This window comes from Cryptomeria japonica, chromosome 5, assembly GCF_030272615.1.
Source record: "Cryptomeria japonica chromosome 5, Sugi_1.0, whole genome shotgun sequence".
NCBI classification, from domain to species: Eukaryota; Viridiplantae; Streptophyta; class Pinopsida; order Cupressales; family Cupressaceae; genus Cryptomeria; species Cryptomeria japonica.
In genome coordinates, this window is record NC_081409.1 from 903,793,711 (window position 1) to 903,937,889 (window position 144,179).

The 144,179-nt window shown below is 36.2% G+C and overlaps 1 protein-coding gene across 3 annotated transcripts; it reads right to left on the reverse strand.

Moving 5' to 3' along the window:
- Positions 1 to 33,430: 33,430 nt before the first annotated feature.
- On the reverse strand, positions 33,431 to 120,614 carry LOC131034643 (cysteine-tryptophan domain-containing zinc finger protein 3). Of its 3 annotated transcripts, none has more exons than XM_057966197.2 (15): positions 120,430 to 120,612; positions 119,937 to 120,253; positions 85,539 to 85,611; positions 83,399 to 83,532; positions 82,907 to 83,260; positions 81,420 to 82,804; positions 80,762 to 81,216; positions 62,510 to 62,620; positions 61,064 to 62,400; positions 60,761 to 60,921; positions 39,209 to 39,369; positions 34,823 to 34,980; positions 34,351 to 34,601; positions 33,822 to 33,894; positions 33,431 to 33,736 (listed from the first exon to the last, which is right to left on the reverse strand). In XM_057966197.2, the coding sequence occupies exons 2-13, from the start codon at positions 120,117 to 120,119 to the stop codon at positions 34,413 to 34,415; spliced, it is 4,701 nt and encodes a 1,566-aa protein (XP_057822180.2). In that variant the 5' UTR covers positions 120,120 to 120,253; positions 120,430 to 120,612; the 3' UTR covers positions 33,431 to 33,736; positions 33,822 to 33,894; positions 34,351 to 34,412. The 3 variants fall into 3 exon arrangements, with proteins under 3 accessions (XP_057822180.2, XP_057822181.2, XP_057822182.2); XM_057966198.2 differs by having other exon boundaries at positions 120,373 to 120,612; XM_057966199.2 differs by lacking the exons at positions 33,431 to 33,736; positions 33,822 to 33,894; positions 34,351 to 34,601; positions 34,823 to 34,980; positions 60,761 to 60,921 and having other exon boundaries at positions 39,215 to 39,369; positions 120,430 to 120,614.
- Positions 120,615 to 144,179: the final 23,565 nt, after the last annotated feature.

Sequence of the window (144,179 nt, forward strand, 5' to 3'; positions counted from 1 at the left end):
CTTCTTTTTCTTTTCTTCCATCTTCTTTTTCTCCTCTTCCTTCCTCTTCCCCTCATCTTTTCTCTTCTCCTCTTTCCTCTTCTTTTCTCTTCTCCTCTTCCTTCCTCTTATCTTCCTCTTTCTTTTTATCTTCCTCTTTTCTCTTGTTTTCTTCCTACTTTGCTTTTTCTTCTTGCTCTTTCTTCATTAGTTCTTTGTCCTGTTTTTCTTTTTCAGCTTTTTCCTTGTCCTGTTTCTCTTTCTCTTTGTCCAGAGTGACATCCTCAATATCTAAAGCATCCACATCAATAGGATCATTTTGCTCTGTCACTCTTTCCCCTTCATTGTCAAATGCTTCATCTGATTTGCCTGATGATAGGTCAGGTTCTTGTTTAGCCTTCATATTGGCTTCAGATACTTGGTGTAACTTGACAACAACTTTAGCATGTAAATGTGTGTCCTTTTCCACTTCACAAGCTCTACCTTCTAGTAGTCTGAGTCTTCTCCTTCTCATTAAGAAGAGGCCTTTTTTCTTATCCATTGTCTCAAATAATTCTGAATTTGAAGCATCAGGAAAGTATTGTCCAAAAATTTTCTGCTTGATCTCCTGTTCTTTCTCAATGGCAATGCGCCATTGTTATCTAAAGAATTGTACAAAGAATTTGTTGTAACTGATCTGATCTCAGATGGTGACCGGTCATTAACACACAAATATTTGATGATTGCCTGCTCTACTTCTTCTTTCTCACTATCAGTAAAATCATCAAAATATTCCTTTAAATCATCAAGCACTTTCCTCTTAATATTCTTAATTGTCTGCTGGCAATGTGTCATTGGCTTATAAGAATAAATATCTATATTTACCGGTGTTGAAGTTGCAGGTGCATTACCGATAGATTTTTCTTTCTTGCTTGATTGTCTTGTCTTCTTTGGTTGAATTTCTGGTTCAGTGTCTTCTGACTCCAGTGAGCTGGTTTTGGTTTTCCGCTTCCTCTCAAAAACTTTACTTGGAATAACCTTAGGTTTCTTCTTAGCTAGTGACCGCTTGGTCACTTTCAGACTGGCAGAGGTAACCGATGTAGATATTGATGGCATTGTTTTGTCCTTTTTCTATTTTGGTTCTTCAATCGTTGTGACCCTCTACAAGTAGGTGTCGGTTCTCTTTTTCTTAGCATCCAGTGGTGAGGCAAGCAGGGTAGAGGCATACCCGATCAATAGGTCATTCACCACTTCATAACCCATAGGTTCAACTGCTTCCTTTCTGGGTTCCACCGCTTCCATTATGCACTCATCTACCTTTATTGTGAAACAAATGTCATCTTTATATTCCTTCACAATATCATCAGATATCCTCATTCTCTGGTTCATTTTCCGCTTGAATTCATTGAAATATTTGTTAAGAACCTCAGGATATCCAGTTCCCACTACTTGTAGACTTTCCTTGATTTGCTTGGAAACCGGTAGGTGAGCAGACTATTGCACATCACCTACTCCAGGAAAATAACCCTAAAAGTAGAAGAATAAACCGACCAAAAGTTGTCCAAACCTGAACCTTAGAGCATTGTCCTGTTTGATGGAATTTAGGTTCAGTAGCAATTGCTTCTGTAGATAGGTACATAGGTCAAATGTCGTGTCTTCCTTGATCATTCTGTAAGCGACATTCACCGTAGCAACTTAGGGACAAAATTCATTCTGCTGGCATAGAATATCTGGTAACCAATCACCATGCAAGCATATTTCACCAGATCATCTTTGATGGTGTTGGCGGTCATCGTCCGTTGGTCGCTCACAGAACCGGTGAGCTTAGTCATTTCAGTCTTGGTGACCTTCCTTAGAGCTGGTACCTCTCTAGTGTTTCAAAAACCGGTGACGACATGAATTGCTTCTGATGTGATGTCATGCATCCACTCGAGGTACATCTTATCACCGTGTACTCTGCTGAGAATGATACAGATATGTTCTTCTGTGAACTTTTCCAAAAAGTATACTGCATTGTGCAGTTTCATCTTCTCAAGGACACTATACTCAGGTTTGATATTCTTATCATCCCCACATAACAGACCTATCTTGGAATGAATCACTAGGGATCCTAGGTCTTCCAGTTTGCAGTCAATATACCCTGAAACATCGCCCTCAATAATAACTTCGGTGGGTATTTGGGATAAGGCGTTGTATTTTTCTTTCTTTAGAAGAAATTCAGTTGAATCTACAGGTGCACTAGAACTAGAGTGCAATGCAGAAGCCATGATAAGAAAGAAATTCGAGAAATACCTTCACAATCCAAAATTTAGGGTTTGCCAATGTCTCCCATAATACACCACTTCTATTTCTTGATTACTACTTAGTGTTCTTCACTGATAGATTGAAAAGATCGTTGGGTTTCTCTGCAAGATTTTGAATTCACTTTGAATCATTGGGAGAATCGCTCTTTGTCGCTCTGCTCTTGAAAACTAATAAGTGATAATGACGACAAAAATCCCTTTTAAACAACTCTCACCTACCATAATAAATACATCACCGCAAGGGCACAAACCCTAATTTTTCCTTTTACCACTTCAGGTCTTCTGCTGATTGACAGGTAACATATACTGGTTAAGGTCTTTACCGATATAAACCGAGGGTTCAAAATATTTCACCGATATGTTCCCCCTAATATTTTCAGAAGCTCAGTTTGTTGGTTCAGAGACTTCCACACTAGGTGCAGAAACTAGTACATCTTGTGACACTTCTTCTAGTTTCTTTTTCCAAGTTTTATTCATTCCCGCTTGAACGGTTTCAACATCAATCTTCCCTTCTGGAGTGATTGGTATCTCATCCGATATGTTCTTTCTCAGTCTGCAAGTTCTAGCAGTGTGTTCCGGTTTGTTGCAATGATATCATACCATTCCAGGTGTTCTCCATGGTCCATTATTCATACTACCATTCTTCCTTCTGCATGATGCAACGGTGTGACCGCTACCACAACAGATCAAACAAGTTTCTCTCCAACCATTTGCTGCTTGATAACCACCTGACCGATGGTCATATGTATTGTATTGGTTGGGATTCTGGTTCACAGAAGGTTCGGGGATATCTCCTTGAGTCCTTGGAGGATATCTCTCAGTGTTGTGAAAAACTTGCCTGCATTCAAATGCTCTATGCCCAAACTTGTTGCATGCATAACAGTTTCCATTGAATCTATTGGATCTAGGCTTATTGTTTAGAAAATAAGGAAAATTGTTGTAGGCCTTGCTTCTACACACATTAGTAGTATGTCCTTCTTTGAGACAATTAAAGCAAACAGGTTTAAATTTTTGCTTACCTTTGTCCTTGGATGTTGGTTGCTTCTTTGATGCTTCAGCTTTTGTTCCAGAGGTCTCACCTTCCTCATATCTAGAGAAACCAAGTCCAACGGTATTCTTTATCGGTTTTGCCAATTCTAGCTTTTGTTCTAGCTTAGCAGTACTCTAATTGAATTTGGCAAGTATCTCCTTTGACTCAGTAAGTTCCTTGGAAATAGCAGCATTGGATTCCCTTAAGGTTGCATTCTCAGAAATAGCTATATTTAGTTCACCTTGAATTCTTCTTTTTCCACTTTACTCTCTTGGAGATGAGCGATAAGAGCACTAATTTCTTGCTTCAGCTTGGAGATCTCATGATCTTTGTCTTTTACCAGATCTTCAGCTTTCCTTCTATTCTCAACCTCTTGACACATTCTGATGGTCAGTCCTTCCAACTCCCTTCTCAATTTGGCATTAGATTCAATTAGTTTTTCAACTTCTTCAACTAGGGCATCTATGTCTGCTTCATCAGAAGAGCTATTTTCAGTAAGTTCCATCAGTTTCTCAGCATGCTCTCTTCTTTTGGCCAAAGAGGCTTTATACTTGACTTTGAGTTCATCATAGGCTCTCTCAGTCTGAGTGAGACGATGAGTAAGTTCCCTCACACTGTATTCCCCCATGTCTCCTTCCAAGTGGTTAGACTTATAGAAAGGTTGGCTCTGATACCAATTGATGAATACTAAGAGGGGGGGTGAATTAGTATACGAAAAATCACCGAAATCAAACTCTTAAATAGTTTAGCAGATAACTGGTAAAATAGATTCACTAAAAAACCGGTTAAGATAAATGCAAACCAAATAGAAAACAAAGCATTCACCCACAAGAGCACAATCACCATAACACAAGATGTTTGACATGGACACCCAAATGGGAAAAACCACGGTGAGCAGAAACTCACAAGTAACTATCTACAGAATAGAAACTAGACCGGTTAAGGTCAGACAATGTTCTTCACCAGAACATATCTTGTTAGGAGATAAGTCCTGTTAAAGACTACTTTGTTAGAGGATTTTAAATCCATAGTTGTGAACCACCTTGTTAGAGGATTTACAAAGGCTTTGCTGGGCCTACCCAGTTAAGGGTTTTAGACTTGTCAAAGATGTGAGTAATTAACAAGTGAGTGATCTAGCTAATAGCACAGTCTGCTTAATTAGATCCTTGATAGCTCATTGTTAATGCATTTCAGCATTACTTCAGTCTTCAATAACACCACACTCTAACTCTTCACACAGACCTAATCTGCTCTACAATGATCACCCATAACCTTTTCAATCACACATCTCACATATATCTCTCTCCCACAAACCCTAGACATGATGTCCTTATAAAGGAATCTGATTTCATGTCGGTCCAATAGGATTAGACTACAAGTTCCTAGGTTTAGTGCATCTAGACACATTTGGTAACATGACACAAAATCATCGCCAAAGTTTCAGTGGATGATAACTCATCACACATTACAGAAATACCAGTTGGTAACTCATCACAGAGTAATACCGGTTAATACAATATACCGATTACCAGTTTGTCAAAATGAAGAATGGTAGATCATAGTGTTAACTACCGCTTGAGTCCTTCGTACCGCTTGTGATCCTCAAACCACTTGCGATCCTTGAACCGCTTGGGGTCTCCATACCGCTTGAGTTCTTCAGTCAATCTATGACCAATAAACATCTTCTGCAAAATACTGATAGTCTAAAGACTATACTTTACACAATACACAATATCGGTTGGAACAATTACCGGTTGAGCATAACTCATACATCAAGAAAGTGTGTGTCCATCAATGACAATCAAAACATCATCAAAATACCAACAGAAAATTCCCTATGCCTCCACTTCAAATAAACATTTTCCACCTAGGAACCCAACATGTCATTTCAAACCATATGTGGAGCAACTCCCATCAAAGGTGCATAGCAAAATGAAATAGAAGAGCATAGACCAAGTTACACCATCCTCTTCTACTCCTGAATTTGGCAAGAGAAAAGAGCAATCCAGTACTCCTTTGGCACCTACTACTTTCTCGATTCATCAAGTTACACCATCCTCTTCTACTCCTCAATTTGGCAAGAGAAAAGAGTAATCAAGTACTCCTTTGTAACAGCAAGAGGAAAAGGAGAGGACTGGTCTAAAGAAGAGGAAGCAGAGGACTTAAATATATATCTAATCAAAAGAAAGTGACCAAAGGTGGAGCCCTCACAACACCAATCAGAAGGCCCTTCCTCCTATACTCTCAATTTCTCACAAACCCCAATACTTCAGGGAGAAGCCCCATTACCCTCCTCTCAAGATTCACGTCATGATACAATCCAAATAGAAATTGACAAAGAGGTAGAGCTTGAGAAGGAAAAATATCCACAACAACCACCTCATGGGGAAGATGAGGGAGATAACACTGATATTGAGGAACCAACCCTTGATATATAACAAGAAAATATAGAGATCCCCTCATCACAACAACAGGAACCTCATGATGCTCCTCCTAATATTGAAGTTTTCAATGAGGCTATTGAGGACGCATTACTTTCATTGGTCAAGAAGGACTTGGGAGAAGTAGAAGAAGAGAATTGATAGACACTTCTTTCTTATTCTCAGTAGAAAATGGACCAAGCTCAGATAAAGGGTGATAATAGTGTTGCAAGTGATCTAACACGAGAGAAAATATTAGAAGAATCAACACAACAATAGGTCTACATTGAAGAGCTAGCCAGGGATGTCAAAGAAATACATGAGGAAGAGGAAGAGGAACAACAACATTAGTAGATGATGAATGATTTACAAGTTATAGATGCTAGTACCAACTTCACCCTTGCTTAGCTCACGTGCTCTATTGATCATAGGCAAAGAACCTAAAAGGAGATAATAGAAGTAGATTTCTCCACATTGGAGAAAACTTTTAAAACCCTTGAGAGAAATAAGTGAGATCGAAAGTTGGCACTTGTATCGGTGGATGAATTCAGGCATCAAGAGACCCTAACCACTATCCCACAGACGGACAAACCAAAAGTAGAAATGAGCGAATCAAATTATCACACTCAAAAAGTTGATCTGGGTCAACAAAATAAAGAGGGTGAAAGGCCTTATTTAAGGCAAGTAGTGGATAACATTTTTCAAAGAATGGATAAGGAAGAGAAGACAAAATAAGACTTAAAGGCCCAAAATGCCTAGCTGAAAAAACATATCAACCAACTCTTAGGCCCAATTGATTAAACTACTCCTTCCTCGAGTATTCAGGCCGCCCTCACCCAAGTTTTGTCTAGGGATAGTATAATAAAAAATTCTTTCATTCTCGCGACGTTGTGTTGAAGGGTATAGATTGAGAAGCTGGGAGATGATGCAATTCATCAAGTTTTGGTAAACTATGATCAGTTGCAAGCTTAAATAATTGCATTAAATGACCTCTTACAAGGGAGTGGTAAAGAGGAAATAAATATATAAGATTCCACTCTTTTGTGGAAAGATTATCTCTTGGAATTATTAAGAAAAATAAAGAAAGTTGATTTAAAATTGTTGCATGAAAAGGCAACTTTGGAGGAGGATGTTGATGCAGGAGCATCCCTAGTTCTTAGCAATCTTGCATCAACCAAAAATATTTCCTTTTTGTTTTGCTTTCTATTTGTTGTTTCAACATTTCTTTCTATGTGTCTCGAATTTGGCTCACCAAAACCTGTGGAGTTGGATTTTGTTTCAAGAATTGATCATCTTCCTTATTCCCAAACCATGGAACATTTGGATCGTTTTGCGGCAAGTTATTGGTATTGGTTTCCGTGCCAATTTTCTATTACCGGTTGCCTAGACCTATTTGCATTGGTAATCTACCAGATCCCTTCTGTATCTTGCAGAGCCCTGAGCGTTGATTCCAATGTTCCTTGGCATGTGGTCGACCTTTTCTCGTGATCTACACTTCATCCTTTGGATTTTCCAGAGGAATTTCTTTGGCGGAGGCCGACCTTGTTGGTTTTGCACGTTAGGTCTTGTTCTTCGGGTTTTGATCCAATTTTGGGCCGACCGGATCCCTTGGATCATTTAAATCATTGTAATAGAGAATTAGAATGCAATTAAGAAGTTAGACAGAGCATAGAAGACAAATCTTAAGATTTGAGGTCCCATTTGTGACTTGTTCTGTATTTTGAGCATGTTTTAGCAGGCATGTGAGCCGGTTTTTGTAACCCGGTTGTTATCAGTTGGTTGTAATCAATTTTCATGATATAATCTAGTCTGTTCTGCATTGTCTCCATCATGTCTCTTTCTTTTTCATTGTGTTTACTCTTGCTGACCGGTCTGGACTGATCTCTTTGAGGTCCCTCCTAGCCGGTGACTGCTTTAGATTTTGATAGAGATACGATGGTAGAATGGATAAGGCCTACCAAAATGGTAATAAAATAATATACCAAAGGCTGAGACAAAGTCATCCAACAAATAAATTCAATTCATTCTTTGTTATCTCATACCAAGGAATTCATTAAGGGTCTACATTGGACTATTCCAAATGAGAAGCTGGACAAGGAAGTTGTTGTGATTATAATTCAGTCCTTTAAGGAAAAAATGTATAAAAATTGTTCTCCATAGGTGATTGAAGAAATGATTTCTACAAAGAAATGTCTGGAAATAATGCAGGTAGAACTTCCTCAGTTGGCTAATGTAAATAAGAAATCTAGATCCTTTGTGAAGAATTTGATAATAAAGTTAAAATACACAAAGATTGTTGGATATGGTTGGTCATTGTTTTTTCTAGGATATGTTGTTGTCATTGATGTCAACATATTCCTGTGATTTATTCTAGTTTGATTGGGAAGATTTTCTGATCCGGTTTGTAGTTTGGTTTTGCTGATCACTATTTTGCAGAGGTTGATATTTCCTTCGGTATATTCCGGTGTGATAAGATCTTGTGCTGAGATTTTGTGATATTGTTTGGGATGGTCTTGTGTATCTTCATGTAAGATGGATCATGATTTGGTGCTTTGCAAGTTATCTTTCTTCATGACAGTTGCGATTGGTTGTGTTCTTGAGCTTCTAGACATTGACCGATGAAGATTTGAAAAATGGTGTTCGTGCAACCGTTCCAGATGATTCTAATGTGCTTTCTAGTATTTCCTAGTTGTGTCCTATTTTTTTTGGTGATCCGCATTGATCGTTGTGTGATTTTTTGATGGTTTTAATCAACCGATGATGATTTGCGTGTTATGCAGTATTTCTGGTGGTGTAGCGTATTGCAGTTGATCTTGGCGTGATTTCTGGTGGATGTGATCATTTGGGAATTTAAATTAGGACCTTGATATGCTATGTAAATCATTATATTGGTTTGGTGGTCAATCTTTGTATCGTGTGATGTAATTTTGTAATGGAGGGTTTAGCCGACCTTGTTATCAAGGTTGATGAATTGTATATATAGATGAATTATTCATGTAGTTTGGGTGTCGGTATTGTGTCTGTATTATCAGAGAGAGGTGTATGTGTGAACAATTGATTTATCTTTCGGTGTTGAGTTTGAGGTGAGAATGGTGTTGCAGGGCAGACAACTATGCTTAACCAGAACTGTAATCAGGCATTTGGAGATGTTATTCTTTCATTTCACTTCTTCCAGATTGTAGTATGAATCATATTGCAAGTTAGTGAGACTTCCCTGAGGGTTGTAGCATTCCAGACAAATAACTTTTGAGAAGTGATCTCTAGGTAGTGTGTCTGAATGCATGTGCATTCTCCATTGTAATATTTTCACATACTACTGCAAAGTATCATCTTATTGTGGGTAGGTTCCCACTGTGGTTTTTCCCTTAACTGGGTTTTCCATGTCAAAATCTTGGTGTTGTGTGTTTTGTTGTTAATTTGATTATCTATCTACTGATGTAATTTGGTAGATCTATTATTGTGCTTAAAGTTTTATATTCCAGGGAAAATATGAGACATTGAAGATGGGAGATGATGAGAACATACATTATTTTATGGCTAAGGTAAATGATCTTGTCCTAGGTATCAGATGTGTCAGTGGAAGCATTGAGGAAGATGAAATTGTTTCCAAGGTGTTCAGATCTTTGCCTCCTGCTTATAAACATAAGGTTGTTGCTATTGATGATATCTGAAGTGTGACTACTGTGACAAGAGCTATGCTAGTTGGAAATATTGTTGCATTTGAGCTGAGTGAGTTTGGTGAATTGCATGGAAAGTTTGAGACTACATTTAGAGCATCTGCATCTGTATCCGGTAAGCAGAAATATAATCCTGATGAGTGCAGAATATCGAGATATGAGAGAGAAAAAGATTGAAGAGCAATAAAGAGAGCTTGATGAGCTTGAAGCGCTGATTGCCCAGAGATTGCCTAAAGGTGCCAATAAGTATGGTGGAAAGTTGCCCTTGAAATATTTCTCTTGTAATAGGATAGGACATTTTGCTTCTAGATGCCCGGAGAGAATGACTAAGTATGATAGGCATGATAAGCATGGTAGGAATGATAGATATGAGAAGCATGCGAAGTATGATAAGCCTTATAAGTCTGATCAGAAGTTTAGGAACTAGAAGAACTATTATTATGCTGCAGATGAAGGTGTTACAAATGATGAATCAGAAGGAGATGAAGTTGTGTTTATTGCCATTAAAGAAGATAGACCTACGCCTATTGATTCCACTAGCTATGTTGTTGAGGAGAAATCTTTGGCTGCAAAGGTAAAAGAAAAGGATGAATGGGTGATTGACAAAGGTTGTTCACATCATATGACCAATGATAAAAGAAAAATTGTAAGCATGGAAAGGTATGATGGTGGAATAGTTAGATTTGGAGATGACAAAGTCTATGTAATCCATGGGAGAGGTTCTATTTCTGTTGATGGTAAGTATAACACTGATGATGTCTTGTATGTTGAAGGTTTGAAGCATAATCTTTTTGAGTGTTGGATAGATGGTTGATTAGGGTTATGATCTACAATTCAAGGATGGTAAATACAAGATATTGAATGCCTCCAATATAGAGATTTCATATGGGACTAAGACTAAAGGTAACATTTTTCATTTGAATGTTGGTGAGAAAATGTTAGCATTATGTGAACTGGTATGAGGACATAATGACATTGTATGTTGTCATTGATGTCAATATGCTGAAGAGGTGAGAACCAGCATATGTGAGAATCGGTATAATACTATGAACCGGCATTTGTGCCAAAATGAAGCGGTGTGTTTGTTCAAGGTGAATCGGCATATGGTTATGGGAATCGGCACATGGAAGCGTTGTATGACTATCGGTTGGTAGTCTCAACTTTAGGGTTTTCGGTTGAAGTGCTTCAAGCCTGTGTGGCTCAACCAGTGACTTTGTGTGATGAGTTAGTATTGTAATGAAGAACAGATCGTGTTGCCATGTTAGCCTTGTGCACATGAAGGATATTGCATGAAGGAGATTGTTCCTATCTACCTCAGGAATGTGCGTAGTTTGTAAACGGTGATAATGTGTGATGGGTTATCAACCGCCATGAAATCAGTGGAAAATGAACGATGGAGAATGTCTTGAGATTGGATCAAGACTGTTGTATTTAATGCAGCCTGCTCAACGGTCAGGATTGAACCGTTTGAATTCCTTAATCTACCAGGTTTAGGGTTTAGGGTTTATGCTACCGACCTATCTATTTTCCTATAAGGTCGATGTTGTGATTCTTTCTGAGGTTGTTGGCAAAAGTTGTGTGTGTGTATCCAAGAGAAGGGATACGTGATTCTTGCCAGACCAGAGGAGAGAGAAGTGATAACTGCAGAGTGTAAGTGCAGAAGGTGAAGAGGAGCTTAAGCAGATCTGCATTGGCATTGAGTGTTGTTACCAGATCATTGTAATACCTGTTGATCTCTAACAACTTCAATAGTTGAGAAATCCCTTAATAGGGTAGCTTTAACCAGCTTGCTGTAAATCCTTTAATAGGGTGACTCAAAACCATTGAGTTCTTGAAATCCTCTAACAAGGTAACCTTTAACAGGGTTTAACCGTTAACCGGGTATTCTAGCCATCCCTTAACCGAGTGATCCCTAATAGGATCGGTTCCTAACAGAACCTATTGTATTAGTCTTTAACCGGACAAGGCTCCTAACAGAGCGGACTTCTAAAGATTTCAAAAACAAGCTTGTGGGTATTCATCCCCACTGTGGTTTTTTCCAGTTGGGTTTCCACGTGAAAAATATGTGTGTCATGTGTGATGTCTTCTTCATGTGATGCTTTGTTGTTTTTTGTCAAGCGATGAATCATGTTGATCTAGTTGCTCATATGTATATCTTTGATGGTAGATTACTTGTTCATGTATTAGGGTGAAATGGAAATGAAGTGTTAGAGTATATGAGAAGATAGGTATCAATCGTTTTATGCTTGTCTCAGTTATTCTAGGTTTTGTTGATTGTACTCTGTTTAAGGACCAGTATTACTGTTTGTCTATCAGTGCACAATGTCTGCTGACAAACTGGTTTAAGAGTGTGTTTTTGTCTGTATTGATTCACCCCCCCCCCTCTCAATACCGGTTTGGTACTATCCGTTCATCATTGAGCTATCAGAAAAGTTGTTTGATTGCTAAGATAGATGAGAGTTGGTTGTGGCATAGGAGGATGGTCATGTAAAATTTAATTCAATGATTAAGATCCTTTCTACACATGTTGTTAGAGACCTGCTTAAGATTGTTAAGCCTGCTAATCCGGTATGTAAGGAATGTCAGTTGGGTAAGCAAACAAGAATTTCTTTCAAGAGAAAACAATATACATTTGATGGATTGCTAGATCTTGTGCATACTGACCTATATGGACCTACAAATGTTAAAGTGTGCAGGGTAATAGATATTTTATGCTGCTAATTGATGATTATTCCAAGATGATGTGGGTTGTCTTTTTGAAGGAATAATCAGAAGCATTGGACAAATTCAAAATATTCAAAGCTAAGGTGGAAACTGAATTTGGATTAAAGGTGAAATGTATAAGATCTGATAGAGATGGAGAAATTTGTTCCGGTGAATTCAATTCATTCTGTGAGATGCATGGAATTAGAAGACAATTGTCTGCTCCTAGAACCCCTCAACAAAATGGAGTTGTTGTGAGTAAGAACATAACTGTTTTAGATGTTGCAAGGACTATGTTGATTAAAGGAAATGTTTTGAACATCTATTGGAGATAACCCATTAGCACTGTTGTTTACACATTCAACAGAGTTCACATCAAAGGTGATACCGACAAGACTCCTTATGAGCATTGGTTTGGTCATGTTCCTACTGTGAGATATTTCAAAGTATTTGGTAGCAAATGTTATATGAAGAGATATGAGGATATAGGAAAGTTTGATGCTAGAAGTGATGAAGGTATCTTCTTGGGATATTCAACTAAGAGAAAAGCCTACTGATGCTACAATAAGAGGTTGAGAAAGATAGTTGAGAGTGCAAATCTGAAAATGGATGAGAACCTTGGGAAAGAGACCAGAGTATGTGGTTATGATGATGGTCAACATATTTTTTTAATGCCTCTTCAGCCTAAAGAGCCCAAGGAGAATGATCTGGTAGAGATTGTGAATCCAGATGTTTTTGGTGAAGGAGTGCATGAACCTAAGAATCAGACCAATCAGAAGATTCTGAGGTATGTAAGATTGAATCATTCTGAAAATTAGATTATTGGTGATAAGAGTAAAGGTGTGATGACTAGAAGAAGGTTAGATGCTAAAGAAGTATGTTTGATTTCCAAAGTTGAACCTAAAGATGTTTTTTAAGCTTGTAAAGATGAAAATTGGATGAGAGCCATGGAAGAAGAACTACATTAGATTGAAAAGAAGAACACTTGTGAACTTGTGCCTAGACCTAAGGATAAGAATGTTATTGGTACTAAATGGGTAATCAAAAACAAATTGAATGAAGCCGGTGAAGTTGTTAGAAATAAAGTTGGATTGGTCTGCAAAGGTTACTCACAACAAGAAGGAATTGATTTTGAGGAGACTTTTGCTTTGGTTGCTAGACTTGAAGCTGTTAAATTGCTACTTGCTTATGCTTCTTATAAAGATTTAAAGGTTTATCAAATGGATGTCAAATCAGCCTTTTTGAATGGTGATCTAGAAGAAAAGGTTTACATTGAACAACCTAATGGATTTTCACTGTCGGATGATGGAGACATGGTATGTAAGTTGAAGAAATCCCTTTATGGATTGAAACAAGCTCCTAGAGCCTGGTATGCTAGACTAGATAAATATTTGTTGCAATTGGGATTTACTAAAGGTGTTGCTGACAGTAATTTGTATTTCAAGATTGAAAATGATAACATCCTAATTGTTGAAGTATTTGTTGATGATATTATCTTTGGTGGTGATGATGACTTGAGCATGAAGTTTGTCGGTGATATGCAAAAAGAATTTGAGATGTCTATGATTGGTGAGATGAAATTCTTCTTAGGTTTTCAGATTGCACAGATAGAGAAAAGTATATTCATAACTCAAACTAAGTATGTGAAGGAATTGTTGAAGAAGTTTGGATAAGATGATTCCAAACCGGTTGGAACTCCTATGGTGACTGGTTGTAAATTGTCCAAGAATGATGAATCTCCTAAAGCTAATAAGAGTTTATACATATCTATGGTTGGTGGACTGCTATATCTTACTCAGAATAGGGCGGACATTATGCATGCTATGTGTATGGCTGCTAGATATCAAGTTGATCCGAAGGAGAGTCATGTCACTGCTGTTAAGAGGATATCTAAAGGGAACTATGGATTATGATTTATGGTACCCGAGAAATGATGATTTCATATTGTGTGTCTAAATTGATGTTGATTGGGTTGGTGATGTAGATGACCGGAAGAGCACTAGCGGTGTAGCATTCTTTTTAGGTAAGAATTTGGTGTCATGGGCTAGCAAGAAACAAGATTCGGTGTCTTTATCTACTGCTGAAGTTGAGTACATTGTTGTTTCTAGTAATTGCACTCAGGTGGTTTGGATCAAGAAAATGTGAAAGATATAAAAGTTATTCATGATGAGCCTACTGTTATATACTGTGATAATTCCAGTGCTATCAACATGTCAAAGAATCTGGTGCAACATTCGAAGACTAAGCATTATATCAATCAAATATCATTACTTGAGAGAGCAAGTCAGTAAGGAGAAGGTGAAGCTGGAGTATGTATCTACAAACGAACAAATAGCTAATATTTTCACTAAGCCTTTGCCTGCAGATACATTTGTCTATTTGAGAGACAAGTTACGGGTATCCACCCCTCCTGATGAGAACTAGATGCATTGAGTTGCATCGATCCAATGGATTTCAGAGCCTTATTCTTTTATCCGGATTGATGATTTGGTGCTGCTCCTCTGTTGGAGTAGTCTGTGTTTTGGAGAGAGATTTGTGTTTCATATTCAAAGGAGGAGAATAATTTTGGTTATCTGATTTGAGATCTTTGGCATTATTGTCAAAGGGGGAGAGAAGTCATGTGAAAAACTACTTTATCTATCCTTATCTTAGGGGGGGTTTGCTAGTGATATCTTATTTCTTTGCATTGACTATTTTTCACATTCATATGTTGCCATCAATGCCAAAGGGGGAGATTGTTGGATATGGTTGGTCATTGTTGCTTCTAGGATATGTTGTTGTCATTGATGTCAACATATTCTTGTGATTTATTTCGGTGTGATTGGGAAGATTTTCCGATCCAGTTTGTAGTTTGGTTTTGTTGATCACTATTTTGCAGAGGTTAATATTTCCTCCGGTATATTCCAGTGTGGTGCTGAGATTTTGGGATATTGTTTGGGATGGTCTCGTGTATCTTCATTTCAGATGGATCATGATTTGGTGCTCCACGAGCTATCTTTCTTCGTGACAATTGTTGATTGGTTGTGATCTTGAGCTTCTAGATGTTGATCAATGAAGATTTGAAAAATGGTGTTCATGCAATTGTTCTAGATGATTCTAACATGCTTGATGGTGTTTCCTAGTTGTGTCCTATTTGTTTTGGCGATCCGCATTGATCATTGTGCGAGTTTTTGGTGGTTTTCATCAACTGGTGATGATTTGCGTGTTATGCAGTATTTCTGGTGGTGTAGTGTATTGCAGTTGATCTTGGCGTGATTTCTGGTGGATGTGATCATTTTGGAATTTAAATCAGGACCTTGCTATGCTATGTAAATCATTATATTGGTCCGGTGGTCGATCTTTGTATCGTGTGATGTAATTTTGTAATTGAGGGTTTATCCGATCTTGTTATCAAGGTTGATGAATTGTATATATAGGTGAATTATTCATGTAGTTTGGGTGTTGGTAATGTGTCTGCATTATTAGAGAGAGGTGTATGTGCGAACAAGTTATTTATCTTTTGGTGTTGAGTTTGAGGTGACATTGGTGTCGCAGGGTAGACAATTGTGCTTAACCAAAACTGTAATCAGGCATTTGGAGATGTTATTCTTTCAGTTCACTTCTTCTGGATTGTAGTCTGAATCATATTGTAAGTCAGTGAGACTTCCCTGAGGGTTGTAGCCTTCCGAGCAAATATCTTTTGAGCAATGAGCTCTAGGCAGTGTGCCTGAATGCATGTGCATTCCCCATTGTAATATTTTCACATACTACTGCAGAGTATCATCTTACTGTGGGTAGGTTCCCACTATGGTTTTTCCCTTAACCAAGTTTTCCACATCAAAATCTTGGTATTGTGTGTTGTGATGTTAATTTGATTATCTATCTATTGCTGTAATTTGGTAGATCCGTTATTGTGCTTAAAGTTTTATATTCCGGTGAAGACTGATTCACCCCCCCCTCTCAGTCTTCCTTCTTGGTTGCTGCTAACAAAGACCCCAGATGTAGAAAAATTGCAGGCAGTGCTAGGAAGTCTTAAACAACATTTTCCCATTGAGGTTTGAGTTTGGATAACAACAAAATAAAACTTCTAAAAAGAGAAGCCAATATTTTTTAAAAGGGACAGACATTCCAAACTTCAGTTTTCCAGTAGAGAATTCCTAGTTTTTGTGGGGTCAAATTTTGATAATAAGGGAATTTTCATTCCTTGTTTTCTACATCTAGGACATCCAGTTAACTCCCATTTGATCACATGGAGGTGATAGAAGAACAAGGGAACCATTTTTGTGCATTCCCGCAGGCAAAATACGTATGGCCAAGATTAGTTTGAAATGATGGATTCAATAGTATTTTTGCACACATTTGGCCAACAAAATCAGTTGTTTAGATTTTGGTTAAAGTTTAGAAGAGTCAAGCTTAGGTTTAGACTTGTTTTTCTACAATTTTTTAGTCAGTTTTATTTAGTTTTGAGTTGTAATTTTGCCTAGAAACCCTAATTTTAGGTTTGATTATTTTAAGTTCTAGACTCTATATAAACTCGTCTTTTGTTTGTAAATGGGGGTTGGATATTCTACGTAGACATTCACTGAGATATTAATGTAGTTTTGGTGTGTGATATTTTTGCCAAGATTTTGTGGAATGTGAATGATGTTTGTTCAGGTTTTGATATTTCAGTTTGTGCTTAACAATCCAAACAACTTACATAGATGGAATTGTGATTCATTGAATGATTTATAGGCAACACATAGTTTAATTACAACAAATATTTGGGGAGTATATTAGGAAATCTTTCTTGCATGTGTACATTCAAGTTGGTTGTGCAATGTGATGGGTTTTGAAAATGATTATGGTATTAGTTGTTCCTTGAGTGATTGCATTGTATTCCCATAAATTGTGTTAATCTGATTTATTGGTATATGGTTTATTGCTATAGTTTTACCTTCTATGCTTTTGAATTGTTCACTGTTTAATGTTGTCTATTAGATTTCGTTTTCTAAAATCAGTCATCTCTTAACTCTATATCTTTTGCAATTTCTTTACAATCCCTATTAGTGTAAGATAGTTAGCATAGATCATAGTTTTCATATTTGCATTTCATTCATATATTTTCAAGAATACAAAAAAATTGCATTTGTCAAAAAGGTTGTTGTATTCCCAGTAGTAAAACCAGTAGGCCCTCTTGTTTACAACACATTTGTTTCCATTGATCTATCCTGCATGGCTAAGACCTAGCCTTCTAGAACCTTGGAGCATACTTTGTGGCTTTTCAAGAGAGGAGTTCATTTTGGATCTCCTACTATTGGTCGTGCTAACATCGTAGTCAACAAAACCCTTGATGATAAAAGATTGAGAATATATATGATTTTGGTGATCAAATGGTTGAGTTATGTGGCTATTTTATTTAGTTTATTATGTTAACAACTTTATATATCTTGACAAGTTATTAAATGCTATAGTTACATTGGTTGTATACATCTAATTCAAGAACATTATATTTGGTAAATGATCGCAACTCTAATAATTAATCTATTAATTTCACTGCAAATACTTAGTTAATTGTAGGAGAAAATTGGCGTTACGATAATGGCAAACAACATACCTCCAACGATGTCTACACCCAAGGATTATAGTGAAAAAGAAAAGGAGAAGGTGAGTATTGTTGTTACCACCAATCCTCCTGTGTACTCCACCAAATTATACTCCAATCAACATCATTAAAGTCCTTAGTCAAATTAAAATTTTAATGTCCTTATTAGAAATTATGAGAATTGAAGAGCATAAAGATAAGACTATCATGCTAGTAAGTGATATTACATGCTTTTTTCAAGTACTACAATTGACAACTGAGAGGCAGTGGGGGGTGGGGGGTGAATCAGTTTACCATCAGAAATCAGAACTTAATGCATATCAAAAGCATTAAACTGGAGCACAAAGTAACCAACACAATGAAGAAAGAACATTAAAGCTCAGTAAACACAACACCAATATTTTAACGTGGAAAACCCGGTAAAGGGAAAAACCACGGTGGGAAACCCTACCCACAATCAGATGAATACTTTGTAGTAGTATTGTGAACAATTACAATGGGGTATGCACTTGCAGAAAGGCCAACAGCCTAGAGCACACTGCTCACCACAAAAACAAGTCTCATTGACTTACAAAACATCAAACAACAATCCAAAAAGAATGAACTGTGAAAGTAGCATCTCCTAATGCTTGATACAGTTCCAGTTAAGAACAAATGTCTGCCTTACAATACGAAAACCTTCACCGAATGATATATCACTTGTTCGTGCATAAACCTTCCTCTGATAATGCATACATAACCATCCATATTCAAATTACATGAATAAATCACCTATAAATACAGATCATCAACCTTATTGACGAGGTCGGCTAAACCCTAAACCCATAATAATAAAAATCACATTACACGGTATCACCAGACCAATGTTATGATTTACATTACAAAGAATGGAACTAAATCAAGTAACCAAACAATTTCATCCACCAAAAATTCCACTAAGACCAAAATCCAACATGCTTCACCAACCGATAGAAATCCTTAGTGAAGTAACACAGAAAGTCTAACCGGATCCAAATAGGACCACCATAACAACACGCTAGCCAATGCAAAGTCACCAAACACTCAGAATATGATCAACAAGCACCTTTAGCATGATAGAAACTGATTACGTAAGGTGGACCAAGATCGTCTGACCAGAACACCAAATATTACTTACCGGTAAAGCTAACCGGGAAAGCTAGAAGCTAACCAGTACCAGTAAATACCAAAAGCGATCACAACCAAAGCACCAAATCATGTACCAACAAAATATAGCAAGCATATAACCATCCAGAGTAAGGATCCAAAACCAATTCCAGAGATCTGGTCATAACGGATCATAACCATAGCCAAAACCAAGATGATCACTAGGACTAACTGGGATAGGTCCAACTGGGATAGTCTCCAACCGGGATATAGTGTTGACATCAATGACAACACTTAACCAAATCCAGCATATTGCCAATAATCTCCCCCTTTGACATTGATGACAACACTAAATGTGAAAAACATCCAAGTGCCAAGGAATACCAATAATCTCCCTCAAAGATATGACTGATTTTCACATGAATACCACCTCTCCCCCTTTGACATCAATGACAAAGGATAAATACCAAATCAAAAATACTGAACCAAATAGTTGATCACTCCCCCTGAGTAGTAGCATCATCTCATCAACCCAGATCAAAGAAAATATCTGAGAAGCTTACCGGATTGATGGATTCCTGCATCTCTAAGTCTCTTTCGAAGGGTTGGTGACCCCCAACTGATCTCTGAGATATTCAAAGTATCTTTAGGCAATGGTTTAGTTAGAATATCTGCAATCTACTCCTTAGTAGGTACATAAACCAATCTAACTTCCTTTGCTTCAACCTTTTCCTTCAAGAAATTGTACCTTATAGAAATGTGTTTTGATTTGGAATGAAATACTAGATTCTTTGACATATCAATAACAACATTATCATCACAGTGATTAACAATAGGCCCATCATAACTTACCCTTATATCTTTTAACATTTGTTTCATCCATAAAATCTGAGTACAGTTGGTAGCAACAGCTACATATTCCACTTCAACAGTAGATAATGAAGTACATGATTATTTCTTGCTAAGCCATGAAACCAATATAATCCATAGGAGGCAGTTAAACCATGACACAAACCCAAGCACTGCAGTGCACAACACAAGGAAACCAAAGGCACACACCTTGCAACAATCCCCAATGATTTGATCTTTAGAATAATTTAGTTTCACATGGGAGTCTTTGAATTTTCTTGATTTACTGACTCTTTCTATTGTTCCTCTATCACAGTTGAGTTTTCTGATATTACCGGAGTGACAGGTTCACTGTTCTGAGCAACTTCATGCATTACCGATTTAGGTCTGATAAATTCATCTTCCGATCCACAATCATATGATCTGATCTAATTACTGCCATGTTCATCCACCTTGACATTTATGCTCTCCATTATCCTATTCAATCTTTCGTTATAACATCTATATGCTTTTCTCTTGGTAGAATAACCCAAAAATATTCCTTCATCACTTCTAGGATCAAATTTTCCCAATGCATCATCTCTTCTCAAAGTTCCCAGACTCGGACTCAACTCTGACTCGACAAGGCCGACTCGGCTCGTGACTCGGCAAAATAAGAAAACCCTTGAAATTTAGAGATTTTTAATGATTTAAAACTTGTTTCATACACCCATTATTGAATTAAGATTAAAGACACTATAGCATCATCAAATGGAAGCTAATTTGATCAAATACATAAACATACATCCATCACATGCGTAGAAATGTAAATTGTAGCTGGAGGAATTAGAAAACATAGATATATAGAGTTATAAATGTTGTCCAATGTATATAAAATCCATGACTTCAAATGTTCTCAAACATATATGTAACTGTAAAGTGTAAACAAAAACAAGTCTATGGCTCAGGCTCGTCTATCTGCCTCCTAGAAATGTGTCTAAGGTAGGTCTTGGATGACTGAGTAGCCATAGTCTCTTCCTGTGATGTGTCAGTCTGAGTAGCCATAGGTGTTGTGCCTGATCGTGCTCTATCCTCCTCCTCTGCCATAGCCGCAGCCTCAGCCTCTCTGTCTGCCTAGTCAACCCACTCAAGATGCTCATCAGTGAAGACTGGATTGGTGGACCTAGTGAGCCAATCGGACTCGAGGTCGACTTCCTCTAGAGTGATCAGAGAGGAGTCACCGTCCAAAATTTGTTTGGTCCTGAGACGGAGGTTGTAATGAACAAAGACTAGATCATTCAACCTCTCCACAGACAATCTATTTTGCCTCTTTGAGTGGATGTGTTCGAACATGCTCCAATTGTGCTCAGATCTAGAAGCGATGCATGGCAGGCTCAATATGCAGATGCCAATTTTTTGATGGTTTGGGGTTGAAGGCCCAAACATTTGTCACCATCTATCTGAGATAAGGAAAAGAAAAAAATATTAGTCTCATTTCCAACTTTAAAGGTAGATTATAAAATGAAAAATTAAAATGCATGTCATAAACTTTAGAATTTTCTACCTGGCTGCAATTTTGTCCGACCCTCTTTGCACAATTGGCTGGCAAAGATTGTCCCTACTGCATTATTAAATGCATCCATCTCGAGCAGTGTAGTTGTGGTATCAGTGCCCATCTGTTGTACTACTGAATATAGCCCGCTAAGAACCTCCTCATCCGCTTTGAAATCAACACAGAAATGAAATGATGGATTGAGGTAATAAGTTGCTACATGGATGGGCCTATGAAGCTGGTTATGCCATCTTCTATCAATTATGTCCCAAATGGGCCTATACTTATCCTCATCTCTAGCATATATAGATCTAATGGCCTCCTTTGTTCTATCCATGCCCTCATATATGTATCCCATAGCGGGCTTCTCCCCATCGACAACTCGTAGGAGAACTACTAAGGGCTCAGTGACCTGCAAATAATGTTAAACAAAAATAGTTAAGTCACAAGTGTGCATGAAAATAAGAAAAATTGCAAAGTTGCACAATGCAAACAAAACAAAAATATGCATATAAATTTATAAAATTACCTGCACGATCTCTGCACAAGGGGTCCAAAAACCTGGCTCATCAAAAATGCAATCTGCTACATCCATTCTTGTTGTGGTCGTAGCATCAGATGAGGAAGTTCACTCATCACCAACAAACATGCGCCTCAAGGATGGCTTTGATTTTATCAAGGATTTCAATGTGAGGAAATTCGAGGCAAATCTCGTTATACCAGGATGAGCCAGCTCCCTTTCCCACGTGTATTGCCTCATAATGCTAAGGACCAATGCATGATTGTAAATAATATTCTTGGCCCTTTCAACACATTCTTTCACCCATCCAATCTTACCTATATCCTCTAGCATGAGGTCAAGGCAATGGGCTGCACATGGAGACCAAAAGATTTTTGGGCGCCTCTCCATCAAAAGTTTTCCTGCAACAATTTGAAATTAGTTAAAGAATTAGATGTGATAAGTATCAATAAATTTTACCATTAATATTTAAAAGTTAAAAATTTAAAAGTTTAAAACTTAAAACTTAAAAGAAAACTTTTAAAGTTTACCTGCAGCAACATAACTTGTTGCATTATCCATCACCACTTGCACCACATTTTCTTCCCCCACCTCATGTATAACTTCCTCAATAGCCTCACATAAGTATGCCGCATTTTCGACATGTGAGGAAGCATCGATCGACTTCAAAAACATGGTGGATCCTGAAAATAAAACAAATTAATTATCAATAAATTAGAATGTAAATTATTCAATTACATTCACAATGCATTTAGAGAAGTAAAATGATCAATCACCTCCGCTGGAAACAAGAAAATTTAGGAGTGTTCTATTCCTCCTATCAGTCCAACCATCTATCATGATGGTGCAACCCTTGTGGCTCTAAGATTGGTGGTGCTCCTCTAGGTCAACTTTCATATCTTCCACCATTTCCAACAAGAGAGGGCCACTCAACTCAGCATCACTAGGGGCTTTAAACCCCACCCCACAAATGGTTACTGCATCAATCATGCCTTGCCAATAAGGAGACCTGTCACAAATTGAAATAGATTAAATAAGAAAAGTTCAATTTCAATTTCAATTTTCAACTTCAAACCATAAAATTTTAAATTTAAATTTAAAACAATCAAATAAAAAAGTACCTAGCTGCAATAAATGGAATGTTACAGAAGTACCAAAACTTGCAAATGTTTTTTTTCCTGCATCATGGACCTCCTTGTTCCAAGGCATGCTCTCAAGCGAGCGTTGTGCGCCAAGAGTAGTGTGTGGTACAAAAAAATTGTCTATCTTGGATTTTCGCACTCTAGGACCAAAAGTGTGACTAGTAGGAGCAAAAATAGAAGTATTAGCACTAGAAGAAGCACTAGGATGAAAGGGAGGCATAGAAGAATCCTCTCCAACACAACCTATGGATGCAATTGTGGATGTGGATGCGAATGCGGGTGGAGGGGAACCAATATGACATAACTCCTCTCTTTGTCTTTTTTTGGTTTGCTTATGTATTTAAATTTTTTCTAATTGGACGTAACAAAAACTGATTGCTTCGAGAGGTGCCTTAGTACAAGGCTCAGTATCATGACAACGTATGCCAACAATATGATATTTCAATCTATTTATCCCCCCATGGTTAATTTCCTTACAAAAAGTACACTTGGTTTGATTTCTTTGTCTACCAGAGAATTCTACAGTGTATTTCCATGCCTCATCTTTTTTACCATGTTTCCTAGGCTTAGGTTGTGGAGGATTATGATGAGCCATTAGGAAAAAAAATTGTTTTCAAAACGTGAGGGCTGCTCCAATAAGACAATTTTACAAATTACCATTTGAGCATTGTGTTTTACAAAGTTTTAAATTTAAACTAATTAAAAAAAATTAGCAAAGACTAATTTGTGCATTGTGTTTTTTCTTGAAAATTTGTAAATACATGTATACAATTTTTTCAAAAAAAAAAAACTAGGGTTTTCTATGCTATTGTTCTATTTATCTCATTGTGATTGAAGTATTCAATATAGATTTGGAAAGTTGAACTTCAAAGAAAATAACAACAAAATGAAAAATCCATAAATATAGAGAAAAAAAACCAACATAATCAATAAAAATTAACACTTACCTCTTTCAAATTTGTTGAGAAGTGTTTGAAATGAACTTTTATGGACTCCTTGATGCTCTCAATGCAATTGTAGTGTTGCCCCAATGTGATTTGTGCAAGCTTTTCACCTCTTCCTCTCAGCTGGTTGCAAAACTATGGCTTCCTATTTTTCTCTCTTCCTCTCTTTTTTCCTCTTTTCCACTCATAAAAGTGAATGTCAATCCCTTTTAGGGTTATAATAAAGGGAAATGGCAAAAAAAATCATTAAAAAATATTATGCTTTTTTTGTTTTTTTGACTGCACTTTTTTAAGTGACGTCGGCTGAGTCAGGACCCTCGGACTCGGCGAGTTAGGGAGTGACTCGCTGACTCGATGAGTCAGGCGAGTCACGCCCCCTGAATCGTTCGAGCTCGGGTTAGGGTCACTGTGACCCGGCAAGGGTCACCCGGCCCGTTGACTCGCATGACTCACTACGAGCCATGGAACTCTGTAGACTCTTCTAATGTAACATTTACTTCCAAATTTTTTGAAATATCTGACAGTAGGAGTATGACCAAACCATAATTCATAAGGAGTCTTACCTTTTATGTGTACTCTGCTGAAAGTCTATACAACTGTATTGACAATTTCCCTCCAATAAATATCAGACAATTTAGCTTTTGTCATCATAGTCCTTGCCGCATCCAATATGGTTTTGTTCTTCCTTTCCACCAATCCATTTTGTTGTGGAGTCCTAGGTGCAGAAAGTTGTCTTATGATTCCATTCTTCTCACAAAAGTTGTTGAACTCACCAGATGTAAACTCACCGCCTTGATCTAATCTCAAACACTTTATCTTTAGTCATGTCTCAGTCTCAACCATAGCTTTAAAGATTTTGAATTTCCCAAAAGCTTCAGATTTTTCTTTCAAAAATGCCACCCACATCAATCTAAAATAATCATCAATAAGTAACAAAAAGTATTTGTCACCTTGAAAACTTTTAGTCCTTGCCGGTCCACACAAATCAATATGAATAAGATCAACAATTTCATTAGATTTATCATATATGCTTCTAAAATAAGTTTTGACTTGCTTAACCATTTGACATTCTCTACATACTGGATTATGATGTTTGACAATTTTGGGCAAATCTTTGATGGCCTGTGTTGAAATGATCTTCACTATGCAATCAAAATTTACATGACACATCCTCTTATGTCATAACCAGCTTTCATCAATCTGAGCAATCAAGCAAGATTTCTCACCGAAGTTCAAATGAAAGATGTTTCCATTGGTCTGAGTTCCGGAAGCTATTTCCAATCCAGATCTATTAATGATCTTATATTTTCCATCCTTGAATTGTAAATGAAATCCTTTATCCACCATCTGACCTACACTTAAAAGATTATGCTTTAAGCCTTCAACATAATAAACATTATCACTGTTAGTCTTACCATCCAATGATAGTGTTCCCTTGCCTTTGATCCTACATGCCTTGTCTCCAAATCTGACTAATCTGCCATCAAATTCTTGTAGTGATAGAAATTTTCTCTTGTCACCAATCATGTGATGTGAGCATCCACTGTCTATAACCCATTCATCCCTTTCTTCAATTTTAGCAGCTAAAGCCTTTTCCTCAGTATGAGTTGCTTCAATGATAGGTTCTTGAGAATCATCCTTGATAGCAATAAAAACCCAATCCTTACCGGAGGCAGCTCCATTACCGGTTCCATTCACAGGTTCATCATCGTCGTCATCATCATCAGTAATACCAAAATCATCATCACCAGCATAACAACATGATTTATCCTTATTCCTTCTGAATCTAGGTCTGTTCTGATATTCCTGATTAGGCTTATAACTCTTCACAAATATTTCATGATTCCTAGTAGCTCTTTTAAGGCATCTAGAAGCAAAATGATCAATCTTATTGCATGAAAAACATTTAAAAGGGACTTTTCCTTCATACTTACTTCCAGATGGTCCTTTAGAAAATCTTCTAGCAATCAAGGCTTCAAGCTCTTCAAGTTCTCTTTCTTCTCTTTCAATGTCCTCCATATCTTTAACATACATCTTTTTCCAATCTATCTTTTGCTTCCTGGAGGCATATGCTTTAAATGCAGTCTCAAATTTAGTAGCACTCTGATCTCCAAGTTCCTCAAGCTCAAAAGTAGTCAATTTCCCAAGCAGTGTATCTCTGGTAACAAGAATACTTGACATTGTCCGGAGTTCATTGATTGTAGTAGCCTTCATCTTATAAGCCAGAGGTAGAACTCTCAGAACCTTTGACAATATCTCATCCTCACTAACCGATCCGCCACAACATTTGATTCCAACAACAATCTCATTTACTCTATCCATGAAAGAACTTATCTTCTCATCTTCTTCCAACTTCAAAGTTTCATACCTTACCCAGAAACCTTCAAGTTTTGCAATTTTCACAACCTGGTCACCTTCATAAAGAGTTTCAAGCTTTGTCCAAATCAATTTTTCATTCTCCAACTCTATAACATTCAATAGTTTTTCATCATATAGGGCACTTGACAATGCTTCTTTAGCTCTGACATCATTTTTAGTCTTATTTTGTTCATCAGCAGGTGTCGGTGTTTCAAAATTAGGATCATGAGGTATATACCCTTTCTCCACTATCTCCCAAACTTCAGTTCCAAGACATCTGAGATTAATCTTCATTCGCTCCTTCCATATTTTGTAATTTGTACCATCAAATATGGGACTCTCTTTCTGATAGGGATTGAATGTAGAACTAGATGCAGTTGTCATCGGATCTCCTCAAGTGGTTAAGCTTCTGCAGAGAGGACCTCGCTCTGATACCAATTGTTAGATAGATTTGATACCGGGAGTGAACTGAGAGGGGAGGGGTGAATCAATTTACCATCAGAAATTATAACTTAATGCATATCAAAACCATTAAACCGGAGCACAAAGGAACCAACACAATAAAGAATAGAACATGAAAGCTTAGTACACACTACACCAATATTTTGACGTGGAAATCCTGATAAAGGGAAAAACCACGGTGGGAAACCCTACCTACAATCAAATGAATACTCTGTAGTAGTATTGTGAACAATTACAATGGGGTCTGCACTTGCAGAAAGGCCAACAACCTAGAATGCACTGCTCATCACAAAAAGAAGTCTCACTGACTTACAAAACATCAGACTACAATCCGGAAAGAATGAACTATGAAAGTAGCATCTCCTAATGCTTGATACAGTTCTGGTTAAGCACATATGTCTGCCCTACAATACAAAAACCTTCACCGAATGATATATCACTTGTTCACGCATAAACCTTCCTCTGATAATGCAGACATAACCATCCATATTCAAATTACATGAATAAGTCACCTATAAATACAGATCATCAACCTTATTGACAAGGTCGGCTAAACCCATAATAATAGAAATTACATTACACGGTATCACTGAACCAATATTATGATTTGCATTACATAGCATGGATGTAAATCAAGTAACCAAACAATTTCATCCACCAGAAATTCTGCTAAGACCAAAATCCAACACGCTTCACCAACCGGTAGAAACCCTTAGTGAAGTAACACAAAAAGTCTAACCGGATCCAAATAGGACCACCATAACAACATGCCAGCCAATGCAAAGTCACCAAACACTCGGAATATGATCAAGAAGCACCTTCAACATGATAGAAACTGATTCCATAAGTCGGACCAAGATCGTCTGACCAAAACATCAAATATCACTTACCGGTAAAGCTAATCGGGAAAGCTAGAAGCTAGCCGATACCGGTAAATACCAAAAGTGATAACAACCAAAGCACCAAATCATGAAGCATATAACCATCCAGAGTAAGGATCCAAAACCAATTCCAGAGATCTGATCATACCGGATTAGAATCATAGCCAAAACCAAGATGATCACCAAGACTAACCAAGATAGGTCCAACCGGGATAGTCTCCAACCAGAATACAATGTTGACATCAATGACAACACTTAACCAAATCTAGCATATTGCCAACATGATCAACCCACGAAGAAGATAAAATATGTGAATAAATTTGAAAACAAAGAAACAAGTTATGAGATCCTCGAGGTTTATTTGGGAGCTACAATAAATAAGTGTCCATCATGAGTGGACCCATTCTATGTGACCTTGTTAATAAATGGCATTAGCAAAGAATTTCATGATTGACTTTGAGGCATCAAACAATGTCGTGCCTCTATCAATCATAAATTAGTTTAGCCTACAAGCCAATAAATCATATAAAAAATTCTCTCCTATGGACTCAAGGGAGGTATTTGTCATTGACATTAAAGGATTTGGAGTTCAAATTAGTTACCTTCCCAAAGAAAACATACAATGTGCATGTCATAATAGTTGGCATCCCTCCTCAATATGGGATGTGACTATCCAAAAGGTAGTTTACAACAATAAGGGAAAGTATCCAAATGGATTTATCTTATTCCCTTATCCCTATAAATGGTAGAGATGTGAAATTGGATAGGGAGAAGAGATCTCATACCATTAGTGAAGAGTGTGAGCCTCATGAAGAAGCTTGTTTCATTGATACTAACATAGATGACTTCAAGGTTGAGACTATTGCTTCGTTAAAAAAACATTTTTTTAGCTAAAAGTCCATGTAATTCCTAATGATAATGATATATAGTTGATGCACTTTGATGGTGCATGCTCAATAGAAGGATTAGGAGTTGATGTCATGCTTATTACATCTACTAGTAATTTATTTAAATACCCTCTCTTTTAGTTGCACAAATACTATGGTTGAGTATGGAGCTCTACTATTGGGTTTAGAAATGGCTATTAAACATACGATAAAGAAAATCAAAGTTTCAGGAGACCTAAAATTATTTGTCTCACAAGTTAGGGGCAAGTATGCATAAAAAACACAAAATACTTAAGCAATATAAGGTTGTTGTTTGGGATACTATTGAATTGACTTCATTGATGATATCACACAGAACTCCAATGGTGGATTCAAGTGGACCCTTGTTCTACTAACTATTTCACCAAGTGGATTGAAACTATCCCAAGTAGAAGAGAAACTAGCAAGGTGCTTATGGATTTTGTGCTAGAGCAGATTCTTACAAGGTTTGAAGTCCCAAGCAAGTTGATCACAAACAATGCAATGTGTTTCAAGTCTGGAGAGTTTTTTTCTTTTTGCTCTAGGTATGGGGTTAACCTATCATATTCATCTCCCTATCGTCCACAAGGGAGCAAAAAAGTAGAGTCCACCAATAAAAGTTTGAGGAAGATCATAAAAAGGATGATAGGAAATAATAAGAAACCCTAGAATTCAAAACTAAGCTTAGTCATATGAGTTGATAGGGTTAAATTGAAAAAATCCACATGAAAGTCACCCTATGAACTGGCATGTGACATGGATGCAATGATGATAATGAATAACCTAATGCAAATTTATAAAATTATTTAGGAACAAGATGAAGATTATGAAGACACAATGTCGTATTGGATTAATTAGCTAAATGGATTGGATAAATCAAGAAATTGAGCTCAAGCAATTGATCCGAGTAAGCAACAAGTCAAATACCTTTTTGAAAATCAGGCATCTCCTAAGAAATTTCAAGATGGTGATTTGGTATACATATGGAATGCAAGGTTTTAAGACAAGGTAAAAATGGCAAGTTACATCCATTGTGGCCAGGTTCATATTTTTTCATGAATACTACCCATGGGAAGAATTATTATTTTCTATCGAATGTGAATGGAAAGTTTTAAGAAACACCATTGCATGGAAAATTCCTAACGCACTATTTCTACTGAGCTCTACTTTTTTTCATCCATGCACACATTTGTACTATCTATTCCTTTTCTTGGTTTTGTGCATTAGTGATTTCTTGTGGCTCGTAGCAAAGTGTTTTTCCCTTTTCAATTCGGTGTTTGTGCTTGTTGGGTCTACATCCTAATGCTTTCTAAATTCTCACCATGTTTCATTAAAGAACGTGTCTTCGAAATCCTTTGACTAAAGCCTTGCCAATTTTCATGTCCCAATATTCATTCCCTAGTAAAAAACCCAAGTTGAAAAAAAAATTGACTTATACAAATATATAATTCACTTGTACAATCAATCCAATGAACCGTCCAAATCTACTTTACTCTTTATTGTGTCTAGTATTGCCTCATGGTAAGACTCATGAAACTTCCATAAGTTATTATTCAGTGGTCTATCTGCACATTTGATAGAATAAATGTTTGATGCCACAACAAGGTTATAATAATGAATAATCTTTTTATGTGTGCCAAAGTCCTTGAACAACAAACACATCAAATTTCTTCATTGGGTACCTTTTAAACCATGTTTTAGTAATAACCATTGATCTTGGAGGGTACTTGATGTTTTCTCTATGTATAATAGGACTTTGACTATTTCAAACTATATTTGTACATATAGAACAAAAGCATACTATTTGTTGTATATGAATAGTCCATAATCTCACATTAGAGCTTCTAAAAGAGTGGAACTCACTCAATCCTATCAGTGTACAACAATTTTCATATTTTGCAATGTTAATATCTACCAACCAAAAATATAAACAAATTATAGACTAACCTTCATTATCTATACCCATTGTAACATTAAACCATTTGACAATAGATTTCACATTTTTGCACTTTGCATTGTCTTTGTACTTAAAACTCTTATCATGCTAGGACTCTTTTAATACATGCCCCTACACCATTATGCTCCCCTTTTCCATGCCCAACCTCAAAGAAATTCAACATATGCATGGTGGGTATAGTGTATTTTAACATAAAAAGGCTTTTCCATTTCAAAATCCTTTGACTAAATTTAATTTGAGAACACATCTAGAAATTTGGCAAAAAAAATTGTGATTCATATGGCTCACAATTTTGACTACCAGTTCTCCTCCTTACATCTCATTGACTAGGAGATAGCCTTGTGTTATTATTCCAAAAAAAAATCATTTACGAATTCCCAAGCATAGACAATTGGTTTATATTTCCGAGGGAGTCTATCAAAGAATACCATGTAATTCATTTTTATTTGGGTCCACTCCTTGATGCCTTATGACGACTCTCATTAGATTTTTTTTTCTACTTATTATCAAGTCTTGACTTGCCTTTATAATGAGGTAAGCTTTCTTGGTTTGATTTCTTACTATTGTTGATGTAATGACCCATTGTGTGACGTTTCTATCTTTGGTGTGTGAGGTGGAACCTACTCACTCATATGCAATTATTAGATTCTTTGTGAAGAACATTACCATCCACCCTACAATGCAAATTGTTGGACCAATGGACCACCATCTTAATCTCTATAACAAGAGCTTAGGGAGAAGCTTCATATATAAGTGATAGCACATATATCATCCAATTTTACACATTCTTCAATAAGCATTGTTGACTCCAATTTATGCAGAAAATGTGTTGCAATACCCTTCCAGATCAATGCTTACAAAACTCTTCATGTTTGGAATCATTTTGATGAGATTGAGAGACTTAGTCCAACATAATGAAAAAATATTACACAAATCCCTATCAAGTGACATCCCTTTAAAAAAGGAATCACATTTCCTAACAAAGGATCCATGAAGAGTCATTGTACACAAATGCCAAAAAGAGAGAGAACCCACAATGGCCAATAAATCAACACCTAAGAGGACCTACAACAAAGAATTCTAGGTAAAAGTAAGACTCAAAATCTCGGGGATGAAATCTTTGATTATGCCTTAAGAAGCAAGCCTTCCCTACATACACACACAAGGGGATGTCGATAAAACATTCCCCATTGGTCTCCAAAGAATCAGGTACTCAAAATCTAAACTAATCACAAGTGCCATATATGGGTATGACCATAATTAAATACCACATCAAACAAAAATATATAAGAAAAACATAAAATGAGATTATAACCACCCAAATACAATAATTTTTGAAATTCACAACATTCACATCAAGAAGAGTTGAGGAGAGGGAAGGCACTTTGAAAGCTTAGAGTTCAAACCATCCCATGTATCCACCCGTTTGTTAATCCCTTAATTAATTACTTTGCTATCCCTAAAAAATAGGTGGGGAGAGGTAGATTAAATTGTGGGGGTCAGTATCTCAGAGGCAAATGTTGTTGTTGGGTGGGGCTCGATAGTTGGCCTAATTTGCCATGTTACGATAGATTATGTTGTTGATACTTGCTTTTGAGGCCAAGAGCTTTATAGCCTTTTAAGTCTATAATACTTGAGTACAAAAGATATCAAGGGCTTACAAAAGGGCTTACAAAAGACTAATGCCTCCTCCATCATACTTCTATATTTCCAATTAAGTCAAAACATTTTGTTCAAGTCCAAAATGACCACCTACTAATCCCCTTCTATAGTCAATTTTTGCAACCCACAAAGGTAACGAGAGATAAACCTTCTAAAATCACCTTCCATTCTGCTTCATTATTTATCTATAAATAAACAAAAAATGAGCCCATGCCTTGATAATTGTGAAGAACATAATTAGCTTGTTAAACCTTTTAATCACCTTCCATTCTGCATCATTATTTGTCTTTAAACAAAGAAAAAATGAGCCCCTATTAATAAAATGACCTTGATAATCAATTGGCCCTTGATACCAAGATTGCTCCTTGATGCACTATCTAGTTTGTAAAGTCCTAGGGGTTTCCTCCATGACAATTGTTTACAAACTTATTCCTAAAAATGGTTACACTCAACCAAACACCAACGTGCCCCCATGACAAAACATAGGGGTGAGACAACTGAACACTCTCAACATATAAGTGATAATGGATATGTTTGCACAAATTTTTGGTAGGGCCGCTTGGTTCTCATGTTGGAGACGAAGGTTCCAAAAGCTTTGTATATCCCTAAGTAACATCTTAGCCCTAGTAAGCATGCTGGAATGGTGGTTCCAATTCGATTGATAGATAGCATTAGTCTTGTAGATGATGTCAGTGAAGCATGCTAGAGTAATGCGTATAGAAGAGACGAGAATAAGTAGATGCACTATAGGAGGAGATTGAAAGTGTAAGTTTTCAATCTAGAACACACCAAAGGAACGCAGGAGGGAGATGGGGAGACTTGTAGTCAATGCCTTGCAAGAGGAGATAGCAAGTAGGATAAGCATTCAAGTTGGAGGATCACAGATTGGAGATTGTAAGAGTGTTAGGCCCATAGTGAAGTTGGAGGCGGCAAGAAGAATCTCTGTAGGATTAATTGCAATTGCAGCAGTAACCGTTGATGATAGAGCATTAATTAAAGCAGTATCCTTGCAAAGAAATTGTATGAGATGTGGACCCTATGAACAAACCCTCACAATTTCAAAGGTAGGGCCCCAACAGAAAACCCGGCTAATTAATTAAGAAACAATTTTTCCAAAATAAAAAATAAAAAATTAAGAAATAGTTTTGTTCTGCAATGTAACAATCTGTAAAGCTTAATCTATCACTCTATGCATGGAAACTGGTGGATAAATTGCTATTTTAATATGCGTATGCTAAGCTTCCAACCAGAGAAGTGCAGGTAACTGGGGAACAGATAGTCAAGACAGACAAAAGATAGCTAACGCCAATATATAATATGATGTATCCCGGCTCGTGTGAGAACTGCAAAGACCTGCCAAAACATAATTATTTTTCTTCGTATTATAGTTTTATTTTGTTGTATGATAGTTGCTGTGGAAAGCTTTTACAAAATAATCAGTTACCAAAACTGCATCAATAAAATATATGTTATTCAGCATTTTACCGTTGAGAAAATTACAACTGCATGATGCATAAACTTGAATTTTTGCACAACCCTGACACCTTGTTCATGTCCATCCAGATCTTACAGAGTTCCTTCTCTTACGGAAGTAGAGTTAAATATTTTTACAAAATATATTGATCTCAAACCGTCCTAATATTCACAATTATTTGTAAGTGAATCTGTTAACTGTATTGGCATTTGTAGATTGGCTTAAAATAAAATGGCTAGAAATCTTGAGGAATAGGCACATTAAAATAAGACCTGCAACCACAAACGATGCCAAATTTAACAACCAAACCATAAATAATATAAAAAAAAAAATTGCTTTATGGAGCCAAATGCATACCTAATCCAACCGCCAGTGATAAAGGAATATTAACCAGCTACGTATTAGTAGTTAACTTGGCATGTTTGCACACCTGTATCAAAGCAAAAAGGTTGTCACAATCTAGAGTTATGAGTTATGAGCCAAATTGAATCTGTCAACGTCTTTCAAACTATGCAAACTCCCCTTGGAGGAGACCATGAAAATTGGTAGTCACGTGTCTATTGATTGAAAATGTTTCATAACTGGAACTACATCCCATAAATGATGAGACTCCTAAAACACTTCTATGAAGTTGACGTGAAGATCCAGGAAGGAATTGAAGGGTAATGTTTTTATTTTATATCAAGAAGTTTCACATAAAATCTGATGTACAGCTTCAGGATACATGCATTTTTTTGTCACAGTTCAAATCCTACCTACTTGCACATTTCTGATTCTTCAAGCAAGATAATTTAGTAATTTACACAAGTAGTAACTTATACACAACGCATTCATGTAAGTAAATGGTAGAAATTATTGCATGCATATTGCTCTATAATCCTATTACCTGCTTATTTCTGCAAAATTTGTTGTTGAAGCCAATCAATTCAATAGATAATGTTATAGGTGTCAACATAAAGATGCAGATTCCATTACAGGGATTGCGAGATTGAGCAGTCCATCAAGATTATGAAAGTTCAGATTGACAGCCTTTTTCACCACAGATATTTCATGTTCTCTGTAACTCGAATCACTAGCAGCAGCCAAAGCACAATTTGCTTTTGCAAAAGCTGCAAGTGCTGCATTAGTATCGTCAACCTGCAAGTACAAAAAAATTATCTCTTACATGCTTTTACTAATAGAAACTGAGAAATCTGTTCAAAGTCTCACATTATACTTTTGAAACAAAACTACAATAAAACAATGCTCACAGGATAACACAATGCTAAATGATACATGGAATAATGTCATAGTGCAATTTCATATTCTAGAACTGCATGTTTCATCTATCAAATGCCCAAAGGCAATTTTCAACTTACAAATTGTAACAAGCGGTTATATTGTTGGCAGTGTTGTGTATCAATCACATAATTGCCTGATGCATGTAGAGATGCAAGTCCTTTTTCTTGATTCACGACTGCTAATGCATGGCTATTCAAGTTGTCAACATCAGAGGCTGATGAACGAGGAGATTCACCTGCACAGACAAAAGTCAGATAACTAGTAAATATGCTACATAGAAATCATACTAAGTTCACAAAACTCAGTATAGTTTATGACACTATACTACAATGACAATCACCAACTACCCCAGGTATCAGACTTGTCTCCTCCTACACATACACTATCAATTATACAAAAGACTGATCTTGTAATTGCCATACAACTCATTTAGAATTTCTCCTCCTACGTGATCAGAGTGCATACCACTTGCCCATATAATGGACAAATCAAGAATTTTGATTTCTAAAATCAACATAAATCACTAAAAATCTAGTTTCACAATATTTTCTTTAATTGGTTAGAATTAGAAATCCTTAATGTTGTGACTTTTTCACACATCGCCCCATTGCAAATGGGGACCCCCACTTTTTTTCTGCTTTCTAGGTTAGCTGTGGAGAGTCAAGTCTCTCTCTTCAGGATGAAGTGAGGCTAGTTAATTCTTAAGGCTTGCGAAATGAATGACTCATGTTGATCATCATCTTTTGCTTGCAAAACCAGAAATGAAGTGCTGAAATTTGGCTAAGGCAGGTTGGTTTTAGAAGTCAACATTCTAAGGAAAGGGGAGCTAGAGTTCAAATTATCATGAGAAGCTTGGAACAAAGGTATTAAGACACAGAAAGTTGCTATTTTGGAGGACTTCCTTTGACCCTCCAAATGTGCGACTTAAGCATTGGAAGCACTTCCTTTGACCCCGCAAATATGCGACTAAAGCATTTTTTATCATTTCCTTTGCCCCTCCAAATCAGCGACATAAGACTTCCTTTGATTTGCCCAAATCAGCGACCTAAGATTTTCTTTGATTGCCTAGATCAGTGACTTAAGCAATTTGATCATTTCCTTTGCCCTTCCAAGGCATTGACACCACTTCCTTTGCTCAACCAAGGCATTGAAATCACTTCCTTTGACCTCATATAAGCCCGATCAAGGTAGAAAACCTTTGAAATATTTGATTAAGGATGAGCATTTGATGTTTTTGCAGCGATTTGGAAGATATTGAACTTGAGCGAACAAGCTTGATGCAATTGATGGTATTTCCTTTGACCCCCCAAAAGTGCAACATAAGGATTGAGTTATTTCCTTTGACAACTCAAAAGTGTGACATAAGGATTGAGTGATTTCCTTTGAACCCCCAAAAGTGTGACTTAGGGATTTGAAGACTTCCTTTGGCAATAGAAATCAGCAACATAAGGATTTTAACACTTCCTTTGGCAATGGAAATTAGCGACTTAGGGTATTTTACTTCCGTTGCCACCTGAAACCTGTCAAATCAGACATCTAAAGTGGGAAATCAGACATAAATCAGACCTGAGACACAAAATCAGACTTAAAATCAGATGTTTCCATGATCAGAAAATTCATTTCATTATCAGAAAATTCATTTCCAGATTAAGAGAAGGTAGTAGGAAGCTTGATTCAAATTATGTTTGTTTCCAGATTTGATGCAAGGGAGATGAACATGCAAAGGAACGTGAAGAAGGTTAAGAATTTAAGGTGTGGAAGGAACATCACTCACCAGGATGAAGGCTTATCAGCTCACATACAACATCAAGATTTCACCACATAAGAAAGGACAAGAGCCCAAGGAAGACATTGCAATACTTCAAGTCTCAGGCTCATACATGGCAGTTGATGGGATCATCATCACGAACTTCAAGCAAGATCACAGAAGAAGGACTAAGACCAATGCATTCAAGGAAAGAAGTAAGCATTAGGCACAAACATCACAAGGTCTACATCAAATGCAGCACTAAGGCGGAATTCCCAAGCAAGAAGACGAAAAGTGAAATGTTCAAGAAGAGATATGCTTCAATCACCTATACTTGTGATGAGTTACAAAGATCAATCAAGCTGAGGTGGTGTCTAGTCATCACTTATCCAATCATATCATTTCAAGATAAGGCGTCCAAATTCAATGTACCTAGCTCATCCAACAAAGAGATAACTACCACATGTGGGCACAAAGTTCGATGCACCTACTGTCATCATCTATTGGTCAATTATCTAAGGAGGACATGTGTCCCATCAAATGTAATTTTTTCATTGGTCAAAAATTAAATTCTTTGTGATGGGTTTAACAAACCCTAATTAGGGTTTCTATCCTTCGATCTTGGCCATTGATTGCGAATCAATCTGAGCCACTCAATTGTAATCAGAGCACTATATAAGGCTCCACTTCTTCATTTGTAGAGGTTAAGATAGTGAATAGACATTAGAAAATAATAGATAATAGTAGTAGAAAGTAGCAAGCAGATAGCAGTTTGCCAGTTAGAGTAGAGTAGGAAGAGAAGGCAAAAATTGTTGCCAAGATATTGTTGTAAGAAGCATGTAAACTTCATTAAAGATATGGTGAAATTCATAAGTTGATTCAACAATTTGCATGATCTCTACTTCTCGTTTAATTTTCATGTTGTTTAGATGAATGGAAGAACTTTGTGTATGATCAATGGTAAAATTCATACATCCATACTACTAGCACCTTGCTGATTGTAAAGTGTCTTACATAGTCAACTGGATCCATCTTAGCCAAGCTTAACTTCAATTGCTATTTCAACATTGATATGCTTCATCTTGAGGGTATCTATGCTTGTAGTGGTGATTTGGAAATCATAAAGCTATCCTTAGAAAATCGCACTAGCGCTGTGGAGATGTTCGCTACATGTCAAAGCAAAGCTTAGTTGAATTTCATCAAAGATTGTCGATTGCTCTTAGTTCCATGTTTGCAATCATACGGGAAACTCTTACATTAATAGGATTAGATTAGCTCTCTCTACCCTTTATCCTTTTTTCCTTTTTTTTCAATCAGGTAATCTTCCACATTCCAGCATCATTTAGATGTCAAGATTCAACTTAAGGCCACCTTGTGATTCCAGCAAATATCACATAAAAAATCTGAGTCTATCCAAGAGCATGTCAAGACCTGACATTCGAGAACCTTGGAGTTGTCCCATTTGATCATGCAACTTAGCATTTGGGGAGTCTTTGTTCAAGAGAGGATAGAATACTTAGTATTTTATTCTGTGTTGCATAATGCGTAAAAACACCATCAACACTTAGTATTTTATTCTGTGTTGCATAATGCGTAAAAACACCATCAACACTTATCTCTAGTGATCCCAATGATTCAGAATACTTGCCTTTTGTTTGACAATTTAATGAAGAATTGTAAGTCTTATAAATGACAAACTGAACCTAGTATTTGCATCCATTGAATGCATTTTATCATACATAGTTATATGAACTTGAAGGCTCCCACCGTAACCCTGGGTACTCATCTCCTGCATCAGAAATGTCTCCCCATCTCGGTAATATATGAGTACATCTCCAGGTGTCAAGAGACTTAAGATGAAGTTTCTTCAAAGTTTCTCTTGAAAACCGGGAACTTCCTATAAAAGTTTCTTATTCTTATATTTAAAAATTACATTGGTTATTTTCCTTGAGTACTGATATTTGGTTCCCATCTGCTTCCTCCAGGTGGCTATTATTTAAATTTAACAGCTTGCCTAATGATGATGACAATCAAATGCCAATATAACGTTTTTGCTTTCAATGACATTTATTTCAGTACTTCTAGTTTTTTCTGTTTTCAAACATTTTACGTTTTTGAAGTTGTATAGCCACTCCATAATTCTTTGTTAATTTAAGCATTTCAATAGTTTTACTTATTGATGTTTGCTTTCTGCTCAAGTAAATAACTAGATGTAACTATCAAAAATGCGCCAACACTAAACCCTCTGAAATTTTCACTAACTATTAATCAATGCTTTTTAAACAAACCTAGGTTCAGGACAATTAACAAAAAAAGCTTTTTAGAGATACACAAGTGTAATAAACTTGAGCTCTTCAGATATATTTTGAATGAAACATAAAATCTATATAAAATCACAACCTAGACATCACAAAGTTCTTAGTAGTTACAAATAGATAAATGTATATCAGATAAAGTTATGATGACAATACTACTTTGCTTCACCTGCACCTTCCTGTTATACAATTAAGACTGTCAAAACCATTATCTTGCAGAACATTGAATATAGATAACATCTGACACTTTGACAGAGTATTTCTAGAACAAATAAGCATTCACTCTTCAAAGCATAAAAATCCCTAATGTAATCCTCTCAGCCATGGCAATTACAAATAGAAGATTCCAAAAGAACAAATGAATACAATGTTAAAAACCAGAAAGTGTAATTAAAACTAACCCGTTGGAACCAAAACAGCAGCTGATTTAAGTTCTTGTCTCTCCCTGCTTATAGACAGAGTCTTGGCCATTACGACATGCATATGTGCAACTCCTGTGCATTGGTAAGCTAGAGTAGCAGCTGCCCAATTTCCATTTCGTTCATACACCTTAGCACAATCCCTATAAAACAAATGGAGCATATTTTATAATCAATGTAGTCAAAAATTAAGTGAATAATTAACTATAAACTCTCAATGACCTTTACCATACTGTAGAAACAAAAACAATCTTAACTTCAATTTCAAAAACCTCATTGAAGCAATCTTCCACTACAAAGAAGCTTTCATGACCTTAAAAAGAAAGGTTTTCAAGTTTAGCTGGATTATTCACTCTGAAAAACAGATTTTGCTATCTATGTCTTTTCACTGATATATCATAGCTTGCTACAGCCAAAGGGGACTAACACTTTTTTTTTCATGGACCAACTAGGAATTGACTCTAGGACTTCCCATGTGCATGTTAGGGTGCTCTACAACCAAGCTACTGGTCCTCTTTGTGGCAAAGGCTTTTCTGGTAGGCTCTTTATTGCAATGCAAGTGTGACTCATTTCTCCAGCACCCCCCTCTTCAAGCACTTTTTGTGTTTGTGGCTCCTGGTCTAGCTTGATACCATGTTATTTTTCATGGACCAGCAAGACTTGAACCTAGGACATCCCATGTGCATGTCAGGGTTCTCTACCACTGAGCTACAGGTCCTCTTTGTTGAGGGGACCTTTTGGTAGGTTCATTTCTCCAGCAGAATGTGTATATTAAAAATTGCATATACTTCTATACAATAAATACACAAAAAGTGTATTTTATAACCAAAAGATATCAAATCAAACTATATCGTACAAATAACAGGTTGCTATTTTCTGTTACTTATGAAACTTTCATGAACGGACTGTGGTAACTACAATCCAAGACTTAAAAATCTAGCTTTAAGGACTGATTTTCATTTGGTACATTGTACTCCTGGTGCGGATTGCTAACTTTGAATTTACTTGGAAGCTTGGTCAACATGGTCTAAACTTAGATGTACAAATTTTTAAGAATTTATAAGTTAGATGGGCAAAATTTAAAATCCTGTTGTGGGCTTCAACAATGGAGCCTCATTTTCTAAATTTGGTATCTGCTGTGAGATATTCATACATCGCCCCATTGCAAATGGGGACCCCCACTTTTTCTGCTTTCTAGGATAGTGTTAGAGTTGTTTGTTATTAACCTTTGCATTGGGAGGTATAGTTAGTGAAGAAGCCAAGAGTCAGGTGGATAGCCCTGTGTGAGGTTTGAAATGAAGTGTTACGAGATGAGTAAGTGGTTGTCAGCTCAATTGCTCAAGGTCTGCAATAGCAAAATGGTAGAAAGGAGAAGTCAAATTGAGCATACTGAGAAAGAGGTTTGATGGAGGAATTCTTAAGAGTCTAAACCTAATGCAAGTGATCTTTTTGTCATCCGAGTGACTTATGTGCATCGCAGTGAGAGGTGACTTTCAGGAGCAAGAAATTTGACTAAGTATATATAATTTTCAATTGCTCCCTAGTAGGAGTGAATTTTGCTTCTATTGCTCCTCATTAGGAGCGAAATCCTTTCCAAGCCCTCTAAGTCACTCGAACTACCTCTAATCATCATAAGATGTCTCAGTTTGGGCAAGAAATGCAATGCAAGATCAATAAGCTTGAATCAGGTCAAGTATGTAGGCAACTTCGATTGCTCCCTAGTTGGAGCGAAACCTGCTTCCATTGCCCATAGGTGAGAGCGATATAAATTTCTTGAGCAATATTTGAGGAAAATGAGCGAGTTTATGAGCCTTTAACAACATCTTGATCATGGATGAAGTGAAGTCCATCATGATTTCAACCTAGGAATGAAGAGAGATTGCTAGTAAGGGTCACTTACATTGCTGCACTTTAGGAGCGAAAAACTTCAACTGCCCTTTTCTCAGAGCGAATTTTACTTCTATTGCCTCAAGTTGAAGGCGAAGTCACATTCAAGGTGAGTTTTGAGGTCTTTTGGTGTATAGGAGCATAAACTAAGGCATAAAACGATGAGATTTGACTCAAAGGTGCATTTTCAAGCTACTCCAAGTGCTCCTTATTGAGAGCGAAAATCACTTCAAGTGCTCCCTAGTTGGAGCGAAATTCACTTCAAGTGCTCCTTATTGAGAGTGAAATTGTTCCTAGAATGCACATTAAACCTAGTTTGAAAAACTCGAATGGATGGTATGAAAGAGAGTGAACAAGGAAGTGTTAAGTGTCCAATTTCAACCCACTTCAGGTGCTCCCCAGTAGGAGCGAATTCCACTTCATGTGCTCAAGTCTCAGAGCAAATTTCCCCCTAAGACCTCACATTAAGCATAGTTTGACGTATTTCAATTGAGAAAGTGAGTAAAAGTGAGCAAAGGTGAGTTAGGTGTCAACTTGAGGGTCACTTCAAGTGCTCCTCTTTTGGAGCGAATTTAACTTCAAGTGCTCCTTCTTTGGAGCGAAATTTACTTCATGTGCTCTTCCCTTGGAGTGAATTTGCCTTTGACGCCTTGAATGAATATGATTTGGTATGTTTGAGTTGTCATGAATAAAAGATAGTGAGCAAGACTTCGATTTGAGAAATCATTTCCATTGCTCCTTCTTTGAAGCGATTTCAACCTCAAGTGCTCCTCAGTTGGAGTGAAATTTACTTCCTTTTCCCAAGGTTAGGAGCGAAATTGCTTATAGAGCCCTCTCCCAAGTTAATTTGATGCCTCCACTTGCATGAATGACAAAGTATTCAAACCTGAAGTGATGAAGGGCAGAATTGGACTAGGTTTGAGAGAACTTCTATTGCCCCTTAATGGGAGTGAAATCCTCTTCTCTTGCCTCTATCTTGGAGCGAAGTCATCCTCAATGCATTCAATGAAGGTGATATAATCAATTTTGCACATGAAAACTAAATCTTATGAGATCAATTGGTAGAGAAGTGATGAAATGATGCTAAGCCTCCTTTGCTTCTCATCATGAGTGAATCTGCTCCAACTTCCATTGCCCACCCTTAGGAGCGACCTCCTCTTATCAAAACTGCAAACCACATAAAATCAGAAATTATATCAAATTAGGAAGTTATATAGAAGGTTATATATTATGTGTGTTTGATATCATGTTTGTTTTGTTTTGCAGATGGGAGAAGATGGTGATTGCAAAGCAAAAGAAGGAGAGCAAGATCTACACCATCATGCAAAGGGGAAAACTTCATTTACAAGCATGAGAATGCCCAAGAGGAATCTCAACACACACCACACCATGGAGACATGAAGAGATCAAAGGAGAACAAAGGATAAAGTCATACAATCACCCCAAGATAAGCAAGCGAGGATGGAGGAATGACTCAACTACATCAATGCTTCCCACCACCACTACTTTGAGCGAACTTGAAATGTTGAGTATCAAGAGATATCTCTCAACATCCCTTCATGATGATGAATCAAGTTTACAAGAGCAAGTAGAGGTGGCATACCAATCACCACTCACCAAATCAAGAAGTTCCACATCAGCACGTCTGGATTCAATGAACCTGACTTGTCCATGATGACACAAACTCCAATGCAACTACCCTCACTATTTATTGGTCGAGTATTACAAAGATGATGTGTCAAATTGTTGTAATTATTTCATTGGCCAGAATTGAGTTTGTTGTAACAAACCTAATTAGGGTTTCATTGCAAAATCTCGGCCATTGATCTCAAATTGATCTAAGCCATTGAATTGTATTGAGAGCATTATAAAAGGCTCAAGCTCTTCATTTGTAAAGGGGAATAATAGTAAGAGAATAGCAATAGAATAGTTAGTAGTTCAAGAGTAGTTCAATAGCAAATACTAGCTATAGTAGACTAGGAGGAGAAGGCAGAAATTGTTGCCAAAAGTTGTAAATAAACTTCCTTTTCATTGAAGTTATGGTGGAATGTGTTGTTTCTTTACAAAGTGCATGGTTTCTTGTTGGATCTTCATGTTAGATGATGATAATTAAACAAAATGGAAGAATTTGTTGAATGCATTTATGTGGAATCCGTTTAGTCCATACCACTAGCCTCTTGCTGATTGTAAGTGTGCCTTGCGTGGTCAACTGGAATGATATGAGCTTAACTTCGGATTGTTATACATCCATTGTTTATGCATTAACTTGAATTGTAATCAATGTTTGATGGTAATGATTCGAACATCTTAGAAGATTGCACTGAGCTTGTGTCAAATTGTTTCATTTGATGGTGAGACCTTGCCCAGTAGGATTCCATCAAATCATTCACCCATTTTCTTGCATTCTTAGGATTAGAATAGGCTTCCTAAACCCTTTCTTTTTGTCCTTTTTTCAACTCAAGCTAGTTTAGGATAAAAGCATTACAAGATTGCAACATCAGATGATATTCAACAATTCAACGTAAGTCCCCTTTGTGATTCCGGCATAATCCTATCAAACCATTGAGCTTATCCACACGTCGTGACCCGACATACAAGAACCTTGGAGTTGTCTCAAGTGATCCTTAAGCTAATCTTCAGCATTAACTTTGTTCAAGAGAGGATAAGATACTTTTGGGTATTTTATTCTGTGTTCGCATGTGCCTAAAAAACACATCAATAGTATCTAGCTTCCCATGACCTAGAAAATGACCTTTCCCTATAGCTCTACCTTTCATCACCTAAAGAAAAGGTCTTTAATCATTATGCAAAGCAAGTAAATCTGGCAACCAACCTATGTGCTACCAATTTCATAATAAGTAGAAAAAGATTGCATTTCCAAAAGTCTCATAGAATGGCCATTGTTTCTCTTGAGAGATACAAACATTCTATAATTCAGTAGTCATAAAACTACAAGAAAAAGCCTGTTTTAGAATGCAATCCAATCCCATTGTTATTGTTCCACAGAGTTTAGCTTGCATCTCTTAATGCTATAATCTGAATTGTTTCAGTTGTGCTCGTGTTGTAGGATTTTCATTATTTCTCTTGATAGATACAAACATTCTATAGTTCAGAAATCATACAACTTTGGGCAAAGGCCTGTTTTAGAGCTTAAACTGACCAAATTGTCATTGTTATGCAACGATTGACTAGCACCTCCTAATGCTATATTCTGCATTCTTCCAGTTGTGCTCATGCTGATAGGTATGTCGAGCAATGCATTTCATCGTGTTCATTCATCCCATGGATTCTACATTGCCCTGGTGATGCAAATTCAGACAGTCGACATGGGTAAAGTTAAGCATTCAATCTCCACCAAAGTTGAAGGATATCAACTTGTTGCTCATCTTGGCGATGTTGTCGCTCCATTGAGAAACCTTTCTTTTTTGGATTTTCTAGTTTTTTAAATTTGTTTTGACTTTTGAATAAGAGAGATCTTGCATATCTTGAATGTAGCTTGAAAGCTCATACTAGTTCCAGCCTCTTTTGATTTGAGCATTGAGCTGCCTCTTTCCTTTTGATTTGAGCATTGAGGATGACTCCACCAATCTTCCATTTAATTCACTTGATCAAGAGTTTGCATTCATGCATTCCTTCTAGCGTCAATTTTGTTAATGTGTTTTTTATGACTTCATGCAACACAGAATAAAATACTAAGTATTCTATCCTCTTTTGAACAAAATCCTCCTCTTGAAAGGTCTTATGAACATTTATCCACTTATCCTTGCTTGTATAAATTAAAGACCTCATGACATCTAGCTGCCAATCTTTTTACACTTATTATCTTTGGCACCTCATCCTCCAAAGCCTTCAATGCTATTTGTTGAGATCTTTGACTAGGTCAGTGTGTGTGCAGGGTTCTCGATGCACTATTAGTTTAAAAACTCATCTCTTGTTCATCCAAGTGTCCATGCTTTTGCCTGATTTTCTGCAAGTACTCTCTAACTTAAGAGACTATCATCTTGACATGTTTAACTTTCTCATTCCACCATTCACATAGTTGTAGAGTCCTCTCCACATCTTCAGCCCTATCCATTAGTTTCTTTGGTTCTTTGCTTGCCATTGCTTCCTCAAAGATTTTTCTCATTTGCTTGTCTTTATCATCTTTTGAATTTTGTGTTTTTGTTTACTCTTTTCCTTTCATTCTCTCTTTTGTGACCCATAACTGCCCTTTCCCATCTTTCAGTGCCATGATTTTTTGTTTGTTTCCCTCAAAGTGATTAGAGCTGTCGCACAATGCATCTTCTGATTCACTTACATTTGAAAGATTACTCCTCTCATCCATAATCATTGACTTATTAGTGGATACCATGCACTCCTCAAGAGGTGAAGAAGAATTATGATTGACATCTGATTTATGATCACTAGATTCAATCCCTTCTACGTCAGTCTCAATGCAAGATCCTTGAAATGAAGTAAGAGCAATCTCAGGTTCAAAAGGAATTTCACATGCATTTTTCTTTATAGGATCCTTTTGATAGTCAAACCAAAAGCGTCCCATATCATTGAAATGAAAGAAATCATCTACAACAGGTGTGACACAATAATCATTTTAAGCTTGCTCCTCAAGCATCAACTCCACATTAATGGCTGTCTCATAACCCTCATGAATCAAAGTGCCCATTCCATTTGTGATAGAAGAAATGTATGAAGATTCAATTATTTCCTTCTTGTTAGAAACCATTTCCTTTCTTTGAATCTCTTGGAATGATGGTAGAAGATTTTGAGAAGTTGCTGGCTTGTTATTAGCATTATCTTCAGTTGTGACGTTTGGATAGGTGATTGGAATATCTTTTCCAATATGTCCTTTCGAAACTTTTAGTTCTTCTCTAGTGCGTAAGTAATTCTTACTATCACGATATCTTGCACTAGAAGACCCTTCTTCATTTTCTTTTGCTCTTCTTTTTATCTCATCACTTAACTCACCCCATTTGGCAAAATTTATATCACTTCATTGGATAGTTCGTTTCAATTTCAGCACGAGTTCCTCGATTATCTTCATCTTCTACATTCCTACAATTAATCTGAAATCAATTTTGAAGTCTCCCCAAAAGGCTGGCAGGTTCATTAGCTCTGATACCACTTGTAATGTCCCTTGTAGAGTCACTTAAGTTGGCCTTCAATCTAACAGATCAAATATGGTAACGAACCAATAGCTCTTAAAGGATTGTATATAGATATCTACACTGTCACATTCAACTTATTTAAAGAACCAACTCTAACCTGAAATGATTAACAATAGTCTTGATTATTGAACACTTATATATTAATAGACGAGAGTAGAATGTAATTAATAGTGATGCCATGCCTCTTTTAGTGGACAAGACCACTTCTGATATGAATTCTGAAGTTTTGTTCAAAATGATGAAGTCTGATTTGATTATTGGTTTGAGAATGGAAGATTAACAAGAAGATGTAATCGCTGTTTCTGAATTACGACTTTAAGATCATGCATTTGTATGTGAAGAGGCTTTGCCTCTATCTAATCACTGTTTCTGATTTGATCCTTATACTCCTGCGGTACTTTGCCTTGTCTCAATACTGTCTATGTGATTATGCATCCTTTAGCCGTGTGATAGATGAGCTATATGCCACCCTTGACTGGTCGTAGGCTCGAAAGAGCACTTTCGATCTGAGTTCTAAGATATAAATTCACACTTCTTCAATGTCTTTGTGGATCCTCACGTCCTCGTTTTTATCCCCGTCAATATCATAAGAGAGGTGCCTCTTCATAAGAACGGTTTCCTCAAAGAATTACGTCCCTTCTTTCTACCCATTTAATAAGGAAGTGCTCCATTAAGGACTTAAATTCCTTTGTTTGCCAACCTTTATTTGTTCTCTCTTCTAATCGCAACGTTTTGAGATTGAAGTGTTTGACATCTAAAGAACCACTTAAACTAATAATTGATGTAGTATCGTTTAATTAATTCTTTGATCGAATACATATCACCTTTCCAATGTGGTGGATATTTTGTCATTGAAGTCAAAAGATGTTGATCGAGGTTGTTTAGCAATTATTTGTTTGAGCTAATTGGTTGCTTGGTTGAGCTACCTGGTTGTCTAGTTGAGCTACTTGGCTGTGTGTTTGAGCTACCTGGTTGTCAGCCTGAGTTGGCTGCTTGTCCAAGTCATCTACTTGTTGTAAGATTCTCTTGTCTAGACAGATTTTGTCGCCATGTCATCCTAGGAGGGAGGCATGATTTTCATTATGGGCTGCGACTCTTTTAAACATGGCAGTTATATTCATCAATATTAAACATGGTCGTTTTAAACGAAGTCAGATATTTATGATAGGCATTTTCTTTCGAATAGACTCTTCAATTCTTTCATCCTATCTCGGTACAACAGCATGAGTTTTTCAGCTGCTTTGAAACGTTTTTCCAGGTTCTAAGAGGAGTGACTTTACTACCATTTTGGTAACTCTTTTTTAATGACTTAGAGAACATGTCATATCGCATGAGTCATTTATTTTAGGTGTTGTGGTGTTAATAAGATTTGGCTGGAATATTGTTTTTCAGATAATTATTGGCATCTCTACTATTCTGAGTTCATGTGGTCTTTCTAAAAAATATATGAAAACACGTCGCTATCTTTGCTAGAAGTTTTTTGTTTTGTTTTGGTGAAATGCTTTTGTGGCGTGGTTATGGAATAGCATGACCATATCTTCTATATGAAAAAGCTCTAGTTTTTTTTTTTTTAAATGAAGACTTGGCAACTGCATGTATCGCATTTTTGAGGTTAAGCAAGCAAAATGTGTGTTGACTAGTATGTACGATTCTATGTTGAAGACATTATCATACAAGAGGAAATGGTGTGAGTTTTATTGAGCACGCTACTCTGTTTGTGGTGTGGAATGACTTGCAGGAGATGCAAAAGATGTATCGTTTTTTCTCTACATTGAGTTTATGGAGACAAGCATATAATAAGTAAAAAATTATTTCAGCAAGATGTGTATGGTGATTGAAGTGCTTAGTAAAGCGTTAATTAGTTTCTGAAATATCCCCTATGGATATTTGCTCTAGATTTTACCAAATGTTTCAAAGTAATTTAAACAAACAGTTTGCATGAAAACTGATTTCTATTCATTCAACAGATTATATTGAAAAATCATATAATATTAGACTGAAATAGAGATCTGAAAGTAAATATGAATATTATCATCAAAATAGATAAATCATTACAACCTTCAACAGAATAACAACATAATTATCTTCCCAATTGTAGCCATAGAACTTATGGAATGATTGGATGCACAAGAAACCTCCCAATCACAATTACAGGATGTACAGGAGGATTGAAAATCCACATACCAACAGCAGTCCAATATCTTCAGCAGACACCAACCAAAGTAGATCTTTCACCACCATAGCTAGTCTTCTTCAAGAGGGATTTCGTCCTCAAGAAGGTTGATATGGACCAAGTTCAAATCTCCAAAACCTCACAAGATTACAACCAAGGAATGGATAAACCCAACATATCTTCAAATGTACTCTCTCAGCTCTTTTATAACTTTTTGAATGTCCCTTGGCCTTCCATTTCATTTGTCTTTTCATTTTCTTTATATTCTCATTTTTGAAATTAAAGTGACTTTATTTGATTTCTCACTTTATGATAGTATCCTTATGATGCACTTTTTTAGAAGGAATAATATTAAATAATTACACTAATGGCTTATTAAATAATTAAATATGCTTTAATTATTTAATTGTATCTTAACCCAAAAGGGGGCATTACACCCAAAATTTGCTTGTCCTCAAGCAATTAGCACCAGGATCCCATACCAATCTTTGAGGCTGCCTTGATCTTATGCTAAACTCATTGCCTAGTATTGTCATCTCTTGATTCCTCCGGAAAATCATTTGAATGGTCGTCTGAGAAAATCCAGCAGAAACATTCACAACCACTAATGAATTCCCTATGATTTCAGAATTCCATGTCAATCTCAAGAAAGACCCACTATGCTAACACTGCACCACTCTGTTTATGACAAACTGACTTGTATCGTCAATCTGTATCCTCAACTCCCAGGACTCCAAGAAGTGCCCATCATCATAACCCAAACTGGAATATTTGAATTCAATACTAGGGAACAAGCATTGCGCCAAGATCTCAATAGAGTCTATGTCATCATTGAAATTGAAATCAACCAATGTAGGAATGATATTTGGTATAGTTCTCACCACCATCTGCATTAAAACTTGTGAAAACTCATCATTAATCTGCCCACAATCAAACCAACCAAAACTTGATTGTCGATCAAAGGGACATCCATTTATTTGCATATCATGGATTGCAATTCTACAAAGAACTGTGGGAATAACAACATTACTAGAATGAAACTCACAACTCTCATCTTGTCTCAACACTAACCTGTTGTGCCTAACTTCATCTTCATCACTAGAATTGGATGGAACTCCATCATCCAATTCAAAAAGTGGATTGTCATGAATCACATCATCATCAAATTCAAACAAAGGATTATCAATAATTTCTTTGTTCTTGCTGATCCAAATCTCTAATTACTGACTTTGAGCAATGCTGGTTTGAACAAAAAATTTCACGTATGTTGTCAAACTCTTCGATCGTCTCCTTTATCTCCTTGGCCAATCCCTTATTCTTTTGCTCTCAAAATTGTTTAGTAGCAATAAACTGATTTTTTGTTTCTTGTAGGGTCTTTTGAGCAATTTCCAACTTCTTCTGAATTTCCTTGTATAAATCTATGGCCTCTTCTGCAACCTTAGTAGCCATATCTCTCTTATGAATTGCATACAAGAAAGCCACCTTGCTTTCTTCCATATTGTTCCTTATTGATCGTAAATCATCAAGGGAGATGTTAACCTTATTTTGATCTCTTGGTATGTTATGAATTAAATTTTCCACATACCTATGTGTGCCATCCACTATAGATAAAATATGAACAACTTTTTCAATTGATACTGAGAGATGTCTTTCCCAATCTTGATCACCCAGGGACAATGAATTGTTGTCGTGCTGCATGAGGAAATTAGAATTCTTCTCAACCGTAGAGTTGTCCCCAATCGCATGTGCCTCTTCCTTTATCTTTGCAACAAGAAGCTGAGAATCTAAAACATTAGAGACACTAAGACATTGCTCTAAATCATATGCAAGCAAGGGAAAATCAGATTTGCACTCAATAGAATCAACACTTCCAATATTAGTCCTACTACATGAATCATGTGTTGAATTTGTTACAATACTAGGATCATAAGAAGGTGACCATGCACAGTAATCATAGGGTGTGCTCGATTAACCACGGACAATGATTCACATCATTGTTGCCCTCCCAACCATAGACGATATACTGTTATCGTCTCCCCCGAGCACATAAATTATATCTCTAATATATATATATATATATATATATGAACAGCAAGATGTTGTTACAATGATCAAGTACAAAGACCAATGTGAATTGCTTCACTCCTTGAAGCTTATAGATGGATCCAGTCACTTTACACTGAAGAAGATGCAAATTGAACTGTTGTAGGATGTACCACCAATGCTTTCTTCTGCAAATCAAATCTGTTGTGTTAAGGACAATCCACTGTAGACAAATCACGGATTGAGATGAATGTGCAAAGCTGAAGATGAATACACACGAGTTGCTTGCATACAACACGATAGTGCTGAAGAATTCACAACATTCTAAAGAATGACAATGCATATAGCACGATAGTGCTGTAGATGATATTAGATCGCTAGATTAATTCGATGTAGATATAGTTTGATCTGCAAGTATGTTATATGTATTTCGATCTACTACAATTTGATCCGCACTGCCCACACATTCCAGATTGCAGTGTATATAATTCGATCTGCCCACACATATCCAGATCGCAGTGTATATGATTCGATCTACCCACACATATGTTGCTTCATGCTTAGAGAGAAAAAGACGTTCTTATGTATCCATTTGTGGGTCATCTAAACAACATGACTCCTTGGCCAAGTCGGTTGCACCTCTCCAAACGTGCCTTTCCCAAAGGTGGCGGGTCAAGGGATAACCGATTATACAATGTTATTATTGTTAATCAATTACATTTAGTTAGGAACAAATTCGTATAACATAAATACGATTCCTTTTAATAGACAAGATAACTTATAAATCGTTATATATAAACATGTAAGGCTAAAGGCCATTCACACATTTGTAATTTGCTATGTCGGCCTAAAGGATTCGACCATAGCTATTATTTCAACATCATGAGGGGAGGTATAAACCAGAAGGATTCGACCATAGTGAAGGATTCGACCATAGCTATTGAAATGAAAGGATGATTCACCAACATCTTCATTTCTATCTCCCGGTAGTGCATTCACTAATTCTGAATTTGTATCAACTTCTTGGGCAGTCAAAGCTTTTGGTTTGACCACTTCATTGCTTTTATTTTCAGCTTGTATTGAAGTATGAACATCAAAAGGAACATCTTGGAGAATTGACATACTTCCATCATTAGGCAAAGTATCCTCTTTGTTCTCTGAATTGAATCTCCCATCTTTCATTTCCCACTCTTCTTTTTCAAAAATAGGCTTTAATTTTCCCTAACAAGAACTGAACACACCTTTGACTAATTCACCTGCAGTGGAAGAGACAACCCACTCATTTTTAAGAACAACCATTAGCATGGATAATAGGGGCTAAGATATAACATCACTCTCATTTATACACAAGGCCATAATGGTCTTCATAGCTGCAATAATTTATTTGTCATGTCTTCCATTGGCTGTGACCAAGAAATGATGAAACATATCATAGATCCAAATCACGTATTTCCAAATCTATTAAAAGATTGCTAATTCTGATTCCTGCAAATATTTTTAGTATAACAATTCTTCTTGAATGGTGAACATTTCTGAAATCATTAAGATCTCGAAAACTATCTATGATCAAGTGCAATGCATCCTTCATTGTCTTGTCATCATATGGAACTTGATGTGCCAGAATCCTCATGATTTCACTCAAACACATAGCAACCATAATTCTTATATCATCATCCGAATGGCTCAACCATCCTGACTTAGAAAAGTCACTATTGGAACAAAAGCTTTTTCAAACTAATTTGGATGTGACTATCCCACTAAGCCTAAATATCCTTCCAATTGATTCAGAGTAATGAAAACATCTTTTGAATTAGTTTGTGTACTGAGTTTGATACCAGCATCTCTTAAAGCCTTTGCTTACATCAAAGCCATACTTCAATCTGGAAATCAGAAACTTTAAATTTTCCCCGACAGGCTGGCAAAAACTTCACTCTGTGGAATCCCTACTAAATTTTGCCAATTTTCTATTACATAGAGGCCCTTTACCAATTGCTCAATTGTTTGTATTGATAGAGATTGATTGTTCTTGTTCAACTCAAAGGAACATAGATGAACAGCAATAGAACAATATACTTCAATAGCAAACAAGGTAGTTTTCAGATTTATAAAAATGACAGTTATTATCTGACCTCCTGACATGATTGACCACTGTATCACTGTCTTTGCACAACAATCAAGTAAGCCCACACAGATATGAACAACAAAATCTTTCAATGGCTATTGCTACTCAGTCTATGAAAATTGTGATAATCTGATCATAGAGTCACATAGTTAGAATTGCATGCTAATTAAAGATTTTAGATGCAAATAGGCAATTGTGTGTTGCTGTCCTGATATTTATTGTGTAGATATATTTTTGACTGTCATCTAGAAAATAGTACTAGTTCATGTGACCAAACTTAAGCTGTAACTTTCCTTGTTATGAATGTACAGAACTTATAGAGCAAGAAATAGGATTTTCTAACCTTTTATTGCCAATTTCAATACATAACGTTATGATAGCTTGATCATGAATTTGCAGCATTTAAGAACATAGTGTTGACGTGTATTTTGTACACCATCATACACAGAATAAAATACCTAAAGGCATCTTATCCTCTCTTGAATAAAGTCTCTAACTGCTGAAGATTCGCATGAAGGATCAGTTAGGATGACTCCAATGTTCTGGTTAGTAGGGTCTCTACATGTGGATAAACTCCAGTGGTATGATGTGATTTGCTGGAATCACAAGGGGACTTACATCTGATGATTGAACTTCCGATCTGCTTTGCTGGAACACAGGCTCTTACTGGCTTAGATTTGAAAAAATGGAAAAAGGATGAGGGTGAAGAGAAGATCTAATCCTAATACTAAGAATGTAGGAGCAATGATTTGATTTTTGATGAAACTCTAACTAGGTCTTGTTTTGACATCAATGGACCATCTCCACAAGGCTAGTGCGATCTTCTAAGGGAAGCTTTATGATGTTCAAATCATCACCGCAGGCATAGACACCATCAAGTTGATGCATATCAATGAAGAAGCGACAAATTGAAATTGAGCTTAAGCTGAATGATTCCAGTTGACTACACAAGGCAAGTCTGCAATCAACAAACTGCTAGTAGTATGGATATACGAATTCCACCATTAATCAATCGCATTTCCTCCATTCATCTAATCATCTACCATCTAGGATTGAAGACTCAACAAGAAACCATGCAAATTGCAAGAAATGACACACTTCACCATTACTTCAATGAAAATGGAGTTTGTTTACAATCAATGGCAACAATTTCTTGCCTTGTCCTCCTATTCTACTCTAATTACTATTCTATCAATTTCTAACTACTCTCTATCTACTAACTGCTTTCTATTATTTACAACTCTCTCTAATTAACTTTACAAAATGAAATGTCAGGGCTTATATAGTGCCCACAATTCAATTCGATGGCTTAGATCAATTCAAGATCAATGGCCAAGATTCAACAATGAAAACCCTAATTAGGGTTTGTTACAACCATTACATAACATTTAATGCTTGACCAATGATAAAATTGTATTTCTTGGACACATGTCCCCTCTAGAAAAATCGACCAATGGATAGCCGGGGTAGGTACATTGGAGTTTGTGCCACCTTCCATGAGTTAAGTACATTGAATCTAGACATGCTGAGGTGGACCTCACTGATTGGAGATGTGATGACTAGGATGCCACCTCGTCTGACACTTGGTTGATACTCAATTTGGTAGCGTTGAGAAGTTATCTTTGATTAACTCTTCTAAAATTATTTGCTTCTTCAACGAGCCCTTGTCCTAACTCCATGTGTCCTTGATGTGTAGGATGATGATGTACCTCGCCTTGGAACGCCAGATTGAAAGAGGTCGCCCCTGTCCTGGCTTGATCGTCCCGGCGAAGACCGTCCTTGATCCGGCTTGATTTTCCTTGATGAGATCTCCATTTGATGCCTACACAACATTTCAAAATTAGCAACATGATTTTGCAATGAATAACTAGATTAGAGATTAAATTTAGGAAACTTCATAATAAGTCCTTGAGTTATCATTTCCTAAACGATGATTGAGCTATTAGAATTCAAAATTTCAAAATTCAAAATTTAAGGCTATGACGATCAACAATCAAAATCAAAACAATAAATCCATATCGCCATACCTCACTTAAGAGCTAACTCTAGAATGCAAAACAAGGAATTTGCCTAGGCAAAATCGAAATTTGAAGCTTTCAATGTGATCCTCCCTCAAGCTAGCAACTTCGTTGTCAATTTCACCACCTTTGGGGGGTCTTCAACGTCTTGATGGCAAATTCGCTCCACTTCAAACCAAGTTCGCACTCCCCTTGAATGGAAATTTCGCACCTTTCCTCAATGAAATTCGCACTTCCTCCTTGTCTTCTCCAAATCGCATGCAAAGGAAGTTTGAATGATGATTTGAAAATGAAATAACTCACCCCTCCTTTATAGGCGCTCACCCTCTCATTTACCTCTAGGCCGACTTTGTAAAAATAAGGCAATTAAAACAAATTTCAAATAAAAATCAAGGCCGACTTTTATAAAATATAATCCAAGCGCACCAATTTTATTAAAATTAAAAAATTAATTAAAATGCCTTCGTGATTAATTTTTTTGAAAAAGGCAAAATTTAATTAATAAATGTTTCATGCGCTATTTTTAAATGCTAATTTTAATTGAATATTTCAAACTTTATCGATTTTTAGCATTTAATGTAATTTGAAAATGATGTTGGCGCCAAACATGGAAGATGTAAGGGGTACAAACCACATTGCTCTGGTCCCTGGGAGAGGGACAGGAGCGATTTTGTATTTTGCTCTTGATTTTCTCGCCTTTTATGTTCAAAACCTCCATCCTCACGTTGAGACTGGCATGTTTGCCAAAAAACTCGAGCTTGATCGTCTTGATTTGGTGGATGAATGCCCTCTAAGGTGGATATCGCCCTGGTCCCTTGGTGAGGGACAGGAGCGAACTTCATGCTCTGGCCAACATTTGCTATCTCTCAAGCTTTACTCCTTGTTCATCACCTTGCAAATGATATCCTTGATCTTGCGAACCTTGACTTTGACGTGATCTTGAAGGAAAACGAATGATTTAATGAAAATCGCCCTGGTCCCTTGATGAGGGACAGGAGCAACATAGCTTCCTTGTTCAAATTGATAGTCTTTTGACGTTTGAAACCTTTGCATATCATCATCTTCAGACGCCTTAGACCCTATGCAACCATGTACAATCTTGACTTGGCATGAATTTTGAATGAATTGGCAAATATGGTGGATATCGCCCTGGTCCCTGACTGAGGGACAGGAGCGAACTTCAATGTCTTGGGCTCATGCTTGCTTTCATCAACTTGCCATTGCTTTCATCGTGTAAAATGAAGTCCCTTGGTCCCCTTTGGACACTTGAAACGTGATCAACATTCAAAATCTAAGCTTTCATGAAGATTTCGCTCTGGTCCCTGCCTGAGGGACAGGAGCGAATTTGTACTTTCAAGCTCAACTACACTTTGCCAACTTCCAAATTTATCTTCAACGGTCTAGTTTCACCCTCCTTTCTTGCCTTCAAACTTAAAACTTGCTTGCTTTTGCCTGAATTTTACCTTATGAAGAATTTCGCTCTGGTCCCTGGGAGAGGGACGGGAGCTACAATGGATTTCGCCCTGGTCCCTGACTAAGGGACAGGAGCGATTTTGCATTTTGGTCTATTTTTCCTCATGTTTGTGCCTTCAAATTATATTCAACTGGTAAAAAGCACTTCCTTGGTTCTCCTCAAGTCGTCAAATCGTTCAAATCTTTCAAGGACAAGGAAATTTTGGATTTCAAGCTCCGGTCCTTCAGTGAGGGACAGGAGCGATTTTTGCCCTCCAGGCCCAAATGCTTCACTTTTCACCATGAAATGTCTTTGCTAGGGAAGCTATCATCCTGCCTCATGCTATGAATAAAAGTTAATGTCCAAAAAAAGGTCTAAAATTGTGCATATAAAGAAAATCGCTCTGGTCCTTCAGTGAGGGACAGGAGCGAATTTGACCTTCTAGGCAAAAACTTCATCATTTCATTGTTTTTGATCAAGTCTGGATGCTCTATCATGCTCATTTCGTCCTTCACCATGCCTTTGATGTCTCAATTCGTCCAAACACGGTCAGGAATGGCTCAAATAAGTATTATCGCCTTGGTCCCTTGGTGAGGGACAGGAGCGCTTCGCCTTGGACCCTTGGAGAGGGACAGGAGCACTTTTCGCTCTGGACCCTCAGTGAAGGACAGGAGCGAAATTTGACTTTTCGAACTCTCTATCAGGACAATTTTAATGGAATATAACATTTAAGTATAAGAACTTATACTTTAAGTTATATTCCATATATACTTTCAGGATGTTTGAGAGTGGTTTCAGACCTCCAGGAGTTATATAGCAAAATCTAGTTTTTGGAGGTTTTTCAGTTTCCAAACTTAGTCAAATTCAGGATCAGGACATTCCAGACTTAGCCAAATTTCAGGATCAGGACATTCAGACTTAGCCAAATTTCAGGATCAGGACCTCACTCAAGCCGGACTTGCTACCCTATTGATCTCCCCGACAGCACTCAAAATGCAAAGGCTAACTAACAAAACCCTAAAAGACCAAAAAAACAAACCCTAAAAAGCAAAAAAAAAAAGCAAGGGTCCCCATTTGCAATGGGGAGATGTGTGAAATGGTCACAACACATAGTAACCTTCATAGGAACTCAGATTACCAATTATACCTTGTAGATTTATGGTCTCATCCAAGGAGAAAAAGTCATGCCAACGAGAAAGAATACTAACGCCTCAAAGAGGGGACTTACACTTAAGAAATGATGTCGCCTAGCAACCAATGGTCCCAATCCAGACAGGCCAAGAAAGATCCAAGTGGCTAGCAATGTCGGATAGATAAGACGCAAATCTCTGATATGAACAGGAGCTCCCAATAACCTCATCCAACTAGTAAGAACTCACGCAAATTAAAAGTAATGAAGTGGACCAACTCCAAGATTCACACTGGTGACATTATAATTGTGTTTGGCTTTTATGTGAAGCAAAGGATCAATATTTAAAAGAATCGCACCATAAAGTGATTTAGCAACTGAAGCTCAAGTTATCTCAGAATAAATGAAAGGCGCCCAAACTGGAACCCGCATTGATGAGGAAGATCAACACATTGGTAAGAATCCCGTTTTTGAAGCTCGTGCAATGCAAAATAGGGGTTGCTCCAGGATAAGAAAATTTATGCGCCAATGTTGGTAATACCCCTCGCAATGACCATGAACTAGAGCAAATACTTGTTTTGGGAAATACCTATCCTCATAGAATGGCAAAAGGAAGAAATGCTACAAAGGAAATGAATAGATTTATTTTCTTTCAGTTGTGACTTAACAGTTTCACTTGTGAATTCTCACAGACTGGAAGGAAAACCAACTCTGATACCACTGAAATATCCCCTATGGATATTTGCTCTAGATTTTTCCAAATGTTCCAAAGTAATTTAAACAAATAGTTTGCATGAAAACTGAATTCTATTCATTCAACAGATTATATTGAAAATCATATAATATTAGACTGAAATAGAGATCTGAAATTAAATATGAATATTATCATCAAAATAGATAAATCATTACAACCTTCGATATAATAACAATAGAATTATCTTCCCAATTGTAGCCACAGAACTTACAAAATGATTGGATGCACAAGAAACCTCCCAATCATAGTTACAGGATGTAGAAGAGGATTGAAAATCCACATAACAAAGCAGTCAGATATCTTCAACAAACACCAACCAGAGTAGATCTTTCACCACTGTAGCTCGTCTTCTTCAAGAGAAAATTTCGTCCTTGAGAAGGTTGATATGGACCAAGTCCAAATCTCCAAAACCTCACAGGGTTACAACCAAGGAATGAATAAACCCAACATATCTTCAAATGTACTCTCTCGGCTCTTTTATAACTTTCTGAATGTCCCTTGGCCTTCCATTTCCTTTTGTCTTTTCATTCTTTCTATTCTCACTTTTGAAATTAAAGTGACTTTATTTGATTTCTCACTTTATAATATTATCCTTATGATTCACTTTTTTAAAAGGAATAATATTAAATAATTATACTAATAGCTTATTAAATAATTAAACATGCTTTAATTATTTAATTATATCTTAAGCCAAAAGGGGAGATTACAGTTTCAGTGCATTTGAGAGCTAATGTGTGCCGTGGTTTTTACCTGAAAGGGTTTTCCACATGAAATTCGGTGTTTGCATCTTGATGTTTGCTGTCTCTATGTTCGCTGTCATTTCTTGTTTTTAAAAAGGTTTAAAATACTGATTCCCTCCCCCCCCCCTTCTCAATATTTTTGTGTGCTTTTCAAAATGTGGTATTTGAATTTTGAATTGACTATTACTTCTGCTCATTGTAATAGCTTGAGAGGGGATATTTCAGTTTCTCTTTCCACACACTATACTTGATGAAATAATTATTATTTTATTTTATTTTCATGTTTTCATGAGTATTTTAGCTTTTCTTTTATTTGCCATGTTTTTTCAATTTTGAACCCATGTAATCAATTTAAACTTTCAGTTTTCCTGTAAATGTAATGCTACTATGGTTCTTTGTATATGTACCAAAAAAAATATTAAATAGTCAGCTGTTAGGATTTTAAATTAACACACCCCTACAAACTCTTTGCTGTCACTGTAGGTTCTGCCCCTCGGCATCAAGGAGTTTAAAGAAGAGACCCTTTAAAAGTCACTTATTTCCTAGAGAAATATGAAGGAATGTGTAAAAGGAATAATCCATTTCAAAATATGAGCCAAAATCTCCAAATACCCGTGTAAATTCTAATTATCTCAACTTTCATTAACTCCTGCTTTTTTCAACAACAAGTTTGCTAAAAGAACATTTGTTTTTTAAAATCACTTATCTTCTTATTTCTCATGTTATTTAAAATCTTTTTTCAGGATACCAGTCAATTAATTGTCATTGCAAGTCACAAATGCAGTAACACTAAAAAGAACTGACAGTAGATTGTTTCTCAACATGCCAGCACAATTAATGTATTGTAAATATTGAGACCTCATCGATTAATTGTTTCAGATGGCCATCCTCAACAGCCATTCTATTGTGCCTTCTTTTTATAATTTTATTCTCCTGCTGTTAGTGGATATTTCATCTGTTCTAAAAATAGTTCATTCATGTATCATAGTCATAATGATTCAATCATAAAATCATACTAGCTTACTGGACTTGTGAAGATGTGGTAGACATGAAACATTGTAAAACAAAGTCAACATTTTCATACCGGACGCACCTTGGCCTCATCCAAACATATGAGAACAGCATAATGTAAATATGCATACAGAAATTCTAAAGCAACCTATTAGTATTATAAGGAATTACATAATAGATCGAATTGTAGTGATGTGTAATAAAAAAGCAGAAAATCTGAATACTAAAATAGTCCCCAAGTGCCATGAACCAAAATAGGCCTTTAAGAGATTCAAATTCCAAATCACACAAATCATCAAGGATAGAAAAGGTCAAGGGTGTTACAAACCTATCAAGATAATAATTCATTGAGAATCATAAAGTCCACTGTCTCTGTTGATACTAGCCTATCTTAGCACAAAAAATATGACTATGTGCTTGAAATTTCCATGTGTCCTGTAGTGTACAGAAATTCTAAAGCAACCTATTAGTATTATAAGGAATTACATAATAGATCGAATTGTAGTGATGTGTAATAAAAAAGCAGAAAATCTGAATACTAACAACAGATACTAAAATAGTCCCCAAGTGCCATGAACCAAAATAGGCCTTTAAGAGATTCAAATTCCATATCACACAAATCATCAAGGATAGAAAAGGTCAAGGGTGTTACAAACCTATCAAGATAATAATTCATTGAGAATCATAAAGTCCACTGTCTCTGTTGATACTAGCCTATCTTAGCACAAAAAATATGACTGTGCTTGAAATTTCCATGTATCCTGTCTTTTGAAGGCGTTTACGAAAGATAATTATTATGGTTGTCTTCAGTCAAATTATGTTATCTATATAAAGGGATAGAACAAATCAATTCCTACTGCAGTTGGAGACAACTTACAAGATATCAAAGGTTCTCTGTTTAGAAGCTCTATCCATTTAACTAAATAATCAGCCCAAACCATTCTTTAGATTATTTTTTTAATTTTACACTTTTAAAATGCATACAAATGCTCCGTCAACTCCAACCATTGAAATTTAAATGCCACTTAAAGGAACTTACTCAGAAAGACTAGCAGAGTATGTGAACAAAGCCATAGATTTATTTTCCTGGTGCCTCACACTACCAGCACTCAACGGCTCTAAAATTGAGGCACTTTGCAGAAATTTTAAAGATGCACGGAAGTAGAAACCAATGACTTCAAGTTCATCGCCTCCATTGCTCTGGATCATTCGATAACAAAGAGTTAACTAACCAGAAAGACCTCAATTCAAACATCACATATCACACACAAAAACCCTAATGAATTTTGTTCAAACCCAACAAATGAAGTGTATGGGCAATTTACATGTAACAATTACAAACCTTAAGCCTGTCTGCCTTTTGTTCCAAATCCCTGCCTTCTTCTAAAGCTGCATTTGCCATGCGTGACTGATGTTCCCTGTTTGAACTTACAAGTGCTCTCTCAATATCCCTTTCTATAAACCCTTTCCACATCGGAGATTTTAGTTGGGAGCATAAAGTCCCCTTCTGAGATGTGTCTGATTGTTTACGAACTATAGAAGATTCACCACTAGAAGCACCAATCAACGATCCTTCCACTCGGTTGCCTTTATAAAGAAATATATCCACACTGGAGTCATCTCCTCTACCTTCTGATCTATTTGCCGAATGGGTTGAAGTGTCAGACTTATCTTTAATTGAATCTGTTTCAGCCATAGCTTTTCTTTCCTCTAAGGAACAAAGTGAATCCCTCTCTTTCTCAGGAAGGTAACATGACCTTGGCATTCTATCTTTAGAAGAAAATGTGCCTTGCTTATATTTTCTGACAAATGAATCTCTTGGCTTTGTGCTTGTAAACTGCTTACTGTCTTTTCCACCACTGTTGTTACTCGTAGACTTATAAACCCTGGACTTCTCATTTGTTCCTAATGGTTTACACGGGTCTTTGGTACACATAATAAATCCAGAATCATCACTTAGTGCATCACCAATTATGCCTCCTTTTGGACTAGAGAACCTCAAATTACAAGAATCTATCAAGTCACCTTTTCTTGCATTTCTGCATCTACCCAATGATGGTTTTTCAGCTTTTACATCCCTTACAGGCAGTGACGAAACAGAGCACTCTAATGGAGATCCTTGTCTTTCAGGTACAGTGCCAAGAGACTTAGTATAGCAGGAAAACTTAGATGAACTGGATGTAGAAGAAAGAAATGGAGGCCAACAAGATGACTCCTTTTTCAAAGGTTCGCTATGATCAGAAACCATCTTCATTAATCCATGCTCTTTTGAGTGTTGGTTGCTATGTTCTGCTATCTCATGAAGCATGCATTCCACATTTGATGAAACATTTTTCATTTTCTGTTCTTGTTCATCTTTATTTCCTTTGCTTGCATGAGGCTGAATAGACCCTGTCTTTAAAGCTTTTACTCTTTTTGGCTCAGGTTGTCCTTCTTCCTCCCCTACTTCACAATCCACCATGCAATTTGTTTCTAGCACCCCTTGATGGGTTGCCTTTCCTTCCTTCCGCTCCATGAATTTCCTTTTCTTGGTTACCTGCTGCTGATCCTTAAATTTAACTCCATTCATACTTTCCACACCATTTTCTTTGGTTAATTCATCATTTGTTGCAATTTTGAATCCATGATCTGTTCTCTTTGATTTCAGAGGCAGCGAATCAACCCCTTTGGCATCATGCACTGCCATGGAATGACCAAAATGGGTTCTGTAATCTTTTCTACTAGAAAATATTTTCCAATACATGACAAAATTATTGGATGATGCTTTCAGAGAAAATACAGTTGTTACCTAAATTGTTTTTTGCCTTCATCTTTTTTGCAGATTTGCACTTCTTTAATTCGCTATCCATCTTACGCTTTACATTTGAAGTGTGTGTGAGGCCTACTTCAGTTTCACAGGCTGTCATGAGGCAATAAAAAACTGAAACAGTTACATCCAAACACAAAGACAAGAAACTTGATCTATCTACAAAAGGAAAAACACTACATCAAAAAAATCATGTATATTCTAGAACTGTTTGAAGCCAATTAATTGTATTTCATGCCAACAATGCAGATTCATATCAAAATCATAATTATATATAAAAACAAATTATGGTAACACAAATTCATTTCTTGCAAAATCATAGATGTAACAAGTTATTTTCACCCTATATACATACCATCTATAAGAATAATTTATGCCATCTTAGGATTGGCTTTCAAAAAAATTATTACATTTCAATTTCAACAGCATTTGTCATGCAGAAGTGTACACCTTCCATCTGCCAATCTAATTTGAACAATCTATAATCTAGGTTGTGAGAGGATAAAAGTTATAATTTCTGCAATAAATCTACTAAAATGGCATATAGTTTTAATAAAAAATGAGAGAGAAAGAACAGAAAGAGGCAAAAAAACATATCAGAGGTGCCCGTGAAGCATTCTGAGTGTAAAGACCGAATACTTTAGCTGGATCAAACGACCACCAGGATTTTATAACAAACTAAAGATATATACATTTCACAGTTTTTGTTAATTGTAATTGTCAAATATGCTAAGTTCTTTCAGGTGCAATTTACTAACATCTACATCCCATTGGAAACCACTGCAAGATGGTAGATACATGCATGGTAATTGAAAGGCGATATTTTATATAGATAATCGATTTTTTATATATAAGAATTGTTACAGTATCTTAAGAAGTTGTGTTTTGCAATGGCAATTTACCTGCTCTGGCCGTTCTTTTTCTTTCCTGTTGCATATATCTACAAAGTAACAGATCGGATAAATCCTAATTTTAAACCAATTAAGCTATCATGTACTCATAACGAATGGATATACATAGTTACATACATACATACATACATATATATATATATATATATATATAACCAGATAAATCCTAATCTTAAACTAGTTTAGCTATATCATGTATTCATAACAAATGGATATACCACAAATCCTGATTTTAAGCCAATTTAGCTATATCATCTATTCATAACAAATAGTGTGCTGATGGTATGCTGAAAAGGATGGAGAAGAGATCTGAGTTAATTCAATGCATCAAATTCAAAGCGCTGTGCTCCCTTGGTGGTGGTGGCAATGCAGTACTGAAGCAACTGGTGGTTGCCGGTGATGTGCGCTGTGGGAGGTTGAAATTTAACCCTAGGGTGTGGGTACTGTGGGTAGCACCAGCAATCAGGATGTTTCTCATCTTCCCTGAGGATGCCTGCTTGCAGTGGAATTGGCTTCTGGGTCTGAATTTTGTTCTGACCATGTGTTAGGTTTGGCATTTTGTTCGTTTATCTGTCTGATCAGTCATCACCCTTGTGCAGGTCTTTGGCATCTCCCAATTTATATTTTGGATGTTTAATTCTGTCTCTTGCCCCCTCACCTGCATAAATCTGGCTTTGGTTTCTTTGGTCTTGTTCTCATTTATGTTTATATGGTTTCTTTGTTTGCTTGGGTGTAAAAACAAAACCAAAAATACTGAGAGAGGGGGGGGCGAAGGGCATGGTGAATCAGTATTTTAACAACTTCTAACAGATTTAGCCAAATCAAAAAGCAGAACAAAAAATCACAAAGCTGGCATAGAGTTAATCTCATGGAAAACCCTCTCAAATAAAAACCACGGCACAAAATAGCTATCATAATTAAAATAGGCACCAACCCAATTACAAAAGTGAGCTACAAATCACGCGAAGAGCTCCAACTCAGAAAGTAACACAAAGGCTCCAACCTCTGAACATTTTAAAGAAACTAAAATGGATTTACAACTTCTCTGAACATTTTGAAAGAGTTCACAGCACAATATCTATGATTAAATCAAATTCTGTAAAACTTTCTGCACAACCTGGGAGCAACACACTAGAAGCTCTTTACATTACTCAATCTCCATCCACAAAGAAAAATGATCTGTTCCCTTTTTGAATTTCCTGAAAAACTTAAAAACACAGCAATGAATAGAAGCACGACTCAGCTGCTAATACCTGTAAACTCAACACCCCCAAAACATTCCCACTATCAACAGAACTTTATGATAGTATAATCCTCTGCAAAGATCTCTTCAGAATCTCAGATGATAAGAAAAACAGATAACCTGAAAACGTGATTAACATCTCTCAGCAAGAAGGCTGCTCACACTCTTCTAAAAAATATATCTTTTATCATCAATCAAAACTCCCAATATTTCCAACACTGAAAGAATTTAAAAAAACTCAAAACCAGATTCATCACATGACCGCACAAAAAGATTATCTTACAATACGAATCTTTTCAGACTTAACACTTATACAAGCAGCTCCCAAAAAGCGAATAGTTTTTTACAAAAATAATTCACACCACACAAGACGACACCAACTACAGAAAAAGAAGGGAAAAAAAAACTACGCCCCGTTTTTTATATTCACCCTGGATCGAGACTTAACCAAATCAGAGAATGCCACGACTTTCTTCAGCCTGAAAATAATATCGGTAATACAATAAGTCCAAAAGACAGCATCAACTCTATTTTAGAAAACAGCATCGGCTATTCATTTTAGCACCATATGATTTGCTGTTAACAAAAAAACGTAACGGCCTTGGCTTCCTTTTTTTTACGACAGAGAATAATTAGTAGTTAAAAATCGGTTCTATTTCAGACAAAACAAAACACCCAGACTTCATCGCACAAACTGTACAAAACATTAGCCATCACTGTCAAGGTGATCAAAAAGGAACTCAAAACACATGGCCTAAAAACCAAGAACATCCAGCCAGAACACATAGGCATAAAAAACACCCAGCCAAAATACATTATCATCAAAATAATCATTCCTCTTCATCTGAGATAAAAAAAGGTCTGCCAGAGAATTATGTCTTCAGTAATAACATCTTCAACAAGATGAAATCAAACAGAATCAAACACCTGTCCCCAAACTGCCAAAAAGAAACAATCTGATTGAAAGTAGAAGCTCTCAAAAAAAAACATCTTCATAAGCACACAGCCAATAGCTGGAAAGACACGTCATAAACATTCAGCTGCGACAAAAACGTGTCAACCTGCAAACTATCAACACACCCATCAGAATAAAAGAGAATAAAAAGATGACAGTTGACCCTTAGATCATCCTTTTGGACTATACGAACATAACATGGCAAGCTGAGAAGCAGCTAATATAGTCACATACTACTAAAGCATACACAAAGACAACCAACTCAACAGATACTTTGATTCAAAATTATATCACTTGACATTAAGGACAAAATGTCTGACAAACTCCCCCTTTGTCATTGATGGCAGCCTAAAAGGAACCAAACAGATTCAAAATAACACCTTCTAACAATCTGAAACAAGATACTCTCCCTGTCTCACTACTCCCCCTTTGACATCAATGACTGAGCCAAGTCTGCGAACCTAAAACTCTTTATAATAGAAAATGGGACATGAGCTATGACAATAAACACTCCCCTTGAGTCCAATTTGCAAATCAATGAGGAATTGAAATTACTCCCAGTTTCTACCTCAAGAACTCAAATGTCTCCTTAGGTAGTGGCTTAGTGAACACATCTACAAGCTGTTCTTTTGAGGACATCTATAAAATATTGGCCAAAGTAGTAGCAAACAGGTTAATTAGAATACTGCCAAAGATTATTAGTCCTACCCAAACGGGATTTGTTAAAGGCAGGTTCATCCTTGAGAACTTGGTGACCTGCTGGGAGTCTCTTGAATGGGCTAAGGTCTCCGGTCAGAATGGGGCTATGCTACTAATAGACTTTGAGAAGGCATACGATAGGATAGAGTGGGGATTCATAATTCAAATGCTAGCTAGTCTGGGTTTCCCGGACTCCTTCTGCAAGATTGTCCAAACACTACTTAGTGATGCCAATGCAGTTGTGGAAGTAAACGGATTAAAATCTGACAACATCACTCTCTCTAGATCAATTAGACAAGGGTGTCCTCTTGCCCTGGCCCTGTTTGTCCTAGCTACGGATGCTATGCACTACATACTAAAGGACTTCAGCTTATCCCCTAGGGTTAAAGGAATTGCACTCCCTAACAAAGAAGAAGTCATTAATATACAGTTTGCAGATGACACAGCTATCCTCTTCTCCCTAGAGGAGGAGAATTTAACACATTTTCTTCACAATATTGGGATCTTCTGCAAAGCATCAGGTAGTAGAATTGCCCTTCACAAATCTACCCTGTTAGGTTGGATTGATGCCCCTCCTATCTGGCTGTCTAAGTTTGATCTAAAGTGGGGAGGCCCAGATACCATCATTAGATACCTGAGAATCCCTTTCTCTGTCTCCCCAAACTTGAAAGAAATGTGGGAATGGTTTAGAAATAAGGTTGATAAGAACCTCACTAAATGGAACCGGAACTTCCTGTCCTTAGCAAGTCGGTTTCAGGTTTGTCAGAAACTACTATCTTCATATAACATATACTGCTCCTCAGCCTGGTTATTCAGCAATTATCAGTTCAACTACATTCAAAAACAAATCAGGAACTTCCTCAGGTCAAATGGAAAAGGCAAAAAGAAGCAACATGTTGTTAAATGGGATTGGTGTATCAGATCTAAGATTCAAGGAGGTATGGGCCTCAAAGACCTCAAACTTCAAGGAACTACCCTAGCTGCCAAATTGATTTGTAAAGCCATTGATGGCAACGAACCCTGGAAAGTGCTTGTTAGAAACAATATTCAATGCTCCACCCCAAAATTAGCAAAAAAATGGAAGAACCTACCCATGGGAGATCTGATTGGTGGGAATTTTGAGGTCTCCCCTGCGGGGTCAGAAGTCTTCAAGTCTATATGGAAAGCCTGGAACCATGTTAGACAATATATTAGCAATAAAGACATAATAGATAAGAAAGGCTCTCTCAATCTGGAAAGGTCTATATGGTGGAATGCTCTGTATAATGGGAAACAGCTAGCCTGTCTTCAAGGATGCTCTGCCCTGAAATGGCACAACCAGGGATTGGTCACATTTGAACACATTCTGGAAGATGGCACTCTAACCTCCTAGGAAACTCTCAGCTCTAAATTCAACCTTCCCCTCTCCTAGGCCAGAACCTATACCATCCTTAAGTCTGCACTTGCTCCCATCCTTCCCTCTCCTAACCCCTCCTCCCCCTCCCCTTTAGCCTCCCTTTGTTGGATAGATGGGTCTCCCCTTTTGCTAACTGTTGTGACGATTTCACACATCGCCCCATTGCAAATGGGGACCCTTGCTTTTTTGCTTTTTAGGGTTTGTTCTTTAGGTTTTTTAGGGTTTTGTTAGTTGGCCTTTGCATTTTGAGTGCTGTCGGGGAGATCAATAGGGTAGCAAGTCCGGCTTGAGTGATGTCTTGATCCTGAAATTTGGCTAAGTCTGGAATGTCCTGAAAATTTGGCTAAGTTTGGAATGTCCTGATCCTGAAATTTGGCTAAGTCTAGAATGTCCTGATCCTGAAATTTGACTAAGTCTGGAAACTGAAAAACCTCCAAAAACTAGATTTTGCAATATAACTCCTGGAGGTCTGAAACCACTCTCAAACATCCTGAAAGTATATATGGAATATAACTTAAAGTATAAGAACTTATACTTAAATGTTATATTCCATAAAAATTATCCTGATAGAGAGTTCGAAAAGTCAAATTTCGCTCCTGTCCTTCACTGAGGATCCAGAGCGAATTTCGCTCCTATCCCTCTCAGGAGGACCAAGGCGAAGCGCTCCTGTTCCTCACCAAGGGACCAGGGCGATAATACTTATTTGAGCCATTCCTGACCGTGTTTGGACGAATTGAGACATCAAAGGCATGGTGAAGGACGAAATGAGCATGATAGAGCATCCAGACTTGATCAAAAACAATGAAATGATGAAGTTTTTGCCTAGAAGGTCAAATTCGCTCCTGTCCCTCACTGAAGGACCAGAGCGATTTTCTTTATATGCACAATTTTAGACCTTTTTTGGACATTAACTTTTATTCATAGCATGAAGTAAGATGATATCTTCCTTAGCCAAGACTTTTTTTGATGAAAATTGTAACGATTTGGCCTAGAGAGCAAAAATCGCTCCTGTCCCTCACTGAAGGACCGGAGCTTGAAATCCAAAATTTCCTTGTCCTTGAAAGATTTGAACGATTTGACGACTTGAGGAGAACCAAGGAAGTGCTTTTTACCAGTTGAATATAATTTGAAGGCACAAACATGAGGAAAAATAGACCAAAATGCAAAATCGCTCCTGTCCCTCAGTCAGGGACCAGGGCGAAATACATTGTAGATCCCGTCCCTCTCCCAGGGACCAGAGTGAAATTCCTTATAAGGCAAAATTCAGGCAAAAGCAAGCAAGTTTTAAGTTTGAAGGCAAGAAAGGAGGGTGAAACGAATTCGTTGAAGACAAAATTAAAGATTGCAAGACACCAAATGAGACCTATATTGGCCTGGGCGCCTCCTGTCCCTCAGTCAGGGACCAGAGCGATTTTTGTCTTAGATGAATTTCTTGCCAAGTTTGAATGATTTCCAAGCCAAAGATGAATAAGATGGGGCACAACAAGACCATTGAAGATAATTTTTGAAGATGGCAAAGTGTAGTTGAGCTTGAAAGTACAAATTCGCTCCTGTCCCTCAGCCAGGGACCAGGGCGATATCTTAGTTATGTTGCCTTTCCTCCAAGTTCAAACCACTCCAAGTCAAGGTGAAAGGTGGCAAGGACGTATTGAAGCATCTCAATGAAGAACGAGGTATCAAAGGTCGCCAATATTGAAAGAATTACACCAAATGTCCCAGTTCGCTCCTATCCCTCAGGCAGGGACCAGAGCGAAATTTTCATGAGGGCCTAAATTCTGAAGGTTTATCAAGTTTCAAGTGTCCAAAGGGGACCAAGGGACTTCATTTTACACGATGAAAGCAATGGCAAGTTGATGAAAGCAAGCATGAGCCCAGGACATTGAAGTTCGCTCCTGTCCCTCAGTCAGGGACAAGGGCGATATCCACCATATTTGCCAATTCATTCAAAATTCATGCCAAGTCAAGATTGTACATGGTTGCACAGGGTCTAAGGCGTTTTAAGATGATGATATGCAAAGGTTTCAAATGTCAAAAGACTATCAATTTGAACAAGGAAGCTATATCGCTCCTGTCCCTCATCAAGGGACCAGGGCGATTTTCATTAAATCATTCGTTTTCCTTCAAGATCACGTCAAAGCCAAGGTTCGCAAGATCAAGGATATCATTTGCAAGGTGATGAACAAGGAGTAAAGCTTGAGAGATAGCAAATGTTGGCCAGAGCATGAAGTTCGCTCCTGTCCCTCACCAAGGGACCAGGGCGATATCCACCTTAGAGGGCATTCATCCACCAAATCAAGACGATCAAGCTCGAGTTTTTTGGCAAACATGCCAGTCTCAACGTGAGGATGGAGGTTTTGAACATAAAAGGCAAGAGAATCAAGACTAAACATCAAATTCGCTCCTGTCCCTTAGTCAGGGACCAGAGCGATAGGTTTGTGTCCTTACCTCTTCCAAATTTGGCGCTAAAACATTATTAAATGCTAGGAAAAAAATCAATAAATTTGAAATCCAATTAAAGTTAGCATTTAACATTAGCGCATGGGTCTTTATTAATTAATTTTTGCCTTTTAAAAATCCAATTTATTTAAAATTATAGGCATTAAATTAATTAATTATAAATAAAATGGGGCGCTTGATTTAAAATTTGTTTCATTTTACAAAGGTCGGCCTTTAAGTTTATTTTAAATTTGCCTTATTCACCAAAGTCGGCCTAGGGTCAACGTGAAGGTGAGCGCCTATAAAGGGAGGTGTTTATTTCATTTTCAAATCATTATTCAATCATCTCTTACATGCGATTTGGAGAAAGCAAAGGTGGTGCGAAATATCTTCAAAGGGGAGTGCGAGCTTGAAGTTAGAGTTAAGGCGAACTTGCCAAAAATATTGAAGACCCTCCCCCAAAGGTGGCGAAGTTGCTAGCTTGAGAGGGATCACGTTGAAGCCATCAAATTTTGATTTGTGCCTAGGCGAATTCCTTTGTTTTGCATTTTAGAGTTAAGCTCTCAAGTAAGGTATGGCAAGATCCCTTGTTTTAATTTCGAATTTTGATCGTCATAGCCTTAAATTTTGAAATTTTGAATTCTAATAGCTCAATCGTCGTTTAGGAAATGATAACTCAAGGACTTATTATGAAGTTTCCTAAATTTAATCTCTAATCTAGTTATTCATTGCAAAATCATGTTGCTAATTTTGAAATGTTGTGTAGGCATCAAATGGAGATCTCATCAAGGAAAATCAAGCCGGATCAAGGACGGTCTTCGCCGGGACGATCAAGCAAGGATAAGGGCGGCCTCTTCCAATCCAGCATTCCAAGGCGAGGTACATCATCATCTTGCAAATCAAGGACAAAAGGAGTTAGAACGAGAGTTAATTAAAGATAGCCTCTCAACGACATCAAATTGAATATCTAGCAAGCTACAAGTGTCAGATGAGGTGGCATCCTAGTCATCACGTCTCCAATCAGTGAGGTCCACCTCAGCATGTCCAGATTCAATGTACTTAACTCATTGAAGGTGGCACAAACTCCGATGTACCTACCCCGGCTATCCATTGGTCGATTTTTCTAGAGAGGACATGTGTCCAAGCAATACAATTTTATCATTGGTCAAGCATTAAATGTTATGTAATGGTTGTAACAAACCCTAATTAGGGTTTTCATTGTAAAATCTTGGCCATTGATCTCAAATTGATCTAAGCCATCGAATTGTATTGTGGGCACTATATAAGCCCTGGCATTTCATTTGTAAAGGCTAATTAGCAATAAGGAGAGAGAGTTGTAAATAATAGAAAGCAGTTAGTAGATAGAGAGTAGTTAGAAATTGATAGAATAGTAATTAGAGTAGAATAGGAGGACAAGGCAAGAAATTGTTGCCATTGATTGTAAACAAACTCCATTTTCATTGAAGTAATGGTGAAGTGTGTCGTTTCTTGCAATTTGCATGGTTTCTTGTTGAGTCTTCAATCCTAGATGGTAGATGATTAGATGAATGGAGGAAATGCGATTGATTAATGGTGGAATTCGTATATCCATACTACTAGCAGTTTGTTGATTGCAGACTTGCCTTGTGTAGTCAACTGGAATCATTTAGCTTAAGCTCAATTTCAATTTGTCGCTTCTTCATTGATATGCATCAACTTGATGGTGTCTATGCCTGCGGTGATGATTTGAACATCATAAAGCTTCCCTTAGAAGATCGCACTAGCCTTGTGGAGATGGTCCATTGATGTCAAAACAAGACCTAGTTAGAGTTTCATCAAAAATCAAATCATAGCTCCTACATTCTTAGTATTAGGATTAGATCCTCTCTTCGCCCTCATCCTTTTTCCATTTTTTCAAATCTAAGCTAGTAAGATCCTGTGTTCCAGCAATGTTCAAAGCAAATCAGAAGTTCAGGCATCAAATGTAAGTCCCCTTGTGATTCCAGCAAATCACATCATACCACAGAGAGCTTATCCACACGTAGAGAACCTACATACAAGAACCTTGGAGTCATCCTGATTGATCCTTTTTCGCGATATCTTCAGCAATCAGAGGCTTTATTCAAGAGAGGATAAGGTACCCTTAGGTATTTTATTCTGTGTTTGATTGTGTACAAAATACACGTCAACACTAACCAAGGCCAAAATGATCTACTCTGCCCTTTCTGATTATGTGGATATCCTTGACCATCTTAACTGCACTTGGAACCTTTCCTAGGACCCCAAACAATGGCATTCTACCCTCTCGAGATTCTGGTCTAATCCAACTGAACCAAAGAAGAAATTTTTTGCCTGGAGACTCCTGCTTCATAAACTGCCACTTAAGGACAACAACGGAGACCCCCTTCTGTGTAAACTTTGCCGTATCCCTGAATCTGTATACCACATTTTTTGGGGGTGTCATTTTGCCAAAGAAGTCTGGAATCTGTTTGGTATCTCACTTAATAGCAATTGTTTTACTGTTGAAGAGATGGTATTTGGTTATATTAGAGGTGGCAAGAAACATGCTAATCTTTTCTGGTCTGCTCTCTCTTTGGAAATTATGTGGATCATTTGGAAATTTAGGAATGATGATGTGTTTAATGGAAAGAGTAGGAATCTCACTGAATCTCTTAGGAGACGCATCCGCTACCTTGTTGCTATGCAGGTCACAGTGGTACTAAGACTGGAGGAAGACAAATTTGACAGGTGGCTAAAGAATGGGTCTACTCTAGTTTTCATAAGAGAGCTCTCACATGGCTTCACTTGGGACCGCATGGGAAGCAATAAGACTCATTTTGAACAAGGGCTGATGAGGTTCATGCAAGAGATGGAGGCGCGGCAACAGAGAGAAGACTTTATCGAGCTGGAGCTGGAAGGACTACCCTCCCACCCCTACAGAGATCAGTTTGCTAAAGGAAATGTGTTGGTCTGGTGCGAGGGAGAGCTAGGCTGGACTGCATGGCTCCCCCCAGTGGGTGACAACAACGACCCCGTTTCCTCCTTTGTGTTCAGTTTGTTGTATACCCCGTGATGCTTTTTGACATGTCTATCATTTTGTGTAATTTTGTAATTCAGCTCCTATGTAAATGATCGTATATCATGACTCGAGTTCTTGCCTGATATTGCTCCTGCAACTTATGTTTTAACTCTTTAGTTGGCTGCAAGGTATCCAGTCCAAACTCTCGAATTTTGTAACTGTTGTTTATATGATGCTTAATACAAAAAAATATTTTAAAATATTAAAATTTTAACTTTAAATAAAAAATAAAATTAAAAAGCAAATCATTTAGCAAACAAAATATAAAGATATTGAATTTTTAAAATAAAAACAAAATCTAAACTACTCGTGGAGAGATCTTGGACACTGGAGGGTGGGTGGGTGGAAGAGTGGGCTCGCGGCAATAGAGAAATGGGTTGACTGGCAAGGATTGGAGTTGAACACGTCCGAATTGAACACAACCTGAATCGTCTAAATCTTACACGTCTGAATCAAGATACAAAATTTTTAGGTTTTCTTCCACCAAAGAATTGTTTGCTTCTGTAGGCTTGCAACAGTCAACCCGTTGGCCAAAGAATCCAACCCAACCCAGGTATATTAAACACAACTCTATCCATACAAATTTTATGGCTAACAATAACGAATTTATAGGTTTTCTTTTAAGTTCGCTGAATTTTGAACTTGATGGCTGAAATTCAGCGAACCCTGTGACTAAGGCTATAACATATAACAAACTACCTAACATAGACCTGTAATAAGTTTGATTTACATTAGGAGAGTCATCATCTTTACTAAGCTTGCATCTTGTTACCATAGGTGTACTTACAAGATTGCAATCTTCCATCCTAAATCTCTTTAACATCTCTCTAATGTACTTGGTTTGAGAGATAAAGATACCATAGGTGTACTTATAGGATTGCAATCTTCCATCCTAAATCTCTTTCACATCTCTTTAACATCAAAATCAATACCTTCCACCTGTGCATACCCTTTGTAAACAAGCCTTGCTTTGTTCCTAACCACTTTGTCTTTTTCATTCAATTTGTTTCTAAAGACCCATTTTGTGCCTATCACAATCTTATCCTCAAGTCTAGGCACAAGCTACCATGTTTTACTTTTTTGTATTTGATCAAGCTCTTCTTTCATAGTTGCTATCCAATGTTTATCTTCAGTTGCTTCTTCAAAATTCTTTGGTTCAAACATAGACAGCAAAGAGATATCCTCATCTTCAAAATAATTTACATTTTTTCTAGCTGCTCTAATTCTCTTCTCAGGTAAGATTTGATCAACTGGATGATTCTTTTGAACAAACTTAGGATTTTTATACAGGTCTTACCATAATCTATATCTGAATCATTTTCAGCAAGAGTACCTGCTGTCCTAGACTAAAAAATTGAAGAAGAGGTGTTTGTTGCCTCCGGTTGAACTTTTCTGAAGTGTTCTTTGCATCATTGCTTGTTGTTCCAGCTTGTACATGAGAGAATGAATGTTGAACAGCACCTTCAATGTCATCTTTTTTAGCACAATTATCACCATTTTCATACTTGTTACTAGTGTTAGTAATCTCATGGATATTTACATTAACACTCTCAACAATCTTGTGTAATCTTTTATTGAAGCATTTATAAGCTTTACTTTTAGAAGAATAACCAAAAAAGCTACCTTCATCTGCCCTAGGATCAAATTTACCTAGGTTATCTTCTTCTCTCTTAATAAAGTAGGGACTACCAAATACTCTAAAATATTTAACTGTAGTAGTTTTACCTTTCCACAGCTCATATGGTGTTTTATTGTGCTTTGTTCTTATCATCCCTCTATTCTGAATGTAGACAACAGTATGACTATGAACTGCCTCTCTCCAAAAAGTGTCACTTACCTTTGACTCATTCATCGTACTTTTGAGCCATTTCTTGGACTCATCTGTTTTTTCTTTCAACAACACCATTTTGTTGAGGTGTCCTAGCTACTGAAAATTGTCTTTTAATATCATTTTTCTTACAAAAACTATTAAACTTGTTAGAAGTAGATTCAACTCCATTATTTGAACGTACACATTTAATTTTCAATGCTAATTCATTTTCAACAAAAGCCTTGAAAACTTTAAACTTCTCAAGTGCTTTTGATTTTTCCTTTAAAAATGTCACCCAAGTCATGCGTGAAAAGTCATCAATCAAAAGCATGAAGTATTTCTCACCTTGTAAACTTGCAATCCTTGTAGGACCACACAAATCAATGTGTACAAGCTCTAGAGCTTTAGTACTAGATAATTCCTTTGATTTGAAACTAGCTCTAGTTTGTTTGCCCATCTAACAGTCTTTGCAAACAATATCTGAAGGCCTAGCAAGTCGTGGCATGTCTCTAACATGCTCCTTGTTGATTTGGATCAGATTATCAAAGTTTATGTGCCCACACCTTCTATGCCACAACCAAGCTTCGTAAAGTTGATTTAAACAACACTTTTCACCATTAGTATCGTCAAGAATATATAGATTATTAGCAGCCCTACTAGCATCAACAACATGCTTTCCATTTTTACTAATAAGACAACAATTTAAATTAAAGATCAAGTTATGTCCTTGATCACACAGCTGACTAACGCTCAACAAAAAATGTTTCAGCCCCTTAACATATAAAACATTTTCAGCTTTGGTTTCACCATTATTCAACACAAGTGCTCCTTTACCTGCAACTCTTGCAGAAGAATTACCTCCAAATCTAATTTTACCTCCATTCATCCTATGAAGAGTTAGAAATTTACTCTTATCCCCTGTCATATGCCTGGAGCAGCCACTGTCAACATACCAAATATCCTTTTCATTTTGTGCAAGAAAGGTTGTTTGCACAATTAAGGACTTTTCAGTATTTTGCTTCTCCTTTTTCCTCCACACTTTGGTACTCTCTTGTACCTTGCTCTTCATTTCAACCTTCTTGGTGAACCCTATCAAGCCATTCTTACAAACTCTTGCAATATGACCAAAGTTATTGCATTTATAACAAATAACATTATAGTTCCTTAGAGGTGCAAAAGAATTTTTGTTAACAAAACTAAAATCCCTCCTAGCAAACACTCTACAATTTATGGCTTTATGACCAAAATAATTACATGTAAAACAATAACCATAAAAGTAAGAGTTATTAAACCTGCCTATATGAGTGTGTCCAACAGTAAAAACAATAACCATAAAAGTAAGAGTTATTAAACCTGCCTATATGAGTGTGTCCAGCAGTAGGGAACCTTTTAAAGGCATTATTTCTATTTTTTAAGATTGAATCTCTTGTGTTATCAGCATCAAACTTCAATTGTTCTTCTTTAGAAAATTTGGAACATTGACCTTCTTCATGGCCAACTCCACTCTTATCAAGTGATTGCTTCTAAGAACCAAGAAGATCATCCAAAGACAGATCCTTTATGATTGATCTTTTCATGATTTAGTAACTATGAATTTTTATCCAACTTTCTTAAAAAAACTATTTCAACTTCAAGCTTTTCACAGTTTTATTCTTTGTCCTTGAGCCAATATCTGATTTCTTCTTCTACCTTCTTTGATTCCTCAATATGAAGCTTCAAATCAGCTACCAACTTTTCTGCTACCTCTAATGCAAGAGATTTTTCAGAATATTTGTTACTCTCTTCATGTAACAACTTTAAATTCTGATTTTTCTTTCTTAACTTTTTTGTTTCATTAAGAGCACCTATCAGCTCGTGCTCAAGATCCACTTCTTCTCCTCCTTCATCAAAGTAATCTTCTTCTTCTTGATTTTCAGTTATTGTTTCTTCAAGAGCCATAAATAAAATCTCATCATTTAAGGACTCTTCTTCACTTGCCTCTGATGAACAACTTTCTTATTTAGAATAAAAGCTTCTCTTAAAATTACGAGTCTAATTTTCTTTTCTTATGAATTTCTTTTTACCAAACTTAGGTTCCTTCTCATACCTATTGTCCTCATCTTTCTCATACGGACATTTGGCTGCAAAATGTCCTACTTTTCCACAGTTAAAGCATTTTAAAGGCAACTTGCCCTTGTACTTTCCAGAACCTCTTTTTAATTTTCTCAAAAAATGTGCTGCTTCACAATCTGAATCTCCATCAGAACTCTCGCTTGACACATGTCCCTTTTCCTTACTTTTCTTCAAAGCTTTGAAGGCAATTTCTTTCTTCAAAGAAGATTCAACATTTGTTCTCATTTCATAAGCTGTCAGAATACCATGCAGCTTGTCAACTGTCAACTTATCAAGTTAAGCCATTTCTTCAATAGCTGAAACTTTAGCATCAAACCTCAGTGGTAACAATCTTAAGATTTTTGGAACAATAGACTTGTCTTCAATCTTTTCTCCTGAACCCTTTAGAGAGTTCACAACTTCATCCACTCTTAAAAAATAAGCTGCTAAATTTTCTTCTTCCCGTATTCTAAGACTCTCAAACTGCATTCTTTGAGTTTGAAGTTTGACATTTTTAACCTTTTCATCTCCATGTGCATTTTGTAGTTTTTCCCACATAGTATGTGTTGTTTCACAATGCATGTCCATTACGAATTCAGATTCAGATAACCCACACAATATAGCATTCATAGCTTTAGCATTATTTTCAAAATCCTCTTTCCATCAGCATCTGTAGCACGTGCAGAAGGAACAGTATAACCATTTACCACACTCATTCAAACGTCAAAACCAAGAGACATCAAATAGGTCTTCATACGTACACTCCAAAACGCATAGTTAGAACATCGAACAAAGGAGCTCTGTTAGTTGTAATTCCTTCAAGAACATTCATTTTCTGAGCAAATAGGATCAATCCTTCAAGCTTTTAAGTATTAATAGAAGATATCCGGCTCTGATAACAATTGAAAACAAAACCAAAAATACTGAGAAGGGGGGGTGTGAAGCAGTATTTTAAACACTTCTAACAGATTTAGCCAAATGAAAAAGCAAAAGAAACAATCACAAAGCTGACACAGAGTTTATCTAGTGGAAAACCCTCGTATAAAAAACCATGGCACAAAATAGCTATCATCATCAAAATGGGCAACAACCCAATTACAAAAGTGAGCTTCAACTCACGCAAAGAGCACCAACTCTTGACAACTGATGCACCAACCTCAAGAAGAGCTCCAACTCAGAAAGTAACACAAAGGCTCCAACCTCTGAACATTTTGAAGAAACTAAAATGGATTTACAACTTATCAGATTCTGTAAAACTTTCTGCACAACCTGGGAGCAACACGCTAGAAGCTCTTTATATTACTCAATCTCCATCCACACAAAAAAACAATCTTTTCCCTTTTTAAATTTCCAGAAAAACTTAAAAACACAGCAACGAATAGAGGCACAACTCAGCTGCTAATACATGTAAACTCAACACCCCCAAAACATTCCCACTATCAACAAAACTTTATGATAGTATGATCCTCTGCAAAAATCTCTTCAGATGACAAGAAAAATTGTTAACCTGAAAACGTGATTAACATCTCTCAGCAAGAAGGCTGCACACACTCTTCTAAAAAATATATCTTCTATCATCAATCAAAACTCCCAATATTTCCAACACCAAGAGAATTTGAAAAACTCAAAACCAGCTTCATCACACGGCCGCACAAAAATATTATCTTACAAAACGAATCTTTTCAGACCTAACACTCATAAAGCAGCTCCCAAAATGCAAATTGTGCCACACAAGTGGACACCAACTCCAACAAAAGAAGAGAAAAAAAAATTACCCCTCGTTTTTTGTATTCACCCTGAATAGAGACTCAACCAAATCAGAGAATGCCACGACTGTCTTCAGCCTGCAAATAATATCGGTAATATAATACGTCCAAAAGACAAACATACCAAAATCGAAGATTATTCAAAAAATTTATCATTAAGACTTCTTCAGAAATATGGCATCAGCTCTATTTTAAAAAATGGCATCGGCTATCCTTTGAATAATAGCATCGGCTATTCTTTTTAGCACCATATGATTCGCAGCTAACAAAAAAAACGTCTCAGCCCAAAATAGTGAGAAGGTTCAGACGTAACGGCCTTGGCTTCCTTTTTTTTTATGGCACAAAATAATTCGTAGTTAAAAAACGGCTCTATTTCAGACAAAACAAAATGCCCAGACTTCATCACACAGGCTGTACAAAACGTTAGCCATCAATGTCAAGGCGATCAAAAAGAAACTCAAAACACATGGTCATTCCTCTTCATCTGAGATAAAAAAAGGTCTGCCAGAGAATTATGTCTTAAGTAATAACATCTTCTGCAAGATGAAATCAGACAGAATCGAAAACCTGTCCCCAAACTGCCAAAAAGAAACAATCTGATTGAAAGTAGAAGCTCTCAAAAAAGAAAACGTCTTCATAAGCACACAGCCAATAGCTGGAAAGACATGGCATAAACATTCAGCTGGGACAAAAAGCAACGTGTCAACCTGTAAACTATCAACACACCCATCAGAATAAAAGAGAATAAATAGATGACAGTTGACCCTTAGATCATCCTTTTGGACTATATGAACATAACATGGCAAGCTAAGAAGCAGCTGATATAGCCACATACTACTGAAGCATACACAAAGACAACCAGCTCAACAAATACTTTGATTCAAACCAATATCAGTTGACATCAATGACAAAATGTCCAACAGGAGGAGGCTCCCTATACAACCCCTCCAAATTTTATCTTAAAAAATTACACAATTCAAAAATTCCACTAAATTCATGCACTACAATGTAAAAGTCATTTTTCATTGAATGAAGTCTTCTTTTGTTGTCTCCTTCATTAAGTAAATAAATGTTTATCCACCTTAGAGAACAACACCATTACAGCCTACCCTTGGCCCTCAACTTCCAATGTACAATGCATCTCAGTGTGATAATCGCTTTTTATTGTAAGCTCTCTTTTGGTATTTCAAATTTGGGTTCTCCATGCATATTTCTTCTGTTTGATACAATCACTGGAAATCTCATCCTAGAGTACCATACTCTTCATAATGGTTATGCAATTCTTTTCTTCTTCTTGCTCAAACTTTGCTGTTAGCTTCAATTGAGGTGTATTTCTGTTTCAGATATTTTCCACTTTGATTTAATTGGAATCAACTGAATAAACAACATTAACATTTACAGCTAAAAAAAATAATTCCAGCATAGACATCCTCATTGCAGAACGATATGTATATTGATTTCACATTTGATACAATAAAAAATGTCAAAGGAAAATATGTAATGGAGGTACCAGGCTAACCTCAAAGGAAAATAAACTAAAACATTGTACGCTTTATTGAGTTGAGGTAACTTCCTGTTGAAGTTACCTGTCAAAGGTATTAAATGTCAATCTATAATGTTGATAATATCAGGAGTTCTGTTTTAAAGTTTAGAAAAAAAAATAATAATGACAAATGCATGATGTCTATAAGATGCATTATGAGAGTTTTCTGCATCCCGAACCGGTCAAAAAATATGAATTGGCTTATTGTGCCTAGTGCATTTAAAGCTTGATATTATTTCTGTTACCATTCATAAACAGAAGAATTTTTTTAAAAACCAGTAATGACAAAAATAATTCATTTGAACAAGAGCTAAAAAGAAAATTACCTTCACCTCCAGATGTCTCTTTTAGTTTCACCTTATCTTTATTTTTTTGCTTGATTACACCATTTGACTTCCCTCCAACTTCACAGTGTGAAAAACCTACAGCACCCTCTTCTCGCTCCATATGCCTGTCATATTGGTCACTTTTATTCTTTACAGGGAAGTGCTCATCCTTCCCTGCAAAAGAATCCGAGAACTTAACAGCACCGGAAACATTTGGCATGCTTCTCTGCACTACACCTTTCTTATTACTACCAATCTTTGTACTTGACTGTAAAGATCTTGGCCAAAACTGATTTGATGATTTAGGATCAAGTATAACTGTTGAGACAGAAGCTGGAAGTGTATCCATCCCCTGACTTGTTTCTGTAAGTATCTGTGTTTGTGAAATTGCATTCTGATCACGTACTGCCTTTGTTGTTTCCTCTTCAGGGACATCACAATGATTCATCCCAGGCCTGGCTAGACAAAAAACAAAATAAGGCAGTCAAAGAAGTAAAATAAATTACCATGACTGCTTATGCAAAGCTATATTGATTTTATTTCCTTAAGAGCAAGAAATTGCACAGTTTCCTAACAAAAAGCAATTTCTCCCTGAGAACAGAGATACATTTTCAACCTAGCATTTGGCCCAGTATCGAAGAAAACCAAATGGACTCACAGCCAAAACATCATATCGCAAAGCCAGTATTTAGGTAGAGGAGAAATCTTTAGTCCGATTGGGCGTAACCGCCATTTCCCACATGCATCACAAAACACCCAATCATCAAAGTCAGAAGTGTTGGTTGCTGGATCCTGAGTTGCAGACTGTTGTGGCAACAACTGCGTATCTACTTTCAAGACATGAGCTTTGATAGTAGACACGAGCTCTAATTTTTTCAAATCATGTTCATTGGCAACATCCCTTCTCTTTCCCCTTTCAATTCCATTTGAAATTTCTCTATCAAAGTGTTTGTACCTTGCTTGTTTTATACTCTCTTTGCAATGAGCCATGTTGATTTCTTTCTTGCAGACAAATTGTTCATCTGTACATTTTGCACTGTTACCATGTAAGTCCTTGCTATTGTTTTTAGATTGTTCCTTCTGCCCTTTGCTAGCACATGATTTTTCAGTTAATGATTCCTTCAATTTAGATTTTGTAACTACCTTGCTCTCTTCCTTCATTGATTTTTTATAAATATTAATGCCATTTGTTTTTTTATTTTCCATGTCCATGTCCTTTACATGTTCCATATTGACAACAACCTTTTCATGAGTGTCCACACGTCTGAGAACCATTTCTTTTGGAACTCCTTTATTTTCATCATCCAGCACATTCTTTTCCTTGTAAGTATTAGCTCCTGACAAACCTACTTTATTCACTTCCTTGAGTGACTTATTAATCTTCCTTACATTAGCAACATCTTTATGGCCATTCTCCTTTCTGGTTTCTATTGCTTGCCCCTCTCTTTGTATTTTATGTGACTCTTTTACCCCACCTGACAACGACCCCTTTCCTGTCTTAGACAGCATACTAGGATGTTTAGCAGCAGCAGTTTCCAAACTTCCAATTTTTGATGGACAAGCACTGAAATCCTTCCCATTACCTAAATTGTTGGGTTCTTTAGGTATTAAACTCCTTACCCTATGAATATCTGTCTCCACATCATGAGCAATTCCCATCTCTGGCTTTCTTTGATGCAATTCCTTCATTGAGAGTTTTGATGAATCCTTTGACACTAAAACATCAGATGCTTTAGATACTCTGAACTTTGTTCCAGTATCTGTCTTTACTTTCTTCACTTTATCACCTCTGAATTCAGAATATTGCTCTTTTTTCGATTCAAATATGCTAGCAGTGGTATCTTTTTTTGGTATTGGAGCTTGAATTCCTTTCCCACACTCAAAGCCAATACTATTTGCTAAGCAAGCTTCAGTTACCTGCGATTTCCCTGATGTTCTTTTAATAACTTTGGAAGACAGGTCTTCCTTTCCTTGTCCTTCCATTAATATCTTTGGAAGAGGTGAAAGGAGAGAACCACCAGGCACTTCAAATGATGTCATAATCTGCACCCAATAAACCAGAACCAATCAATAACACATTGCAATCTACAAAAAAATCCAACGTGTGATTGAAAAATAAATAAAGTGAGAAATATAGTTTCTTACTTGAATAATTGATAAGGGACTCATATCAGGAGGGCTATCCACTCCAGTGGCAACCATCTGACCTTTATTGAGAGTTTCTTCTGGTGATGTTGAAGATGAATTTTTAAGGCCCAAGCCAGTGGAAATTGCTGTATTTTTTTGGTGGGAAATGATATCAGAACCAAATTTGAAACGCAATTTGACACCATTTGAAGTCATTTTTTCCACAGAGAGGATTCCATCAAACTTAACATCATTTAGAGCCAAATTTTCCTCTGTAAACCCATGCAATGTGTTATCATTAAGAGATGGATTTCTGCAAGCAATTGAACCCCTTCTCCTGGGTCCATCTGTGATTACCAACCTAGCAGATTTCTGCAATATATACATCACAGAAAATCATTCCAGTCCAACTAAATAAAAAAACTACATTAACACAATGCTTTTCCATCAGTCTTTCAGTATTCACAACAGTTTCAGAAACACTCTTCAACAACAAAATATAACATGTACCTCCACAGCCCTCTCACTTGCAGTTGGTTGGGAACTGTAACTATGCACTTGCCCAGAACTATTTTGTTCTTTAGGTGTTTGAGGATTATGTTCTCTTATTGGTAAAAAGGAGCCATAATTTCCAAACTTTGGCCCTGTACAATTCGCACAACAGAAGATTAATACTAAAACAGAATCAATTTTAATTTCTCATTATTAACCTAAGGCCACTGCAGACCAATGTATTTGCTGATCTATTATGACTGTTAACACAATGTGTATTATGCATATCAGAGAACAATAATTATGATACTCCAACTCCCCTTCCACAAAGACAACCAATGGGATGTTTAAAATGGGCTCTGACCAAGGATCGACATAGATAAGAACTGATAACTCAGTAGAGATTGTGTTAAATCATTCATATACTGTATCTCCTTCACACACAATGTTATTTGTCATGTGGACAAAGATTTTGTGGGACTGCAGCAGTTCCAAAACAACTAAATTATCGGATAAGGTATTTATTATGCATTCATCATTCAACCTTTATATTTTCTGTGCCAATAATAGTTCGTAACAAATGAAAATCACTGCAAAAAAAAATCAGAACTTTGACTGCATCTTTAGTTACAAAATCAAAGAAAACACATAGGGCTGTAGTCAACGTACAATGTCTATTAGATGTTTCGATAAAATTGGTTGTCTGACTATGTATTAATTGTTAATATTAAGTGTTTGTCGGCTTCAGGTAGTTATAAGCGTAAGTTGGTTGACGGATGTGTTCCTCTTGGCAACCATCAGGTCCTTTAAATAGATTGTGTACCGTCAAGGAAAGTAGTATGATCTAGTCAGATAAACTCCAATCCCTGACTGACCATCTCTGGTCTTCTTCTATAATAATTTCATGTGCAAATAAAGATATATTTTACTCCTGTATCTGGTATGCATTATCATCTCTGTTATTAATTCATGTATTATTCTATCAGATAGAGCAGTAAAGAAGAGAAACAGCATGATATCCAGATCTTTTCATTATTCAAAACTAATTTGGTATTACAAATGAAAATAACTACTAAAAATCCACAACTTTGACTGCATATTTAGTTACAAATCAGAGCAAACAAATAGGTGACAAAATGATATCCAGATGTTTCTGCCATTAAGAACTAATAACCCACTCATGTTATATAACCATACATCATATCCTTAAGGAAATTTAAAACTGTGGAACAAAAAGGAAGCTTACCAAAGGGTTATGAACATATTTAAATGTGCTCAAACAACATTAAATTTTGCATTGCCTTTTCAATGTGCAAGGTATGACAAAAAATTCATACAAATTTCAGCACAAATATTATCAGTAAGTAGTTTACAAGGGAATTTTTATGACTGATGTATTAGTCCTGATCCCCAAAGGGTATCTGTAACACTGTATACAATTTAAGCATATATATTTTAAATAATTAATGCCAAAATGAGAAAGGGATATGCAATGGGGAAAACATAATTCATTGTTTGTTGTCAGGGTAATAAAAGCATTAAAGGCTGAATGTATTGGTCAGAAGATTGGGAAATCATTATCATGGCTGAATTAGTTCTCACAAAGTAAGATTAGGCCAAAAGCAAAAATCAACTTTGTTGCAAAGTCGTAATCCATGAAAATAAGAACAAAGGGCCCACACATAAATGCCTTCACCCATAACTGAAGGACTTGAATTACAGGCATCCATTCATGATTGCAAGTATCATTGGAATGATTAAGAACCTATATACAGTATGATAACAAGGCAGACATCCTCAACATTTGCCATGTAAGACAAAATCTAAATATATTAAAAGAGATGCCAACCTATTCAAATTATACAATACATTCGTACTATATGCAAAATCTGGGATAGTATCCTAACAGAAGAATACAAGATTCATGGCAAAATTGGCAACTCTGATCAGAAAGATACGAATTATATTGCTGTCTATAAATAACCAACGGGACTAATCAAGTACAACAAGTTAAAATAGCATGGTAAAGTCCAAAACCAAAAATAATTAAAAAGAGCTCCAAAATCAGACACCACATGAAGAATCACTAGCATAAAAACATATACCTACCAGTTGTAAAATTCAAATGCTTAAATGAAACACAAGGAGAAAAGCATACCTTGGTTTTCACAATAGTACTGCCCTTTAAAGAGATTTCGCAAAGGCCCAAAACAGTCACTCAGTCTGCGTTCCTGTTATCATAAGGATAAAACCATGGTTAGTTTTCTGCAAGTTTGCAACTTCAGCTTCCATGGACAATATATGACATGAACTCCCAAAAAATAAGAAATGACAGAGGAATGCATTTTCAACCCACCAGATTGTGATATCATTCTTCAAAAAACCCAATACCAAATATTTATGCACATGAGAAAAAGAAACATAGGAAAACATAAGGACAACCAAGATCTGTTCTATTTACCGGTACCCTGCCAACCGATAAGAGCCATAATTTTATTATTTGTGTTAGTATCCTGTGTGTATTAAGAAAAGAACAATAAAGCGAAGGTTACCAAAAGAAAATTGATGCAAAAGCATGATAGGGATCGAGCAATCTTGCATAATCCAAAAAGTGTTCCATTTTGTTATGTTATGTTTTGAAGTCTGTGTCGTGAGTTTTGGTGTGTTTGAGAACCTCGGTAATCTATGATGTTACTGCAAAGGATCGTGGTTGTGATATTGGTGAAGTGGACTCTTGCGTAGCTGTTGACATAAAAGTGAAGCATACAGTTGGCTGGACAGAGAATGAAGCATATAGTTGGCTGGACAGAGACTATAGCATACAAACAGCTAGAGAGAGTAAAGTGTAAGATCATTGGAAGACCAAGAGTTACCAACAACTAGTTTTAACTTTTAATAGCCAAAGAAAAGAGGGAACGTACATATGGTAAGAGTTGGAGCTGACAATGAGAACATAGTGATTCTTAGGCATAACTATGCTTGTAAACAGGGTTAAATGTACTGCAGACAGTCTCTACAAATAGGTTGATTATTGTCAGTGGGATGGGTAGTGTTGTCATTTTATGACACCCTTGGTCCATCAATGAGAACCGATCAGAGATATGTTCCATGGACCAGCGCTGCCCCAATTGATCAAGGAGAGAAGAATCATGAAGTGTGAAGTGTTGCCTTATCCGGAGGAAGTTCCTCCCTTGGCCTTTCCTTCTTCCCCGAAACTCCAGAACCCCGATGTTCCAAGGTTCTTTCTCTTTTTCTTTCTCTTTCCCTTCTCTCGCTTTTCCTTCTCTGGAACTCCGGAACCCCGAGGTTCTGAAGTTCCTTCCCTTTGCTGCCTCTCCTTTCCTTTCCTGGAACTTTGGAACCCCGAGGTTCCGAAGTTCCTCTCCTTCTCTCCCTTTCTTTTCTTCTCTCCCGGAACTCCAGAACCCCGAGATTCCGAAGTTCCTTTCTTTTCCCTTCCCCGGAACTCCAAAACCCCGAGGTTCCAAAGTCCCTTTGCACAGTTCCCCGGAACTCCGGAACCCCAAGGTTCCGAAGTTCCCTCCTAGCCCTTCTCCCTTCTTTTCTTCGGAACTCTGGAACCCCAAGGTTCCGAAGTTCTCTTCCTCGCTTCCCCTTCTTCTCTCCGGAACTCCGAAATCCCGAGGTTCCGAAGTTCCTTCCCCCTTTGCCTTCTCTCTCTTTCTCCGGAACCCCGAGGTTCCGAAGTTCCTTGCTGCTCTCCTTCATCTATCACGGAACTCCAGAACCTCGAGGTTCCGAAATCCTTCCCTTGTCTTCCTCACTTCGGGAGTCTGAGCTTCCGAAATCCCCGGACTTCCTTCCGACTGGCGACACTTCCGAATGGCGTGATCAACACTCAAGGCTTTAAATGCTCCAACAGTTTTGGTGACTTGTGCACTTTCTTTTGTGGAGCCACAAGGGTGCATTAAATGTTTTTGGCAGGATTTCCATCGAGGGAGATACGAGGCCATGCTTGGCGACTTATGTCATGTCTGACTTTGGAAGGTTAGTCAATCCACCTTCTCAGGATTGCCCTTTGTGGGTATGGATAGGTTGCTTGCATGTACAAGTCAAGTGCATGCACTTCCCTGCACTTCCAGACTAACATGCAGGGGTCATGATCACCCTTGTAACCATTTTTTCTATATAAAGGCTGTTAAGCCTCATTGTAAAGGGGTTCTCTCCCTATTGGCTTGAGCTATTACATGTTCTCCCACTTCTCTTGTATTTATCTTGCATTTATACAACTGTAAGTTTGGCCATTGGCCTTATAATTAATTGAAAAATCACCATTCTTGCCTTCTTTCAACCTATGTATGTTGTGTATGTTTTCTTACCTTCATTATAGGTGTATGTCTTGTGGCTTTTCTCTCCATATATGTTGTGTTAACTTGTTTTTTGAGTGTGACTTGTGGGAATCCTTCTCCCCTCTTGACACTTAGCGAATTCTAACCTCCATACATGCATTGGAGTCACTCATGCAACTGAAGTTTGTGCATCACCTGGGTGTTTTAGTTAATTCTTTGTGTCATCTTGGTGGGGAGAGGAACAATCTCTTCTTGGTGCATCACCTCCTTCTATTTCAAGCATTCTCTCTTCCCTTTACCTCTGCAAGTTGTTAGGATAGGTTTAGGAGTAAGTTTTGAAGTGTTGAGTTGGTTCAACACCTGCACCTAGACTAAGAAGGAAGTCGGCCTTCTCCGAAGATTCAACCCCCTTGCGCAAGGTCCCACACTTCGGGGTTGTTTCCATGTTTCACAAGGTTGCTGAATTGATAGCTCAGCAAGGGTGCGAGCTTTTGTGATAACAGGTAGCATAGGTCAATTAGGTTTCATCAATTTTGGAGTGGTCCACAGGATGTACAACATGCCTACAGATATTATTTTGTGCTTTGGTTGTGTAACTTTGGGCAACTAATAATAAATTGTTCATTTGAATCACTTTCAATTTGTGTTAAATGATATCATAGTGTTGTGACCTTTTTCACACATCACCCCATTGCAAATGGGGACCCCCAATTTCTACTTTTTAGGGTTCTTAGTCGCCAAACTTTTAGAGTCTTGGGCCAAAGGTTTGAAGTGGTTATCAAGGTCTATTCAGAGACTCAATCATCGGGACAGTGTTTGGACACCATCAAAGTGCTTAGAAAGCCTGAGGGACGAAAAACGCAATTGCTTAGGGTCAATTATGACAACCTCCTATTTTTGGGGGATTTTGATTTTTTGCTTTTACATTTTTGGCATTTTGGGACCAATCCGGGAAGCAGCTTTTTCACCTGCTTTTTGCTTTTCTCCTTTTTCAGCTTTTTTGAAAGTTGACCTAGGACTAGGTCACTCAAGTCATGGCAACAAGGTTCTTGTATTCGAAATGAAATTTTTTTATCTCCAAGTGTGAAAAGCAATGGAAAATCATATGAGCCAGGTGTTGATCAAGAAGTTCCAGATAAACACGAAGTGTTGAGCAAGAAAATTCATCAAGTGTTTATGGCAAAGAAAGTTTCTAAATGGAGAAGGCAATGTCTTGTGCCATAGCAAATTCTGCCCAAGGAAAAGTTGAGAATGGCTTGCCAATGCACAAACTCTGCCAAAGAGAAAGTTTCTAAATGGAGAAAGCAATGTCTTGTGCCATAGCAAATTCTTCCAAGGCAAAAATGAAATATGTCTCAACTACACATGAGTTTCCCCCAAGGCAAAGATGAAAATGTCTCAACTACACGAGTTCTCCCAAGGTAATCTCAACAGCACATGAGTTCCCCCCAAGGCAAAAATGAAAATGTCTCAACCGCACATGAGTTCCCCCCAAGGTTGGAAGAAAAAACGATGTGACAACAAGCAAACTCCTACCAACACATAGCAAAAATGACTTGGTAGCAAGTGAAGTCCGCCCAACACTTAGGAAAATTCCTTGTCCAAGTAGCAAATCCGCCCAAGGAGAGGATAAGAAAATTGGTTAAGTGTTGATACCTTGGAGAAAATAAATTTTGAAAATTTGGCTAAGTGTTGATACCTTGGAGAAAATAAATTTTGAAAATTTGGCTAATTGTTGATACCTTGGAGAAAATAAATTTTGAAAATTTGGCTTAAGTGTTGATACCTTGGAGAAAATAAAATTTGAAAAACTGGCTGTGTTGATAACTTGGACAAAATAAACTTTGAAAATTTGGCTGTGTGAAATCCAAGGTGAAGATCACCCAAGAGAGAAAGGTTGGAAAATTTCTTGGCCACACATGAAGGCATAAAATTCCTCAACCACATGCAAAGTCCGCACAAGGAATGGGTAAAGAAGAGGTAAAGTTTGGCATGAGAAGGCATGAAGTCTGCCCCCCAAGAGAGAAATGTCTTGACCAAGTGCCAAGTCCGCCAAGGAAAAGCAAGAAATAGCATGGCAAAGGCTAAACTCCACCCATGATGGAAAAACATATGGCGTAAGACATGTCCAAGTCCGCCCAAGTGAAATGGCATGACAAGGTAGTAAATCCGGTTGGAACAAATATGTCATGACACATGGTCAAATCCGCCAAGGTTTAAGTGAAAATGTCTCAAGCCATAGCCAACTCTGCCAAAGGCATGATTGGAAATATCCTAGCACATGATGAAGTCCGCTTGGGAAAAGCACAAAATATCCTAGCAAATGATGAAGTCCGCTTGGGAAAAGCAAAACGTCCTAACAATGCATGAAGTCCGCCCAGCACTTAGCATGAAAATGGCATAGCACATCATTAATTCCGCCAACGGCGAAGTAAAGAATCGCATGACATAAGCCAAAGTCCGCCTTAACACTTAGAAAATTGGCATGGCAATGGGTAAAGTCCGCCCAAGAAAGGATAAACATGGCATGAAGACACTTAAAGTCCCCCCAAGGTACCAAGAGAATGGCATAACATATGCCAAAGTTCACCAAAGCAAAGAGAAAGAATGGCCTAAGGCCACATGAAGTCTGTCATCTTGAAGTTAAAAATGGCACAACATATGCCAAACTCTGCCAAGCTCATGAAAGAAATGTCCTGGAGCATGGTAAAGTCTGCCATGGATGAAGAGTTGACCAAGTTTGAAAAGTCAAAGAAAGTTGCCCAACACTTAAAGTTATTTCTCAAAAAATATGCCCAACACTTAGAGAAATTTCTTAAAACACATGAAGAATCTAGAAGATTCCTTGCCAACACATGGACAAGATAAAGATAAGGTGTGCAGTGGCGCCAAGAGTAAAAATAGAAAGTTTCTTTTGAAGGGATTAAGTTGCCATTTTGAGGAAGGTAAGAAGAGGACTTGGTTCAATGAATCCATGAAAGAATATAAAGATGCTAAAAAGATTGAATTTTTCAACCTTATATCAATTTCAACTTATCATTTTCATTCTCATTCTTTCTCAAGTTCGAAAGTGAAAGGTCCCTCTCTCCCAAGTTCAAAGAAAGAAGATTTTTGAAGGCAACAAGTGGATTTTTTTTAGCAAAGAAGAAATTGATCAAGAATTTTCAGAAGTGAAGGGTTTTTTTTTCCAAAGAAATCAGTCAAAAGTATAAATTCAAAGTTTAAAATTTGGGTTATTGACTGATTTCCTTTGTTCTTTTCTGTCTTAAACACTAATTTTCATAAATTTTATCAAGTGCTGAGCAGATTTCTTCCATGTTGCAGTCTGATTTTTTTACAGATTTTTATCTTATGACAGGCTGAAGGTCCAAATTTAAGACAAAAGAGTTCAAAAACCAGGATTAAAATCTTGAAGTTTATTGAAAGTAATATTCATTTTTTTCCATGTATCTTTCAGGTAGTAGATGACCACTCAGGGAGGGCTTTCGAGAAAGGTCCTAATGAAATTTGCAAACAAAGGAGTACAGCTTGAGTCCAAAATCACTTCAAAGTGGAAAATGGTTGGAGACACCAACCTTGGTCATGTGGATTTCAAGGAATTCAGAAGAAGAATGTACGGGTAAGATGGATATTTACCCACACCAATTGCTCGACGAATGATGAGGAATGGCATAAACCAAGCAGCCAGATTTCCACCAGCCGTGGAATGCAGTGAGCTGATTTTTGAATGTGCAATACACTATAACGTCCAAGAAAGGCAGATCATTACACCTGATGGGAGAGTATTGGCTTACCTTGGAGAATTGGCTATCCAAGGAGCATTCAAGATTCCAAACTACAACCAAACCTCATTCAAAACCAAGCAAGAAACCAAAAAAATTTATGAAGACCAGCTTGAAGCTTGTGCGACAATTATCAATAAGCTATGGCTGGAGAAGCCAAGGGCCACCTATAAAAAGATGCCAAAGAAGCTTCTTCGCACTGATTTCAAGGAGGATTATGGGGACATTATTTTGCAATTGAATAGAGTAATGGGCAGCCCTCAGGGTGCACCATTTGAGACTTGGATGTATTATTTTGTTGATGAGATTACTTTAGGGGTCAAAATGTTCAATTGAGCTAGGATAATCAGCAATAACCTAGACAAGCAACTGAGAAATTTGGAGAGGACAAAGTCCTTCTACATGAGTTCCTACACTATTTACCTACTGGCTAGAAATTATAGATACACAGGATTGATTTGCAAGCATGTAGTGTGATGGTGAGAATGAATTCAAGGCAAATGACTATCATCCACAGTTGCAACTTCATGAAAAATCCCATTTCAAACGAGTGAATGATACATTTTTAATGTACATCACTAGAATAATGCAAGGAGGAACTCATTAGAGGCTCACTCAAGAAGCCAAGGACTTCGTAAGCAAATTTGGATCCCGATTCATTCAGTATCCAAGATTCACGTATTTGAAAGTTCGGGGATTTACCTGATGTCCTTACAGACTCCCAATTTATCCCACCAATAAAATGATATTGCTTGAAATTCTTAGGCAATTGGAAACATATGAGGGCTTCCAAAGAGCAAAGCACAAGACTGCAATTTCCTTTCCATTTTTTATTGGAAATTTGTTGGAATCATGTTCAACTACACAAGCAACTAAAGGTGCAAGGCAAGAGATGCAATGGTATCCATTCATCTTCTACCGATCTAGAGCTAACTTTGATCCCCACAATCACATTGAATTGGTCAATGGAGAGATATACAGGCATAGTGTGGATCTTGAAGACTTTGGGGTGAATGCTATAGATGAATTTGATATTGGGAAAAGGCTATGGTCAACATTGCCTATAAATTTGATCAGAACAATTGAGCTTTTCCGTGTGCCTGACCAACTGTAAGATGGTGGAGAATACACTCAGCCATGCTATGATGAGAATAGGCCTCTTTCTTCGGTGAGATGCTCGGAACCAGAACTTGCAGATTTGGCCACCCTGATGTGGCCAATTGTCAAATAGACACAATGGTGGGTTGATCAACAAGTGCAAGAGCTTAAACGAAGAAGTATGACTCTCACTTACAATTTGATGGGCGTAATGGAGTCGTTTTCTTCTAATGAAGGAGCATCTCAAAGTGTTGGGCCACTTGAACGTATCGATTCAAGAAAAAGAAAAGAAAAGCTGAAGGTTTTGCGAGATCCAAAGGAAAGAAAGTTGTAAATGAGGGGGCTGCTAAAAAGAAATAGAGATCGGAGCCATCCCATTCCGCCACATCAAGAAATTTGAACGGTGCATTAATTCTTGAAGATGAACCAATGGCTGAGAAGAAGATTCCTTCTCCAATTCATGAAGGAAATATAGAATCAATCCAGCAAGAGAATCAAGAACCCCCAGCTCCTTCAAATACAGAGATAATCAAGTCAAAAAATGAGATAGATATACTAGACGAAGGATTCCAAGAGGGAATGATTTCCGCTCTTCGAGGGGTTGAGGATAATCCATGTGATGAAAGTAATTAGGAAGAGGAAGGTATTGAACAACCCACAATTCCTAATTGGTTAAAAGAAAGGATGAAAGTAAAAGTACCTATGGAAGTTCAAGAAGAAGATGACATAGCTGATTTCTTGGCTAGGTTGGGATAGGTTGCAGTAATGAAGACAGCCAAAAGGTTTTCCACGATTCAAAGGGACGAAACAAGTTGTCGTTCAATTCAAATTGTTGTGCCAAAAGTTGATAAGGCAAAGGAAGACATTACACCTCAAGAGTATGAAATTACAACTATCAAGTTAGGCCCAACCACCAAAGGACAAGAAGTTGAGGACTTGGATAATACAGTCATTTCCATCAAGGCAAGATTAGAAAAAGAAATAGAAAAGAAAAGGGTGTACAAAAAGGAAGTTGAGCAGTTCAAGAAATATATCCAACATTTGACCAACCCTATTAATCAAGGGGATGCACCTGCTCCTCCACTCTTAACTCTTCCACAAGAAACTATTGAAGATTTTGAAGAAAGGAAAGTGACAGCTAGAGAAGCTAAGGAATGGATAGCAGATAACAATGATGAGGCTATCACATTCGTGGAAAAGTTGATGTTGGCATACGGACAAACTTCTTATTTGCTCTCCAGAATTGCAAGCATGGCAGAAACGTGGGAAGATCTTCAAGATAGAATAATCCCATGCCTAAGGGTGTTGAAAGGGGTCTCCAAACAAGAATTGATAGATGGACATGTGATTGCAGCTAGAGCTGTATATGATTTCAACACATGGTATTGGGCATTAATTGCACGAAATGAAGTTCTGGAAAAGGTAAAGGTTGATAGCATCAGAGTTGAAGAGTAGATTAAAGAAATTCAAAACAAGATTCTCCTTGTGGCTACTAATATACTTGCGAAAGACACAATTCGGGAAAATGAAATGCAAATGGAAAATCTAAAGCTCAAAACTCAGGAGAATTTCTTCACTATCACAGGACCAATCCTGAAATAGAATTTCACTAGGGCATCAAGTTTCTTTTCCATCAAAAATGCTTTCCAGAAACAGGAATTGGAATGGGAAAACGCTTTTGCTACATATGCAAATAACATGGACAGAATGGAGTTCAAGATGAATATGCTGCCACATGTCATGATGGAAGAGGTCAACCCTATTGTGTCCAGATTCATTGAACAAGCTGTTGTGGAAAGAGGATAAGGATGTACCTTCCTAGAAGATAGCTCCTCGTGCCACTTGTCTTTCATGCATTACTTCTTATTGCTATTATGGGTAACCCTAATTAGGGTATCTATGTTTTGATCTCTGTCATGTCCCCGATTTTTGCCCTTCCTTAGTGACAGAATTTCTAGCAGGGTTGGTCTATTATCTGGTTCCCATAGGCCAGCAGAGCGTGGAGGGAACCAACTCAGGGGCTTAGAGAGTCATGCATGAGCCTTTCAGGCAGTTCGGAGCAGTTGACAACAGTTTTCTAAAATTTGGGAGGGATTCCTATTTTTTAGGGATTGACTGGGAGTGGTCTAGGAGGCATCTGGAGGCATCTGGAGCGTTTTGCAGATTTTGAGTGCATCTCCTATTTTTTAGGAGGAACTCCTAGTCCACTGACAAACCTTCCAGAGGTGCACACAGCAGAGGACCATTGGGATTCAATTTCAGGTTGACAAGATCAGTCTCCTACTTTTTAGGAGCATTCCTAGATTTTAGGGGAGAACTACCAGTTGGCCTATGAATTTCAGGCATCTTTCACAATCAAGTGACTACAATCAGTTTTCAGTTTTGAGCTCATTTGAGCATTTTATGAATAAATTAGGAAATATTAAAATATTTTCCAAGTTGGATTAAATAAATAATAATAAAGTGAAATAATATAATCACTTTATATTATAATAAAGTGGCCCCTTGGCACATTTTCCTAGAAGTTATAAAAAGGTTATAACTTAATAATATGGCCACCTTTAATGAGGAATTAGACCCTCAATGGGTCAAACCACTTAGGGTAAGTTATTTTTTAATAAAAAAAACATTTTAACATGTTTTATGATGCCAAAAGTACAACACTAACCCCAAATTCGAATTAGGGTTTGAGGCATGTTAAAAAGTGATGGAGGCAGCCATTTTTGCATAGGAAGAGATTATTATTTACATCAGCTTGCAGGTTGGAGCTCAAGAAGGGTTTCTACAGCAGATTTGGCCTTCCAAGAACAAAAACTCTTGGGAGAAGTGAGAGTTGGACGTAGCCCCAGCCTTCAAGAAGGCAAGAGCCTCATATTTTCAGTTTGCTATCAGCTGGATATTGACTCATTGAAATGGAAATTGCAGATCAGTCAATTGTACAGGCAGAAATTGGTTTCAGAATTGTAGAGTGCAGATCTGAGGAAGGAATATCACCATTTGTTGATTCTTTCACTCCCAGCTGGCCCATACAATTCCAGAAGCTGATGTCATAATTGAGGAGAGCTTCATTTCCTAGTTTTGGGTTTGAGAAAATTTCCTGATCTGTTTCAGAGCAGTCGCAGAGAGGTTTGGAATTAGGAGCTGCTCACAATTCTTCAGCTAGCTGTATCTATCAGCCAAACCCCTACATACCCTAGCTGGCCGTACAGTTTGGCCCAACAGTAAAATCATCATTAACAGTCCAATATTGTAGCAGATCTGATGTGTTAATATTTCGGACTTATCAGGAACTAACAGCAGTTATATTGTGGTGTTGAAAATCTCCTTCAACAATTATCTTGGGATTGTGCAAGTTTGCTCTGGCCGTACAAACCTGGTACAGCCTCCTTGTTGTCCATTTGGTAGCAAATAGTAATCAGTTTTGTCTCAGTTTTATGTGCAAATTGATTCTTAGTTGTTTCATTTCAGTTCCTAGCAATTTCTTGTTCATTCAATTCATATTATCTCAAAACCAAATATTACAAACCTTAAAACTTTGAAAGATCAGAAATAATAAGAAAATCAGAATTTTCAGTGGTTAAAATCAAAATTTTCAGTGAATAGCCAGTAGGGGATATTTCAATCTAGGCCGTTGATCACTGTTCAATTTGGGCCTTTCGTTTGTTTTCAGAAACTCTATATAAACCCCTCTTCTATCATTTTATTGTGTGGAGAGATTTATGAGATTGTTGCTAAGAGCTATTTTGATAATAAAAGTTCATTTGCATTTGCTTTGAATCCTTATTGCTATCACATGGTTGCATGGTTTCATGTTTTCTTAACTTAGAATAGATTTACTTTACAAAGTTGTTAGATGAATGGAAGATTTGATAGCATAGAGTGGTGAAATTGTTGCTCATACTTTTTATGAATAAATGATTTTTGTTCAATGTGTAAAGTTAGCCTGGGCTTACTTTGTGGATGCTTTAACTTCTACTTTGGATAAATATTGTTCACTTGATGGTACTGTTCACAATATGAAAATCTTTAGCACAACCCTTGAAGATTGCACCTATTTTGTGTAGTAGTCCTTAGTGTGGTGAAGCAAAGTGTGGTTATTGGTTTCACCTAATCTTTACCGTCTCTTAAATTCTTAGGAGTAAAAAAGAATTTCTAAACCCTTTTCTTTTTCCCCTTTTTTAAAGTCTAAATTGAGAAAATCCCAAAAAAACAAAGCAAAAAGTTTTCATTGTGATTGAAATTCACAAGTCCCCCTTGGATTATCAGCATACATCACCCAAGAAGCTATATTCAACATTAAAGTCGCTAGTTTGTAGTGTAAACCTTGGAATCGCCATAGGATCTTCATTGCAACCTTAGCATACGCGGTGATTTTATTCAAGAGAGGATAAAGTGTCTTTTGAGCATCTTTATGCTGTGTTCGATGTGTCATAAAACACGCACCAACACATAGGAGCCAAGTTTTGTGAGTGAGTTGTTTAGCTCCATAACAAAGTAAATTTGTGCATTTTACTTTGCAATTGGTCAAGAAATAGCAATGAATGAATGAATGAAAGATTTTAATAACGTCCACGAGGCCCAAGCAGCCTATGGGACCCACGAACAGCACAAAGACAAAGACCCCTCACTAGGGTATATTGTTGTTAAGCAATTGTAGTTTCTTTTCCAGATCAGTTCTTCGATGGTGAATGTTAATCAACAAATTTGCAGTTTTTTCCAACCTATCATCTTCAAATAATGTGCTTAATTTGTTAATTTTCAAGGTGTCTTCATAGTTCATGTGGATGTCGCTATACACTAAGCATTCCATGATAAAATGCCATTGTCTCAACTACTTCTGCATCGCAAAGAAGATATAACATTTTTCCCCACTCCTCTTTAGGTATCATCCATCTGCCTATTTCACATCTCAAGTGGTGAGAACTTGTCCTTAACTGCGCATCAACATTTTTGCTTTCCATTTAATATTGGCTCCTATGTAGCTTTTTTCCTCGTGATCTCCCGTTGGGTTGAATTCTTTGATATAATGATCTTTTTTTTGCCCGTTTTCTTTATTCCATATACCATGTCTAAATTTTTCTCAAATATTTTTTTATTTCCTTATTAGTGATTGGGCAATCTATCATGCTAATGTCCCATTTCTTCATCCAATTGTCATTTTGTTTCATCCATGTCTTCTTCCTTCTGGTTAGCTTTTCTTCTACTACCATCTTGGGTCAGCGGTACATTTCCATATTTTGAATTTTCCTTAAATAACTTACTAATCGAATCACTGTTGATGCTTCCAAAGGGAAGAAGCCAGTTTCTGCTAATAAGATTTCATATGGAACTGCAGTTTTAATTGAGGTTGCTTAAGATAAGATGTTTTTGAATTCTTTCTACTTGCCTCCATTTCTGATATGACATGCTACTGCCCCATATTTCACACCCATATAAGATCACCGGGGTGACCAACAAACCAAAAAGCATTTTCTTGGTTCTCCAATCCCATAGTTCAGCATTCCTACATCTATTTTGTAGTGAATACAATGCTTTCCATCCCCCTTGGATTCTTTTAGATCTACATGTTTCCCAATGGCCCGCAAAGGAAGAAGAGTAGGAAACAATTGAAAGGGAAGAGTTTTCTATGTTGAAAATGAAAACCTTGCTGACATATTGAGAACCCTTCACCTAAGGCTAAAATTCATGGCATTGTCCCTCAACAATTAGACCTTGACTTTGATGAGTAAATAAAAATAGAAGATAGGTTTTTAACATCCATCATGAAGGCTGAAAACAAACCAAGGTTTGATGTCCAAATCTACTCAGATAGCCTAAATATAGAAGAATTGATGGATTGGACAACAATAGAGTTAGAGAAATATTATGAGTTTGAATCAATTGAGAACCCCCAATGAAAGGACATGTTGCATTGTGATGGGATTTTGTGACAAGAAGAAGATTGCGTGCAGACTAAGACAACATGATCAAGAAGCTTGAGGGGATGTTCACAATAGTCTTGTTCAAGAAGCCCCAAGGACCAAAATCTCTGCCAAGACACATCTATACAAGAATATACAAAGGAATTTTAAAGACTCAACATCCGGGCTAGTCACAAAGATGATGATTAGGAGAAAATCTCCCAATCTGTGAATGGGTTGTGCATTTCAATTCATGTTCAAAATAGGTTTGCTAAATATACATTCCATAGAAAAGACCTAACAAGTAGCACCTGGAGCAAAGAAATCCCATAAACAACAAGACACAAAAGGAGTAAACAAAGCATAAGAAGACAAACCTACATGTAGAAGGAAGTGGCAAAGCTGATTTCTACATAGAGATCAAATGAAGAGAAAAATTCAAGTCATAAAGAAGAGGTGGCTTCTTAGAAACTTGCTATAAATGTGGATAGGCGAGTTATCAGGCATATGAGTGTCTGAACACCAAGCAAAAGCAAGGTCGTTCAAAGAAGTGAGTGCAACTTGCATAGGCCAAAGAGGAAAGTAAAGCCAAAAAGCAGAACTCCAAAGCATGAATAAAAATTGATCATTTGCACAGTGTTGACCATCCAAAGAAGACAATGAACTATGGTGGAGGAAGAGCATCTTTTGCACCAAGTGCAAGTCAAGCAGTAAATGTCACAAATTGATAATCAATAGAGGTAGCACAAATAACTTTGTGTCCACAAATATTGTTCAAGAAATTGGATTAAAAGTTGTTAGACACCCCACAATATACAAACTCTCTTGGTTGCAAAAGGGTCAATGAAACAATGCAAGGATCCATTCCACATTGAAAGTTACATTGATGAGGTAATGATGCGATGCAATCCTAAAGGACATATGACATGTACTTTTGAGAAGTCCTGGTAATATGACAAAAACACAATCCATAATGGGCAAAAGAACACCTTCACCATCAAAAAGGATGGTAAAAATTTTGAGTTGTGCTTGACATCAGAAGAAGACACCATTATAAGTCAAGTGATGTTGCTAAGCAACAAGGAGTTTCTAAAGGAGAAAATGAACATAAAGGAATATTATGTGTTAGTGCTCAAGCAAACACATGCAGAGATGTCAAGGCACATCTCAGAGGAGTCAAAGATTGAAACATACTCAAGGAGCAAGTAGTGATATCAATTGTGAGATGCCAAAGGGATCGCCACCAATACAAAGCATCTCACATTGCATTGATTTAATCAAAGGATCCAATTTGCCAAATGAGGCATCACACAAAATGAGTCTAACTATAAGTGTCGATCACAAGTAGCAGAGTTGTTGGAAAAAAGTTTATTAAAAGTGTGAGATTTTGCCAAGATCAAGGGCAAAATGAAAAGCATAAAAAGAGACAATAGAATGACAAGAACAAACTGTAATCTCATCAATATACAAATGATCAACTGAATTAACCAATACAATGAATATGAGCCTGCTTATATAGGCAAGGCTATATGGATATACGAGCACACGATCATGACATGTGGCTCAATGAGAAACAAGGGTAGGTAAGAAATACTAGGGGTAGGTAAGAGAAATAATATAATATTCCACAAGAGGTGGATGACCTACCGAATGTGGAGTGTAACAGCAAAATAAGACCATAAAAGGTGGAATTTCTCCTACAAGTTATATCCCTATGTGCACACTCCCCTAAGTGTCTCATATCCAAACTACAAAGAGATGAATTATCCTAAGTTATCTTAAGTAAAGTGTAATAATATCCATGATGAATATTTATTTACACCAACAAAAAGAATATATGTGCCCGGGTCTAGTGCCTACTAAAAACACAAACAAAGATACTGAGAGGGGGGGTGAATCAGTATCTTAATAACTTTTGAGTTAAAAATTCAAAAACTAGGAAAGTTGTAAACAAGAAAATCTTAAAATTTGGGTATTTCGACTACGATAGTGAAATTGCTAGTTTCAATAGGTAGCCAAAGCATCATGTAAGTGACAAGTTGGTATTGTTAGAACTCACTAGGCAGCTTTACAAAGTATAGAAATTATAAAAAAAACACAAGCAAGGAGTGTAGTTCCCTATAGCCATTGATGCTTATTCTTGTACTTCCCCACTCCATGCAAAGAATTCTAAGATTGAAATGTCAAAAGTGAATTGTAATTTGTGATAAGAGAATAGAGTCTGACCCAAAGGGATTAATGGAAACATATGTGGGATTATTGTTCAAACATCAACCAAGCCTAGAAGATTTTTGGGCCAATGTAACAATGAACGTGAGATTTAAAAGAGAGACTATTCCAAACTCACTGTAAATTCCTAAAATGTTTCAGAAGATGGTAATGTGTTGGATCAACGCATTTAGAATTAGTAAAGTTCCTAATGTGAATTGGTCTGCTGAGTATATAACAGCTCCATAGAAACCAGAAGCAAAGAAGTCATTGAATGAAGTTTGGCATGGCTGAAGAGTAATATTGTGGACCCAAATTTTGGATTAAAAGAGGTGTCCAAATTGTGAAATCTAATCCTGAGCAAAAGGATGCATCAAGTCAACCACCAACATAGGAAACTCCTTTTACAACTATAAACATATTGAATCCTGAGCAACAACAAGAAGAAGAGGAAGGAGAACTCCACAAGGAAATAAATCAAAATTCATTTTTTAAAGTTGGGGAACAACCAAAGGATGATGCAAAGAAGATATCTTCTAAAGTTCATGTTCCCTCACAGTCCATCCCTCCTCCCTCTAGGGACCCATGTAATGTCCCCAAATTGGAATTAAATTGTTTGTGCCCAAATTTAACAATTCAAACAATATAATTTATTCTTAATAATAGCATACTAAAGTAAATTCATTTAATCATTAATAATTCAAGAGATAATGAACAAATACATAGATTAGTGAACAAGTCTATTATGATAAGCATTATAAATAGCTAACTATCCTATAACCAATCATAGCTTAGCTCAGTAGGAAAACTCAAATGGGCACCAATAAACTGCCCAACCCAACTAAGCCCAAGGGCACACAACATTCAATCATGGCAACTCACCTCTTGTACCACAAGCAGCAGGAACATCCAGCTATGACCAGTTCCATCCCTTGGGGTAATCTACTCACCTCTCAGCCCACAAGCGGCAAGAATGTCCAACTATGACCAGTTCCATCCCTTGGGGCGGTCTACTTAGTTCGGGGGAGCCAGTAAACCGCATCTCCCTAGCTTATTTCCTCCAACTTTACATCTGGTTGATTATGGGATAAATGATCTATTCATTTGAAGGAATATAATCTAAGTTTTAATCCTATTAAAAACAATGTCTACGATTTATACATTTCAGGGAATATAAAGCTAATCTTATTAGGATTAATGTTAAAAGACATCCATAAAATAATCAATGCATAATGTACTACAACTCATACCAAATTACTTCTGTTTATACTACATCAGCTGTATGGCCTGATGTCTGTATCTCAGATCTGATTCCCTTGATCGATGCTTGCTTGATTATCTTTGTTCTTATGCAGATTATTAATAGTAAATCGGTTCTATTTCATTCCCTTATTAAGTTCAGATCAGAATTGCTTTTCGCGGATTGAAATACTTATTTCCTTCTTGTTCGCTGCTCTTCTTTCAATCAACATCCCTCCTTAAATATCCTTCTCTTGTTGCTGAAGAGTCGTGCCTCCTTAGGCAGTAACCCTTTCCTCAAGAGTGGTGTCCCATTCATTCCTTAACTAATGTTAAACATAATTGATCACTGAATTAAGGGATCACTTCAGCCAATAACAACCCGCTGATTGCTTGCATATGCACCTCAATTCATGGTATAAGAATAGTTTGATGGAGTAGAATCGGTTTTCCCTTTGTCTTGACTGAACGAAAATTGTTAGTCTTAAATGAGACAATTTTCTTGTTTTATTGACTTACTTCTGACATGGTAGTGAATATTACTGTTATGACATGATCACGAGCATGACAACACAACTCAAGGAAACTCTCGTAATACTCCGCATGAATCTCCCCTTTGCAAATAATTATTTTCCCACAAAGGTCACCCAAAAAGGAGTGAAGTCCCAAGAGACTTGTCTCTAAACATCAAACTTCATCCCTTCTTCCTAAGAGAACCCCTTCTCCCTCTCTTGCCTTCATGTCCTCCTCCCCCTTTGCATCTCAATACACAAAATGTTCAAGATATGTATGAGAAAGTGCAGACATCAAAACAAGTAGATCCATCTCTTCTTGAAGATCCCAAATGGCTTGATATCACTATAAAGAAAAGGAAGAGAGTTTCTAAGCCCCTTACTGATTATTTATATGATATCTCCTCAATGTTTAAGAAGCCCACTCAACATAAGAAAGCCAAAATCATCTCTTCAATTTTCACATATGCTCAAGGGTCTAGGATTGCAAAGATTACCACTCCTTTCGTGGGAAAGGATGAAAGAGATCTTCAAGCTTCCAATTATCAAGTTTCAAGGTTGATTAGGTAAACAAATAATGCAAACTAAGACTGAGAATGTGGGATTAGCTGTGACTGCCATTCTTTCCAAAATCGAAAATAATTAAAAGACCAAGCAACGGCTGAAAGAGCAAGTTGACCAGCTAACCTCTTACATAAAAGCACTTAGTTGGGCCACTCCGGTCTTCATCTATGCAAATTGTCCCACTTGCCGCAATATCTAATGAAGATTCTTCCACCATTGAGGAGATGAAACATGTTACTAAAGCAACAAAATAATGGATTGATGACCTACTAACACAGGGGTCGAAGATTGTTGTTGTTGCAATGGCCATACACAATAAGGTCAATGAAGATTTTATTTATTGAAATGATTAATAGAAAAATTGGAAGAAGAGTTACCAATTCGTCAACGCAACTTATCTCAAATCAAAGAGAAGTTAAAAACAGATTTTGAAGTACTTGTCAACGTAAGTATCTATGATAGAGTGGATCATCCTTTGCAAATTGAATGGCTAGAAACCAAATTCTAGAAGAAGGAACAAAGAAGCTTAAGGAAGCATGTTTGTGATCTTATTAAAAAATATCGAATTATTTTATGGTGAAGATCAATCAATTAATCCTGCCAACACCATTAAATATCAGCTTGCCGAAATTGTTAAGCAAGGGTTAACTCAGCGTCCCAGTTTTGATTTTTCTTCTTTAGACAAGCTCATGAGAATGAAGTTTTTTATTCATAGAGTTTGAAATATATTTTAGTAGAAAATTTAAAGACGCTCATGAATTTTCAAATGCATAATCTCTCACGATTTTTGTTTCAGCTACATTGAAGACCCAGCCATAGCACAATCAAAGAAGCATTGAGCATATTCAATAAATATCAACAAAATTCTGTGAAAGGGCAAAGGAAAATACGGTCACCATTGAAGAAGAAAACTCAAGGAAAGAATACGCTTCATGAGAATACAGGGATAATAATATGAATTTCAAATTTGGGCTGAAAAGTAATATTTCAATATACTACATATGCATATCATATCATGATTCATAAATCCTTGGCAGTTATTAAAGCTGAACTAAATTTATAGGAATGATATCATTGTAAATGCTATTGAACTTTTGGCAAAATTTTATGAGATTGAATGGAGAATGTAAAAGACCTTTGAGCTTTTTCATTTTTAAAATAACATATCAGAACTTGTGTCTTTTTTGTGCTTGCTACTGTATCTTTCTTATGTACAATAATTGCTTTGAAAATCTCTTTGTAATCTGCAAATTTAATCATTACTTCCATTTATACATTTTAATATATCTTATCATTATGGGTTGATCAAAATCAATTTTCTGCTTGATTGAACCTGCATTTCTAGTTTCATTTTCCCATTTTGAAAGTATCCAAATTAACAAGTTTTGCAAAACTGTCAAAAAACCCCAAATGCGACTTTTGTCAGGTGTACAACAATAGATATAGAGTTTTGGTTTTTGATAAGGCAGCCCAATCATCTTGTGTTACCTCAAAAACAATTGATGAATCAGCAAATACCAATTCATTTGCATCGTAAATCTATGCACAGTCACTTGGGGACATTTTAAGCAATTGAACCTCGTCGAGTTTGTCAAGATCCAATTGACCCTTGATTTATTTTTTAAGTTGTCAAGATCCAATTGAACCATTGCATCCAAGACAATTTCTATCATTATGTTGGTCAGTTGCATGGAAATGTAGTAGGTACATGTAGAACTTATGCTACTTTCCTTGTTGGAGAAGCAAGCAAATGAGATCTATCACCGGTATAACTGTTGAAAGAATAATTTATTTTTGGAGGAGATACTATTGAAACAATTGAACATTCAAAGTAACTAGTGGCTGATTAAATTTTTTTGTATCTTTCCTAAAGTGATCATATGATCCTCCAACTCATGGCATGCACTTGAGTGTCCTTCACCTTGGTAGTATGACTTGTCTCAAGAAAAATAGCAATTTGGAAGATAAATCATTTATGAAACAACTCAGAAGAATCTCAGCAAAAAAATATATAGTTTCACTTATTCTTACAACCAGACATGTAAATCATGCAACAAAATCTTTCATAGGTTAATTATCATCCTTTTTCACTTTTGAAAGTTTTGCAAACAAGATATGACTATCTTTAGCTAGCTTGAAGCCAACAAGGAATTTTTCACTCGTTGATTCCCAACTTGTAATAGAACCAACTTCAAGATGGTGAAACCAATCAACCATCATGCCTAGTAATTCCACAACCAAGAAAACTACAACATCTTCATGGGCTACATTCAAACTTTCACATGCGATGGTGAATGTTGAAATATGTTCATCTGCATATTGCTTGCCCTCACCATAGAATTTTGAATTCTCTGACCCTCAAAGAAGCTCCTGACTTTCTATGAACACCAACGAACCAATCTGATTTCCCCATGGCAATAACAAAGGTGCAAATGTTGTTGATGATTACTTTCTTGATAAACTACTGCGGCTTGTAGCAGTTCTTCAAAAGCTAAAAAATTTCTACGAACTCTTAACACTTCTTTGTCAAAATTGAATGTCTTGATGTATAAGATGATACTCTTATATCACTCCCCAACAAAGTTACCAAAAACTACCAGCATTTTAATTCACACTTTCAATGTAACACAAAATGGAACAACATGTACTATAAACTATTCTTTGAATAAGAAAATGAAGCTCCATCAAAATAAAAACTATCCTAATTTGTACATATATACTTGTTATTTATAATCTTTACAATATTTTATGTGGTGTGTCATACTCATACTAAATAAGAGTAAATGTGTATCTTTTTGGATCCCTTTAGGGCAAAAAACTAACACACACTTCAACACTAGGCAAAAGGCTTTATGATTTTTGTGATACATTCGGGGGGGGGGGGGGGGGGAAATTATAGAAGCATACAAAATTTTATACACACAATAATACTTAGATTTTGTTCCATTTATTGTACAACAAGATATTACATGTTTATAGGAGTTTCATCTCCTATATCATTGGAGATTTGTTCTACCTCCTATAACCACTCCACATATATGAGTTGTTTTAACTTTTAACTCATAATACAAACAAATATTCATACAACTAATATTACAATATTCTATTAACCTATACATGGTATTCCTAACACCATAACAAATGTGCGAACACCTAATGATGTAATATTCCTAACACCCCCTATATTACATCATTCTCCAAATAGTGGTAAGTGGACTAACAATACTTGATGAACACATTCAATAGTTCATCAACAACACAAAAATATGAGTAGGAACATACACATCTACTAAAGATAGATAATAGTAGAACTCACCTCAGTATGCTTCTTTAGTAGAATTGACCTTACTAGACTTTATCCAATGATAGGGACAAACACAACTACCCATGGAACCAAGGATAGGGAATAACACTTCTATCCAAGATAATACAACACATTTGGATAAGACAAACACATCTATCCTATATCAAAGTCATAAGCAAGGGGACACACATCTACTCACAAAAGTTATGATTGGGGACAAATGCATTCAATCATAATCACTCAACAAATGTGATTAGGGACAAAGACAACCAATCACAACAACCATCAATTGTGACTAGGGGCAAACACATTCAATCATTATCACTCAACAAATGTGATTAGGGACATACACATCCAATCACAAAAAAATAATTGAGAACTAAGTTCTTGTTGTCGTGTATGTAGTCATCATTATAAATCACTACCACTTTGATCACAAATGATACGAGACAAACTTGCTGTTGCTTGGAAACCAATCTCAGGTTTACTCATTTTTGCACAAATAGATTTGTCACTAATACAATTATGCAACCTTGTCGTTAGCGATTGACAAGAGGTTGCTAAATGTCCTCCAAACTCCTATGCCTTTATCCTCCAATAATTTGGCTACTTTGCAAATTTGGCTCTAAGGCTCAGTTTAATAATATCCCTTTGGCAAGGTGTGCACCTACACCCCAAATGCACAACTCAATTAGATTTGAAGTTCTCTTGGTGAAGTGCACAATTGCACCCCAGATGTGCACGTATAAAGGCTTTTTTGACATTTGATTTTTTGTTTAACAAGGTGCACCCTTACCACCCCAATAAGAACGTGTAATGAATTCAAACTTTGCATTGAATTCATCTCTAAAGAGATACAACCCTACTCCTCAAGTGCACATCTTTGTATTGAATTCAAACCTTCAAGAAGTGCTATTTTTCTAGCTTTGATAGGTGTGCCCCACAAACATTTTTCAAGCAAGGTCTGTTTTGAACATTGAAAACAAAAATTTCCATATTTAACCATGTTCCACTGAGTTTTGAAAAAGTGGATGGGAGGACATGAGGGCAAGGAGACCAAGAGCCTAGGTTTGGGCATGACAACAAGATGGTGGAAGTGTGGTGGCAGGTGGAGATCTAAGGGAAAAGCCTCCAAGAGGGTCAACGGCTAATACACCTTGTAAGGTCCTTGGGCATGGCAATAATAAGGAATAATTTTAGACCATCAACTGACAAAAGGAAGCCAGCCTAGATTGATTTCTTTAAGGAACCAACCTAGGGTTTTATAAAACAAGTGCAACAATATAGAAGTTTATATAAGGGTGATCACTATATAATTAAGGCCGACCTTGGTAAGGAGAGCAGCAATTAAGCAGACAAAATTAAAGTGAAAAAGAACCCTGGCCGACTCCTTAATAAAACGATGTGTATATATAAATAAAGGAAACGGTCATTTAACAACAGCAATGATTAGCATCTTTTAATAAATTCAGCAATTAAGATATGTCAGCATATATCAGCTCTTGGGCCTAGGGTAAAGGATTGCTTTGAGCACCCTATTGAAGCTTCCCCTCCAACCTCTACATGCGATGATTGTTGGGATGGATTCAAGGAGTCTCAATCATAGAAGGGCGAATAAGGCAGCATGGATAGGGAGGGCAGGTACAGGTTTACCCACTAAGCACACCACCTCATATGGGTGGCAGATTGCCACATGGTGCCAAGGGGGATGATATATCCGCTCTTGGGCTTAGCGTAGGGACAGCTTTGGGTGCCCTATCATGTTTCTCATCCAAGCCCTATTATGGTTGAACTCCAATTATGCATCATAGATATTGTGTAGTTTACCTAGATTTGAAATTATGCTGAAATAATCGCTCTATGAATTATACTTTCAATACTTATCTAACAAGATTGCAGGTTTTAACTTGATGACGTCAACTCATTGGTAAAAATATGATTCTAACTATGTTAAGTTATATTATTTATTAAAACTTGTGATTCTAGGGCAAAGTTTAGGGTAATCCTAAAAGGGGACATTACAGCCTTACGGTTTTGGCTGGATCAATGAAGATTCACAAATGCTTGTTGATAAGCAATGTGAATTTAAGTTTTTTGTTGTTATGTTGATGAAATTGCAGATGTTTCTCTTGTGGACATTTGTGGAGTTGCATATAACAGCCCCTATTTGTATGACCGAAAGGTGGTCTTCTATAGGAGAGGAAACAAATACTAGGATAAAAATGACAAATATTTCATGTTGTATGCTTTTTATAGCAAGAAGTAGTCTTCTAAGATCCTAAATCTTCATGGGAAGACGAGCAGCAACATACAAATTGTACCTACCAAGAAAACTAATATTGAAATAGTTACTCCACGTTCAAGCAAATTTTCATTGTAATATCTAGATACTTGGGGGCAGAAATGTACCATTTTTTGGTTTTCTTTTGTATTATGGTGTAACTTGAGGTAGCATACATGTCATCAATTGAGCAGTTCATCCACCCTCATTCATTAATTCTTTGAGATTTAAAGACCAAAAGCCTTCATATTAGGGAGGTATGATCCATCAAGGATCTAGTTCGTGTACTTCATGGCATGTTTTGGACAGTGTACAACTTCTTCAATGCTAGAGAATGTTGAAGGTGATATGGGATATCCATGTGTTGTCTTTAGAGTACAAGAAAACATTAATAACTGAGTATGTTGCCTACTATGGAGAATTGCTGATTCCAATAGGTGGCAAAACCATTGTCTATCATGGTGATTTTACCAAGGCCACAACAAAAAAGCTAATGACTCTCTATCAAAGGCAACAAATTCATCATGACAATTCGTGCATGTCTAATGGCATTTTAGTTCTCAAAATTTTCTCTTCTTGACATGGCTTTCCAATCTATTTGGCTTCTATATATATATAGCCTTTGGGACATGTTAAAGCAATTCTTAGTGGCTTATATGCATTGTTGAGGGTTGTAGTTGGAGATTTTAGTTAACTTCAACAAGTATTTTGGGACTCCCATAGCAGCAGAGGTGGGGTGAGAGATTTGAGAGTTCTTGGAGGTTGTTTAGAGCTTAGACAAAGGTGCATGAGTTTTATTCAACTAGCCATGGGCTAAGACCTCTTGTTAACGCCATATTTGGAATACTCAGTGAGATTGTGCTTACATTTTAGCTGGAGTTTCACCTGAAATGGGTTTCTCCAACCTAAACTTGTCTCCTTGTTTGTTGTTTACACTATTTTGTTTTCATTTCCTTGTTCAATCAATGCTATTTAAATTCAGTCATGCTTGCTCTCTCAAACTAAGAATTTAATCCATTGTTGATGAACAATCACGAGGAATATCCTCTCTATTTACAAATCAGCCAAAGACGGGAAGTGCATGGTAAATGTGCACAAACTCCAATGTAATAAACAAGACTCCCATCAAGTACCAAATTCCATTACTATGGATAGACGATTTTATGGATTGCGTGAGTGGAGCCAGATAATTTTTGAAGCTTGAACTAAAGAGCAGTTATCATCAAAGGAGACAATGGGAAGATTCCATTCAACACAAAGGATGACTTGTAGAAGTGGATGGTGATGCGCTTAGGCTAGCAAGCGACCCAAGCAAAAGATCAACATGGAGACGGGAGAGAAAGTCAACACAAAAAACAAAGAAGAGAAATACAACAATTAAAACAATAAAACAAAGCCAAAGAAATATTGAATTAAAGAATAACACACAGGAGACAAGAAGTAAAATAAAGTAAGAAGGAAAGAGCAAAATAAAAGAATAAATAGTAAAAAGTAAAAACAATAAATTTATGAAAACAGAGGGATAATTGAAAACATAAACTAATGGTAACAAATTAAAGAGTGAGATGAAAATAACGGATAAATTAAACTAATAGAATAAAAATTAATCAAAAGAAAAAGATGGAAAAGAAAAGAAGAAAAAAGGAAAAGAGGAGAAAATTTCAAAAATAGGAAAAAATGAACCTAAGGGAACCCAAGAACAACATAATTTAAAAGCACATATATTAATGTCATTAACGTAACAATAAAATATATATTACAAAGGAAAAGAAAAGAAAAGAAAACAAGGAGAGGATGAGAGAAAGAGAGTCAAAACGTGAGAGAAAATTGGAACAAAATACGCAAAGAAAGAAGAAAGTAAGAAAGGAAGATAACAATGAAGGGAATGTCAATGGCGAGACATGGAATTAGAAAGAAGAAAGGAAAGGAGGGAGGAGATAGAAATGAAGACAATTTTTAGGTCTTCTAGGAGTTTCCTTTTGAAGAAATTTGATTACTTAGCTGAGATTTGATAATCTTCTAAGAAAAATATGGTGTTTAGAGTTGAAGGAGCGCTTGGCAAGAGTTGACATGATCATGTTTAATATCAGCATTATGTTACTTGAGTCTAGTTATGAAAGACCAACCAATCTCACCAATGTATGAGAGACCACAAGGGCACATGATCTTATAGACATCACAAGGAAGGGATCCATAGGGTCTTTGAGTGACAAAACATAGTCGCAAAGGGAGGCAACCTCTAATGCCTTTTCTAACTAAGATCTTAGAGATTTTATGTGAAAGGCCTTTGATATACCGAAGATTGGCAATAGGTAGGGATGAGAGGTTAGAAAGTTTAGACAAGGGTTTAGAATGAAACTTAGATTGACAAAAAGCTCTAGAAATGTGTTTGCCCTTGATATACCGAAGATTGGCAATAGGTAGGGATGAGAGGTTAGAAAGTTTAGACAAGGGTTTAGAATGAAACTTAGATTGACAAAAAGCTCTAGAAATGTGTTTGCCCTTGATATACCAAAGATTGGCAATAGGTAGGGGTGAGAGGTTAGAAAGTTTAGACAAGGGTTTAGAATGAAACTTAGCTTGACAAAAAGCCCTAGAAATGTGTTTTAACTTAGCTTCACAAAAAGCCCTAGAAATGTGTTTTCTCTTATAACCATTAAGTTTGAATGGCCTTGGTTAGGTGGGAAAATTGTGGGAAAATTCTAAGTCTATGAAACCATCATCACAAATTCAATGAGCCCCAGTTGATAAAGGTTTTAGAATGCCAATTTCTTGTGATGGATGATGATGGAGAAATGGAAGTAAATCAATACAGGTAGCATTTCTAAAGACAGCGACCCAAGGAACCACCTAGTTTTTTAATTAGGACATCAAGGAAAGGGTGTTGGTTATTTGATTCCAACTCTTTGGTAAAAGTGATACATTTAGCGATGCAATTTTCTTTATAAGTTTGAGAAAGAAAATTTAGATAATATTTTGGTGTTAAGCAAGATAGGGGAATATCTAGCACTCCTATAGCAAGTTTCACACAATTGATGAAAAAGGAATTGCATATAAATCTAAAGAAATGTAATTTGATATAGAGAGATTTGTAATATGTCAAGACAATTGAGGATGGACCTAGAGAAAGTTCAAGCAATGGTGGAATCATCAATACTAAAGAGTGTCGCAAAAATCAGAAATCCATGGATTGGCAAGCTTCTATGGCAAAATCATAAGAAATTTCAATGGCATTTGCATACCACTAACTCATTTTATGCCAAAAGGTAGACCTAAGTAAACTATTCTCACAACCAAGAGTTACGAGCTCTTGAAGAAGAGAGTGACTAAGAATCATATGTGGCACGCGCATTTTTTCGCAAGGTTTCTCAAGTTGATTGTGATGCCAACAAAATCGCAATCAATGCAATTCTTAGGAAGAAAGATTGATTGCATTCTTCATTCACAAGCTAAATGATGCAAGGAAGTAGTTTGATTATGACCAAGAATTATGTACCATTGTTCAAACTTTGAAAACTGAAGATTTATTTGTTGCCCAAGGCATTCATACTATACATGGATCATAAGCTATTGCAATACATCACTTCCAAGGTTATTCCTTTGTGTTGAAACATTGATCTAGCAAGTCAAATCAAGTTGTGGGTTCCTTAGGCAGGAGGCATGCTATGTTGTCCATTATGACTATAGAATAATGGCACAAAGAGAATAAAGGATTTGTATGTGGCAGATTCAAATTTTGCAAATGTGCATGGAGCCATGGGCTAGAGACAAAGGCCTGTTTGCAGATTGCTTCACACAAGAGGGGTACTTGTTCTAGAGACGATAGCTATGTATCCAACAAAGATCAATGAGGGTGAACCTTGTCAAATATTTACACAATGGCATTTGGAAGGTCACTTGCTGATAAGATTATGGGCCAAATTGAAGGAGAGGTATCAATAGTCTGATTTGCAGAAAGATGTGCATAAGTTTGTGTAGAGTTGTCAAACATCCTGTAAAGTGGAAAATTCAGGGCTTAGCAAATTCACCCGGGGAAAGGAGAATTCACTAAGCTCAATTTTCACTTGGGAAAAACATTACATTCAAAAGAGGGGGATGAATCTACTAGATCCAATCCTAAATGATGCAAGGACTGAATAATAAGTAGATTGGTTGAAATTGGAATGCAATTGACCCTCTTTTGTAAGTTGAATAGATAAAGTGCTGGAATTGAAGACAAAATAGGCGAAAACAGTGAGCTACAAATTCTAGATTCAGTCGTGCACCTAGATCTGAGAAGCTTGAGATGATTCTGAGCTGCTCTGCGAAATCGGGCACAAGTTGCTGGACCATGTCCAGACAGGGGCGCCCTCCACTTGATCCTCCGAACTTTTTGCACATTGAAAAGGGTTTATTTGTCTCTGCGAATAAAGCTTAATTCCAGAAGTACAGTTGTGCACTTGTTTCATGCACACAGAAAGAAGAAGAAAGGGGTTTGCCTAAGTCAAACCCCGGTTTGGAATCAACCTTGAACGAAATACTGCAAATACTTGAAATAAATGATGGAAAAGGTATACCTTCAGATCTACAATAGATGATGATGATGCTTTGCTTCTTAGATGTAATCACATATGTTGTATGAAATGGCATGAACATGACAAAACCCTAACACACACACATATGCTTGCAAATGAATGATGTAATGATGCTCCAATGGATAGATGAAGAATATGCAGCCTTGAGGAATGCTAGATGATGAATGCTTGAATGCTTGATGCTTGAATGTAGTCTCCTTGCCTCCTCCACTTTGTCATGCTCTCACCTTATGATCGTGTGTTATGCCAAATGAGAGGGGAAACTTCTTTATATACTTGCCTGTCGTCAATTGTTTAATTTTTTGACATAGGCCGACATGGGGAAGTAATTTCCCGCTCAAATTTGAGATAGGGCCTAGGGGCCAAAATAGGTCCTGATTAGGGAGGACCAGGGCGTGGCGCCCTGGTCCTGCTCTAATTTAGGCCGTGATCAAGAGCTATGCAAGGTGCAAGATGAAAACAATGAGGTTTAGTTGCATAGGGGAGGCATAAACAGGTCCCGATCAAGCATGGGGATGAGACCAGTGAGGTGAGGGCCCAAAATGCGGTCAAAATTGCAAGGGGTGCAATTTTAGGACGCTACACATGCTAGATTACTAATGGAGTGGCACAAGACACTAAGAGGTACAAAACACTTCCCACACAAGATAGATATCGTGAGTACTTATCCATGGACTTCGTCTTTCAATCATCCCAAACACAACAAGGTAAAATTTTATGTGATTTGTGATAAGTTTTCAAAAATATTGCATTTTGTTCCTTGCAAGCAAATAAGTGATGCGTTGGACATGGTGAATTAGTTCTTCAACAAGGTGTTGTGCTTACATAGGTTACCATAGAGTATAACCTACAATAAAGATTCAAAGTTCCACAACCATTTTTGGAAAAAGTAGTGGAAGAAATCGAGCACGCAGTAGAACTTTAAATCAATGACTTATCCTCAAAGGGATGACTGCAAAGTACTACCTAAGATAGAGATACGAAGTTCCTTGGCCATTTCTATCAAAAGTTAGGTACACAATAGAACTACAATTCAGCACATCATCCACAAACAGATAAGCAAACACAGGTTGTCACTAGAAGTCTTGGCAACTCACTAAGATCATAAGTGAGAGATAAACCCACATAGTGGGACTACATGTTGGCCCAAGCAAAGTTTGTATGCAACAACTCAATGAACAAGTCATAAGACAACATTTTAGATTGTGTATGGAAAATCATCAAGGAGTGACACTAACCTTTTGAAGGTGGAAGGCAACATAGCACAAATGCTAATGACTTTACACAACATATGTAGGAAGTACATGTACATATCAAGAAACAACTGGAGGCAAGCATGTCAAATACAAGGCATAGACAGAAGCACATCAAAGAGATATATTAAAGGAGAGTTGATCATGTCACACCTTAAGAAAGAACAATTCTCTATGGGAACATATAATAAGATGAAATCTCTATAACCCGGAGATGTATCTCCAGCCCCTTGAGACACGTCTCGAAGACTTTTTGTGCTTCCTAGGACCTCATTTTTGGTTAGAGACTTCACTTCCATGTCTCCGACCACCTCCTCATCTCTTGCTAGGTTTTTGGTCGTCTCCCACGTGTCTCCTCTAACCAAAGGCACGTGAAAAGGTCAAAACAAAACAAAAACATTGTTTTCCATCATTCAGTAGTGATGGTGGATGAAGTAGTTGAACCAGATGGCCTTAATGAAATTAATGAATTACTAGTACCCTCAAAGGAACCTGAGTTTGAGAGTGATGATTATGTGGAGAGCATCATAGATGAGGAGCTTGATATGGATGGTCAAAACGTTGAAGAGTAGATAATAGATTTCTGATTTTTGTTTTATGTTTGTGTATCAGCATCAACTATCAATATTTTGTAATTTCAATATGTAATGATACTCTAATACGAAGAAAAAAATTGGCATCTCCAAGTACCCTTGTCTCCTATTTTGAAAATTAGTTGTACCAGTCTCTGGAGTCTCCAAGTACCCCCGTCTCCTAGTGACCTTGGATGAAATCCAAGAAGATTGAACCATGCAAAGTTTTGCACAAATTTTCTGAAAATACATATTAAATCGAGTTGTCAAAAGATTTTATACCTTCTTGATATTCAATATGTCTAATCTTTATTCTTTTCCTAGCCAATATCGATGCAAGAGCATCTGAGTGCACAAGCAATCAACATTGACCCAAAAAAAAGACTTGCAATTTAGTTTTTTGTTTTGGTGTGTTTTGGGTTGGTTCCTTGTTAGTTTTTTTTCACAAGCCTGCTTTTGGAGAGAATTTCAAGAAAATTCAGCCAAGTGATTGTTACCCATTATTAATATTTGGTGAAAATTGGCTAAGTATCGACTAAGCTATGGAGTTTCTGCAGTTTCACAGGTTTGGAAACCACTTGGTTCATCGATGGCCTAGTTCGCCAATGGCCTAGTTCGCCAATGGCTCAATTCACCAAAAAAACCATAGGCAAAAAGGCCTAAAAGAGAAGATCAATAGTGGATTTTAAAACTCACAAAACTGCCGACAATGGTTCAAGAAGTCCTCAGTTCGCCCAAAGAAGAAATGACCAAAAAAAAGAAGTTGGAGAAGACATAGAAGAATGGTTTGTGGAGGTCTGAGTTCGCCGAAGAAGTGAAAGAAAGAAGCAATTTGTAGAGATGATTTTAAGCCGAAAAGGCTTAGGTGTCGTGAAGTTCCAAAGTTGTCATAGAGAATATGAAATGTACAGCCAAGTAATTGAATGAAACATGGTGGAGGGAGAAGAGATGAAAGGCAACCATTCAGTTTCATAACTATAGCACAAACGGTTCAACTTCATGGCTGATGTAATATAAAAGGGCAAAGAATATGCAACAAAAAAGGGTCTTTGGCCATGGGTGTGAGAAAGGGAGAGAGAGGATTCCAGCAAAGGTGAAGCAGAGTTGAAGGCAAAGAATATGAGAGGAAATAAAGGCTGTGAGTGCAAGGCCAATTGTAATATGTACATAAAAGTAAATTATGAAGCATCAATGAAATGAATATTTATTCTTCTTGTTATTGTGGATATTTAAATGAATTGTTTGTGAGTTTGCTGTTGTGTGTCTGCATGGTTGGGCTGTATGATAATACCCGATCTGAATCAAATATGATACAACTAAAGAAGAAATATAGCTGCAAGGCAGCACTACTTCAAAAGGTAGATACAAAAAATGCAACGAGGTGAAATAGCATAGATCCTTGATGAACACATTGGAAAGAAATTCCAGCAAAGAAGAATGATTAAGGCTCCAGTGACAAGAGGACAAAGAAGATTGATCAAGACATCCATCGAGCCAAACATTAAAGGAATTCTTGGAACTGCATCCATGTTTTGAGGATTACACAAATTCCTTTAGTGGCTTGTTCCTTTAGTAGATGAAAAACTATGAAATATTCCTATCTAACTGCAATTTTATTGAAGCCATGGAGACTAATGGAGATGAGATGAAGCAAATGAAGGAACCAAATAAAATTAAAGGAACTCTAGAGAGCGATTTGGAAAATTTGAACAATACAAATGTGAAGGAAGTTATTAATATGATCAACTATGTCAATCCAACATAACTACGAGAATTAGGTCCAAGCAACAAAAATATAGGCAAGTATGGTGAAGTTATTAAAAAATGTTGATCTAGAGCCCATTAATACATGTCCTTACAAACATTACGAAGGACCTTACCCATATTGCGCAAATCAACGAGTTCAGCAAATTAAAAAAGATTAAGATGTACGCCAACAGTAGTGGGTCCCAACTGTATGGTATGAAAGTGATTTTTCTGCCCTAAGTCTACAATATGGTATTCAATAGAATTGGAAAGGACTATAGTTTATGTCCTATGCCACTCCTACTGTAAGCAAATAGGTGGAAAAGTCTATATCGTATGCCATAAAAGGAAAAACACTATCATCACATCTAATAGTTGCTTTGTTGTAAAGCCAAGTGATCCTCAACATTTGGCCATGCAATCCTCTGTGAACACAGCCACCATATGGTTGAAAAATTTTAGCTCTTCAACTGCCATCTATGCCACACTCAACCGAAGCCCACTTCTCAAATTGCATGGTGTAGTCCTCCTTCCACTATAGTTCGCTATATTGCTATCCTCCTGTGCAAAATTCAGTTTATTGAATTGTCTGAGGCATTTTTTACCACTCTGCGCTCCTTTAGTCCTACATATGAGCCATAAATAGCATTTAAAGCACCATTGTACTGTTTGGATCATCATATGACCTGCAAGAAACCCTTCGGCACGCAATTATTTTGGTACAAGGACAAAGTTTTGGTGTACAACCTGTTGTAGTTCGACCAAAGATTGCTGCAACAGTACAATCTACTTCAGAATCATGCCAACAAGAGGCATTTCAATCAATTGTTTTGGAAGTCATGCAATGGAATACTCTAGTTTCACCCACATTTATAATCCACAACAATTCATTAAGTTGCATGGCCGCTGGCAAATACATTCCCTATACCATACACAACATTCTTGATGTGATGATCGTCAATGTGTAATTCATAAGCTCTCCCTTTTACTTCCAACAGAATACCACATTGCAGGTTTAAACTAGCTACATTGGTAGTATTTTGTTGAGGAACAGTTAGGCTTTGATTATGTTGTTATGGCTGTAAGAAAAACAACTTGGGAAGTAAGACCTTCCTCTTCTTAAATGCCACCCAAAAATATGGACAATTTTCCCTAATATTACATGATTTGTATAATTTTACTCTTTGTTTATCAACTAGGAATCCACCTTTTCTTTTTAAAGGGGATGATATAGCTCATATAGCTTGATTTGGTATGTCATGTTAGTCTTCTTGTGTCTTACTATTTATTAATCACTTGTGAGCTTGTTCATAGTTGTTGGAAATTAGTTGTTAGCGATTGTCAACAATTGTGTTTTGTTTGGAAATTGTCAAATACTTTAAATATGCTTATAGTAGTTAAGTAAGGTAGTCTGATTGTACACAATCCTCCCTTATCTAATTTGGATTTTATGAGTACTACCTTGAATCATTGTGTGCAAACTTGACAGCATCATTAGTTTCCTGCCCCAAGTTTTCGCAGAGTAAACTCATGATTTTCAGTCAGCAAGTTTTTGGTGAGGCACAAGGTTTGTGGCAAGTACTTGCAAGGTACTCAGTAAGTCTGTCACTGCAACTCGTGCTACAAATCATTAAACTTGTTTTTTGGCTTTACAAACATTTTTTTGCCCTTTAAAATTTTATGAAAATGGTGTGCACCATAAAGTTTTTTGTGGTTTTGAAGGTCTTCATTTGGGCTTGGTGGCAGGGGCTATGCCCCTCAATCCCACTCTATATCACAACAGGCAACGAGCTATCGGCACTACCCCAAAGCTCCCTAGGGCTGCCCATATGGAGTAGTTCCCCCAAACCTCCATGAGGAATGCTGCCCCTCAACACCACTAGGGCTGCTACCCCAGACCCCCCACTAAACTCAGTTCGTATATTGTGTAGCTCTATATTGCCTAAAATGTATATTTGTTTCCAAAATAAAAATAAAAAATTGAAGTTTTAAGTTGTCGAGTTTTTTCTGTGTCAGAAATTTTTAGTCTTCCGAGCCCAAGGAATTGAGTCCAAGTTTAAGAAATATGCCTTGAATAAGGCAATCAATAATCTTCATTTGCAATTACTTGGTATGTTCTCTATTTTTTTAAGGACAAAATTGGATTATAAGTGTTACCACTTACCAATATCAAAGGTATGCACACAATTAACTTCAATCCCACTAAAAAAGTAGGCACATGTGAATAAAACCACTTATTCAGACAACAATGACCCTAATTCTAATGCTATTGAACTGGGTGTATGTCTAAATGCAGACACTATTTCTAGTGGTATTTACCGGGGTATATGTATAAATACATACCCCTATGCTACCAGTAGCCTTGAAAAGGTATATGAATATATGGATATATAGAAAAAATATCCTTACAGTTTATTTTGAATTGCAGTATGGTGCACATACAAATTGTTTGTTTGTAATGGTTGTAGGAAATCCAGGATCAATGATTGCTTACAATGTAGATTATATGCACATGTGTACAAGAAAAGCTTTAAAATTTGAGATCCGCTCAGTCTGTCCTACAACATACCATCATCCAACGAAAATAGTTTTTTCATTTGTATGAATTCAGATCCTAATACTGGTGGCCTTAAAAACTGGGTACATGCAATGTCAACCAACACCTTTCAAAAACCTACGGAGAAAAAGCAAAAATACTAATTTTTATATTGAGTAAGGAACCAAGAGATTGCTCATCACAAGCATATGCCTAATTGTTTGAATAAGTAATCAAATACAAGAGGCCTAGAAGTGAATGTATGTAGCCTCGCAAACTATACCTAAACCACCTAGAGGATACTATCAAAGAATGTCCATCGTTACATTAGACGTGGAGCTACGGCATCATCCCCAATAACAAAATATTACCAATTATCAGCAACAAGTAAAGACTCTAATATCATAGCCTAGAAGTGAGTATTTGCAAAAGTTACAACCACTAGCCTCCAAAAAAAAGTGCTGCATCACCAAGAAGGCAACAAAAAATGCTCCATTTTAAACTGAATAGGCATAAATAGATCACACATCACAGCGATATGCCCAACTATGAGTCATTACTTATCAAGGGTTTCTATTAACAGAGCCAAATTAATAGAAAAATCGTTACCCTTAATCAGGCCATGTTAATAAAAAAATGATGAATCTTTAACGCGGAATGAGCTGTAAGAAAATTACAAGAGTATTTAGATCAAAGGCCCGTCCTAATTCGATATCATTGACGTCTTCGGCCAAATCCTCTTGTTCTTGTTGTCGCTGAGAATTAATGTCAATCTGATCAGCATTGTTCCTTCCATTACTGTATTTCCGCCGCTGCTGCTGATAATTGTGTTGCTGAGACAATGTAACACCTTCCATCATTGTATCATAAGCAGACCATCTGAGGCAGTATCACACATTGCCTAATATGACATAATTACTCGACTTGCCGTAGCACTAAAGGGCCAAAAACAGCAACTGAATCGACATCACTTGAATGGGCATCCCAATTTCACCTACACAATATAAAATTCCAATTACCCACCACGAAAGAAGTCGAAGGGACAGTAATCTACCGAAAAAAATTCTAAAACCGAATCAAAACACAAAAGAGATAATATAGGCAGTACTAAACTGAACCCCCGCAAAACCCCAATTATACAAGTGACAATGGGATTCAATTCAGACCGACCTAAATTGAGGGTCAATGGAAGGGGTGAAAATGTGAATTGGAAAGCCCATCAGGGAGCCCAGTTCAGACAATTAGTCATAGCGTTTTCCATTCTCCCCTTGTGTTCAAAAAGCAGCGGTTTGCCGATACATTGCAGAATAAAGTAGACACAAAAAGCACGGAGAAAAAGAATATAGAAATGATTTGAAATACAAATATGAAGTTCGGGAATGCATACAATGACGACGTTACATCAACTCGAAGAAAGGATATTTTCTTTTATCTTTTTTTTTTTCTTTTTTCTTTTTTCTTGTTTTGGTTTTTTTTTTCTTCTTTTTTCTTTTTTTATAAAAGTGGAATATTTCATTAAATTTTTATTAATATTTTTTATTTTTTACACAGGATTCAAAGAGCATACCGGAGGAAAGAACTCTGGGAAGAAAACCTCCAATCACAACTCATAAAATAAACCTATAGTATCTAACATATCAGTTTATACATCCCACCACATACAAAATGCGGTCACAACACACATAAGATCAGTTTTACATAGAGCCCATATGGCAATTAGCAAACCCATCGGATAATTCTCAAAAAGTAAACTCCATTGCTGCTATCAATGGAAGAAGACAAAAGGTTTCAAAGCCTTATGCCAAATCCTGTGAGCCAAAACCTTTCCTATATCTTTTGCTCTATAATTCCTTTACTATCCTGCAAAGCCAAGTATGTTAAGAAAGGATATTTTCTTAACATACTTTGGGGCTTATAATTAATATATTAATTTTTAGTAGCAATAGTAGAAGAAGAAGAAGAAGAAAATTTAATTGAGTCCGGAAAATTGTCACTCTATTGGGAAATTGTCGTCCCAGCGATTGGAAAGAGGAGTCGTTAGCGTCGGGAAAAGGTTATGAAAGGTCTTGTAAATGGTGAATTGCAATGTTTTTGGCGAGTTTCGTGGGAAATGTGGAGGAGGACACGTTTGCGGTTCGGAATTTGAAAAAGCTTAGTATATTTTTTTTTTTAATTTTTGAGCGGGTGTTGTGTGTTTTGGCGGAGGGAATGTTGGGAGTGAGGTGGGTAGAGTTGGTATTCGTACGTCTATCGGGGAACTTAATTGCATGTTTCTTTTGAGTGGTCTGTGTTTTGGTGGAGAGGATGGTGAAATCGAAAAGGGCGGAGTTGGCAATGGTATGTTTTAGAGGGAAGTTAATATGCTAGATGTGAGCATCGATGGTGGGTTAGAGAGTCATTTTGACGATGGCGTCGATTAGGTTTAGCAGAAGTGGATTTGGGATTAGGTTTTCGGATGCATGGACAGAGTAGAAATTGTTGTGTAGAGAAATATTTGTATGAGCATTTGGTTATCCCTCTGTAGGAAAAGAAGAGTGTAAGGTGATTAATGTTAATGGGTATTGGGATTTGTTTATTGTGTGTAAATTTTATTGTTTTTTTCGCTAATCACCAATGTGTATACCTGTGTTTTATGCTAAGGTTAGATAAAGGATATTTCATGTTTATAAAGGGGTATTTGGAGAACAAAAGGGTATTTAGAAATTCAATTGTTTTTATATTTTGGGTTTTGCAGTTGTTACCCATGGTTTTTAAAATTTTAAATCACCGTGCCCTGCTTGCTTATTTCCCCCTCATTTGCTCTTGTCACGGTCTTTCTGCATTTCTAAACCTTGTCGTGGAGTTCTTAACTTCGAGGAGCACCCAATCGGTCGATATGCTTGGGAGGATTGTAGAATGGGATGTCGCCATGGAGTCGGGTTGGTGGTCTCTTTTGAAAGAGTTAGTTAGTTGCAAGTTTGCCCAATCTCCTGATTTCCCGATAATCTTGTGGCGTTTTAAAATCGATCGTACTTTAAGTTTGTTTAAAAGACATTCTCATTCCCAAGGCAAAAGTATTCTTAATAATGGAAAAGTGGTGATCAAAGATGGGCCATACCCCAAACGCCACCAATAATAAGTAAGCTTGCTAAGCCATTAAGAAAGATTGCTCTCTGCCTTCGCCAACTTCAACCTCATCGGTTGACACGTCATAAGGAGTAAATCATAAGAAGATTTATAAAGTATCATCATTAATAGCAATTAAGGACATGCAAAGGTGGTGGCATGTGTTATAGCATCTGATATTATCATTTATGTAGAAAATATTAAATATGATATTTTCAAGAACGCCATAGTTTGCCTGTGATAGGATGCTTCTGCCTTATGACGGTGATTTGCCATTACATAACCTAGATTTAAATTGGCCGGAGAAAGAACATGAACATATAGTTCAACAGTTGCGGTCTTTTGCAGGGAAAACACATACTGATTTTGGCGAATATAGGAAAGTTGTTACTATTTTAGGGAAGATTGCAGAACAAGCTGAAAACCATGAACAACGTTTACAAGATGAGCTAACAGCGGGAAGAAACACGAACAATTAACTTCGGCAAAATGGTGCTCCAAGCTAGGAAAGGCCCTGTGATGCAACCAGATGTTGAGCCAGTGTAGGGACACATTCTTTTGAACTTGTCTGACTTTTTCCGAGCTACTATTTTTTATTGGGAAGAATTTGAAGATATCCTATTGACATTGTCGAATAAGAAGAGAAGGCAGATGAGATTGATAGACAGATTGCAGAGTAGAACCCGATGCCTGATGTTGGAACCTAAGTTCAGTGACTTCATAGCTTTTCCATTGTGAATAGGTCCTTCTTTAAATGTTGATTTATGATAGTTCTATTTTGAAACGGTTGCTTTCAAGATCATTAAGTTTTAGTAACCATCTCTTGGAACGAGAAAGACAACAATATGAAAGGGTTATAAATAGGTATTTTTAGAAAATTTTATGGGGGCTTTTTAAGGGGGAAAACTTTGATTTTACTCTTAAAAAGCAAGACTTCTCTATCCATAGTTTCCGTTTTTCACTGTTTTAATATAGAAGAACTATTGATGGCCTTCATATATTCATTATCTTTGAATTATGGTGTGTGAATGTGTTTCTAATCGTTGAAATGGATGTTAGTTGGTGAATTCATAATGAGGTGGTGGATGATTTGAACTTCATTTACTACAAATATTGTTTGTGAATGATATTTTGTGGTAATGTAGCCTTTGAAATCTAAAAACTTAAAAAGCAATTAATATTGTAAATGCCTTTGCAAATCTTTATGGTTAAGAGCTCTTTCCTTATTTGCTTTCTGGTTAAAAGCATATGGGTTATTTATTTAATCCTTGAAAATCATTAGAAGGTAGTTGTCACCTTATAAATTAAGCAGAGAATCAGTCAATTAATAGTTTGTAGATTGGTTCAGCTGTGGTTACATTTGTCATCTTTGTGGGCGTGAAAATATAGAGTTAGGTGACAAATTCGTTAACCAACAGCAGTCAAGTTTCTATCTTTTCGAGGTAAGGTCTTCAACCTTACATTATTTAATTTTGTCTATAATTTTTGTTGTGTATATGATTCAAAATACCTGGGTAAGAATTTCAGCTTCATGGACACTACAATTTAAACTTGTTTGTAATGCCCTAATAGTTATAGATTTCATTATATATATATACACACACACAAAGAGATATATACACACAGAGATATATATTTCAGCTTCATGCATTTAAATTTTTGTGTGTGTGTATATATGTGTGTGTGTGTGTGTGTATCCAATTTACACAGTGGATTTCATTACCATTTTTGCCACTTTTGCCCTAATTGCTATCTTTGTGTTTGTGTTTGTGTGTGTGTGTCTGCAATTTACACAGTGAATTTCATTACCTCTTTTGGCATAATTGTGTGCTCGTTTTGTTGTCGCACATTCTACAGTTTATCAGAGGATATTGCATCTTTACAATAGGCTTTTATACATACACATAAATTACAGACACATTTCCCTGCAATTTACAAGTTGAATTTCATTCTGCATATATATATATATATATATATATATATATATATATATATATATATATATATATATATATATATATATATATATATATATATATATATATATATATATATATATATATATATATCACTTTTCCGGTTGCGGTTATATATTCTGAATGAGATGGCTGGAGTTGGCAAATGAGTGTTTGTTAGGGAAATTAATTCACTTGCTTTAATCACATGTCTTTGAGAGGTTTTGTAGGCTATTAGGTTTTCGCCTATTACTAGTTATTTAAAACCCAAAAAGGGCATTCACAGGATTCTTTTACATGTGACAATATGTATGTGTAGATTTTATGGTTGTGGGTATTTAAGTTTTTGTATGCTTAACATTAACTAGACTCGCTTATTGTCTGTTCTCTTCTAATTAGAAATTTGTTTCCTGGTCAGCCCTTCTAGGACTTTATGCACGACATTGCATCTTTATTTTTTATTTTTTTTTGTGTATATGTGCTTGTGGTTTTGCATTATGGGTTTCAGCTTGTCAAGGCAAAGTGTGTTGTGGTCCGCATTTCCCACAAAATCCCTTGAGATCATGCTATTAAACCATTTTTAAAAAAGACAGTTCTTTTCTTCTCCCCACCATCAAGAGAGGTTGGGTTCCATGTTGTGCACAAAGCCTCTTGAATGCATGTTATTAAAGCGAGACCAAAAAACATTGAAGGGAATTACCAATACTAATAAATGTATAACTAACAGATATATACATAGACAAATTACAAACAGAATCAAATGCCCATTGTAAATTAGTGTCAACTGTGTTGCCACAACTTTAGCATATTGAATGTATTTAAATTTATAAATCGCATTGTGTTTGTTGATGATTTGTGTTTTGGTAGACATGGAGTTGCAAATGAGATGCATGTAGTTGGTATTTGTACATTTGTAACGAAACTTGATTTTCTTATTTGAAGCATTGATGTTGGGTGAAGGGAATTACCAATACTGATAAATGTATAACTAACATATATATACATAGACAAATTACAGACAAAATCAAATGCCCAGTGTAAAATAGTGCCAATTATGTTGCCACAACTTTCAGCATATTGAATGTATTTAAATTTGTAAATCACATTATGTTTGTTGATGGGTTGCGTTTTGGTAGACATAGAGTTGCAAACGAGATGCATGGAGTTGGTATTTGTACATTTGTAACAGAACTTGATTTGCTTATTTGAAGCATTGATGCTAGGTCAAAGATTGATTTATATGGTGTGTGTTTGTTAGGTCTAGAAGAACTAGAGCATATTTTGTTTGGCAAACTGCAGACCACTCAAAAGAAACATGCAATTAAGTTCCCTAACAGGCACACCACGCGCTCGAAAATAGAAAACAATAAACTAAGCTTTTTCAAACTCCGTAGTGCAAACAACTCCTATATATTTCATACAAAACCCGCCAAAAAAATTGCATTTTACCATTAGAAAAAGCAAACTTTTCTTAACCTTTTCCCGGTGCTAACAGCTCCTATTTCCAACTACAAACCACTCCAAAAATAAATTAATAACTTCCATCTCATAGCTATACCATCCAAAGTAAGTGAATTAGCTTCCTTGCCACATTTATGACTACCAACTCTGTGCATCTCATTGCTATCTTTCGTTCATGAATACTTTGTTTATTGTTGGCATTTATGTATATACATACATACATACATACATACATATGTATATGTATATGTATATGTATATGTATACATACATATGTATATATGTGTGTGTGTGTGTGTATGTGTGTGTGTGTGTACATACATACATATACATATACATACACACACACACACGTGTGTGTGTGTGTGTATGTGTGTGTGTGTGTGTACATACATACATATACATATACATACACACACACACACACGTGTGTGTGTATGTGTATATATGTATATATACATGTATACACATATACACACACACATATGTGTGTGTGTGTATACACACACACATATATATATATGTGTGTGTGTGTGTATGTATATATATGCACGTATATATATGTATGTGTGTGTATGTGTATATATATGTATATGTGTGTGTGTATGTGTGTGTGTATATGTATATATGTATATATATACATGCATATATATGTATATCTACACACACACACACACACACACAAATATATATATATATAGGGGTTCTACCGATTGGAGAAAAATGGAAAAAAACTTGAATTGACAGCTTAACTTCATTGGCACTTGTACCACTACCAATTGTGTCCATCTCTTTGCTATCTTTCGATCATCAATACTTTGATTATCGGTCTCATTTATCTATGTATGTAAGTATACACATACATACATATATATTTATATATGTGTGTGTGTGTATGTGTACATATTCATATGTGATGTATTCATCTTTTACCACACATATACATAATACAATCGCATTGTGCATAAACGCAAAATATGGTCTCTTCATAAGCTCAAACCTCAAATAGAACACCCCAAGCACTAATAGAAGCAAAAAACACAAGCATACACACACACACACACACAAACCCATAAGACCTTACCTCGATAAGTTGAAACCTCTAATGGAAAATCCCAAATACAGAATAAGCTAGACCTCTTAATACCCTCTTCTTCTCCAAAGAGTCGTCTATGAAGATGCAAAATCCTCTAACAAGACCTGCGAAAAATGCACAACCCAAGTTCACAATTTCATTTAAAAAAAAACATAAACAACACATTGTTAGTTAACAATGTCCATGATAATTAAACACCTCATCTCCATTACCTTTAAACTCAAATACATAATGCAATAAACCCTGACAACCTTGCAAACACGAACCCAAACAATCTCTACCTTTCCTTGAAAATCACGCTTCTGCACATTCGAACAATACTTTGAATTCCCTCATGTTCTCCTATACCTAATCACATAACAAATTTTCTATGTGCCCAAACCCATGTTTATTAAATGCATAGCGTCAAAAATGATCTTACAACAACCACCAATGCTCAAGGCAAGTGAATTAACTTCCCTGTCAGACATGCCGATGCCAAGTTCAGCCACCTCATTCTCGACATTCCCTTTGCCAAAAAACACACAGCTCTTGCTCGAAAATAAAAAATAATAAACTAAGCTTTTTCAAACTTTGCACCGCAAATGTGTCCTCCTCCTGCAAACTACAGAGTCTGCAAACTAAATAAAGATCTTTCACTCATCAATACTTTGATTATTGGTGTCATTTATCTATGTATATATATATATGAGTGTACGTCTCTGTGTGTGTACATATATGTACATATATATAATGTATTGTTCATCGAAATGCACATGTGGCAGATCTGTGCATCTTGGCAAGCAAATATTGCATATAGAATTTGCCTTTTCACCAATTAGCGGAGGACGGACGAAAACCATTGGATGGGAATACAAGTTATACCGATTAGAGTCAAATATATATATATATATATATATATATATATATATATATATATATATATATATATATATATAGATATATATATATATATATATATATATATATATATATATATATATATGTATGTATGTATGTATGTATGTATGTATGTATGTATGTATGTATGTATGTATACACACATATACATATACATATACATACATGTGTGTGTATATATGTACATATATATATATTGATATATACATGTACATATGTATATATATATATACACACACGTATATGTATATGTATATGTATATGTATATGTATATGTATATGTATATGTATATGTATATGTATATGTATATGTATATGTATATGTATATGTATGTATATACGTATATGTATATATTAAATATGTATATATATGTATACTATATGTGTGTGTGTGTATATATATGTATGTATATATATACATATACATACATACATACATATATATATATACATATATATATATATGTATGTATGTATGTGTATGTATATATGTATATATCTGTATGTATGTATGTATGTGTATGTATATGTATGTATGTATGTATATATGTATATGTATATGTATGTATGTATGTATATATTTTTATGTATATATATATATATGATGTACTATTCATTGAAATGTACATGTAGCTGATGTGTGTATCTTGAAAAGCAAAACTTGCATATAGAATTTTTTCTTTCCCCAATCTATGGAGGAGGGAGGAGAACCATTGGATGCGAATATATATATATATATAGGTCTCCAATTTACACAGTGAATTTCATTACCTGTTTTTCCCTATTTAGGTATTCATTTTGTAGTCGCACCTTCTACAATTTAATATTCGTTTCATTGTTGCACCTTCTACAGTTTTTCCATTACCTGTTATGCTCCAATTTTGCCAATGAATTTCATTATCTCTTTTGACCTAATTAGGGACTCATTTCCCTGTCGCACCTTCTACAGTTTTACAAAGGATATTGATTCTTTATACTAGGCTTTTATACATACACAAAAATTACAGACACATTTTCCTGCAATTTACAAACTAAATTTCATTCTGCAATTTACAAAGTGGATTTCATTACCTATTTTATTGTAGTTAGGTACTTGTTTTTGTTGTGGCACGTTCTACATTTTAACACAACGTATTGCATCTTTATAGTATGCTTTTATACATACTCACAAATTACAGACATAATCTGTGACCATAAAACACATACAAAATTCAACCGATTGGAGTACTTGCAATTGTTTTGCTTTATATTCAATTCAATTTCAATATTATATAAACACCTCCATCTGCAACAAATTTTTCCATAGTGCCTAGATATTTATTTAATTGCATTTGAGTTGTTTGCTTATGACCTCATGGCTAACTACATTTCATATTATGCATTTATTCACTAGCTCATCAACTAATAACTTAGATGCAACTAACATAATATGTAGGTATTTCTCATCATTTTTTAAATAGGTTTCAAATTTCATCCATTCTTCGTCCAAATGTACAATTGGCCGATATGTGCATTTCAACATACAAAGTCTCCACATGGTCTTTGATTTCCCCAATCAACGGAGGAGGGAGGAGAACCATTGGATGGAAATAGGAGTTCTATCGTTTGGAAAAGAAAACAAAGACCTTAATTTGATGATTCCAATGGTGTTGGATTGTGGACAATACCATGAAGCTGAATCACCCTTCTGTACATAGCAATAATGCTTTGAATATTCTTCTCTTCTTATATATCCTTTTTTTGTCAGGTCAGATGCACATGTGCCAACTTTTTCATTAAACAAATCTTCTTCACTTTTGAGTTCCATTCATTCTAACTAACGCTTGTAAATAGTCTTATTCCTTCTTTTGTTAAAAAAATGCAATACAGGTTTTGATTTTTATATTCAATGTTGTGTGAATACTATTGTCAGATATGTTGTATAGAAGTCAAATTCAATTGTAATTACTCATTAGCATTACTACATTGTTGTAATTGTTATCGACACTTAGCAAATTTTTTTTTAAATACAAAAAAAAACTTAATTAATATTGTATTCCTTCATCCACGCAAGAAGAGCAACATCAAATGGCTACTTCCCTGTGCAATACGTTCTTACATAATTGTGCTACCAAACATGGGATCATACCATCCTTCTTCAAACTTATGATAGACATGAATAATAAAACATTGTTATAGTCTTATGTTTTTAGAATAAGAATCTTTGTTTTGCTAATCTTTAACTTTTATGAATTTATTCATTTTTTGAATCTTTGACATTTACGCAAGCAGAGAATCCCACCATTATTTGCGCCTATCCTATCTGAATTATTCAACACATATATCACTATGGAAGGACCAACAAACAATGAATGGGAAGGCCTTCTTTTAGCTTAGCAGGATAGGGTCTTCTTTGACAAAGGGTGGGAATCATTTGTTTTTGGTCATAAACTTGAATATGGTGATATACTTGTTTTTGCATATATTAAATGTTCTACCTTCAAAGTCATCATTTTCAATAGAAGTGGCTATGAGAAGAAATTGTTTGCTATTATTGAATATGCCCATACACCACGACACTGTGTGTCATCTTCTCAACTTGCTACCCATTCAATTATTGTTGATGACTATAATAAAAGGCAAATTTCAAAATGTGGCATCGGAAAACAGATTTTAGAATCTTCATCTTAGCACCCTGTTCAAGGTCAGTATCGTTTCTTGTTTTCAACATTCATTACATCTTATATTGATAAACATTATCGTATATTTTCATCATCTAATTGAACAGTTATAAATAACTATTTTTATTAATAATTTGTTCTCTCTTTCCACTCACTTAGCACACAAAGCACGGTTGCACAATTCATGATAGTGCTGCTCAGTTTACGTCAGAGAAGCCTTTTATGACTATGGTTATTAAATATTGGAATGTTAAGCACCCTTTGTTTATGGTAGGCATATAAATTTAATTTCTACTCTCATTTTATTACGTTTTTCATTTTCATTTATTGTTGTTTTCTCATTGTTGTTTAATGTTCTTTCCCAACTATTCACTTTGGTGCCTCTTAATTCATTGCAGAAATTTCCAAAAGAGGCAGCTTGTGCGCTACACTTGCCTCAATACCAAACCAAGATTAACCTTGTTGTAGCTAATGGCCGTAACTGGGACATAAAATGCATAATTAATAATGTTGCACCAATTTTTTGTGCAAAGTGGAGAAAAATTAATGACATGAATATTAAAGAAAATGATACTTGTGTTTTTTAAAACAATGGCAAGAACACTATTCACGTTCATATATTTGTTGTCAAATGTCAGGTATTTAAAACAATTTCCAAAGTTACATTTAAAATAAATATTTCTTTACGAAAAGCAACATAACTAGATTATGCTCTTTATTTGTTTGTACAAGTTTTGATTATTTGATTTCCCTTGCAGGTTGATCTTCTCCATTGTGCTTTCAACAACAATGGTCGTGCATCATAGATACAGTTCTTTAGAGATTAAGTTGGCCTTATTATATATTCAATGCATTTTGGACTATGCATTTGATTATGTTTGTAATTGATTCGGTTTATATATATATAAGGATAAGGCAACAATTAGTCTCTTCTCAGTTATACATTTTCTTAGTATTTTGCATTGTTTTAAACATTGCCTCTCCTTAAAAACATCCTTCTAACAATTCCTCTCTATACTACAATTGATACTATATTACATAGTTTTCATGTACACATATTCATTGTTACCCATGAACACAACAAAAACAATACCTCTGCTCAAATTAATATTCACATGGTTGTATAGAATAACCTATATTTGTGTCTGATTCTGTTCATTTGACTGAATATCGATTATTATACTTTTCCACCCTCTTGCATTGCTCATGTGTTTCTATATGTATAAACACATTTATCTGCATTTGTTTCTTTCAAATACTACTTATGTTTTTGTTCACAATGAAATATTTTCTAATATTTGTAACAAAAATACATATTAATTTAAAGAGCATAATATTGTGTTGAGAGGTGTAACCTTACAAAGGCATTTCACATTTCTTTTTGCTAGCAACTGCAATGGAATGGTTTTTCTTTGTTTTTAAAACAAAAAATTGTCCAACTTAACTGTGACAGGTTACTTCATATTTCAATCTTTGATTCTAGTAGGCATATAAAAATTTATTTAGACTCAAAAGAGGTGTTTGGGTTTTAAGTGACAAAAGATATCCTACAACTCAATAGAGGCGTTTGCAATCTTAGGAATTCATCAAGTATGTGAACTGTCAATTTGTTTTCATTTTCTATTTGATCAATTGACTTCTTATAAATTTGTTCAAAACTACTTCGAGACATTCATGCAATTTTGAGTGCCTCATTTCACAATAACTCGAACTTCTACTAGCGTATCTTCTCACTAGAGATTGAAAATTATTAAGAATCAAAATATAATATGATAGTTTACAATATATCATTAATAATATATTAAATAATATATAATATAAAAATTATATTATTTAAATGTTATTTTAAAGGAATTTAATATAGCATTTTAATTTATAATATTAATATATATCATTTTATAATATTTGTAACAAAAATATATAGGTGTAACCTTACATTAGCATTTATTTTTGCTTGCAACTGTAATGGAATTGTTTTTCTTTGCTTTTAAAACAAAAATTTGTCCAACTGTAATTCTGAGAGGTAACTTCATATTTCCATCTTTTGTTTTGGCAGGCATATAAAAATTTATATAGACTCAAAAGAGGTGTTTGGGTTTCAAGTGACAAAAGATATCTTACAGCTCAATAGAGGCGTTTGCAATCTTAGAAATTCATCAAATATGTGAGCTGTCAATTTGTTTTCATTTTCTATTTGATCGATTTGCTTCTTATATTTTTTTTCAAAACTACTTTCAGACATTCATGTGATTTTGAGTGCCCCATTCTGCAATAACTTGAACTTCTACTATCGTATCCTCTCACTAGAGCCTTAGTCGTTGCTAAATTTTTTTGTTACATTATTAATTCTATCCATTTCCTAAATTCATTGAAATCTTCTATTGATAATTGGCCTACTTTTTATGTGCAATACAATGATGGCCTCTTCAATTTAGATTGTAAAAAAAATATCTAACTCACAAAATAGATTGTACACCAATCAATTTATATTCACTTGTTTTGAAAAAAAAATTAAAATTAAAAAAAATCATTATATTCACATTTAATTTATTAGTGATTTCATTTTGGTAGAATTTGATCTACAAAATTTGCTTTATCGTTGAAGTTTGAATTGTAGTAAGTATGTGTGTCTTTAAACACCTCTATTCTTATTTGATCTAGTTTACTTTTTAGAAAGTCAATTATTTTGAAAAAAGGACATTTTCATTGTAGTCACATTTAATTTATTAATGATATTTATTTTAGCATGACTTTATTTGTAACAAATTTTGCTTATTCAAAATTGTAGCAAGTATGTGCATTTGTAATACCTTTAGTTTTAGATTACAATTAATTTCTAATTAGGTTATATGAAAGGAATTTTTGTATTCACGATCTTAATGCTACTATATTGATGATATTTTATCAATGTTTTGATTACCTAGCATGAAGTTTGCTGACCATCCATGTGATCACCCAATCATTACAAGAAATGAAGCTCCTACAAGAGTTATATGTATTGCAACATTGAATCCTTATTACGGTAGATGGACAATAAAGGCTAAAGTTACTTCAAAGGTTCAACTACATCATTTCAACAACAAACAAAGGAGATGGAAAAGTTTTTAGTTTTGAACTACTTGATTCTGATGGTAGTGAAATAAGAGTAACATGTTTTAATGTTATTGCATAACAATTCTATGATCACATAGAGATTGAGAGAGTGTTTTAAAATCATGAAAAGGGTCCTCAAACTTGGACAAAAGAATTTTAACCATGTTTAAAGAATAATTGGGAAATTTTATTAGAAAATGATTCCATAATTTAGTTGTGTTTAGAGGAGGCTAGCTTGATACCAAAGCAACAATTCAATTTTAGATCAATAAGTCAACTTGAGGGCATGCAAATAAAATTTTGTGGTTGATATCATTGGTGTTGTTTTATCAATTAATTTGACAAATACATTATTCAAAAAGAATTCCACACAAACTCATAAAAGATCTCTTCAAGTCAAAGACATGCCAAGTTGTACAGTAGAGTTGACCATTTGGGGTGGTTTCTACAAAAATGAAGGGCAACAACTCAAGCAAATGTGTGATTTGGGAACTTTTCTCATTCTTGTTGTAAAGGTTAGATAGATTAGTGAATTCGGTGGAAAAGCTATGGGAACAATCAATGCAACACAACTTATAAATCCATATCTTCCAAAGTCACAACAATTGAGATCTTGGTTTGACACACTAAGGGAGAATCTCACTTCTCATTCTATTTCAAAGGAAATCTCATTCATTACACAAACTAAAATGATTAAAACTGTAGCACAAATTAAGGATGAAGGACTTAGTAGATCTAATCAATCTAATTGGATTGTGCTAAAAGCTACCTTATCTTTCATAAAGGTCAATATTTTTCTTACATAGCTTGCCCTTTGAAGATCGAGGGTAACCAATGCAAAAAGAAGGTGAACGATAATGGAAATGGTAATTGGTATTGTGAAAAATGTCATGAGAGTTTCCTTGAATCTAATTATAAATATATGCTTCAATGCAAAGTGCAAGACCATACTAGTTTCACTTGGGTTACTACTTTTTAAGAGGTGAGAGAACAAATTATGGGTTTTATAGCAAATGAATTAAACATATTGAAACATGAAGAATAGGATGATGTCAAGATTGAAGACATTATATGAAAAGTCATTTTCAATAAATACATATTTAAACTTCAAGTGAAATAAGAGAATTATAATGATGAATAGAGGGTTAAATGCACAATCTTAAAAATAGAAAATATTGATTATTCATTTGAAAGCAAAGTTTTATTAGATTCTACTACTAAGCTCCAGGTTTTATTAAATTTGATTGCTTGCATGTATATATGTCTTGTAAATAAGGTTTTTAAACATTTCAAATTAGTTGATTGAATTTATTATCAGTTGATCAATGCAATACAATTTGTACATCTCCAACAACTATTTAATCCTATGGATTGCATGTATATTGTATAGATATAAATAGACCTCTAAAATTCAATATTTTTAGTAATCTTATTTTACTTTATTTACAATCTATTTAATTGTTTCAAATAGTAAATCTTGTGATTTGTTCATATTTATGAATGCTAAAGATTTTTAGAATTTGATATATCTTAATGTCTTTTACATAATGTTATAAAATATAGCTATGTTAGTTATGTTTATGTCGAATTGTGAACCTAAATGTAAAACCTAAAGATCCAACTACTAAACCCTAGATCTACAAACTAATTCAACACAATGTCAATAAAGAACTATCATGCAATGTAAACAAAATGAAATAAACAAGATTATACCTTCACATTCAAGATAGGCTTGTCTCCATTTTCCTCCTTTCCTCCATGATCATGTATTTGATATGGTTGCTCTTAGATTTGTGTTGCACTTGCACAAGAGGTCAAGGAAGAATGGATGTGGTTGTGATGATGTATAGCTATGATGGAAAAGATGATGTGATGATGTATGCTATATTGATTTTGACAAAATGTAAGTATGCTTAAATAAAAGATGATAAAATGAGAGAAGGAAGTCTCTTTTATAGACAACATCATAAAAATGGAGGGTTAGGATTAAGAGGTTAAAGGATGGATAAAGGGATAGGTTTGAGTAGGTATTTAGGGAGACGTGTTGCCATGTGGATAAAAAGAAAAAGCTAAATGAATTAACCGAATAAATAAAAACATTTATTTAATTTGGAAAAGAGAGAATGGGATTAAATAAATAAAAATATTTATTTAATTAATAGAAGACACTAGGATAGAATAATTAAATAAATAATAAATATTTATTTAATTAAAGGACAATTTTAGGTGTTTACATTTTGTCCCTCTTTGAGTCAATGCAGTTAATCACATTGTTTCAAATAAGATTAAAACATAGTGGGTAGGACAGGGATGAGGACTAGAAGCATGATGCCCCAATTATGGGGAGGATGAGGATGTGACATGAATGAAGGGTGCGAGTAGAATTAGCGCTTCAATTGAGCCTTAGAGGACGGAACACCAAAGTGAGGCCTAAGTGAGGACAAAATTATATGTGAGTACAATTTAGGATGCTACATTTAGCCCCCACTTTAGCGGGAGTGTGAGATTAAGCATACTCATGGTAAAGTACAAAGATCTGCATTGAAAAAATTCATCAAGACATCAAAGAGACAAGACACACTAAGTCCCGAGGGACTTTAGGATCTTACTACTTCAATATCAAGACAAAAGGGACATCATAAGAAAGAGGCAAGAGAAAGAGAACATGATTGCTATCCTAGTAAGATTTGCTTACTATGAGACATGAAATAGAAAAATATACAAAGTAAAAGGATTAATTTGCAAAGTAACTTTAGTATCGAAAAATGTCATGATATGTGCATAAAGTGTAACATTGAGCAGAGTGTGTGTCCCCACATTAAAGTGATTACATATGCCTTATCGAGAGCAATTATTTTAAGGTAGCATGCATCCAAAAGACAAGCACATTACCAAAATGAGATGCCCCCAATAAAGGACAAACCAAAGGACAATGGTCACAAAACATAAAACACATAAGGGATCCACCAACTCTCGGGTTAGTATGCTCTTATGATAAATAATGTATATTATAAATATTTGTATTGAACTGACCTCCCCAGAAAGGTAGTGGAACCATAAGCACAATGGAAGAAGGGAACATGTGTGTTTAGAGTCAACATGGAAGAGACCAAAAGAGATCTCGATGCTTTGCACCGTCTCCAAGTAGACAACATAAGGGACAACATATAGAATAATTGAGATACGGAAAGAAGAATGTCACAACAAATTCAACCTCTTTATTACCTTGCACCAACAGAGTGATAAGGGTCATCTAAAGAGAACCTAATATAACACAAAAACACATCACAAGGGAAGCACATTACAAACAAGAAAGAGAGTATCTACGACACAAATAAAGCTAATCAAGCAAATAATCCACCTTGTTGAACATTGTTTTGAGAAGGTGGACAAGATGCAAGGGGAGCAAGCACAATAGATGGAGCTACTGCAAGTTCCAAACAAGGACCATGCTCTAAAGATGAGTCACTTTGTTTGTCACTAGGAGCTAGGGTTAATGCTTTTGAAAAATGTGAAGACAAATCATGATTAACATAAACAAGCTCATACATATCATCATAATCATTAGAATTAACATTGTTATCATGAACAACATCATCATCCATTTCATCATCTATACTAATAAAAATGGGATCTCTCACATGAAAAAAGAATGAATCATCATTTTTCTTAAGCATTTTTAATCTTGGTGATTTATATTGAACTTCCTTCCTAGGGTTAGGAGAAGGATAGACAAATGGGACAAAGCCAACATTTGGTGTCTGCAGGGTGAAAATGGTTTGAGAAGCAAGTTCATGAGCCTTAGCATGTCATCTCTTTCGGTGGTCCCTCACAGAACTATTTCGTTTAGTTTTAGCTGAAGTTTGTGAAGGTTGAGGATCAATGGACATAGGTTTCCTTTCTTCATTTGAAGGAGGAGTAAAGGGATAAGCCAGATTTGGTTGAGACATAGAAGATGACAAGTGCTTTCCTTTATAAGACATAGGAGGCGGGCCTATGACATATATGGGAGGAATAGAAGGCATGGGAAGGATACCATTCCCATCATGAGGAAGAGGAATAGGTCTAAGGTCTCTAGGCTTACTCAGAGATAACATCATCTCAATATTTCAATTTTGATAAGATAGAAAAATGACATCACTTTGAGGATTAAGAGGCTTAAGTTGTTGAGGCCAAAAGTAAATAAGGGTAAAATTTTCACTCCTCGTCGTAGGTTGATAAATGCTATGATTAATTTTTATGATAGTGCCAATATGAGGGAATTTTAGACATTTATGAACAGTAGAAGAGATCACTAACATGGAAGAGAGCCAAGGATGTCCCAACTTCACACAAAATTGATTCGATGTAGGAATGATAATAACAGTCACATCTAAGCACTTCGTACCAACCTCAATGGGGAGAGTAATAGAGACAATTTAGTAGGGCAAGAGAAACCATCATACACATTGACCATAACATTAGATTTATCATATGTTACTTGATGCATTTATAAATATAAAGATATTATTCAGTGATCACATTCATCATATACACTGGATCAATGAGCACTCCTCATGAGTGTGTCTTTGATCTTTGCAGTGATATATAATGGGCCATCAAGTGCAACAATAGTTTCACTGGGATCAAATGTAATGCATAAGTATTTAGGAGGTGGAGGTTTGTCAACAAGATTAACAACGTTACTAGACTCAATACCAAGGTCATCAGGAGAAAAGGCAAGAGACTCGGACTCAACAACATTAGTAGAGTGGGAAGGCAAACAATTAGTGAATATTTGAAGATTTTGATTAGGAGGATCTATAGATTTATTTCTTTTGTCATTCATACCAACTAAACTATGGACATGGTATTATTATCAATGAAATCTTGAATCTTACTCCTTAAAGTATAACACCTCTTAGTATCATGACCAAGTTGATGGTGATATTGACAAAAGGCTTTGGGATCATGGTAAGATGGCAAAGGTTTTTAGGTATCAATTGTCTTGATGGGAGAAAGTTTCAACACATTATTATTTATCAATCTTGACATTATACAATGCAAAGACTCAAAAAGAGGAGTAAATTATTTTTTAAAGTATTTGGATAAAGGGACCACACCTGATGTCATGGTTGCCACTTGAGTATTGATGTTGTCATTTATCTTGATGTATCCTTTGTTCGGTTTAAACTTCACAAAATATTGTTGAGCACTCTCATTCTTATCAACCGGAGCCATTGAAGGAGATGATTCAAATTGAATCACTTGAAGCTAATAATTATGAAGCATTGCACACAATTGCGTAAAGGAAATAAACTCAAAAAATATAAGCTTATCCCTAGTGTATTTTTGTAAATTAGCAATAAAAATTCTCTGAACATCATAATCAGACATAGGATAAGAAATTTGAGAATACAAATGTTTATATCTACCAATAAAATAAGTCACTTTCTCTTTAAGACCTTGCTTACAATGAATAAAATCAATCAAAGTAATTTTAGGACCAATATTATTGTGAAATTGTTGAATGAAAGCATTAGATAATTGTTGAAATGATGTAATATAATAAGGAGGAAAATAACAATACCATTGAAAAGCTTTATCCCTAAAGGTTCGAGTAAACAATTTAGCCATAAGACTTTGGTCATGAGCAAAAATACTACACAAAGTTTGAAATGTTTTCACATGAGTCAAGAGGTCACCTTTTCCACTGTACAATTCCAATTGAGGGACTTACATATGCTTAGGAGGGACAACATGAACAATGACATCGAATAATGGGCTTGCTACATCAAATGTGGAAACATTAAACTTGAATTGGGCAATGGAAGCCAATTATTGTTGTAGGGATGTAATAGTTTCGGCAAGGTTATTAATGGTTGCTTCGGTGGATAGATTGAAATTGGACATAGTGGATTGTGATGGAGGAGTAACATTGTTGTATGTAGGTGGAGTTTGATAGTAAGTGTATTATAGGATTTTCATGCATAATTAACTAGAATTAGTGAGTAAACCACTAATACTCAATCCTAATTAGCTAATCCACAAATAACAATAGAATAGAATAAAATCAACAATAACAAAAGATAATCTAATTAAGATTCCCTTTGCTGATTCAAATCTTAGCTTTCATTGCTTTTCTCCAATATTGGGGTTGTGTGGCTCTTAGTGTTGCTCTGGGATTCTTGCATAAAGATGACACAATAATTTCAAAGATATTGGTTGTTAAAATTGGAGAATTGAGCTCAATTTATAGATTTTGAATGAGGAAAATGGATGGTTGAGATGCATTTGAGAACAAAATTGATCGATGGTTGGGATTTCTTGAGATAGAATTGATTGAGAGATAAACTCATTTGATTGATAAGTTAACTGGGTTGATTGATCAGATAACTGGATTGATTGATCAAATGACTGAATAGATTGATTAGTCAACTGAGTTGATTGAAGAGTTAACTAATTTGATTGATCTATTCCAAAAAGTTGATTTGGAGTTGAAAAAAAGTGATTGAGGAATTAACTGAGTTAACTCATTAGTTGACTAAATTTATTGCCCAATCAAAATTCAACATGTGTTGTAGGAATTTGATATGAAATTGCATTTGTGTTGAATTTGAATTTTCAAATTCATGAAATTGAAATGCACATTTTATTGAAATTAACTGATATTAGAATTTGGGGAATTTTGAATTTTTGAATATTGAATTAGTAAAGAATGAATTAGATAATTGAATAATTTAAAGAAACTATTTAATTATTAAAAATTAAATTAAATTAAATAATAAAGATTATTTAATTAAAGGTGTAAATTTGAAATTAATTAAATAAAATATATCTAATTAATTATAAGAAAGGGGGTTAAATGATTAATTGATGGAGATAGAAATTAAAAAATTAATTATGATGATGAAATGTGATGATTAAGAACTAGTTTAGAAGAATTTGATTAGATTAATTAAATAATTAAAAGATTATTCAATTAATTAAGACGCATGATTAGTGTGTTAGTGATGAGACATTTTTAGGTGTCTACATTTGCCCCTCTTTGAGACAATGTTGGAACAATGTTGTTTCAAAGAAAATGAAATTAAAATATTATTTAATTAATTAAGATGAATAATTAGTGTGTTAGTGATGAGACATTTGTAGGTGTCTACATTTGCCCCTCTTTGAGACGATGTTGGAACAACGTTGTTTCAAAGAAAATAAAATTAAAAAATTATTTAATTAATTAAGACAAATGATTAGTGTGTTAGTGATGAGACATTTTTAGGTGTCTACATTTGCCCCTCTTTGAGACAATGTTGGAACAATGTTGTTTCAAAGAAAATGAAATTAAAATATTGTTTAATTAATTAAGATGAATAATGAGTGTGTTAGTGATGAGACATTTGTAGGTGTCTACATTTGCCCTTCTTTGAGACAATGTTGGAACAATGTTGTTTCAAAGAAAATAAAATTAAAAAAATATTTAATTAATTAAGACGAATGATTAGTGTGTTAGTGATGAGACATTTTTAGGTGTCTACATTTGCCCCTCTTTGAGACAATGTTGGGACAACGTTGTTTCAAAGAATTACCCCAGTGTGCCCTGGCGATAGTAGGGTGTAATGTCCCCTCGAGAGATTGTTTGTGCATTTAAGGCATGAATGATCTCTCGAAGGAAGAAGAATGTTAGATAAAAGACAGAAGAACAGTTAATTGATGATATCAATGGATTTGATTGGGTAGAAGAAATGGTTAGAGTGATTTGTAGATTGATTGAATTGATTGGATTGATTAATTGACCATATTAATTGGATTGATAAGATTGATGGGATTGATTAGATTGATTGGATTTATTGGTTCAATTGGAATTATTGGATAAAGATCAAGTTTGGTTTAAGGAAGGACACATCATGTATAAGACAAAGATGATCAAAATGTCTGATTTTGGGAAGGATATATCCTGTATAAGACAAAGTGATGATTGCGTCTGGTTTCAAGAAGGACACATCTTGTATAAGACATATGATAGATGAAAGTTGGATACATGATGATGAATGATTAGTAAGGAGTGAAGAATGTTAGGAAATAGAATTGATTGATTGATAGAATAGTCGATGTGAGGAAATGTTTTGAGATTGAATTATAAATGAGACAAAGAAATTGGAAAAGAAATAACCACGACTTCTTGTGTCTTTATTTTTAGTGCAACATATTCGTCATTGAGCCTTATTATGTTTCAATGGAGCTTCGTACATCAGGGTTTAAGAAACCAAGATGTAATTGATATCCCATTTGTTAGAGTATTCGGGTATTTACTTGATTAATTAAACAATATTTGTTTAATTATTTAAGTTCCCTTTATCTCTTTTACACTTAAGCTAACTTTAGGTGCATATAATTAATTATTTTAATTAATTATTATGTGCAAACCTAGGTTTTCCCTTTTAGGGTTTCTTGACCTATTAAAGGTTGAGTTCTTTCTTTTCATTGTATGAAGAAGGATTATTATTGATAATACATTTTGGAGATTATTGAGCTCTCATCTTTTGGAGCATATTTTTCCTGTGTTTTTGTTCCTTTTGTGATTTGCTTTCTTGCTTCTCCTTGTAATAGGTTTTTCAGCTTGCAGAGGTCATTTGGGCTCCTGTGGTGTTGTATTTTCTTAACTCCTATATGGTATCAGAGCTTCAGATCTGCAACTACTTGTTCTTGTTTTGAGAAGTTTTTGCTTTGGAAGCAGATCTGGGGTTTCAGGAATTTTTTTATGTACCTAGGGTTTGACCTTTTTTTGAGCACTTTAGGCCTAAATAGACCTCACCATTGTGCTTAGAAGACCCGAAAACCCCTATGGTCATATAAAATTCAACCTATTTTGGTTCCTGAGTCTCGGGGAGTATTTGTTTCTCCAGATCCACGTCGTACAGCCCTAACATGTAGTTTGAGAAAAAATAAATTTTAAAATATTTTTTTGCCTTTTTACGGCATGCAGGCTGAAATTTGCTTTAAAAAAAAAAAAGAATAAAAAAGCAAACGGGCGAGAAAAAAAAACAAGGGTTTACAAAAAAAATTTATTTTTTGGCAAAATTTAAAGGGGGGGGGGGTTCCCACAGTACCGTGGGGCCCCTGCCTTGTTGCAGGCCTCGTACAACACTGTTGATAGTTTTCCCCGGCCCCCATCCTCCGTCGGCACCTGCCTCCGGCTCCCCCAGCCCCACGGCCGCTGCCAACCAGCCCCCAGCCTCCCCGCCACCTGTTGGCCCCATCACCTGCTGGCCCCCCGTCGTCGGCCTTCCTGCCTACGGCCCCACCTGCACCCCGGCCCTGCACCTAACCCAGCTGCTCCACCATCACCGTCGTTGTTCCTCGGTCCCCCATCGTTGTGCTCCGCTCCCTGACCGCCACTCAGCTTCCCGGTCGCCACCTGCATCTCACCACCGTCGTTGGAACACCTCCGCCCAGCCCGCCGACCACCCGACCACCAGGAAACCACCCAGCCACCAGAGCTCCACCTGGCCACCACCAGAGCGCCGCTCCCTGGCCTCCTCCGCCTGTCCAACAACCAGACTCTCCTTTTTGCCTCTTTCAGGGGGGGTTTGGTTTTTTTGCCATATCTTGGGCATACAGAGTCATTTTTTCGAAAACGAATAGGCGTCGGAAAGATGGTTCTGAGCCCGACCTCATGGTGTTGGTAATTTTTTCCAATTTTTCTGTTTGACTATGTTTTTTTCCAGTCAAAGTGAGGTCTTTTTTTTGCACTCCGGGAGCCATAGAATGAGCCTCCAACCTTCTTTTTCAAAAACTTTATATTTTTGGAAAGTGTGTACTGTGTACTTTCCAGATATATGAGTTTTATTTCCATATTCTGCACCATGCATATTTTATTTATTTTTTGCTTTTCATCACTCTGGTGGATATCTTGGTTGTTTCAAGTCCTGGGATCTCTTCTTTGGTTAGGATGTCTCTATTTTGGTTCTCATTTCTATTTCTAGTCTTCTTATCATTGTAGCATTGTAATTATGCAAACACACTAAGATAAAGTGCCATCATGCATTGTTTACTTGGAATCTTGCACATCTTGTGCCTTGTTGTACATGCACTATTGACTAAGTGCCATGAGGGGGTTGATGTTTGCCTGTTGTTTGCCATCTTCCTTTGTCCAGTGAGTGTTCCTTCCACGACATTCACCTCATGATGTGTGTCAAGTGAGTGTTCCTTCCACGACACCCTGTACTTTTTTTAGCACCTTTGATGTTCCTAGTTCTTCGTCATGCAGTTCTTGTTGGTTGTTCTTTTCAGTGTACCTATCCCTCTCCCTCTTTCGCATTATGGGGAGGTTTATTCTGTTGGTTCTAATGCTTCCGTGGTTCGATTGATTAGCTCTTCAGGCTTTGGTTTCTCATGCCATCTATATCTTCGAGTTCAGTGTTTGCCTTGTTTTCCATCTGATTCGAGTAGTGTCATTTGAGGGCACTCATGCAAATTATAGTCTTCTCTACCTGGTCATGTTCTATTTCAATGGAGGTTGTTCAGATCAGCAGTTATTCTTCGACAGAGTTTGCAGGTTCTTCAAGCTTCATTGATGTTCTTTTCCATCTCTTTTTAGAGTAGAGTTTTGTTCCCACGTGGTTTTCTCTATTTCTCCAGTTCATAGAGATTTCATTGTATTTGGGTACCTGATCA

Bases quoted from the DNA above. Each gene is read 5' to 3' on its own strand.
- LOC131034643 (XM_057966197.2), bottom strand. From the start codon at position 120,119: ATGATGGAAGGTGTTACATTGTCTCAGCAACACAATTATCAGCAGCAG. The intron at 85,612-119,936 runs GTAATTTTCTTA...TTATGATAACAG, and splicing joins CCTTTGATCTAAATACTCTT to GAACGCAGACTGAGTGACTG. The intron at 39,370-60,760 runs GTAAGTTCCTTT...TTTGTTTTATAG, and splicing joins TACTCTGCTAGTCTTTCTGA to GGATTGTGCTAAGGTGTATG.